The sequence below is a fragment of the Lonchura striata genome, chromosome 26, assembly GCF_046129695.1.
Source record: "Lonchura striata isolate bLonStr1 chromosome 26, bLonStr1.mat, whole genome shotgun sequence".
NCBI classification, from domain to species: Eukaryota; Metazoa; Chordata; class Aves; order Passeriformes; family Estrildidae; genus Lonchura; species Lonchura striata.
In genome coordinates this window covers 8604113-8743135 of record NC_134628.1, presented here as the reverse complement: position 1 = coordinate 8743135, position 139023 = coordinate 8604113, and positions in this window count along the sequence as shown.

The window sequence follows — 139023 nt, the reverse complement described above, 5'->3', positions numbered from 1 at the left end:
GCGCGCACCCTAAGGACTGCTAGAGGACCGTGGTGGCCGCACGCCTGCCTCTTCAATTCCATTCTAGCATCCTTAGGGAAGGTGTTCCAGGACAATTTTCCTGAGTTTTGAATTCGTCCTGATACAGCCCCTCCTGGGAAACTCGTGCTCGTCCTCTGAGTCTCCGACATGCAGAGACCTCGATGGCAACTGCAGAAATGAAGGGCTGCGTTGAGTTGTCGAGAAGCAAGAACATAGCCAGCGCCTTGTGTTTGGGAGTCAGCAGCTGCTAGACTTTTGCGATTGCTATCACTGTGCACTGAAAGCCAGGATGGCCTGTGCACGTTAAAACAACTAGCTGAGCAAGAGTAGCCGAAAAATCACGGCCGCTAGATAGCAGCTTACGTATTGCCCAGGAAAGAGCACTATTTTTGGAGTGTGCAGTAAAATCGTGTTTTTGGACAAGGGAGGCATAAGTGCGCTGCGCTCCTAAGCTATCTCCCTGCGAGACACACTGCCAAAGCTTTTCGCTATGATGCAGTCTAGTGCAGACGCACACTACGGCTCTCCGGAGCTGTCCGAAGCCAAGCGCCGGTGGCCGGCGTCTTTCGGCTGAAGCAGCGCTTCGGAGCGTAGGGCTGCCGCTCCGCTGTTGTGTGCGCGAAGCAGCCGCTTCTCCTGCTCCGGGAGCCGGAGAGAGCTGTAGCTTGTACGAGGGCAAAGAACGTTGCTGCAGAGAGACGAAATTGTGTGCACAGTCTTGCGACTGATAGAGGACGGTGGCTAAAGCTCCCTGCCTTTTCAATGCACTGCTGGCATGCTTTATTGAAGGTGCTCCGAGACAATTTTCCTGGGTTTTGACTTCGTCCTGATGAAGCCCCTCTTGGGAAACTCGTGCTCGTTTCCGAAGGCTCGAGATGCAGAGAACTCGATGGCAGCTGCAGAAATGAAGGGCTGCGTTGAGTTGTCGAGAAGCAAGAACATAGCCAGCGCCTTGTGTTTGGCAGTCAGCAGCTGCTGGACTTTTGCGATTGCTTTCACTGTGCACTGAATGCCAGGACGGCACGTGCACGTTAAAACAACGAGCTGGGCAAGAGTGGGCAGAAGAGAACGGGCGTCAGACAGCAGCTTACATATTACCATAGGAAGAGCAGTGTTTTTGGAGTGTGCAGCAAATGCGTGTTTCTGGACAAGGGAGGCAAAAGTGCGCTGCGCTCCTAAGCTATCTCCCTGCGAGACACACTGCCAAAGCTTTTCGTTATCATGCAGTCTAGTGCAGACGCACACTACGGCTCTCCGGAGCTGTCCGAAGCTAAGCGCCGGTGGCCGGCGTCTTTCGGCTGAAGCAGCGCTTCGGAGCGTAGGGCTGCCGCTCCGCTGTTGTGTGCGCGAAGCAGCCGCTTCTCCTGCTCCGGGAGCGGACAGAGCGGTAGCTTGTACGAGGGCGAAGAACGAAGCCGCAGAGCACCCGGCTTCTCCGCGCCCCCTAAGGACTGCTAGAGGACCGTGGTGGCCGCTCGCCTTCCTCTTCAATTCCATTCTAATATCCTTAGGGAAGGTGTTCCAGGACAATTTTCCTGAGTTTTGAATTCGTCCTGATGCAGCCCCTCCTGGGAAACTCGTGCGCGTCCTCTGAGTCTCCGAGTGCAGAGACCTCGATGGCAACTGCAGAAATGAAGGACTGCGTTGAGTTGTCTAGAAGCAAGAACATAGCCTGGAGTTTGGGAGTCAGCAGCTGCTGGACTTTTGCAATTGCTTTCACTGTGCACTGAATGCCAGGACGGCATGTGCACGTTAAAACAACGAGCTGGGCAAGAGTAATCGAAAGATCACGGCCGTCAGAAAGCAGCTTATATATTGCCCTGGAAAGAGCATTGTTTTTGGAGTGTGCAGTAAAATCGTGTTTCTGGACAAGGGAGGCATAAGTGCGCTGCGCTCCTAAGCTATCTCCCTGCGAGACACACTGCCAAAGCTTTTCGCTATCATGCAGTCTAGTGCAGACGCACACTACGGCTCTCCGGAGCTGTCCGAAGCCAAGCGCCGGTGGCCGGCGTCTTTCGGCTGAAGCAGCGCTTCGGAGCGTAGGGCTGCCGCTCCGCTGTTGTGTGCGCGAAGCAGCCGCTTCTCCTGCTCCGGGAGCCGGAGAGAGCGGTAGCTTGTACGAGGGCGAAGAACGAAGCCGCAGAGCACCGGGCTTCTGCACGCACCCTAAGGACTGCTAGAGGACCGTGGTGGCCGCACGCCTGCCTCTTCAATTCCATTCTAGCATCCTTAGGGAAGGTGTTCCAGGACAATTTTCCTGAGTTTTGAATTCGTCCTGATACAGCCCCTCCTGGGAAACTCGTGCTCGTCCTCTGAGTCTCCGACATGCAGAGACCTCGATGGCAACTGCAGAAATGAAGGGCTGCGTTGAGTTGTCGAGAAGCAAGAACATAGCCAGCGCCTTGTGTTTGGGAGTCAGCAGCTGCTAGACTTTTGCGATTGCTATCACTGTGCACTGAAAGCCAGGACGGCCTGTGCACGTTAAAACAACTAGCTGAGCAAGAGTAGAAGAATAAACACGGCCGCTAGATAGCAGCTTACGTATTGCCCAGGAAAGAGCACTATTTTTGGAGTGTGCAGTAAAATCGTGTTTTTGGACAAGGGAGGCAAAAGTGCGCTGCGCTCCTAAGCTATCTCCCTGCGAGACACACTGCCAAAGCTTTTCGCTATGATGCAGTCCAGTGCAGACGCACACTACGGCTCTCCGGAGCTGTCCGAAGCCAAGCGCCGGTGGCCGGCGTCTTTCGGCTGAAGCAGCGCTTCGGAGCGTAGGGCTGCCGCTCCGCTGTTGTGTGCGCGAAGCAGCCGCTTCTCCTGCTCCGGGAGCGGACAGAGCGGTAGCTTGTACGAGGGCGAAGAACGTTGCTGCAGAGAGACGACATTGTGTGCACAGCCTTGCGACTGCTAGAGGACGGTGGCTAAAGCTCCCTGCCTTTTCAATGCACTGCTGGCATGCTTTATTGAAGGTGCTCCGAGACAATTTTCCTGGGTTTTGACTTCGTCCTGATGAAGCCCCTCTTGGGAAACTCGTGCTCGTTTCCGAAGGCTCGAGATGCAGAGAACTCGATGGCAGCTGCAGAAATGAAGGGCTGCGTTGAGTTGTCGAGAAGCAAGAACATAGCCAGCGCCTTGTGTTTGGCAGTCAGCAGCTGCTGGACTTTTGCGATTGCTTTCACTGTGCACTGAATGCCAGGACGGCACGTGCACGTTAAAACAACGAGCTGGGCAAGAGTGGGCAGAAGAGAACGGGCGTCAGACAGCAGCTTACATATTACCATAGGAAGAGCAGTGTTTTTGGAGTGTGCAGCAAATGCGTGTTTCTGGACAAGGGAGGCAAAAGTGCGCTGCGCTCCTAAGCTATCTCCCTGCGAGACACACTGCCAAAGCTTTTCGTTATCATGCAGTCTAGTGCAGACGCACACTACGGCTCTCCGGAGCTGTCCGAAGCTAAGCGCCGGTGGCCGGCGTCTTTCGGCTGAAGCAGCGCTTCGGAGCGTAGGGCTGCCGCTCCGCTGTTGTGTGCGCGAAGCAGCCGCTTCTCCTGCTCCGGGAGCGGACAGAGCGGTAGCTTGTACGAGGGCGAAGAACGAAGCCGCAGAGCACCGGGCTTCTGCGCGCACCCTAAGGACTGCTAGAGGACGGTGGTGGCCGCTCGCCTGCCTCTTCAATTCCATTCTAGCATCCTTAGGGAAGGTGTTCCAGGACAATTTTCCTGAGTTTTGAATTCGTCCTGATGCAGCCCCTCCTGGGAAACTCGTGCTCGTCCTCTGAGTCTCCGACATGCAGAGACCTCGATGGCAACTGCAGAAATGAAGGGCTGCGTTGAGTTGTCGAGAAGCAAGAACATAGCCAGCGCCTTGTGTTTGGGAGTCAGCAGCTGCTAGACTTTTGCGATTGCTATCACTGTGCACTGAAAGCCAGGACGGCCTGTGCACGTTAAAACAACTAGCTGAGCAAGAGTAGCCGAAAAATCACGGCCGCTAGATAGCAGCTTACGTATTGCCCAGGAAAGAGCACTATTTTTGGAGTGTGCAGTAAAATCGTGTTTTTGGACAAGGGAGGCATAAGTGCGCTGCGCTCCTAAGCTATCTCCCTGCGAGACACACTGCCAAAGCTTTTCGCTAGGATGCAGTCTAGTGCAGACGCACACTACGGCTCTCCGGAGCTGTCCGAAGCCAAGCGCCGGTGGCCGGCGTCTTTCGGCTGAAGCAGCGCTTCGGAGCGTAGGGCTGCCGCTCCGCTGTTGTGTGCGCGAAGCAGCCGCTTCTCCTGCTCCGGGAGCCGGAGAGAGCTGTAGCTTGTACGAGGGCAAAGAACGTTGCTGCAGAGAGACGAAATTGTGTGCACAGTCTTGCGACTGATAGAGGACGGTGGCTAAAGCTCCCTGCCTTTTCATTGCACTGCTGGCATGCTTTATTGAAGGTGCTCCGAGACAATTTTCCTGGGTTTTGACTTCGTCCTGATGAAGCCCCTCTTGGGAAACTCGTGCTCGTTTCCGAAGGCTCGAGATGCAGAGAACTCGATGGCAGCTGCAGAAATGAAGGGCTGCGTTGAGTTGTCGAGAAGCAAGAACATAGCCAGCGCCTTGTGTTTGGCAGTCAGCAGCTGCTGGACTTTTGCGATTGCTTTCACTGTGCACTGAATGCCAGGACGGCACGTGCACGTTAAAACAACGAGCTGGGCAAGAGTGGGCAGAAGAGAACGGGCGTCAGACAGCAGCTTACATATTACCATAGGAAGAGCAGTGTTTTTGGAGTGTGCAGCAAATGCGTGTTTCTGGACAAGGGAGGCAAAAGTGCGCTGCGCTCCTAAGCTATCTCCCTGCGAGACACACTGCCAAAGCTTTTCGTTATCATGCAGTCTAGTGCAGACGCACACTACGGCTCTCCGGAGCTGTCCGAAGCTAAGCGCCGGTGGCCGGCGTCTTTCGGCTGAAGCAGCGCTTCGGAGCGTAGGGCTGCCGCTCCGCTGTTGTGTGCGCGAAGCAGCCGCTTCTCCTGCTCCGGGAGCGGACAGAGCGGTAGCTTGTACGAGGGCGAAGAACGAAGCCGCAGAGCACCGGCCTTCTGCGCGCACCCTAAGGACTGCTAGAGGACGGTGGTGGCCGCTCGCCTGCCTCTTCAATTCCATTCTAGCATCCTTAGGGAAGGTGTTCCAGGACAATTTTCCTGAGTTTTGAATTCGTCCTGATGCAGCCCCTCCTGGGAAACTCGTGCTCGTCCTCTGAGTCTCCGACATGCAGAGACCTCGATGGCAACTGCAGAAATGAAGGGCTGCGTTGAGTTGTCGAGAAGCAAGAACATAGCCAGCGCCTTGTGTTTGGGAGTCAGCAGCTGCTAGACTTTTGCGATTGCTATCACTGTGCACTGAAAGCCAGGACGGCCTGTGCACGTTAAAACAACTAGCTGAGCAAGAGTAGCCGAAAAATCACGGCCGCTAGATAGCAGCTTACGTATTGCCCAGGAAAGAGCACTATTTTTGGAGTGTGCAGTAAAATCGTGTTTTTGGACAAGGGAGGCATAAGTGCGCTGCGCTCCTAAGCTATCTCCCTGCGAGACACACTGCCAAAGCTTTTCGCTATGATGCAGTCTAGTGCAGACGCACACTACGGCTCTCCGGAGCTGTCCGAAGCCAAGCGCCGGTGGCCGGCGTCTTTCGGCTGAAGCAGCGCTTCGGAGCGTAGGGCTGCCGCTCCGCTGTTGTGTGCGCGAAGCAGCCGCTTCTCCTGCTCCGGGAGCCGGAGAGAGCTGTAGCTTGTACGAGGGCAAAGAACGTTGCTGCAGAGAGACGAAATTGTGTGCACAGTCTTGCGACTGATAGAGGACGGTGGCTAAAGCTCCCTGCCTTTTCAATGCACTGCTGGCATGCTTTATTGAAGGTGCTCCGAGACAATTTTCCTGGGTTTTGACTTCGTCCTGATGAAGCCCCTCTTGGGAAACTCGTGCTCGTTTCCGAAGGCTCGAGATGCAGAGAACTCGATGGCAGCTGCAGAAATGAAGGGCTGCGTTGAGTTGTCGAGAAGCAAGAACATAGCCAGCGCCTTGTGTTTGGCAGTCAGCAGCTGCTGGACTTTTGCGATTGCTTTCACTGTGCACTGAATGCCAGGACGGCACGTGCACGTTAAAACAACGAGCTGGGCAAGAGTGGGCAGAAGAGAACGGGCGTCAGACAGCAGCTTACATATTACCATAGGAAGAGCAGTGTTTTTGGAGTGTGCAGCAAATGCGTGTTTCTGGACAAGGGAGGCAAAAGTGCGCTGCGCTCCTAAGCTATCTCCCTGCGAGACACACTGCCAAAGCTTTTCGTTATCATGCAGTCTAGTGCAGACGCACACTACGGCTCTCCGGAGCTGTCCGAAGCTAAGCGCCGGTGGCCGGCGTCTTTCGGCTGAAGCAGCGCTTCGGAGCGTACGGCTGCCGCTCCGCTGTTGTGTGCGCGAAGCAGCCGCTTCTCCTGCTCCGGGAGCGGACAGAGCGGTAGCTTGTACGAGGGCGAAGAACGAAGCCGCAGAGCACCCGGCTTCTCCGCGCCCCCTAAGGACTGCTAGAGGACCGTGGTGGCCGCTCGCCTTCCTCTTCAATTCCATTCTAATATCCTTAGGGAAGGTGTTCCAGGACAATTTTCCTGAGTTTTGAATTCGTCCTGATGCAGCCCCTCCTGGGAAACTCGTGCGCGTCCTCTGAGTCTCCGAGTGCAGAGACCTCGATGGCAACTGCAGAAATGAAGGGCTGCGTTGAGTTGTCGAGAAGCAAGAACATAGCCTGGAGTTTGGGAGTCAGCAGCTGCTGGACTTTTGCAATTGCTTTCACTGTGCACTGAATGCCAGGACGGCATGTGCACGTTAAAACAACGAGCTGGGCAAGAGTAATCGAAAGATCACGGCCGTCAGAAAGCAGCTTATATATTGCCCTGGAAAGAGCATTGTTTTTGGAGTGTGCAGTAAAATCGTGTTTCTGGACAAGGGAGGCATAAGTGCGCTGCGCTCCTAAGCTATCTCCCTGCGAGACACACTGCCAAAGCTTTTCGCTATCATGCAGTCCAGTGCAGACGCACACTACGGCTCTCCGGAGCTGTCCGAAGCCAAGCGCCGGTGGCCGGCGTCTTTCGGCTGAAGCAGCGCTTCGGAGCGTAGGGCTGCCGCTCCGCTGTTGTGTGCGCGAAGCAGCCGCTTCTCCTGCTCCGGGAGCCGGAGAGAGCGGTAGCTTGTACGAGGGCGAAGAACGAAGCCGCAGAGCACCGGGCTTCTGCGCGCACCCTAAGGACTGCTAGAGGACCGTGGTGGCCGCACGCCTGCCTCTTCAATTCCATTCTAGCATCCTTAGGGAAGGTGTTCCAGGACAATTTTCCTGAGTTTTGAATTCGTCCTGATACAGCCCCTCCTGGGAAACTCGTGCTCGTCCTCTGAGTCTCCGACATGCAGAGACCTCGATGGCAACTGCAGAAATGAAGGGCTGCGTTGAGTTGTCGAGAAGCAAGAACATAGCCAGCGCCTTGTGTTTGGGAGTCAGCAGCTGCTAGACTTTTGCGATTGCTATCACTGTGCACTGAAAGCCAGGACGGCCTGTGCACGTTAAAACAACTAGCTGAGCAAGAGTAGCCGAAAAATCACGGCCGCTAGATAGCAGCTTACGTATTGCCCAGGAAAGAGCACTATTTTTGGAGTGTGCAGTAAAATCGTGTTTTTGGACAAGGGAGGCATAAGTGCGCTGCGCTCCTAAGCTATCTCCCTGCGAGACACACTGCCAAAGCTTTTCGCTATGATGCAGTCCAGTGCAGACGCACACTACGGCTCTCCGGAGCTGTCCGAAGCCAAGCGCCGGTGGCCGGCGTCTTTCGGCTGAAGCAGCGCTTCGGAGCGTAGGGCTGCCGCTCCGCTGTTGTGTGCGCGAAGCAGCCGCTTCTCCTGCTCCAGGAGCGGACAGAGCGGTAGCTTGTACGAGGGCGAAGAACGTTGCTGCAGAGAGACGACATTGTGTGCACAGTCTTGCGACTGCTAGAGGACGGTGGCTAAAGCTCCCTGCCTTTTCAATGCACTGCTGGCATGCTTTATTGAAGGTGCTCCGAGACAATTTTCCTGGGTTTTGACTTCGGCCTGATGAAGCCCCTCTTGGGAAACTCGTGCTCGTTTCCGAAGGCTCGAGATGCAGAGAACTCGATGGCAGCTGCAGAAATGAAGGGCTGCGTTGAGTTGTCGAGAAGCAAGAACATAGCCAGCGCCTTGTGTTTGGCAGTCAGCAGCTGCTGGACTTTTGCGATTGCTTTCACTGTGCACTGAATGCCAGGACGGCACGTGCACGTTAAAACAACGAGCTGGGCAAGAGTGGGCAGAAGAGAACGGGCGTCAGACAGCAGCTTACATATTACCATAGGAAGAGCAGTGTTTTTGGAGTGTGCAGCAAATGCGTGTTTCTGGACAAGGGAGGCAAAAGTGCGCTGCGCTCCTAAGCTATCTCCCTGCGAGACACACTGCCAAAGCTTTTCGTTATCATGCAGTCTAGTGCAGACGCACACTACGGCTCTCCGGAGCTGTCCGAAGCTAAGCGCCGGTGGCCGGCGTCTTTCGGCTGAAGCAGCGCTTCGGAGCGTAGGGCTGCCGCTCCGCTGTTGTGTGCGCGAAGCAGCCGCTTCTCCTGCTCTGGGAGCGGACAGAGCGGTAGCTTGTACGAGGGCGAAGAACGAAGCCGCAGAGCACCCGGCTTCTCCGCGCCCCCTAAGGACTGCTAGAGGACCGTGGTGGCCGCTCGCCTTCCTCTTCAATTCCATTCTAGTATCCTTAGGGAAGGTGTTCCAGGACAATTTTCCTGAGTTTTGAATTCGTCCTGATGCAGCCCCTCCTGGGAAACTCGTGCGCGTCCTCTGAGTCTCCGAGTGCAGAGACCTCGATGGCAACTGCAGAAATGAAGGGCTGCGTTGAGTTGTCGAGAAGCAAGAACATAGCCTGGAGTTTGGGAGTCAGCAGCTGCTGGACTTTTGCGATTGCTTTCACTGTGCACTGAATGCCAGGACGGCATGTGCACGTTAAAACAACGAGCTGGGCAAGAGTAATCGAAAGATCACGGCCGTCAGAAAGCAGCTTATATATTGCCCTGGAAAGAGCATTGTGTTTGGAGTGTGCAGTAAAATCGTGTTTCTGGACAAGGGAGGCATAAGTGCGCTGCGCTCCTAAGCTATCTCCCTGCGAGACACACTGCCAAAGCTTTTCGCTATCATGCAGTCCAGTGCAGACGCACACTACGGCTCTCCGGAGCTGTCCGAAGCCAAGCGCCGGTGGCCGGCGTCTTTCGGCTGAAGCAGCGCTTCGGAGCGTAGGGCTGCCGCTCCGCTGTTGTGTGCGCGAAGCAGCCGCTTCTCCTGCTCCGGGAGCGGACAGAGCGGTAGCTTGTACGAGGGCGAAGAACGAAGCCGCAGAGCACCGGCCTTCTGCGCGCACCCTAAGGACTGCTAGAGGACGGTGGTGGCCGCTCGCCTGCCTCTTCAATTCCATTCTAGCATCCTTAGGGAAGGTGTTCCAGGACAATTTTCCTGAGTTTTGAATTCGTCCTGATGCAGCCCCTCCTGGGAAACTCGTGCTCGTCCTCTGAGTCTCCGACATGCAGAGACCTCGATGGCAACTGCAGAAATGAAGGGCTGCGTTGAGTTGTCGAGAAGCAAGAACATAGCCAGCGCCTTGTGTTTGGGAGTCAGCAGCTGCTAGACTTTTGCGATTGCTATCACTGTGCACTGAAAGCCAGGACGGCCTGTGCACGTTAAAACAACTAGCTGAGCAAGAGTAGAAGAATAAACACGGCCGCTAGATAGCAGCTTACGTATTGCCCAGGAAAGAGCACTATTTTTGGAGTGTGCAGTAAAATCGTGTTTTTGGACAAGGGAGGCATAAGTGCGCTGCGCTCCTAAGCTATCTCCCTGCGAGACACACTGCCAAAGCTTTTCGCTATGATGCAGTCTAGTGCAGACGCACACTACGGCTCTCCGGAGCTGTCCGAAGCCAAGCGCCGGTGGCCGGCGTCTTTCGGCTGAAGCAGCGCTTCGGAGCGTAGGGCTGCCGCTCCGCTGTTGTGTGCGCGAAGCAGCCGCTTCTCCTGCTCCGGGAGCCGGAGAGAGCTGTAGCTTGTACGAGGGCAAAGAACGTTGCTGCAGAGAGACGAAATTGTGTGCACAGTCTTGCGACTGCTAGAGGACGGTGGCTAAAGCTCCCTGCCTTTTCAATGCACTGCTGGCATGCTTTATTGAAAATGCTCCGAGACAATTTTCCTGGGTTTTGACTTCGTCCTGATGAAGCCCCTCTTGGGAAACTCGTGCTCGTTTCCGAAGGCTCGAGATGCAGAGAACTCGATGGCAGCTGCAGAAATGAAGGGCTGCGTTGAGTTGTCGAGAAGCAAGAACATAGCCAGCGCCTCGTGTTTGGCAGTCAGCAGCTGCTGGACTTTTGCGATTGCTTTCACTGTGCACTGAATGCCAGGACGGCACGTGCACGTTAAAACAACGAGCTGGGCAAGAGTGGGCAGAAGAGAACGGGCGTCAGACAGCAGCTTACATATTACCATAGGAAGAGCAGTGTTTTTGGAGTGTGCAGCAAATGCGTGTTTCTGGACAAGGGAGGCAAAAGTGCGCTGCGCTCCTAAGCTATCTCCCTGCGAGACACACTGCCAAAGCTTTTCGTTATCATGCAGTCTAGTGCAGACGCACACTACGGCTCTCCGGAGCTGTCCGAAGTTAAGCGCCGGTGGCCGGCGTCTTTTGGCTGAAGCAGCGCTTCGGAGCGTAGGGCTGCCGCTCCGCTGTTGTGTGCGCGAAGCAGCCGCTTCTCCTGCTCCGGGAGCCGGAGAGAGCGGTAGCTTGTACGAGGGCGAAGAACGAAGCCGCAGAGCACCGGGCTTCTGCGCGCCCCCTAAGGACTGCTAGAGGACGGTGGTGGCCGCTCGCCTGCCTCTTCAATTCCATTCTAGTATCCTTAGGGAAGGTGTTCCAGGACAATTTTCCTGAGTTTTGAATTCGTCCTGATGCAGCCCCTCCTGGGAAACTCGTGCTCGTCCTCTGAGTCTCCGACATGCAGAGACCTCGATGGCAACTGCAGAAATGAAGGGCTGCGTTGAGTTGTCGAGAAGCAAGAACATAGCCAGCGCCTTGTGTTTGGGAGTCAGCAGCTGCTAGACTTTTGCGATTGCTATCACTGTGCACTGAAAGCCAGGACGGCCTGTGCACGTTAAAACAACTAGCTGAGCAAGAGTAGAAGAATAAACACGGCCGCTAGATAGCAGCTTACGTATTGCCCAGGAAAGAGCACTATTTTTGGAGTGTGCAGTAAAATCGTGTTTTTGGACAAGGGAGGCATAAGTGCGCTGCGCTCCTAAGCTATCTCCCTGCGAGACACACTGCCAAAGCTTTTCGCTATGATGCAGTCTAGTGCAGACGCACACTACGGCTCTCCGGAGCTGTCCGAAGCCAAGCGCCGGTGGCCGGCGTCTTTCGGCTGAAGCAGCGCTTCGGAGCGTAGGGCTGCCGCTCCGCTGTTGTGTGCGCGAAGCAGCCGCTTCTCCTGCTCCGGGAGCCGGAGAGAGCTGTAGCTTGTACGAGGGCAAAGAACGTTGCTGCAGAGAGACGAAATTGTGTGCACAGTCTTGCGACTGCTAGAGGACGGTGGCTAAAGCTCCCTGCCTTTTCAATGCACTGCTGGCATGCTTTATTGAAAATGCTCCGAGACAATTTTCCTGGGTTTTGACTTCGTCCTGATGAAGCCCCTCTTGGGAAACTCGTGCTCGTTTCCGAAGGCTCGAGATGCAGAGAACTCGATGGCAGCTGCAGAAATGAAGGGCTGCGTTGAGTTGTCGAGAAGCAAGAACATAGCCAGCGCCTCGTGTTTGGCAGTCAGCAGCTGCTGGACTTTTGCGATTGCTTTCACTGTGCACTGAATGCCAGGACGGCACGTGCACGTTAAAACAACGAGCTGGGCAAGAGTGGGCAGAAGAGAACGGGCGTCAGACAGCAGCTTACATATTACCATAGGAAGAGCAGTGTTTTTGGAGTGTGCAGCAAATGCGTGTTTCTGGACAAGGGAGGCAAAAGTGCGCTGCGCTCCTAAGCTATCTCCCTGCGAGACACACTGCCAAAGCTTTTCGTTATCATGCAGTCTAGTGCAGACGCACACTACGGCTCTCCGGAGCTGTCCGAAGTTAAGCGCCGGTGGCCGGCGTCTTTTGGCTGAAGCAGCGCTTCGGAGCGTAGGGCTGCCGCTCCGCTGTTGTGTGCGCGAAGCAGCCGCTTCTCCTGCTCCGGGAGCCGGAGAGAGCGGTAGCTTGTACGAGGGCGAAGAACGAAGCCGCAGAGCACCGGGCTTCTGCGCGCCCCCTAAGGACTGCTAGAGGACCGTGGTGGCCGCTCGCCTTCCTCTTCAATTCCATTCTAGTATCCTTAGGGAAGGTGTTCCAGGACAATTTTCCTGAGTTTTGAATTCGTCCTGATGCAGCCCCTCCTGGGAAACTCGTGCGCGTCCTCTGAGTCTCCGAGTGCAGAGACCTCGATGGCAACTGCAGAAATGAAGGACTGCGTTGAGTTGTCGAGAAGCAAGAACATAGCCTGGAGTTTGGGAGTCAGCAGCTGCTGGACTTTTGCGATTGCTTTCACTGTGCACTGAATGCCAGGACGGCATGTGCACGTTAAAACAACGAGCTGGGCAAGAGTAATCGAAAGATCACGGCCGTCAGAAAGCAGCTTATATATTGCCCTGGAAAGAGCAGTGTTTTTGGAGTGTGCAGTAAAATCGTGTTTCTGGACAAGGGAGGCATAAGTGCGCTGCGCTCCTAAGCTATCTCCCTGCGAGACACACTGCCAAAGCTTTTCGCTATCATGCAGTCCAGTGCAGACGCACACTACGGCTCTCCGCAGCTGTCCGAAGCCAAGCGCCGGTGGCCGGCGTCTTTCGGCTGAAGCAGCGCTTCGGAGCGTAGGGCTGCCGCTCCGCTGTTGTGTGCGCGAAGCAGCCGCTTCTCCTGCTCCGGGGGCCGGAGAGAGCGGTAGCTTGTACGAGGGCGAAGAACGAAGCCGCAGAGCACCGGGCTTCTGCGCGCACCCTAAGGACTGCTAGAGGACGGTGGTGGCCGCTCGCCTGCCTCTTCAATTCCATTCTAGCATCCTTAGGGAAGGTGTTCCAGGACAATTTTCCTGAGTTTTGAATTCGTCCTGATGCAGCCCCTCCTGGGAAACTCGTGCTCGTCCTCTGAGTCTCCGACATGCAGAGACCTCGATGGCAACTGCAGAAATGAAGGGCTGCGTTGAGTTGTCGAGAAGCAAGAACATAGCCAGCGCCTTGTGTTTGGGAGTCAGCAGCTGCTAGACTTTTGCGATTGCTATCACTGTGCACTGAAAGCCAGGACGGCCTGTGCACGTTAAAACAACTAGCTGAGCAAGAGTAGCCGAAAAATCACGGCCGCTAGATAGCAGCTTACGTATTGCCCAGGAAAGAGCACTATTTTTGGAGTGTGCAGTAAAATCGTGTTTTTGGACAAGGGAGGCATAAGTGCGCTGCGCTCCTAAGCTATCTCCCTGCGAGACACACTGCCAAAGCTTTTCGCTATGATGCAGTCTAGTGCAGACGCACACTACGGCTCTCCGGAGCTGTCCGAAGCCAAGCGCCGGTGGCCGGCGTCTTTCGGCTGAAGCAGCGCTTCGGAGCGTAGGGCTGCCGCTCCGCTGTTGTGTGCGCGAAGCAGCCGCTTCTCCTGCTCCGGGAGCCGGAGAGAGCTGTAGCTTGTACGAGGGCAAAGAACGTTGCTGCAGAGAGACGAAATTGTGTGCACAGTCTTGCGACTGCTAGAGGACGGTGGCTAAAGCTCCCTGCCTTTTCAATGCACTGCTGGCATGCTTTATTGAAGGTGCTCCGAGACAATTTTCCTGGGTTTTGACTTCGTCCTGATACAGCCCCTCTTGGGAAACTCGTGCTCGTTTCCGAAGGCTCGAGATGCAGAGAACTCGATGGCAGCTGCAGAAATGAAGGGCTGCGTTGAGTTGTCGAGAAGCAAGAACATAGCCAGCGCCTTGTGTTTGGCAGTCAGCAGCTGCTGGACTTTTGCGATTGCTTTCACTGTGCACTGAATGCCAGGACGGCACGTGCACGTTAAAACAACGAGCTGGGCAAGAGTGGGCAGAAGAGAACGGGCGTCAGACAGCAGCTTACGTATTACCATAGGAAGAGCAGTGTTTTTGGAGTGTGCAGCAAATGCGTGTTTCTGGACAAGGGAGGCAAAAGTGCGCTGCGCTCCTAAGCTATCTCCCTGCGAGACACACTGCCAAAGCTTTTCGTTATCATGCAGTCTAGTGCAGACGCACACTACGGCTCTCCGGAGCTGTCCGAAGCTAAGCGCCGGTGGCCGGCGTCTTTCGGCTGAAGCAGCGCTTCGGAGCGTACGGCTGCCGCTCCGCTGTTGTGTGCGCGAAGCAGCCGCTTCTCCTGCTCCGGGAGCGGACAGAGCGGTAGCTTGTACGAGGGCGAAGAACGAAGCCGCAGAGCACCCGGCTTCTCCGCGCCCCCTAAGGACTGCTAGAGGACCGTGGTGGCCGCTCGCCTGCCTCTTCAATTCCATTCTAGTATCCTTAGGGAAGGTGTTCCAGGACAATTTTCCTGAGTTTTGAATTCGTCCTGATGCAGCCCCTCCTGGGAAACTCGTGCGCGTCCTCTGAGTCTCCGAGTGCAGAGACCTCGATGGCAACTGCAGAAATGAAGGGCTGCGTTGAGTTGTCGAGAAGCAAGAACATAGCCTGGAGTTTGGGAGTCAGCAGCTGCTGGACTTTTGCGATTGCTTTCACTGTGCACTGAATGCCAGGACGGCATGTGCATGTTAAAACAACGAGCTGGGCAAGAGTAATCGAAAGATCACGGCCGTCAGAAAGCAGCTTCTATATTGCCCTGGAAAGAGCAGTGTTTTTGGAGTGTGCAGTAAAATCGTGTTTCTGGACAAGGGAGGCATAAGTGCGCTGCGCTCCTAAGCTATCTCCCTGCGAGACACACTGCCAAAGCTTTTCGCTATCATGCAGTCCAGTGCAGACGCACACTACGGCTCTCCGGAGCTGTCCGAAGCCAAGCGCCGGTGGCCGGCGTCTTTCGGCTGAAGCAGCGCTTCGGAGCGTAGGGCTGCCGCTCCGCTGTTGTGTGCGCGAAGCAGCCGCTTCTCCTGCTCCGGGGGCCGGAGAGAGCGGTAGCTTGTACAAGGGCGAAGAACGAAGCCGCAGAGCACCGGCCTTCTGCGCGCACCCTAAGGACTGCTAGAGGACGGTGGTGGCCGCTCGCCTGCCTCTTCAATTCCATTCTAGCATCCTTAGGGAAGGTGTTCCAGGACAATTTTCCTGAGTTTTGAATTCGTCCTGATGCAGCCCCTCCTGGGAAACTCGTGCTCGTCCTCTGAGTCTCCGACATGCAGAGACCTCGATGGCAACTGCAGAAATGAAGGGCTGCGTTGAGTTGTCGAGAAGCAAGAACATAGCCAGCGCCTTGTGTTTGGGAGTCAGCAGCTGCTAGACTTTTGCGATTGCTATCACTGTGCACTGAAAGCCAGGACGGCCTGTGCACGTTAAAACAACTAGCTGAGCAAGAGTAGCCGAAAAATCACGGCCGCTAGATAGCAGCTTACGTATTGCCCAGGAAAGAGCACTATTTTTGGAGTGTGCAGTAAAATCGTGTTTTTGGACAAGGGAGGCATAAGTGCGCTGCGCTCCTAAGCTATCTCCCTGCGAGACACACTGCCAAAGCTTTTCGCTATGATGCAGTCTAGTGCAGACGCACACTACGGCTCTCCGGAGCTGTCCGAAGCCAAGCGCCGGTGGCCGGCGTCTTTCGGCTGAAGCAGCGCTTCGGAGCGTAGGGCTGCCGCTCCGCTGTTGTGTGCGCGAAGCAGCCGCTTCTCCTGCTCCGGGATCCGGAGAGAGCTGTAGCTTGTACGAGGGCAAAGAACGTTGCTGCAGAGAGACGAAATTGTGTGCACAGTCTTGCGACTGCTAGAGGACGGTGGCTAAAGCTCCCTGCCTTTTCAATGCACTGCTGGCATGCTTTATTGAAGGTGCTCCGAGACAATTTTCCTGGGTTTTGACTTCGTCCTGATGAAGCCCCTCTTGGGAAACTCGTGCTCGTTTCCGAAGGCTCGAGATGCAGAGAACTCGATGGCAGCTGCAGAAATGAAGGGCTGCGTTGAGTTGTCGAGAAGCAAGAACATAGCCAGCGCCTTGTGTTTGGCAGTCAGCAGCTGCTGGACTTTTGCGATTGCTTTCACTGTGCACTGAATGCCAGGACGGCACGTGCACGTTAAAACAACGAGCTGGGCAAGAGTGGGCAGAAGAGAACGGGCGTCAGACAGCAGCTTACATATTACCATAGGAAGAGCAGTGTTTTTGGAGTGTGCAGCAAATGCGTGTTTCTGGACAAGGGAGGCATAAGTGCGCTGCGCTCCTAAGCTATCTCCCTGCGAGACACACTGCCAAAGCTTTTCATTATCATGCAGTCTAGTGCAGATGCACACTACGGCTCTCCGGAGCTGTCCGAAGCTAAGCGCCGGTGGCCGGCGTCTTTCGGCTGAAGCAGCGCTTCGGAGCGTATGGCTGCCGCTCCGCTGTTGTGTGCGCGAAGCAGCCGCTTCTCCTGCTCCGGGAGCGGACAGAGCGGTAGCTTGTACGAGGGCGAAGAACGTTGCTGCAGAGAGACGACATTGTGTGCACAGCCTTGCGACTGCTAGAGGACGGTGGCTAAAGCTCCCTGCCTTTTCAATGCACTGCTGGCATGCTTTATTGAAGGTGTTCCAGGACAATTTTCCTGGGTTTTGACTTCGTCCTGATGAAGCCCCTCTTGGGAAACTCGTGCTCGTTTCCGAAGGCTCGAGATGCAGAGAACTCGATGGCAGCTGCAGAAATGAAGGGCTGCGTTGAGTTGTCGAGAAGCAAGAACATAGCCAGCGCCTTGTGTTTGGCAGTCAGCAGCTGCTGGACTTTTGCGATTGCTTTCACTGTGCACTGAATGCCAGAACGGCACGTGCACGTTAAAACAACGAGCTGGGCAAGAGTGGGCAGAAGAGAACGGGCGTCAGACAGCAGCTTACATATTACCATAGGAAGAGCAGTGTTTTTGGAGTGTGCAGCAAATGCGTGTTTCTGGACAAGGGAGGCAAAAGTGCGCTGCGCTCCTAAGCTATCTCCCTGCGAGACACACTGCCAAAGCTTTTCGTTATCATGCAGTCTAGTGCAGACGCACACTACGGCTCTCCGGAGCTGTCCGAAGCTAAGCGCCGGTGGCCGGCGTCTTTCGGCTGAAGCAGCGCTTCGGAGCGTAGGGCTGCCGCTCCGCTGTTGTGTGCGCGAAGCAGCCGCTTCTCCTGCTCCGGGAGCGGACAGAGCGGTAGCTTGTACGAGGGCGAAGAACGAAGCCGCAGAGCACCCAGCTTCTCCGCGCCCCCTAAGGACTGCTAGAGGACCGTGGTGGCCGCTCGCCTTCCTCTTCAATTCCATTCTAGTATCCTTAGGGAAGGTGTTCCAGGACAATTTTCCTGAGTTTTGAATTCGTCCTGATGCAGCCCCTCCTGGGAAACTCGTGCGCGTCCTCTGAGTCTCCGAGTGCAGAGACCTCGATGGCAACTGCAGAAATGAAGGGCTGCGTTGAGTTGTCGAGAAGCAAGAACATAGCCTGGAGTTTGGGAGTCAGCAGCTGCTGGACTTTTGCAATTGCTTTCACTGTGCACTGAATGCCAGGACGGCATGTGCACGTTAAAACAACGAGCTGGGCAAGAGTAATCGAAAGATCACGGCCGTCAGAAAGCAGCTTATATATTGCCCTGGAAAGAGCATTGTGTTTGGAGTGTGCAGTAAAATCGTGTTTCTGGACAAGGGAGGCATAAGTGCGCTGCGCTCCTAAGCTATCTCCCTGCGAGACACACTGCCAAAGCTTTTCGCTATCATGCAGTCCAGTGCAGACGCACACTACGGCTCTCCGGAGCTGTCCGAAGCCAAGCGCCGGTGGCCGGCGTCTTTCGGCTGAAGCAGCGCTTCGGAGCGTAGGGCTGCCGCTCCGCTGTTGTGTGCGCGAAGCAGCCGCTTCTCCTGCTCCGGGAGCGGACAGAGCGGTAGCTTGTACGAGGGCGAAGAACGAAGCCGCAGAGCACCGGCCTTCTGCGCGCACCCTAAGGACTGCTAGAGGACGGTGGTGGCCGCTCGCCTGCCTCTTCAATTCCATTCTAGCATCCTTAGGGAAGGTGTTCCAGGACAATTTTCCTGAGTTTTGAATTCGTCCTGATGCAGCCCCTCCTGGTAAACTCGTGCTCGTCCTCTGAGTCTCCGACATGCAGAGACCTCGATGGCAACTGCAGAAATGAAGGGCTGCGTTGAGTTGTCGAGAAGCAAGAACATAGCCAGCGCCTTGTGTTTGGGAGTCAGCAGCTGCTAGACTTTTGCGATTGCTATCACTGTGCACTGAAAGCCAGGACGGCCTGTGCACGTTAAAACAACTAGCTGAGCAAGAGTAGCCGAAAAATCACGGCCGCTAGATAGCAGCTTACGTATTGCCCAGGAAAGAGCACTATTTTTGGAGTGTGCAGTAAAATCGTGTTTTTGGACAAGGGAGGCATAAGTGCGCTGCGCTCCTAAGCTATCTCCCTGCGAGACACACTGCCAAAGCTTTTCGCTATGATGCAGTCTAGTGCAGACGCACACTACGGCTCTCCGGAGCTGTCCGAAGCCAAGCGCCGGTGGCCGGCGTCTTTCGGCTGAAGCAGCGCTTCGGAGCGTAGGGCTGCCGCTCCGCTGTTGTGTGCGCGAAGCAGCCGCTTCTCCTGCTCCGGGAGCAGGAGAGAGCTGTAGCTTGTACGAGGGCAAAGAACGTTGCTGCAGAGAGACGAAATTGTGTGCACAGTCTTGCGACTGCTAGAGGACGGTGGCTAAAGCTCCCTGCCTTTTCAATGCACTGCTGGCATGCTTTATTGAAGGTGCTCCGAGACAATTTTCCTGGGTTTTGACTTCGTCCTGATGAAGCCCCTCTTGGGAAACTCGTGCTCGTTTCCGAAGGCTCGAGATGCAGAGAACTCGATGGCAGCTGCAGAAATGAAGGGCTGCGTTGAGTTGTCGAGAAGCAAGAACATAGCCAGCGCCTTGTGTTTGGCAGTCAGCAGCTGCTGGACTTTTGCGATTGCTTTCACTGTGCACTGAATGCCAGGACGGCACGTGCACGTTAAAACAACGAGCTGGGCAAGAGTGGGCAGAAGAGAACGGGCGTCAGACAGCAGCTTACATATTACCATAGGAAGAGCAGTGTTTTTGGAGTGTGCAGCAAATGCGTGTTTCTGGACAAGGGAGGCAAAAGTGCGCTGCGCTCCTAAGCTATCTCCCTGCGAGACACACTGCCAAAGCTTTTCGTTATCATGCAGTCTAGTGCAGACGCACACTACGGCTCTCCGGAGCTGTCCGAAGCTAAGCGCCGGTGGCCGGCGTCTTTCGGCTGAAGCAGCGCTTCGGAGCGTAGGGCTGCCGCTCCGCTGTTGTGTGCGCGAAGCAGCCGCTTCTCCTGCTCCGGGAGCCGGAGAGAGCGGTAGCTTGTACGAGGGCGAAGAACGAAGCCGCAGAGCACCGGGCTTCTGCGCGCACCCTAAGGACTGCTAGAGGACCGTGGTGGCCGCTCGCCTTCCTCTTCAATTCCATTCTAGTATCCTTAGGGAAGGTGTTCCAGGACAATTTTCCTGAGTTTTGAATTCGTCCTGATGCAGCCCCTCCTGGGAAACTCGTGCGCGTCCTCTGAGTCTCCGAGTGCAGAGACCTCGATGGCAACTGCAGAAATGAAGGACTGCGTTGAGTTGTCGAGAAGCAAGAACATAGCCTGGAGTTTGGGAGTCAGCAGCTGCTGGACTTTTGCGATTGCTTTCACTGTGCACTGAATGCCAGGACGTCATGTGCACGTTAAAACAACGAGCTGGGCAAGAGTAATCGAAAGATCACGGCCGTCAGAAAGCAGCTTATATATTGCCCTGGAAAGAGCAGTGTTTTTGGAGTGTGCAGTAAAATCGTGTTTCTGGACAAGGGAGGCATAAGTGCGCTGCGCTCCTAAGCTATCTCCCTGCGAGACACACTGCCAAAGCTTTTCGCTATGATGCAGTCCAGTGCAGACGCACACTACGGCTCTCCGGAGCTGTCCGAAGCCAAGCGCCGGTGGCCGGCGTCTTTCGGCTGAAGCAGCGCTTCGGAGCGTAGGGCTGCCGCTCCGCTGTTGTGTGCGCGAAGCAGCCGCTTCTCCTGCTCCGGGAGCCGGAGAGAGCGGTAGCTTGTACGAGGGCGAAGAACGAAGCCGCAGAGCACCGGGCTTCTGCGCGCACCCTAAGGACTGCTAGAGGACCGTGGTGGCCGCACGCCTGCCTCTTCAATTCCATTCTAGCATCCTTAGGGAAGGTGTTCCAGGACAATTTTCCTGAGTTTTGAATTCGTCCTGATACAGCCCCTCCTGGGAAACTCGTGCTCGTCCTCTGAGTCTCCGACATGCAGAGACCTCGATGGCAACTGCAGAAATGAAGGGCTGCGTTGAGTTGTCGAGAAGCAAGAACATAGCCAGCGCCTTGTGTTTGGGAGTCAGCAGCTGCTAGACTTTTGCGATTGCTATCACTGTGCACTGAAAGCCAGGACGGCCTGTGCACGTTAAAACAACTAGCTGAGCAAGAGTAGAAGAATAAACACGGCCGCTAGATAGCAGCTTACGTATTGCCCAGGAAAGAGCACTATTTTTGGAGTGTGCAGTAAAATCGTGTTTTTGGACAAGGGAGGCATAAGTGCGCTGCGCTCCTAAGCTATCTCCCTGCGAGACACACTGCCAAAGCTTTTCGCTATGATGCAGTCTAGTGCAGACGCACACTACGGCTCTCCGGAGCTGTCCGAAGCCAAGCGCCGGTGGCCGGCGTCTTTCGGCTGAAGCAGCGCTTCGGAGCGTAGGGCTGCCGCTCCGCTGTTGTGTGCGCGAAGCAGCCGCTTCTCCTGCTCCGGGAGCCGGAGAGAGCTGTAGCTTGTACGAGGGCAAAGAACGTTGCTGCAGAGAGACGAAATTGTGTGCACAGTCTTGCGACTGCTAGAGGACGGTGGCTAAAGCTCCCTGCCTTTTCAATGCACTGCTGGCATGCTTTATTGAAGGTGCTCCGAGACAATTTTCCTGGGTTTTGACTTCGTCCTGATGAAGCCCCTCTTGGGAAACTCGTGCTCGTTTCCGAAGGCTCGAGATGCAGAGAACTCGATGGCAGCTGCAGAAATGAAGGGCTGCGTTGAGTTGTCGAGAAGCAAGAACATAGCCAGCGCCTTGTGTTTGGCAGTCAGCAGCTGCTGGACTTTTGCGATTGCTTTCACTGTGCACTGAATGCCAGGACGGCACGTGCACGTTAAAACAACGAGCTGGGCAAGAGTGGGCAGAAGAGAACGGGCGTCAGACAGCAGCTTACATATTACCATAGGAAGAGCAGTGTTTTTGGAGTGTGCAGCAAATGCGTGTTTCTGGACAAGGGAGGCAAAAGTGCGCTGCGCTCCTAAGCTATCTCCCTGCGAGACACACTGCCAAAGCTTTTCGTTATCATGCAGTCTAGTGCAGACGCACACTACGGCTCTCCGGAGCTGTCCGAAGCTAAGCGCCGGTGGCCGGCGTCTTTCGGCTGAAGCAGCGCTTCGGAGCGTAGGGCTGCCGCTCCGCTGTTGTGTGCGCGAAGCAGCCGCTTCTCCTGCTCCGGGAGCGGACAGAGCGGTAGCTTGTACGAGGGCGAAGAACGAAGCCGCAGAGCACCCGGCTTCTCCGCGCCCCCTAAGGACTGCTAGAGGACCGTGGTGGCCGCTCGCCTTCCTCTTCAATTCCATTCTAGTATCCTTAGGGAAGGTGTTCCAGGACAATTTTCCTGAGTTTTGAATTCGTCCTGATGCAGCCCCTCCTGGGAAACTCGTGCGCGTCCTCTGAGTCTCCGAGTGCAGAGACCTCGATGGCAACTGCAGAAATGAAGGACTGCGTTGAGTTGTCGAGAAGCAAGAACATAGCCTGGAGTTTGGGAGTCAGCAGCTGCTGGACTTTTGCGATTGCTTTCACTGTGCACTGAATGCCAGGACGGCATGTGCACGTTAAAACAACGAGCTGGGCAAGAGTAATCGAAAGATCACGGCCGTCAGAAAGCAGCTTATATATTGCCCTGGAAAGAGCAGTGTTTTTGGAGTGTGCAGTAAAATCGTGTTTCTGGACAAGGGAGGCATAAGTGCGCTGCGCTCCTAAGCTATCTCCCTGCGAGACACACTGCCAAAGCTTTTCGCTATCATGCAGTCCAGTGCAGACGCACACTACGGCTCTCCGGAGCTGTCCGAAGCCAAGCGCCGGTGGCCGGCGTCTTTCGGCTGAAGCAGCGCTTCGGAGCGTAGGGCTGCCGCTCCGCTGTTGTGTGCGCAAAGCAGCCGCTTCTCCTGCTCCGGGAGCCGGAGAGAGCGGTAGCTTGTACGAGGGCGAAGAACGAAGCCGCAGAGCACCGGGCTTCTGCGCGCACCCTAAGGACTGCTAGAGGACCGTGGTGGCCGCACGCCTGCCTCTTCAATTCCATTCTAGCATCCTTAGGGAAGGTGTTCCAGGACAATTTTCCTGAGTTTTGAATTCGTCCTGATACAGCCCCTCCTGGGAAACTCGTGCTCGTCCTCTGAGGCTCCGACATGCAGAGACCTCGATGGCAACTGCAGAAATGAAGGGCTGCGTTGAGTTGTCGAGAAGCAAGAACATAGCCAGCGCCTTGTGTTTGGGAGTCAGCAGCTGCTAGACTTTTGCGATTGCTATCACTGTGCACTGAAAGCCAGGACGGCCTGTGCACGTTAAAACAACTAGCTGAGCAAGAGTAGCCGAAAAATCACGGCCGCTAGATAGCAGCTTACGTATTGCCCAGGAAAGAGCACTATTTTTGGAGTGTGCAGTAAAATCGTGTTTTTGGACAAGGGAGGCATAAGTGCGCTGCGCTCCTAAGCTATCTCCCTGCGAGACACACTGCCAAAGCTTTTCGCTATGATGCAGTCTAGTGCAGACGCACACTACGGCTCTCCGGAGCTGTCCGAAGCCAAGCGCCGGTGGCCGGCGTCTTTCGGCTGAAGCAGCGCTTCGGAGCGTAGGGCTGCCGCTCCGCTGTTGTGTGCGCGAAGCAGCCGCTTCTCCTGCTCCGGGAGCCGGAGAGAGCTGTAGCTTGTACGAGGGCAAAGAACGTTGCTGCAGAGAGACGAAATTGTGTGCACAGTCTTGCGACTGATAGAGGACGGTGGCTAAAGCTCCCTGCCTTTTCAATGCACTGCTGGCATGCTTTATTGAAGGTGCTCCGAGACAATTTTCCTGGGTTTTGACTTCGTCCTGATGAAGCCCCTCTTGGGAAACTCGTGCTCGTTTCCGAAGGCTCGAGATGCAGAGAACTCGATGGCAGCTGCAGAAATGAAGGGCTGCGTTGAGTTGTCGAGAAGCAAGAACATAGCCAGCGCCTTGTGTTTGGCAGTCAGCAGCTGCTGGACTTTTGCGATTGCTTTCACTGTGCACTGAATGCCAGGACGGCACGTGCACGTTAAAACAACGAGCTGGGCAAGAGTGGGCAGAAGAGAACGGGCGTCAGACAGCAGCTTACATATTACCATAGGAAGAGCAGTGTTTTTGGAGTGTGCAGCAAATGCGTGTTTCTGGACAAGGGAGGCAAAAGTGCGCTGCGCTCCTAAGCTATCTCCCTGCGAGACACACTGCCAAAGCTTTTCGTTATCATGCAGTCTAGTGCAGACGCACACTACGGCTCTCCGGAGCTGTCCGAAGCTAAGCGCCGGTGGCCGGCGTCTTTCGGCTGAAGCAGCGCTTCGGAGCGTAGGGCTGCCGCTCCGCTGTTGTGTGCGCGAAGCAGCCGCTTCTCCTGCTCCGGGAGCGGACAGAGCGGTAGCTTGTACGAGGGCGAAGAACGTTGCTGCAGAGAGACGACATTGTGTGCACAGCCTTGCGACTGCTAGAGGACGGTGGCTAAAGCTCCCTGCCTTTTCAATGCACTGCTGGCATGCTTTATTGAAGGTGTTCCAGGACAATTTTCCTGGGTTTTGACTTCGTCCTGATGAAGCCCCTCTTGGGAAACTCGTGCTCGTTTCCGAAGGCTCGAGATGCAGAGAACTCGATGGCAGCTGCAGAAATGAAGGGCTGCGTTGAGTTGTCGAGAAGCAAGAACATAGCCAGCGCCTTGTGTTTGGCAGTCAGCAGCTGCTGGACTTTTGCGATTGCTTTCACTGTGCACTGAATGCCAGGACGGCACGTGCACGTTAAAACAACGAGCTGGGCAAGAGTGGGCAGAAGAGAACGGGCGTCAGACAGCAGCTTACATATTACCATAGGAAGAGCAGTGTTTTTGGAGTGTGCAGCAAATGCGTGTTTCTGGTCAAGGGAGGCAAAAGTGCGCTGCGCTCCTAAGCTATCTCCCTGCGAGACACACTGCCAAAGCTTTTCGCTATGATGCAGTCTAGTGCAGACGCACACTACGGCTCTCCGGAGCTGTCCGAAGCCAAGCGCCGGTGGCCGGCGTCTTTCGGCTGAAGCAGCGCTTCGGAGCGTAGGGCTGCCGCTCCGCTGTTGTGTGCGCGAAGCAGCCGCTTCTCCTGCTCCGGGAGCCGGAGAGAGCTGTAGCTTGTACGAGGGCAAAGAACGTTGCTGCAGAGAGACGAAATTGTGTGCACAGTCTTGCGACTGATAGAGGACGGTGGCTAAAGCTCCCTGCCTTTTCAATGCACTGCTGGCATGCTTTATTGAAGGTGCTCCGAGACAATTTTCCTGGGTTTTGACTTCGTCCTGATGAAGCCCCTCTTGGGAAACTCGTGCTCGTTTCCGAAGGCTCGAGATGCAGAGAACTCGATGGCAGCTGCAGAAATGAAGGGCTGCGTTGAGTTGTCGAGAAGCAAGAACATAGCCAGCGCCTTGTGTTTGGCAGTCAGCAGCTGCTGGACTTTTGCGATTGCTTTCACTGTGCACTGAATGCCAGGACGGCACGTGCACGTTAAAACAACGAGCTGGGCAAGAGTGGGCAGAAGAGAACGGGCGTCAGACAGCAGCTTACATATTACCATAGGAAGAGCAGTGTTTTTGGAGTGTGCAGCAAATGCGTGTTTCTGGACAAGGGAGGCAAAAGTGCGCTGCGCTCCTAAGCTATCTCCCTGCGAGACACACTGCCAAAGCTTTTCGTTATCATGCAGTCTAGTGCAGACGCACACTACGGCTCTCCGGAGCTGTCCGAAGCTAAGCGCCGGTGGCCGGCGTCTTTCGGCTGAAGCAGCGCTTCGGAGCGTAGGGCTGCCGCTCCGCTGTTGTGTGCGCGAAGCAGCCGCTTCTCCTGCTCCGGGAGCGGACAGAGCGGTAGCTTGTACGAGGGCGAAGAACGAAGCCGCAGAGCACCCGGCTTCTCCGCGCCCCCTAAGGACTGCTAGAGGACCGTGGTGGCCGCTCGCCTTCCTCTTCAATTCCATTCTAGTATCCTTAGGGAAGGTGTTCCAGGACAATTTTCCTGAGTTTTGAATTCGTCCTGATGCAGCCCCTCCTGGGAAACTCGTGCGCGTCCTCTGAGTCTCCGAGTGCAGAGACCTCGATGGCAACTGCAGAAATGAAGGACTGCGTTGAGTTGTCGAGAAGCAAGAACATAGCCTGGAGTTTGGGAGTCAGCAGCTGCTGGACTTTTGCAATTGCTTTCACTGTGCACTGAATGCCAGGACGGCATGTGCACGTTAAAACAACGAGCTGGGCAAGAGTAATCGAAAGATCACGGCCGTCAGAAAGCAGCTTATATATTGCCCTGGAAAGAGCATTGTGTTTGGAGTGTGCAGTAAAATCGTGTTTCTGGACAAGGGAGGCATAAGTGCGCTGCGCTCCTAAGCTATCTCCCTGCGAGACACACTGCCAAAGCTTTTCGCTATCATGCAGTCCAGTGCAGACGCACACTACGGCTCTCCGGAGCTGTCCGAAGCCAAGCGCCGGTGGCCGGCGTCTTTCGGCTGAAGCAGCGCTTCGGAGCGTAGGGCTGCCGCTCCGCTGTTGTGTGCGCGAAGCAGCCGCTTCTCCTGCTCCGGGAGCCGGAGAGAGCGGTAGCTTGTACGAGGGCGAAGAACGAAGCCGCAGAGCACCGGGCTTCTGCGCGCCCCCTAAGGACTGCTAGAGGACGGTGGTGGCCGCTCGCCTGCCTCTTCAATTCCATTCTAGTATCCTTAGGGAAGGTGTTCCAGGACAATTTTCCTGAGTTTTGAATTCGTCCTGATGCAGCCCCTCCTGGGAAACTCGTGCTCGTCCTCTGAGTCTCCGACATGCAGAGACCTCGATGGCAACTGCAGAAATGAAGGGCTGCGTTGAGTTGTCGAGAAGCAAGAACATAGCCAGCGCCTTGTGTTTGGGAGTCAGCAGCTGCTAGACTTTTGCGATTGCTATCACTGTGCACTGAAAGCCAGGACGGCCTGTGCACGTTAAAACAACTAGCTGAGCAAGAGTAGAAGAATAAACACGGCCGCTAGATAGCAGCTTACGTATTGCCCAGGAAAGAGCACTATTTTTGGAGTGTGCAGTAAAATCGTGTTTTTGGACAAGGGAGGCATAAGTGCGCTGCGCTCCTAAGCTATCTCCCTGCGAGACACACTGCCAAAGCTTTTCGCTATGATGCAGTCTAGTGCAGACGCACACTACGGCTCTCCGGAGCTGTCCGAAGCCAAGCGCCGGTGGCCGGCGTCTTTCGGCTGAAGCAGCGCTTCGGAGCGTAGGGCTGCCGCTCCGCTGTTGTGTGCGCGAAGCAGCCGCTTCTCCTGCTCCGGGAGCCGGAGAGAGCTGTAGCTTGTACGAGGGCAAAGAACGTTGCTGCAGAGAGACGAAATTGTGTGCACAGTCTTGCGACTGCTAGAGGACGGTGGCTAAAGCTCCCTGCCTTTTCAATGCACTGCTGGCATGCTTTATTGAAAATGCTCCGAGACAATTTTCCTGGGTTTTGACTTCGTCCTGATGAAGCCCCTCTTGGGAAACTCGTGCTCGTTTCCGAAGGCTCGAGATGCAGAGAACTCGATGGCAGCTGCAGAAATGAAGGGCTGCGTTGAGTTGTCGAGAAGCAAGAACATAGCCAGCGCCTCGTGTTTGGCAGTCAGCAGCTGCTGGACTTTTGCGATTGCTTTCACTGTGCACTGAATGCCAGGACGGCACGTGCACGTTAAAACAACGAGCTGGGCAAGAGTGGGCAGAAGAGAACGGGCGTCAGACAGCAGCTTACATATTACCATAGGAAGAGCAGTGTTTTTGGAGTGTGCAGCAAATGCGTGTTTCTGGACAAGGGAGGCAAAAGTGCGCTGCGCTCCTAAGCTATCTCCCTGCGAGACACACTGCCAAAGCTTTTCGTTATCATGCAGTCTAGTGCAGACGCACACTACGGCTCTCCGGAGCTGTCCGAAGTTAAGCGCCGGTGGCCGGCGTCTTTTGGCTGAAGCAGCGCTTCGGAGCGTAGGGCTGCCGCTCCGCTGTTGTGTGCGCGAAGCAGCCGCTTCTCCTGCTCCGGGAGCCGGAGAGAGCGGTAGCTTGTACGAGGGCGAAGAACGAAGCCGCAGAGCACCGGGCTTCTGCGCGCCCCCTAAGGACTGCTAGAGGACCGTGGTGGCCGCTCGCCTTCCTCTTCAATTCCATTCTAGTATCCTTAGGGAAGGTGTTCCAGGACAATTTTCCTGAGTTTTGAATTCGTCCTGATGCAGCCCCTCCTGGGAAACTCGTGCGCGTCCTCTGAGTCTCCGAGTGCAGAGACCTCGATGGCAACTGCAGAAATGAAGGACTGCGTTGAGTTGTCGAGAAGCAAGAACATAGCCTGGAGTTTGGGAGTCAGCAGCTGCTGGACTTTTGCGATTGCTTTCACTGTGCACTGAATGCCAGGACGGCATGTGCACGTTAAAACAACGAGCTGGGCAAGAGTAATCGAAAGATCACGGCCGTCAGAAAGCAGCTTATATATTGCCCTGGAAAGAGCAGTGTTTTTGGAGTGTGCAGTAAAATCGTGTTTCTGGACAAGGGAGGCATAAGTGCGCTGCGCTCCTAAGCTATCTCCCTGCGAGACACACTGCCAAAGCTTTTCGCTATCATGCAGTCCAGTGCAGACGCACACTACGGCTCTCCGCAGCTGTCCGAAGCCAAGCGCCGGTGGCCGGCGTCTTTCGGCTGAAGCAGCGCTTCGGAGCGTAGGGCTGCCGCTCCGCTGTTGTGTGCGCGAAGCAGCCGCTTCTCCTGCTCCGGGGGCCGGAGAGAGCGGTAGCTTGTACGAGGGCGAAGAACGAAGCCGCAGAGCACCGGGCTTCTGCGCGCACCCTAAGGACTGCTAGAGGACGGTGGTGGCCGCTCGCCTGCCTCTTCAATTCCATTCTAGCATCCTTAGGGAAGGTGTTCCAGGACAATTTTCCTGAGTTTTGAATTCGTCCTGATGCAGCCCCTCCTGGGAAACTCGTGCTCGTCCTCTGAGTCTCCGACATGCAGAGACCTCGATGGCAACTGCAGAAATGAAGGGCTGCGTTGAGTTGTCGAGAAGCAAGAACATAGCCAGCGCCTTGTGTTTGGGAGTCAGCAGCTGCTAGACTTTTGCGATTGCTATCACTGTGCACTGAAAGCCAGGACGGCCTGTGCACGTTAAAACAACTAGCTGAGCAAGAGTAGCCGAAAAATCACGGCCGCTAGATAGCAGCTTACGTATTGCCCAGGAAAGAGCACTATTTTTGGAGTGTGCAGTAAAATCGTGTTTTTGGACAAGGGAGGCATAAGTGCGCTGCGCTCCTAAGCTATCTCCCTGCGAGACACACTGCCAAAGCTTTTCGCTATGATGCAGTCTAGTGCAGACGCACACTACGGCTCTCCGGAGCTGTCCGAAGCCAAGCGCCGGTGGCCGGCGTCTTTCGGCTGAAGCAGCGCTTCGGAGCGTAGGGCTGCCGCTCCGCTGTTGTGTGCGCGAAGCAGCCGCTTCTCCTGCTCCGGGAGCCGGAGAGAGCTGTAGCTTGTACGAGGGCAAAGAACGTTGCTGCAGAGAGACGAAATTGTGTGCACAGTCTTGCGACTGCTAGAGGACGGTGGCTAAAGCTCCCTGCCTTTTCAATGCACTGCTGGCATGCTTTATTGAAGGTGCTCCGAGACAATTTTCCTGGGTTTTGACTTCGTCCTGATACAGCCCCTCTTGGGAAACTCGTGCTCGTTTCCGAAGGCTCGAGATGCAGAGAACTCGATGGCAGCTGCAGAAATGAAGGGCTGCGTTGAGTTGTCGAGAAGCAAGAACATAGCCAGCGCCTTGTGTTTGGCAGTCAGCAGCTGCTGGACTTTTGCGATTGCTTTCACTGTGCACTGAATGCCAGGACGGCACGTGCACGTTAAAACAACGAGCTGGGCAAGAGTGGGCAGAAGAGAACGGGCGTCAGACAGCAGCTTACGTATTACCATAGGAAGAGCAGTGTTTTTGGAGTGTGCAGCAAATGCGTGTTTCTGGACAAGGGAGGCAAAAGTGCGCTGCGCTCCTAAGCTATCTCCCTGCGAGACACACTGCCAAAGCTTTTCGTTATCATGCAGTCTAGTGCAGACGCACACTACGGCTCTCCGGAGCTGTCCGAAGCTAAGCGCCGGTGGCCGGCGTCTTTCGGCTGAAGCAGCGCTTCGGAGCGTACGGCTGCCGCTCCGCTGTTGTGTGCGCGAAGCAGCCGCTTCTCCTGCTCCGGGAGCGGACAGAGCGGTAGCTTGTACGAGGGCGAAGAACGAAGCCGCAGAGCACCCGGCTTCTCCGCGCCCCCTAAGGACTGCTAGAGGACCGTGGTGGCCGCTCGCCTGCCTCTTCAATTCCATTCTAGTATCCTTAGGGAAGGTGTTCCAGGACAATTTTCCTGAGTTTTGAATTCGTCCTGATGCAGCCCCTCCTGGGAAACTCGTGCGCGTCCTCTGAGTCTCCGAGTGCAGAGACCTCGATGGCAACTGCAGAAATGAAGGGCTGCGTTGAGTTGTCGAGAAGCAAGAACATAGCCTGGAGTTTGGGAGTCAGCAGCTGCTGGACTTTTGCGATTGCTTTCACTGTGCACTGAATGCCAGGACGGCATGTGCATGTTAAAACAACGAGCTGGGCAAGAGTAATCGAAAGATCACGGCCGTCAGAAAGCAGCTTCTATATTGCCCTGGAAAGAGCAGTGTTTTTGGAGTGTGCAGTAAAATCGTGTTTCTGGACAAGGGAGGCATAAGTGCGCTGCGCTCCTAAGCTATCTCCCTGCGAGACACACTGCCAAAGCTTTTCGCTATCATGCAGTCCAGTGCAGACGCACACTACGGCTCTCCGGAGCTGTCCGAAGCCAAGCGCCGGTGGCCGGCGTCTTTCGGCTGAAGCAGCGCTTCGGAGCGTAGGGCTGCCGCTCCGCTGTTGTGTGCGCGAAGCAGCCGCTTCTCCTGCTCCGGGGGCCGGAGAGAGCGGTAGCTTGTACAAGGGCGAAGAACGAAGCCGCAGAGCACCGGCCTTCTGCGCGCACCCTAAGGACTGCTAGAGGACGGTGGTGGCCGCTCGCCTGCCTCTTCAATTCCATTCTAGCATCCTTAGGGAAGGTGTTCCAGGACAATTTTCCTGAGTTTTGAATTCGTCCTGATGCAGCCCCTCCTGGGAAACTCGTGCTCGTCCTCTGAGTCTCCGACATGCAGAGACCTCGATGGCAACTGCAGAAATGAAGGGCTGCGTTGAGTTGTCGAGAAGCAAGAACATAGCCAGCGCCTTGTGTTTGGGAGTCAGCAGCTGCTAGACTTTTGCGATTGCTATCACTGTGCACTGAAAGCCAGGACGGCCTGTGCACGTTAAAACAACTAGCTGAGCAAGAGTAGCCGAAAAATCACGGCCGCTAGATAGCAGCTTACGTATTGCCCAGGAAAGAGCACTATTTTTGGAGTGTGCAGTAAAATCGTGTTTTTGGACAAGGGAGGCATAAGTGCGCTGCGCTCCTAAGCTATCTCCCTGCGAGACACACTGCCAAAGCTTTTCGCTATGATGCAGTCTAGTGCAGACGCACACTACGGCTCTCCGGAGCTGTCCGAAGCCAAGCGCCGGTGGCCGGCGTCTTTCGGCTGAAGCAGCGCTTCGGAGCGTAGGGCTGCCGCTCCGCTGTTGTGTGCGCGAAGCAGCCGCTTCTCCTGCTCCGGGATCCGGAGAGAGCTGTAGCTTGTACGAGGGCAAAGAACGTTGCTGCAGAGAGACGAAATTGTGTGCACAGTCTTGCGACTGCTAGAGGACGGTGGCTAAAGCTCCCTGCCTTTTCAATGCACTGCTGGCATGCTTTATTGAAGGTGCTCCGAGACAATTTTCCTGGGTTTTGACTTCGTCCTGATGAAGCCCCTCTTGGGAAACTCGTGCTCGTTTCCGAAGGCTCGAGATGCAGAGAACTCGATGGCAGCTGCAGAAATGAAGGGCTGCGTTGAGTTGTCGAGAAGCAAGAACATAGCCAGCGCCTTGTGTTTGGCAGTCAGCAGCTGCTGGACTTTTGCGATTGCTTTCACTGTGCACTGAATGCCAGGACGGCACGTGCACGTTAAAACAACGAGCTGGGCAAGAGTGGGCAGAAGAGAACGGGCGTCAGACAGCAGCTTACATATTACCATAGGAAGAGCAGTGTTTTTGGAGTGTGCAGCAAATGCGTGTTTCTGGACAAGGGAGGCATAAGTGCGCTGCGCTCCTAAGCTATCTCCCTGCGAGACACACTGCCAAAGCTTTTCGTTATCATGCAGTCTAGTGCAGATGCACACTACGGCTCTCCGGAGCTGTCCGAAGCTAAGCGCCGGTGGCCGGCGTCTTTCGGCTGAAGCAGCGCTTCGGAGCGTATGGCTGCCGCTCCGCTGTTGTGTGCGCGAAGCAGCCGCTTCTCCTGCTCCGGGAGCGGACAGAGCGGTAGCTTGTACGAGGGCGAAGAACGTTGCTGCAGAGAGACGACATTGTGTGCACAGCCTTGCGACTGCTAGAGGACGGTGGCTAAAGCTCCCTGCCTTTTCAATGCACTGCTGGCATGCTTTATTGAAGGTGTTCCAGGACAATTTTCCTGGGTTTTGACTTCGTCCTGATGAAGCCCCTCTTGGGAAACTCGTGCTCGTTTCCGAAGGCTCGAGATGCAGAGAACTCGATGGCAGCTGCAGAAATGAAGGGCTGCGTTGAGTTGTCGAGAAGCAAGAACATAGCCAGCGCCTTGTGTTTGGCAGTCAGCAGCTGCTGGACTTTTGCGATTGCTTTCACTGTGCACTGAATGCCAGAACGGCACGTGCACGTTAAAACAACGAGCTGGGCAAGAGTGGGCAGAAGAGAACGGGCGTCAGACAGCAGCTTACATATTACCATAGGAAGAGCAGTGTTTTTGGAGTGTGCAGCAAATGCGTGTTTCTGGACAAGGGAGGCAAAAGTGCGCTGCGCTCCTAAGCTATCTCCCTGCGAGACACACTGCCAAAGCTTTTCGTTATCATGCAGTCTAGTGCAGACGCACACTACGGCTCTCCGGAGCTGTCCGAAGCTAAGCGCCGGTGGCCGGCGTCTTTCGGCTGAAGCAGCGCTTCGGAGCGTAGGGCTGCCGCTCCGCTGTTGTGTGCGCGAAGCAGCCGCTTCTCCTGCTCCGGGAGCGGACAGAGCGGTAGCTTGTACGAGGGCGAAGAACGAAGCCGCAGAGCACCCAGCTTCTCCGCGCCCCCTAAGGACTGCTAGAGGACCGTGGTGGCCGCTCGCCTTCCTCTTCAATTCCATTCTAGTATCCTTAGGGAAGGTGTTCCAGGACAATTTTCCTGAGTTTTGAATTCGTCCTGATGCAGCCCCTCCTGGGAAACTCGTGCGCGTCCTCTGAGTCTCCGAGTGCAGAGACCTCGATGGCAACTGCAGAAATGAAGGGCTGCGTTGAGTTGTCGAGAAGCAAGAACATAGCCTGGAGTTTGGGAGTCAGCAGCTGCTGGACTTTTGCAATTGCTTTCACTGTGCACTGAATGCCAGGACGGCATGTGCACGTTAAAACAACGAGCTGGGCAAGAGTAATCGAAAGATCACGGCCGTCAGAAAGCAGCTTATATATTGCCCTGGAAAGAGCATTGTGTTTGGAGTGTGCAGTAAAATCGTGTTTCTGGACAAGGGAGGCATAAGTGCGCTGCGCTCCTAAGCTATCTCCCTGCGAGACACACTGCCAAAGCTTTTCGCTATCATGCAGTCCAGTGCAGACGCACACTACGGCTCTCCGGAGCTGTCCGAAGCCAAGCGCCGGTGGCCGGCGTCTTTCGGCTGAAGCAGCGCTTCGGAGCGTAGGGCTGCCGCTCCGCTGTTGTGTGCGCGAAGCAGCCGCTTCTCCTGCTCCGGGAGCGGACAGAGCGGTAGCTTGTACGAGGGCGAAGAACGAAGCCGCAGAGCACCGGCCTTCTGCGCGCACCCTAAGGACTGCTAGAGGACGGTGGTGGCCGCTCGCCTGCCTCTTCAATTCCATTCTAGCATCCTTAGGGAAGGTGTTCCAGGACAATTTTCCTGAGTTTTGAATTCGTCCTGATGCAGCCCCTCCTGGTAAACTCGTGCTCGTCCTCTGAGTCTCCGACATGCAGAGACCTCGATGGCAACTGCAGAAATGAAGGGCTGCGTTGAGTTGTCGAGAAGCAAGAACATAGCCAGCGCCTTGTGTTTGGGAGTCAGCAGCTGCTAGACTTTTGCGATTGCTATCACTGTGCACTGAAAGCCAGGACGGCCTGTGCACGTTAAAACAACTAGCTGAGCAAGAGTAGCCGAAAAATCACGGCCGCTAGATAGCAGCTTACGTATTGCCCAGGAAAGAGCACTATTTTTGGAGTGTGCAGTAAAATCGTGTTTTTGGACAAGGGAGGCATAAGTGCGCTGCGCTCCTAAGCTATCTCCCTGCGAGACACACTGCCAAAGCTTTTCGCTATGATGCAGTCTAGTGCAGACGCACACTACGGCTCTCCGGAGCTGTCCGAAGCCAAGCGCCGGTGGCCGGCGTCTTTCGGCTGAAGCAGCGCTTCGGAGCGTAGGGCTGCCGCTCCGCTGTTGTGTGCGCGAAGCAGCCGCTTCTCCTGCTCCGGGAGCAGGAGAGAGCTGTAGCTTGTACGAGGGCAAAGAACGTTGCTGCAGAGAGACGAAATTGTGTGCACAGTCTTGCGACTGCTAGAGGACGGTGGCTAAAGCTCCCTGCCTTTTCAATGCACTGCTGGCATGCTTTATTGAAGGTGCTCCGAGACAATTTTCCTGGGTTTTGACTTCGTCCTGATGAAGCCCCTCTTGGGAAACTCGTGCTCGTTTCCGAAGGCTCGAGATGCAGAGAACTCGATGGCAGCTGCAGAAATGAAGGGCTGCGTTGAGTTGTCGAGAAGCAAGAACATAGCCAGCGCCTTGTGTTTGGCAGTCAGCAGCTGCTGGACTTTTGCGATTGCTTTCACTGTGCACTGAATGCCAGGACGGCACGTGCACGTTAAAACAACGAGCTGGGCAAGAGTGGGCAGAAGAGAACGGGCGTCAGACAGCAGCTTACATATTACCATAGGAAGAGCAGTGTTTTTGGAGTGTGCAGCAAATGCGTGTTTCTGGACAAGGGAGGCAAAAGTGCGCTGCGCTCCTAAGCTATCTCCCTGCGAGACACACTGCCAAAGCTTTTCGTTATCATGCAGTCTAGTGCAGACGCACACTACGGCTCTCCGGAGCTGTCCGAAGCTAAGCGCCGGTGGCCGGCGTCTTTCGGCTGAAGCAGCGCTTCGGAGCGTAGGGCTGCCGCTCCGCTGTTGTGTGCGCGAAGCAGCCGCTTCTCCTGCTCCGGGAGCCGGAGAGAGCGGTAGCTTGTACGAGGGCGAAGAACGAAGCCGCAGAGCACCGGGCTTCTGCGCGCACCCTAAGGACTGCTAGAGGACCGTGGTGGCCGCTCGCCTTCCTCTTCAATTCCATTCTAGTATCCTTAGGGAAGGTGTTCCAGGACAATTTTCCTGAGTTTTGAATTCGTCCTGATGCAGCCCCTCCTGGGAAACTCGTGCGCGTCCTCTGAGTCTCCGAGTGCAGAGACCTCGATGGCAACTGCAGAAATGAAGGACTGCGTTGAGTTGTCGAGAAGCAAGAACATAGCCTGGAGTTTGGGAGTCAGCAGCTGCTGGACTTTTGCGATTGCTTTCACTGTGCACTGAATGCCAGGACGTCATGTGCACGTTAAAACAACGAGCTGGGCAAGAGTAATCGAAAGATCACGGCCGTCAGAAAGCAGCTTATATATTGCCCTGGAAAGAGCAGTGTTTTTGGAGTGTGCAGTAAAATCGTGTTTCTGGACAAGGGAGGCATAAGTGCGCTGCGCTCCTAAGCTATCTCCCTGCGAGACACACTGCCAAAGCTTTTCGCTATGATGCAGTCCAGTGCAGACGCACACTACGGCTCTCCGGAGCTGTCCGAAGCCAAGCGCCGGTGGCCGGCGTCTTTCGGCTGAAGCAGCGCTTCGGAGCGTAGGGCTGCCGCTCCGCTGTTGTGTGCGCGAAGCAGCCGCTTCTCCTGCTCCGGGAGCCGGAGAGAGCGGTAGCTTGTACGAGGGCGAAGAACGAAGCCGCAGAGCACCGGGCTTCTGCGCGCACCCTAAGGACTGCTAGAGGACCGTGGTGGCCGCACGCCTGCCTCTTCAATTCCATTCTAGCATCCTTAGGGAAGGTGTTCCAGGACAATTTTCCTGAGTTTTGAATTCGTCCTGATACAGCCCCTCCTGGGAAACTCGTGCTCGTCCTCTGAGTCTCCGACATGCAGAGACCTCGATGGCAACTGCAGAAATGAAGGGCTGCGTTGAGTTGTCGAGAAGCAAGAACATAGCCAGCGCCTTGTGTTTGGGAGTCAGCAGCTGCTAGACTTTTGCGATTGCTATCACTGTGCACTGAAAGCCAGGACGGCCTGTGCACGTTAAAACAACTAGCTGAGCAAGAGTAGAAGAATAAACACGGCCGCTAGATAGCAGCTTACGTATTGCCCAGGAAAGAGCACTATTTTTGGAGTGTGCAGTAAAATCGTGTTTTTGGACAAGGGAGGCATAAGTGCGCTGCGCTCCTAAGCTATCTCCCTGCGAGACACACTGCCAAAGCTTTTCGCTATGATGCAGTCTAGTGCAGACGCACACTACGGCTCTCCGGAGCTGTCCGAAGCCAAGCGCCGGTGGCCGGCGTCTTTCGGCTGAAGCAGCGCTTCGGAGCGTAGGGCTGCCGCTCCGCTGTTGTGTGCGCGAAGCAGCCGCTTCTCCTGCTCCGGGAGCCGGAGAGAGCTGTAGCTTGTACGAGGGCAAAGAACGTTGCTGCAGAGAGACGAAATTGTGTGCACAGTCTTGCGACTGCTAGAGGACGGTGGCTAAAGCTCCCTGCCTTTTCAATGCACTGCTGGCATGCTTTATTGAAGGTGCTCCGAGACAATTTTCCTGGGTTTTGACTTCGTCCTGATGAAGCCCCTCTTGGGAAACTCGTGCTCGTTTCCGAAGGCTCGAGATGCAGAGAACTCGATGGCAGCTGCAGAAATGAAGGGCTGCGTTGAGTTGTCGAGAAGCAAGAACATAGCCAGCGCCTTGTGTTTGGCAGTCAGCAGCTGCTGGACTTTTGCGATTGCTTTCACTGTGCACTGAATGCCAGGACGGCACGTGCACGTTAAAACAACGAGCTGGGCAAGAGTGGGCAGAAGAGAACGGGCGTCAGACAGCAGCTTACATATTACCATAGGAAGAGCAGTGTTTTTGGAGTGTGCAGCAAATGCGTGTTTCTGGACAAGGGAGGCAAAAGTGCGCTGCGCTCCTAAGCTATCTCCCTGCGAGACACACTGCCAAAGCTTTTCGTTATCATGCAGTCTAGTGCAGACGCACACTACGGCTCTCCGGAGCTGTCCGAAGCTAAGCGCCGGTGGCCGGCGTCTTTCGGCTGAAGCAGCGCTTCGGAGCGTAGGGCTGCCGCTCCGCTGTTGTGTGCGCGAAGCAGCCGCTTCTCCTGCTCCGGGAGCGGACAGAGCGGTAGCTTGTACGAGGGCGAAGAACGAAGCCGCAGAGCACCCGGCTTCTCCGCGCCCCCTAAGGACTGCTAGAGGACCGTGGTGGCCGCTCGCCTTCCTCTTCAATTCCATTCTAGTATCCTTAGGGAAGGTGTTCCAGGACAATTTTCCTGAGTTTTGAATTCGTCCTGATGCAGCCCCTCCTGGGAAACTCGTGCGCGTCCTCTGAGTCTCCGAGTGCAGAGACCTCGATGGCAACTGCAGAAATGAAGGACTGCGTTGAGTTGTCGAGAAGCAAGAACATAGCCTGGAGTTTGGGAGTCAGCAGCTGCTGGACTTTTGCGATTGCTTTCACTGTGCACTGAATGCCAGGACGGCATGTGCACGTTAAAACAACGAGCTGGGCAAGAGTAATCGAAAGATCACGGCCGTCAGAAAGCAGCTTATATATTGCCCTGGAAAGAGCAGTGTTTTTGGAGTGTGCAGTAAAATCGTGTTTCTGGACAAGGGAGGCATAAGTGCGCTGCGCTCCTAAGCTATCTCCCTGCGAGACACACTGCCAAAGCTTTTCGCTATCATGCAGTCCAGTGCAGACGCACACTACGGCTCTCCGGAGCTGTCCGAAGCCAAGCGCCGGTGGCCGGCGTCTTTCGGCTGAAGCAGCGCTTCGGAGCGTAGGGCTGCCGCTCCGCTGTTGTGTGCGCAAAGCAGCCGCTTCTCCTGCTCCGGGAGCCGGAGAGAGCGGTAGCTTGTACGAGGGCGAAGAACGAAGCCGCAGAGCACCGGGCTTCTGCGCGCACCCTAAGGACTGCTAGAGGACCGTGGTGGCCGCACGCCTGCCTCTTCAATTCCATTCTAGCATCCTTAGGGAAGGTGTTCCAGGACAATTTTCCTGAGTTTTGAATTCGTCCTGATACAGCCCCTCCTGGGAAACTCGTGCTCGTCCTCTGAGGCTCCGACATGCAGAGACCTCGATGGCAACTGCAGAAATGAAGGGCTGCGTTGAGTTGTCGAGAAGCAAGAACATAGCCAGCGCCTTGTGTTTGGGAGTCAGCAGCTGCTAGACTTTTGCGATTGCTATCACTGTGCACTGAAAGCCAGGACGGCCTGTGCACGTTAAAACAACTAGCTGAGCAAGAGTAGCCGAAAAATCACGGCCGCTAGATAGCAGCTTACGTATTGCCCAGGAAAGAGCACTATTTTTGGAGTGTGCAGTAAAATCGTGTTTTTGGACAAGGGAGGCATAAGTGCGCTGCGCTCCTAAGCTATCTCCCTGCGAGACACACTGCCAAAGCTTTTCGCTATGATGCAGTCTAGTGCAGACGCACACTACGGCTCTCCGGAGCTGTCCGAAGCCAAGCGCCGGTGGCCGGCGTCTTTCGGCTGAAGCAGCGCTTCGGAGCGTAGGGCTGCCGCTCCGCTGTTGTGTGCGCGAAGCAGCCGCTTCTCCTGCTCCGGGAGCCGGAGAGAGCTGTAGCTTGTACGAGGGCAAAGAACGTTGCTGCAGAGAGACGAAATTGTGTGCACAGTCTTGCGACTGATAGAGGACGGTGGCTAAAGCTCCCTGCCTTTTCAATGCACTGCTGGCATGCTTTATTGAAGGTGCTCCGAGACAATTTTCCTGGGTTTTGACTTCGTCCTGATGAAGCCCCTCTTGGGAAACTCGTGCTCGTTTCCGAAGGCTCGAGATGCAGAGAACTCGATGGCAGCTGCAGAAATGAAGGGCTGCGTTGAGTTGTCGAGAAGCAAGAACATAGCCAGCGCCTTGTGTTTGGCAGTCAGCAGCTGCTGGACTTTTGCGATTGCTTTCACTGTGCACTGAATGCCAGGACGGCACGTGCACGTTAAAACAACGAGCTGGGCAAGAGTGGGCAGAAGAGAACGGGCGTCAGACAGCAGCTTACATATTACCATAGGAAGAGCAGTGTTTTTGGAGTGTGCAGCAAATGCGTGTTTCTGGACAAGGGAGGCAAAAGTGCGCTGCGCTCCTAAGCTATCTCCCTGCGAGACACACTGCCAAAGCTTTTCGTTATCATGCAGTCTAGTGCAGACGCACACTACGGCTCTCCGGAGCTGTCCGAAGCTAAGCGCCGGTGGCCGGCGTCTTTCGGCTGAAGCAGCGCTTCGGAGCGTAGGGCTGCCGCTCCGCTGTTGTGTGCGCGAAGCAGCCGCTTCTCCTGCTCCGGGAGCGGACAGAGCGGTAGCTTGTACGAGGGCGAAGAACGTTGCTGCAGAGAGACGACATTGTGTGCACAGCCTTGCGACTGCTAGAGGACGGTGGCTAAAGCTCCCTGCCTTTTCAATGCACTGCTGGCATGCTTTATTGAAGGTGTTCCAGGACAATTTTCCTGGGTTTTGACTTCGTCCTGATGAAGCCCCTCTTGGGAAACTCGTGCTCGTTTCCGAAGGCTCGAGATGCAGAGAACTCGATGGCAGCTGCAGAAATGAAGGGCTGCGTTGAGTTGTCGAGAAGCAAGAACATAGCCAGCGCCTTGTGTTTGGCAGTCAGCAGCTGCTGGACTTTTGCGATTGCTTTCACTGTGCACTGAATGCCAGGACGGCACGTGCACGTTAAAACAACGAGCTGGGCAAGAGTGGGCAGAAGAGAACGGGCGTCAGACAGCAGCTTACATATTACCATAGGAAGAGCAGTGTTTTTGGAGTGTGCAGCAAATGCGTGTTTCTGGTCAAGGGAGGCAAAAGTGCGCTGCGCTCCTAAGCTATCTCCCTGCGAGACACACTGCCAAAGCTTTTCGCTATGATGCAGTCTAGTGCAGACGCACACTACGGCTCTCCGGAGCTGTCCGAAGCCAAGCGCCGGTGGCCGGCGTCTTTCGGCTGAAGCAGCGCTTCGGAGCGTAGGGCTGCCGCTCCGCTGTTGTGTGCGCGAAGCAGCCGCTTCTCCTGCTCCGGGAGCCGGAGAGAGCTGTAGCTTGTACGAGGGCAAAGAACGTTGCTGCAGAGAGACGAAATTGTGTGCACAGTCTTGCGACTGATAGAGGACGGTGGCTAAAGCTCCCTGCCTTTTCAATGCACTGCTGGCATGCTTTATTGAAGGTGCTCCGAGACAATTTTCCTGGGTTTTGACTTCGTCCTGATGAAGCCCCTCTTGGGAAACTCGTGCTCGTTTCCGAAGGCTCGAGATGCAGAGAACTCGATGGCAGCTGCAGAAATGAAGGGCTGCGTTGAGTTGTCGAGAAGCAAGAACATAGCCAGCGCCTTGTGTTTGGCAGTCAGCAGCTGCTGGACTTTTGCGATTGCTTTCACTGTGCACTGAATGCCAGGACGGCACGTGCACGTTAAAACAACGAGCTGGGCAAGAGTGGGCAGAAGAGAACGGGCGTCAGACAGCAGCTTACATATTACCATAGGAAGAGCAGTGTTTTTGGAGTGTGCAGCAAATGCGTGTTTCTGGACAAGGGAGGCAAAAGTGCGCTGCGCTCCTAAGCTATCTCCCTGCGAGACACACTGCCAAAGCTTTTCGTTATCATGCAGTCTAGTGCAGACGCACACTACGGCTCTCCGGAGCTGTCCGAAGCTAAGCGCCGGTGGCCGGCGTCTTTCGGCTGAAGCAGCGCTTCGGAGCGTAGGGCTGCCGCTCCGCTGTTGTGTGCGCGAAGCAGCCGCTTCTCCTGCTCCGGGAGCGGACAGAGCGGTAGCTTGTACGAGGGCGAAGAACGAAGCCGCAGAGCACCCGGCTTCTCCGCGCCCCCTAAGGACTGCTAGAGGACCGTGGTGGCCGCTCGCCTTCCTCTTCAATTCCATTCTAGTATCCTTAGGGAAGGTGTTCCAGGACAATTTTCCTGAGTTTTGAATTCGTCCTGATGCAGCCCCTCCTGGGAAACTCGTGCGCGTCCTCTGAGTCTCCGAGTGCAGAGACCTCGATGGCAACTGCAGAAATGAAGGACTGCGTTGAGTTGTCGAGAAGCAAGAACATAGCCTGGAGTTTGGGAGTCAGCAGCTGCTGGACTTTTGCAATTGCTTTCACTGTGCACTGAATGCCAGGACGGCATGTGCACGTTAAAACAACGAGCTGGGCAAGAGTAATCGAAAGATCACGGCCGTCAGAAAGCAGCTTATATATTGCCCTGGAAAGAGCATTGTGTTTGGAGTGTGCAGTAAAATCGTGTTTCTGGACAAGGGAGGCATAAGTGCGCTGCGCTCCTAAGCTATCTCCCTGCGAGACACACTGCCAAAGCTTTTCGCTATCATGCAGTCCAGTGCAGACGCACACTACGGCTCTCCGGAGCTGTCCGAAGCCAAGCGCCGGTGGCCGGCGTCTTTCGGCTGAAGCAGCGCTTCGGAGCGTAGGGCTGCCGCTCCGCTGTTGTGTGCGCGAAGCAGCCGCTTCTCCTGCTCCGGGAGCGGACAGAGCGGTAGCTTGTACGAGGGCGAAGAACGAAGCCGCAGAGCACCGGCCTTCTGCGCGCACCCTAAGGACTGCTAGAGGACGGTGGTGGCCGCTCGCCTGCCTCTTCAATTCCATTCTAGCATCCTTAGGGAAGGTGTTCCAGGACAATTTTCCTGAGTTTTGAATTCGTCCTGATGCAGCCCCTCCTGGGAAACTCGTGCTCGTCCTCTGAGTCTCCGACATGCAGAGACCTCGATGGCAACTGCAGAAATGAAGGGCTGCGTTGAGTTGTCGAGAAGCAAGAACATAGCCAGCGCCTTGTGTTTGGGAGTCAGCAGCTGCTAGACTTTTGCGATTGCTATCACTGTGCACTGAAAGCCAGGACGGCCTGTGCACGTTAAAACAACTAGCTGAGCAAGAGTAGAAGAATAAACACGGCCGCTAGATAGCAGCTTACGTATTGCCCAGGAAAGAGCACTATTTTTGGAGTGTGCAGTAAAATCGTGTTTTTGGACAAGGGAGGCATAAGTGCGCTGCGCTCCTAAGCTATCTCCCTGCGAGACACACTGCCAAAGCTTTTCGCTATGATGCAGTCCAGTGCAGACGCACACTACGGCTCTCCGGAGCTGTCCGAAGCCAAGCGCCGGTGGCCGGCGTCTTTCGGCTGAAGCAGCGCTTCGGAGCGTAGGGCTGCCGCTCCGCTGTTGTGTGCGCGAAGCAGCCGCTTCTCCTGCTCCGGGAGCCGGAGAGAGCTGTAGCTTGTACGAGGGCAAAGAACGTTGCTGCAGAGAGACGAAATTGTGTGCACAGTCTTGCGACTGATAGAGGACGGTGGCTAAAGCTCCCTGCCTTTTCAATGCACTGCTGGCATGCTTTATTGAAGGTGCTCCGAGACAATTTTCCTGGGTTTTGACTTCGTCCTGATGAAGCCCCTCTTGGGAAACTCGTGCTCGTTTCCGAAGGCTCGAGATGCAGAGAACTCGATGGCAGCTGCAGAAATGAAGGGCTGCGTTGAGTTGTCGAGAAGCAAGAACATAGCCAGCGCCTTGTGTTTGGCAGTCAGCAGCTGCTGGACTTTTGCGATTGCTTTCACTGTGCACTGAATGCCAGGACGGCACGTGCACGTTAAAACAACGAGCTGGGCAAGAGTGGGCAGAAGAGAACGGGCGTCAGACAGCAGCTTACATATTACCATAGGAAGAGCAGTGTTTTTGGAGTGTGCAGCAAATGCGTGTTTCTGGACAAGGGAGGCAAAAGTGCGCTGCGCTCCTAAGCTATCTCCCTGCGAGACACACTGCCAAAGCTTTTCGTTATCATGCAGTCTAGTGCAGACGCACACTACGGCTCTCCGGAGCTGTCCGAAGCTAAGCGCCGGTGGCCGGCGTCTTTCGGCTGAAGCAGCGCTTCGGAGCGTAGGGCTGCCGCTCCGCTGTTGTGTGCGCGAAGCAGCCGCTTCTCCTGCTCCGGGAGCCGGAGAGAGCGGTAGCTTGTACGAGGGCGAAGAACGAAGCCGCAGAGCACTGGGCTTCTGCGCGCACCCTAAGGACTGCTAGAGGACCGTGGTGGCCGCTCGCCTTCCTCTTCAATTCCATTCTAGTATCCTTAGGGAAGGTGTTCCAGGACAATTTTCCTGAGTTTTGAATTCGTCCTGATGCAGCCCCTCCTGGGAAACTCGTGCGCGTCCTCTGAGTCTCCGAGTGCAGAGACCTCGATGGCAACTGCAGAAATGAAGGACTGCGTTGAGTTGTCGAGAAGCAAGAACATAGCCTGGAGTTTGGGAGTCAGCAGCTGCTGGACTTTTGCGATTGCTTTCACTGTGCACTGAATGCCAGGACGTCATGTGCACGTTAAAACAACGAGCTGGGCAAGAGTAATCGAAAGATCACGGCCGTCAGAAAGCAGCTTATATATTGCCCTGGAAAGAGCAGTGTTTTTGGAGTGTGCAGTAAAATCGTGTTTCTGGACAAGGGAGGCATAAGTGCGCTGCGCTCCTAAGCTATCTCCCTGCGAGACACACTGCCAAAGCTTTTCGCTATCATGCAGTCCAGTGCAGACGCACACTACGGCTCTCCGGAGCTGTCCGAAGCCAAGCGCCGGTGGCCGGCGTCTTTCGGCTGAAGCAGCGCTTCGGAGCGTAGGGCTGCCGCTCCGCTGTTGTGTGCGCGAAGCAGCCGCTTCTCCTGCTCCGGGAGCCGGAGAGAGCGGTAGCTTGTACGAGGGCGAAGAACGAAGCCGCAGAGCACCGGGCTTCTGCGCGCACCCTAAGGACTGCTAGAGGACCGTGGTGGCCGCACGCCTGCCTCTTCAATTCCATTCTAGCATCCTTAGGGAAGGTGTTCCAGGACAATTTTCCTGAGTTTTGAATTCGTCCTGATACAGCCCCTCCTGGGAAACTCGTGCTCGTCCTCTGAGTCTCCGACATGCAGAGACCTCGATGGCAACTGCAGAAATGAAGGGCTGCGTTGAGTTGTCGAGAAGCAAGAACATAGCCAGCGCCTTGTGTTTGGGAGTCAGCAGCTGCTAGACTTTTGCGATTGCTATCACTGTGCACTGAAAGCCAGGACGGCCTGTGCACGTTAAAACAACTAGCTGAGCAAGAGTAGAAGAATAAACACGGCCGCTAGATAGCAGCTTACGTATTGCCCAGGAAAGAGCACTATTTTTGGAGTGTGCAGTAAAATCGTGTTTTTGGACAAGGGAGGCATAAGTGCGCTGCGCTCCTAAGCTATCTCCCTGCGAGACACACTGCCAAAGCTTTTCGCTATGATGCAGTCTAGTGCAGACGCACACTACGGCTCTCCGGAGCTGTCCGAAGCCAAGCGCCGGTGGCCGGCGTCTTTCGGCTGAAGCAGCGCTTCGGAGCGTAGGGCTGCCGCTCCGCTGTTGTGTGCGCGAAGCAGCCGCTTCTCCTGCTCCGGGAGCCGGAGAGAGCTGTAGCTTGTACGAGGGCAAAGAACGTTGCTGCAGAGAGACGAAATTGTGTGCACAGTCTTGCGACTGATAGAGGACGGTGGCTAAAGCTCCCTGCCTTTTCAATGCACTGCTGGCATGCTTTATTGAAGGTGCTCCGAGACAATTTTCCTGGGTTTTGACTTCGTCCTGATGAAGCCCCTCTTGGGAAACTCGTGCTCGTTTCCGAAGGCTCGAGATGCAGAGAACTCGATGGCAGCTGCAGAAATGAAGGGCTGCGTTGAGTTGTCGAGAAGCAAGAACATAGCCAGCGCCTTGTGTTTGGCAGTCAGCAGCTGCTGGACTTTTGCGATTGCTTTCACTGTGCACTGAATGCCAGGACGGCACGTGCACGTTAAAACAACGAGCTGGGCAAGAGTGGGCAGAAGAGAACGGGCGTCAGACAGCAGCTTACATATTACCATAGGAAGAGCAGTGTTTTTGGAGTGTGCAGCAAATGCGTGTTTCTGGACAAGGGAGGCAAAAGTGCGCTGCGCTCCTAAGCTATCTCCCTGCGAGACACACTGCCAAAGCTTTTCGTTATCATGCAGTCTAGTGCAGACGCACACTACGGCTCTCCGGAGCTGTCCGAAGCTAAGCGCCGGTGGCCGGCGTCTTTCGGCTGAAGCAGCGCTTCGGAGCGTAGGGCTGCCGCTCCGCTGTTGTGTGCGCGAAGCAGCCGCTTCTCCTGCTCCGGGAGCGGACAGAGCGGTAGCTTGTACGAGGGCGAAGAACGAAGCCGCAGAGCACCCGGCTTCTCCGCGCCCCCTAAGGACTGCTAGAGGACCGTGGTGGCCGCTCGCCTTCCTCTTCAATTCCATTCTAGTATCCTTAGGGAAGGTGTTCCAGGACAATTTTCCTGAGTTTTGAATTCGTCCTGATGCAGCCCCTCCTGGGAAACTCGTGCGCGTCCTCTGAGTCTCCGAGTGCAGAGACCTCGATGGCAACTGCAGAAATGAAGGACTGCGTTGAGTTGTCGAGAAGCAAGAACATAGCCTGGAGTTTGGGAGTCAGCAGCTGCTGGACTTTTGCGATTGCTTTCACTGTGCACTGAATGCCAGGACGTCATGTGCACGTTAAAACAACGAGCTGGGCAAGAGTAATCGAAAGATCACGGCCGTCAGAAAGCAGCTTATATATTGCCCTGGAAAGAGCAGTGTTTTTGGAGTGTGCAGTAAAATCGTGTTTCTGGACAAGGGAGGCATAAGTGCGCTGCGCTCCTAAGCTATCTCCCTGCGAGACACACTGCCAAAGCTTTTCGCTATGATGCAGTCCAGTGCAGACGCACACTACGGCTCTCCGGAGCTGTCCGAAGCCAAGCGCCGGTGGCCGGCGTCTTTCGGCTGAAGCAGCGCTTCGGAGCGTAGGGCTGCCGCTCCGCTGTTGTGTGCGCGAAGCAGCCGCTTCTCCTGCTCCGGGAGCCGGAGAGAGCGGTAGCTTGTACGAGGGCGAAGAACGAAGCCGCAGAGCACCGGGCTTCTGCGCGCACCCTAAGGACTGCTAGAGGACCGTGGTGGCCGCACGCCTGCCTCTTCAATTCCATTCTAGCATCCTTAGGGAAGGTGTTCCAGGACAATTTTCCTGAGTTTTGAATTCGTCCTGATACAGCCCCTCCTGGGAAACTCGTGCTCGTCCTCTGAGTCTCCGACATGCAGAGACCTCGATGGCAACTGCAGAAATGAAGGGCTGCGTTGAGTTGTCGAGAAGCAAGAACATAGCCAGCGCCTTGTGTTTGGGAGTCAGCAGCTGCTAGACTTTTGCGATTGCTATCACTGTGCACTGAAAGCCAGGACGGCCTGTGCACGTTAAAACAACTAGCTGAGCAAGAGTAGCCGAAAAATCACGGCCGCTAGATAGCAGCTTACGTATTGCCCAGGAAAGAGCACTATTTTTGGAGTGTGCAGTAAAATCGTGTTTTTGGACAAGGGAGGCATAAGTGCGCTGCGCTCCTAAGCTATCTCCCTGCGAGACACACTGCCAAAGCTTTTCGCTATGATGCAGTCTAGTGCAGACGCACACTACGGCTCTCCGGAGCTGTCCGAAGCCAAGCGCCGGTGGCCGGCGTCTTTCGGCTGAAGCAGCGCTTCGGAGCGTAGGGCTGCCGCTCCGCTGTTGTGTGCGCGAAGCAGCCGCTTCTCCTGCTCCGGGAGCCGGAGAGAGCTGTAGCTTGTACGAGGGCAAAGAACGTTGCTGCAGAGAGACGAAATTGTGTGCACAGTCTTGCGACTGATAGAGGACGGTGGCTAAAGCTCCCTGCCTTTTCAATGCACTGCTGGCATGCTTTATTGAAGGTGCTCCGAGACAATTTTCCTGGGTTTTGACTTCGTCCTGATGAAGCCCCTCTTGGGAAACTCGTGCTCGTTTCCGAAGGCTCGAGATGCAGAGAACTCGATGGCAGCTGCAGAAATGAAGGGCTGCGTTGAGTTGTCGAGAAGCAAGAACATAGCCAGCGCCTTGTGTTTGGCAGTCAGCAGCTGCTGGACTTTTGCGATTGCTTTCACTGTGCACTGAATGCCAGGACGGCACGTGCACGTTAAAACAACGAGCTGGGCAAGAGTGGGCAGAAGAGAACGGGCGTCAGACAGCAGCTTACATATTACCATAGGAAGAGCAGTGTTTTTGGAGTGTGCAGCAAATGCGTGTTTCTGGACAAGGGAGGCAAAAGTGCGCTGCGCTCCTAAGCTATCTCCCTGCGAGACACACTGCCAAAGCTTTTCGTTATCATGCAGTCTAGTGCAGACGCACACTACGGCTCTCCGGAGCTGTCCGAAGCTAAGCGCCGGTGGCCGGCGTCTTTCGGCTGAAGCAGCGCTTCGGAGCGTAGGGTTGCCGCTCCGCTGTTGTGTGCGCGAAGCAGCCGCTTCTCCTGCTCCGGGAGCGGACAGAGCGGTAGCTTGTACGAGGGCGAAGAACGTTGCTGCAGAGAGACGACATTGTGTGCACAGCCTTGCGACTGCTAGAGGACGGTGGCTAAAGCTCCCTGCCTTTTCAATGCACTGCTGGCATGCTTTATTGAAGGTGTTCCAGGACAATTTTCCTGGGTTTTGACTTCGTCCTGATGAAGCCCCTCTTGGGAAACTCGTGCTCGTTTCCGAAGGCTCGAGATGCAGAGAACTCGATGGCAGCTGCAGAAATGAAGGGCTGCGTTGAGTTGTCGAGAAGCAAGAACATAGCCAGCGCCTTGTGTTTGGCAGTCAGCAGCTGCTGGACTTTTGCGATTGCTTTCACTGTGCACTGAATGCCAGGACGGCACGTGCACGTTAAAACAACGAGCTGGGCAAGAGTGGGCAGAAGAGAACGGGCGTCAGACAGCAGCTTACATATTACCATAGGAAGAGCAGTGTTTTTGGAGTGTGCAGCAAATGCGTGTTTCTGGACAAGGGAGGCAAAAGTGCGCTGCGCTCCTAAGCTATCTCCCTGCGAGACACACTGCCAAAGCTTTTCGCTATGATGCAGTCTAGTGCAGACGCACACTACGGCTCTCCGGAGCTGTCCGAAGCCAAGCGCCGGTGGCCGGCGTCTTTCGGCTGAAGCAGCGCTTCGGAGCGTAGGGCTGCCGCTCCGCTGTTGTGTGCGCGAAGCAGCCGCTTCTCCTGCTCCGGGAGCCGGAGAGAGCTGTAGCTTGTACGAGGGCAAAGAACGTTGCTGCAGAGAGACGAAATTGTGTGCACAGTCTTGCGACTGATAGAGGACGGTGGCTAAAGCTCCCTGCCTTTTCAATGCACTGCTGGCATGCTTTATTGAAGGTGCTCCGAGACAATTTTCCTGGGTTTTGACTTCGTCCTGATGAAGCCCCTCTTGGGAAACTCGTGCTCGTTTCCGAAGGCTCGAGATGCAGAGAACTCGATGGCAGCTGCAGAAATGAAGGGCTGCGTTGAGTTGTCGAGAAGCAAGAACATAGCCAGCGCCTTGTGTTTGGCAGTCAGCAGCTGCTGGACTTTTGCGATTGCTTTCACTGTGCACTGAATGCCAGGACGGCACGTGCACGTTAAAACAACGAGCTGGGCAAGAGTGGGCAGAAGAGAACGGGCGTCAGACAGCAGCTTACATATTACCATAGGAAGAGCAGTGTTTTTGGAGTGTGCAGCAAATGCGTGTTTCTGGACAAGGGAGGCAAAAGTGCGCTGCGCTCCTAAGCTATCTCCCTGCGAGACACACTGCCAAAGCTTTTCGTTATCATGCAGTCTAGTGCAGACGCACACTACGGCTCTCCGGAGCTGTCCGAAGCTAAGCGCCGGTGGCCGGCGTCTTTCGGCTGAAGCAGCGCTTCGGAGCGTAGGGCTGCCGCTCCGCTGTTGTGTGCGCGAAGCAGCCGCTTCTCCTGCTCCGGGAGCGGACAGAGCGGTAGCTTGTACGAGGGCGAAGAACGAAGCCGCAGAGCACCCGGCTTCTCCGCGCCCCCTAAGGACTGCTAGAGGACCGTGGTGGCCGCTCGCCTTCCTCTTCAATTCCATTCTAGTATCCTTAGGGAAGGTGTTCCAGGACAATTTTCCTGAGTTTTGAATTCGTCCTGATGCAGCCCCTCCTGGGAAACTCGTGCGCGTCCTCTGAGTCTCCGAGTGCAGAGACCTCGATGGCAACTGCAGAAATGAAGGACTGCGTTGAGTTGTCGAGAAGCAAGAACATAGCCTGGAGTTTGGGAGTCAGCAGCTGCTGGACTTTTGCAATTGCTTTCACTGTGCACTGAATGCCAGGACGGCATGTGCACGTTAAAACAACGAGCTGGGCAAGAGTAATCGAAAGATCACGGCCGTCAGAAAGCAGCTTATATATTGCCCTGGAAAGAGCATTGTGTTTGGAGTGTGCAGTAAAATCGTGTTTCTGGACAAGGGAGGCATAAGTGCGCTGCGCTCCTAAGCTATCTCCCTGCGAGACACACTGCCAAAGCTTTTCGCTATCATGCAGTCCAGTGCAGACGCACACTACGGCTCTCCGGAGCTGTCCGAAGCCAAGCGCCGGTGGCCGGCGTCTTTCGGCTGAAGCAGCGCTTCGGAGCGTAGGGCTGCCGCTCCGCTGTTGTGTGCGCGAAGCAGCCGCTTCTCCTGCTCCGGGAGCGGACAGAGCGGTAGCTTGTACGAGGGCGAAGAACGAAGCCGCAGAGCACCGGCCTTCTGCGCGCACCCTAAGGACTGCTAGAGGACGGTGGTGGCCGCTCGCCTGCCTCTTCAATTCCATTCTAGCATCCTTAGGGAAGGTGTTCCAGGACAATTTTCCTGAGTTTTGAATTCGTCCTGATGCAGCCCCTCCTGGGAAACTCGTGCTCGTCCTCTGAGTCTCCGACATGCAGAGACCTCGATGGCAACTGCAGAAATGAAGGGCTGCGTTGAGTTGTCGAGAAGCAAGAACATAGCCAGCGCCTTGTGTTTGGGAGTCAGCAGCTGCTAGACTTTTGCGATTGCTATCACTGTGCACTGAAAGCCAGGACGGCCTGTGCACGTTAAAACAACTAGCTGAGCAAGAGTAGAAGAATAAACACGGCCGCTAGATAGCAGCTTACGTATTGCCCAGGAAAGAGCACTATTTTTGGAGTGTGCAGTAAAATCGTGTTTTTGGACAAGGGAGGCATAAGTGCGCTGCGCTCCTAAGCTATCTCCCTGCGAGACACACTGCCAAAGCTTTTCGCTATGATGCAGTCCAGTGCAGACGCACACTACGGCTCTCCGGAGCTGTCCGAAGCCAAGCGCCGGTGGCCGGCGTCTTTCGGCTGAATCAGCGCTTCGGAGCGTAGGGCTGCCGCTCCGCTGTTGTGTGCGCGAAGCAGCCGCTTCTCCTGCTCCGGGAGCCGGAGAGAGCTGTAGCTTGTACGAGGGCAAAGAACGTTGCTGCAGAGAGACGAAATTGTGTGCACAGTCTTGCGACTGCTAGAGGACGGTGGCTAAAGCTCCCTGCCTTTTCAATGCACTGCTGGCATGCTTTATTGAAGGTGCTCCGAGACAATTTTCCTGGGTTTTGACTTCGTCCTGATGAAGCCCCTCTTGGGAAACTCGTGCTCGTTTCCGAAGGCTCGAGATGCAGAGAACTCGATGGCAGCTGCAGAAATGAAGGGCTGCGTTGAGTTGTCGAGAAGCAAGAACATAGCCAGCGCCTTGTGTTTGGCAGTCAGCAGCTGCTGGACTTTTGCGATTGCTTTCACTGTGCACTGAATGCCAGGACGGCACGTGCACGTTAAAACAACGAGCTGGGCAAGAGTGGGCAGAAGAGAACGGGCGTCAGACAGCAGCTTACATATTACCATAGGAAGAGCAGTGTTTTTGGAGTGTGCAGCAAATGCGTGTTTCTGGACAAGGGAGGCAAAAGTGCGCTGCGCTCCTAAGCTATCTCCCTGCGAGACACACTGCCAAAGCTTTTCGTTATCATGCAGTCTAGTGCAGACGCACACTACGGCTCTCCGGAGCTGTCCGAAGCTAAGCGCCGGTGGCCGGCGTCTTTCGGCTGAAGCAGCGCTTCGGAGCGTAGGGCTGCCGCTCCGCTGTTGTGTGCGCGAAGCAGCCGCTTCTCCTGCTCCGGGAGCGGACAGAGCGGTAGCTTGTACGAGGGCGAAGAACGTTGCTGCAGAGAGACGACATTGTGTGCACAGCCTTGCGACTGCTAGAGGACGGTGGCTAAAGCTCCCTGCCTTTTCAATGCACTGCTGGCATGCTTTATTGAAGGTGTTCCAGGACAATTTTCCTGGGTTTTGACTTCGTCCTGATGAAGCCCCTCTTGGGAAACTCGTGCTCGTTTCCGAAGGCTCGAGATGCAGAGAACTCGATGGCAGCTGCAGAAATGAAGGGCTGCGTTGAGTTGTCGAGAAGCAAGAACATAGCCAGCGCCTTGTGTTTGGGAGTCAGCAGCTACTGGACTTTTGCGATTGCTTTCACTGTGCACTGAATGCCAGGACGGCACGTGCACGTTAAAACAACGAGCTGGGCAAGAGTGGGCAGAAGAGAACGGGCGTCAGACAGCAGCTTACATATTACCATAGGAAGAGCAGTGTTTTTGGAGTGTGCAGCAAATGCGTGTTTCTGGACAAGGGAGGCAAAAGTGCGCTGCGCTCCTAAGCTATCTCCCTGCGAGACACACTGCCAAAGCTTTTCGTTATCATGCAGTCTAGTGCAGACGCACACTACGGCTCTCCGGAGCTGTCCGAAGCTAAGCGCCGGTGGCCGGCGTCTTTCGGCTGAAGCAGCGCTTCGGAGCGTAGGGCTGCCGCTCCGCTGTTGTGTGCGCGAAGCAGCCGCTTCTCCTGCTCCGGGAGCGGACAGAGCGGTAGCTTGTACGAGGGCGAAGAACGAAGCCGCAGAGCACCCGGCTTCTCCGCGCCCCCTAAGGACTGCTAGAGGACCGTGGTGGCCGCTCGCCTTCCTCTTCAATTCCATTCTAGTATCCTTAGGGAAGGTGTTCCAGGACAATTTTCCTGAGTTTTGAATTCGTCCTGATGCAGCCCCTCCTGGGAAACTCGTGCGCGTCCTCTGAGTCTCCGAGTGCAGAGACCTCGATGGCAACTGCAGAAATGAAGGGCTGCGTTGAGTTGTCGAGAAGCAAGAACATAGCCTGGAGTTTGGGAGTCAGCAGCTGCTGGACTTTTGCAATTGCTTTCACTGTGCACTGAATGCCAGGACGGCATGTGCACGTTAAAACAACGAGCTGGGCAAGAGTAATCGAAAGATCACGGCCGTCAGAAAGCAGCTTATATATTGCCCTGGAAAGAGCATTGTGTTTGGAGTGTGCAGTAAAATCGTGTTTCTGGACAAGGGAGGCATAAGTGCGCTGCGCTCCTAAGCTATCTCCCTGCGAGACACACTGCCAAAGCTTTTCGCTATCATGCAGTCCAGTGCAGACGCACACTACGGCTCTCCGGAGCTGTCCGAAGCCAAGCGCCGGTGGCCGGCGTCTTTCGGCTGAAGCAGCGCTTCGGAGCGTAGGGCTGCCGCTCCGCTGTTGTGTGCGCGAAGCAGCCGCTTCTCCTGCTCCGGGAGCGGACAGAGCGGTAGCTTGTACGAGGGCGAAGAACGAAGCCGCAGAGCACCGGCCTTCTGCGCGCACCCTAAGGACTGCTAGAGGACGGTGGTGGCCGCTCGCCTGCCTCTTCAATTCCATTCTAGCATCCTTAGGGAAGGTGTTCCAGGACAATTTTCCTGAGTTTTGAATTCGTCCTGATGCAGCCCCTCCTGGGAAACTCGTGCTCGTCCTCTGAGGCTCCGACATGCAGAGACCTCGATGGCAACTGCAGAAATGAAGGGCTGCGTTGAGTTGTCGAGAAGCAAGAACATAGCCAGCGCCTTGTGTTTGGGAGTCAGCAGCTGCTAGACTTTTGCGATTGCTATCACTGTGCACTGAAAGCCAGGACGGCCTGTGCACGTTAAAACAACTAGCTGAGCAAGAGTAGAAGAATAAACACGGCCGCTAGATAGCAGCTTACGTATTGCCCAGGAAAGAGCACTATTTTTGGAGTGTGCAGTAAAATCGTGTTTTTGGACAAGGGAGGCATAAGTGCGCTGCGCTCCTAAGCTATCTCCCTGTGAGACACACTGCCAAAGCTTTTCGCTATGATGCAGTCCAGTGCAGACGCACACTACGGCTCTCCGGAGCTGTCCGAAGCCAAGCGCCGGTAGCCGGCGTCTTTCGGCTGAAGCAGCGCTTCGGAGCGTAGGGCTGCCGCTCCGCTGTTGTGTGCGCGAAGCAGCCGCTTCTCCTGCTCCGGGAGCCGGAGAGAGCTGTAGCTTGTACGAGGGCAAAGAACGTTGCTGCAGAGAGACGAAATTGTGTGCACAGTCTTGCGACTGATAGAGGACGGTGGCTAAAGCTCCCTGCCTTTTCAATGCACTGCTGGCATGCTTTATTGAAGGTGCTCCGAGACAATTTTCCTGGGTTTTGACTTCGTCCTGATGAAGCCCCTCTTGGGAAACTCGTGCTCGTTTCCGAAGGCTCGAGATGCAGAGAACTCGATGGCAGCTGCAGAAATGAAGGGCTGCGTTGAGTTGTCGAGAAGCAAGAACATAGCCAGCGCCTTGTGTTTGGCAGTCAGCAGCTGCTGGACTTTTGCGATTGCTTTCACTGTGCACTGAATGCCAGGACGGCACGTGCACGTTAAAACAACGAGCTGGGCAAGAGTGGGCAGAAGAGAACGGGCGTCAGACAGCAGCTTACATATTACCATAGGAAGAGCAGTGTTTTTGGAGTGTGCAGCAAATGCGTGTTTCTGGACAAGGGAGGCAAAAGTGCGCTGCGCTCCTAAGCTATCTCCCTGCGAGACACACTGCCAAAGCTTTTCGTTATCATGCAGTCTAGTGCAGACGCACACTACGGCTCTCCGGAGCTGTCCGAAGCTAAGCGCCGGTGGCCGGCGTCTTTCGGCTGAAGCAGCGCTTCGGAGCGTAGGGCTGCCGCTCCGCTGTTGTGTGCGCGAAGCAGCCGCTTCTCCTGCTCCGGGAGCGGACAGAGCGGTAGCTTGTACGAGGGCGAAGAACGTTGCTGCAGAGAGACGAAATTGTGTGCACAGCCTTGCGACTGCTAGAGGACGGTGGCTAAAGCTCCCTGCCTTTTCAATGCACTGCTGGCATGCTTTATTGAAAATGCTCCGAGACAATTTTCCTGGGTTTTGACTTCGTCCTGATGAAGCCCCTCTTGGGAAACTCGTGCTCGTTTCCGAAGGCTCGAGATGCAGAGAACTCGATGGCAGCTGCAGAAATGAAGGGCTGCGTTGAGTTGTCGAGAAGCAAGAACATAGCCAGCGCCTTGTGTTTGGCAGTCAGCAGCTGCTGGACTTTTGCGATTGCTTTCACTGTGCACTGAATGCCAGGACGGCACGTGCACGTTAAAACAACGAGCTGGGCAAGAGTGGGCAGAAGAGAACGGGCATCAGACAGCAGCTTACATATTACCATAGGAAGAGCAGTGTTTTTGGAGTGTGCAGCAAATGCGTGTTTCTGGACAAGGGAGGCAAAAGTGCGCTGCGCTCCTAAGCTATCTCCCTGCGAGACACACTGCCAAAGCTTTTCGTTATCATGCAGTCTAGTGCAGACGCACACTACGGCTCTCCGGAGCTGTCCGAAGCTAAGCGCCGGTGGCCGGCGTCTTTCGGCTGAAGCAGCGCTTCGGAGCGTAGGGCTGCCGCTCCGCTGTTGTGTGCGCGAAGCGGCCGCTTCTCCTGCTCCGGGAGCGGACAGAGCGGTAGCTTGTACGAGGGCGAAGAACGAAGCCGCAGAGCACCCGGCTTCTCCGCGCCCCCTAAGGACTGCTAGAGGACCGTGGTGGCCGCTCGCCTTCCTCTTCAATTCCATTCTAGTATCCTTAGGGAAGGTGTTCCAGGACAATTTTCCTGAGTTTTGAATTCGTCCTGATGCAGCCCCTCCTGGGAAACTCGTGCGCGTCCTCTGAGTCTCCGAGTGCAGAGACCTCGATGGCAACTGCAGAAATGAAGGGCTGCGTTGAGTTGTCGAGAAGCAAGAACATAGCCTGGAGTTTGGGAGTCAGCAGCTGCTGGACTTTTGCAATTGCTTTCACTGTGCACTGAATGCCAGGACGGCATGTGCACGTTAAAACAACGAGCTGGGCAAGAGTAATCGAAAGATCACGGCCGTCAGAAAGCAGCTTATATATTGCCCTGGAAAGAGCATTGTGTTTGGAGTGTGCAGTAAAATCGTGTTTCTGGACAAGGGAGGCATAAGTGCGCTGCGCTCCTAAGCTATCTCCCTGCGAGACACACTGCCAAAGCTTTTCGCTATCATGCAGTCCAGTGCAGACGCACACTACGGCTCTCCGGAGCTGTCCGAAGCCAAGCGCCGGTGGCCGGCGTCTTTCGGCTGAAGCAGCGCTTCGGAGCGTAGGGCTGCCGCTCCGCTGTTGTGTGCGCGAAGCAGCCGCTTCTCCTGCTCCGGGAGCGGACAGAGCGGTAGCTTGTACGAGGGCGAAGAACGAAGCCGCAGAGCACCGGCCTTCTGCGCGCACCCTAAGGACTGCTAGAGGACGGTGGTGGCCGCTCGCCTGCCTCTTCAATTCCATTCTAGCATCCTTAGGGAAGGTGTTCCAGGACAATTTTCCTGAGTTTTGAATTCGTCCTGATGCAGCCCCTCCTGGGAAACTCGTGCTCGTCCTCTGAGTCTCCGACATGCAGAGACCTCGATGGCAACTGCAGAAATGAAGGGCTGCGTTGAGTTGTCGAGAAGCAAGAACATAGCCAGCGCCTTGTGTTTGGGAGTCAGCAGCTGCTAGACTTTTGCGATTGCTATCACTGTGCACTGAAAGCCAGGACGGCCTGTGCACGTTAAAACAACTAGCTGAGCAAGAGTAGCCGAAAAATCACGGCCGCTAGATAGCAGCTTACGTATTGCCCAGGAAAGAGCACTATTTTTGGAGTGTGCAGTAAAATCGTGTTTTTGGACAAGGGAGGCATAAGTGCGCTGCGCTCCTAAGCTATCTCCCTGCGAGACACACTGCCAAAGCTTTTCGCTATGATGCAGTCTAGTGCAGACGCACACTACGGCTCTCCGGAGCTGTCCGAAGCCAAGCGCCGGTGGCCGGCGTCTTTCGGCTGAAGCAGCGCTTCGGAGCGTAGGGCTGCCGCTCCGCTGTTGTGTGCGCGAAGCAGCCGCTTCTCCTGCTCCGGGAGCCGGAGAGAGCTGTAGCTTGTACGAGGGCAAAGAACGTTGCTGCAGAGAGACGAAATTGTGTGCACAGTCTTGCGACTGCTAGAGGACGGTGGCTAAAGCTCCCTGCCTTTTCAATGCACTGCTGGCATGCTTTATTGAAGGTGCTCCGAGACAATTTTCCTGGGTTTTGACTTCGTCCTGATGAAGCCCCTCTTGGGAAACTCGTGCTCGTTTCCGAAGGCTCGAGATGCAGAGAACTCGATGGCAGCTGCAGAAATGAAGGGCTGCGTTGAGTTGTCGAGAAGCAAGAACATAGCCAGCGCCTTGTGTTTGGCAGTCAGCAGCTGCTGGACTTTTGCGATTGCTTTCACTGTGCACTGAATGCCAGGACGGCACGTGCACGTTAAAACAACGAGCTGGGCAAGAGTGGGCAGAAGAGAACGGGCGTCAGACAGCAGCTTACATATTACCATAGGAAGAGCAGTGTTTTTGGAGTGTGCAGCAAATGCGTGTTTCTGGACAAGGGAGGCAAAAGTGCGCTGCGCTCCTAAGCTATCTCCCTGCGAGACACACTGCCAAAGCTTTTCGTTATCATGCAGTCTAGTGCAGACGCACACTACGGCTCTCCGGAGCTGTCCGAAGCTAAGCGCCGGTGGCCGGCGTCTTTCGGCTGAAGCAGCGCTTCGGAGCGTAGGGCTGCCGCTCCGCTGTTGTGTGCGCGAAGCAGCCGCTTCTCCTGCTCCGGGAGCCGGAGAGAGCGGTAGCTTGTACGAGGGCGAAGAACGAAGCCGCAGAGCACCGGGCTTCTGCGCGCACCCTAAGGACTGCTAGAGGACCGTGGTGGCCGCACGCCCGCCTCTTCAATTCCATTCTAGTATCCTTAGGGAAGGTGTTCCAGGACAATTTTCCTGAGTTTTGAATTCGTCCTGATACAGCCCCTCCTGGGAAACTCGTGCTCGTCCTCTGAGTCTCCGACATGCAGAGACCTCGATGGCAACTGCAGAAATGAAGGGCTGCGTTGAGTTGTCGAGAAGCAAGAACATAGCCAGCGCCTTGTGTTTGGGAGTCAGCAGCTGCTAGACTTTTGCGATTGCTATCACTGTGCACTGAAAGCCAGGACGGCCTGTGCACGTTAAAACAACTAGCTGAGCAAGAGTAGCCGAAAAATCACGGCCGCTAGATAGCAGCTTACGTATTGCCCAGGAAAGAGCACTATTTTTGGAGTGTGCAGTAAAATCGTGTTTTTGGACAAGGGAGGCATAAGTGCGCTGCGCTCCTAAGCTATCTCCCTGCGAGACACACTGCCAAAGCTTTTCGCTATGATGCAGTCTAGTGCAGACGCACACTACGGCTCTCCGGAGCTGTCCGAAGCCAAGCGCCGGTGGCCGGCGTCTTTCGGCTGAAGCAGCGCTTCGGAGCGTAGGGCTGCCGCTCCGCTGTTGTGTGCGCGAAGCAGCCGCTTCTCCTGCTCCGGGAGCCGGAGAGAGCTGTAGCTTGTACGAGGGCAAAGAACGTTGCTGCAGAGAGACGAAATTGTGTGCACAGTCTTGCGACTGATAGAGGACGGTGGCTAAAGCTCCCTGCCTTTTCAATGCACTGCTGGCATGCTTTATTGAAGGTGCTCCGAGACAATTTTCCTGGGTTTTGACTTCGTCCTGATGAAGCCCCTCTTGGGAAACTCGTGCTCGTTTCCGAAGGCTCGAGATGCAGAGAACTCGATGGCAGCTGCAGAAATGAAGGGCTGCGTTGAGTTGTCGAGAAGCAAGAACATAGCCAGCGCCTTGTGTTTGGCAGTCAGCAGCTGCTGGACTTTTGCGATTGCTTTCACTGTGCACTGAATGCCAGGACGGCACGTGCACGTTAAAACAACGAGCTGGGCAAGAGTGGGCAGAAGAGAACGGGCGTCAGACAGCAGCTTACATATTACCATAGGAAGAGCAGTGTTTTTGGAGTGTGCAGCAAATGCGTGTTTCTGGACAAGGGAGGCAAAAGTGCGCTGCGCTCCTAAGCTATCTCCCTGCGAGACACACTGCCAAAGCTTTGCGTTATCATGCAGTCTAGTGCAGACGCACACTACGGCTCTCCGGAGCTGTCCGAAGCTAAGCGCCGGTGGCCGGCGTCTTTCGGCTGAAGCAGCGCTTCGGAGCGTAGGGCTGCCGCTCCGCTGTTGTGTGCGCGAAGCAGCCGCTTCTCCTGCTCCGGGAGCGGACAGAGCGGTAGCTTGTACGAGGGCGAAGAACGAAGCCGCAGAGCACCCGGCTTCTCCGCGCCCCCTAAGGACTGCTAGAGGACCGTGGTGGCCGCTCGCCTTCCTCTTCAATTCCATTCTAGTATCCTTAGGGAAGGTGTTCCAGGACAATTTTCCTGAGTTTTGAATTCGTCCTGATGCAGCCCCTCCTGGGAAACTCGTGCGCGTCCTCTGAGTCTCCGAGTGCAGAGACCTCGATGGCAACTGCAGAAATGAAGGGCTGCGTTGAGTTGTCGAGAAGCAAGAACATAGCCTGGAGTTTGGGAGTCAGCAGCTGCTGGACTTTTGCAATTGCTTTTACTGTGCACTGAATGCCAGGACGGCATGTGCACGTTAAAACAACGAGCTGGGCAAGAGTAATCGAAAGATCACGGCCGTCAGAAAGCAGCTTATATATTGCCCTGGAAAGAGCATTGTGTTTGGAGTGTGCAGTAAAATCGTGTTTCTGGACAAGGGAGGCATAAGTGCGCTGCGCTCCTAAGCTATCTCCCTGCGAGACACACTGCCAAAGCTTTTCGCTATCATGCAGTCCAGTGCAGACGCACACTACGGCTCTCCGGAGCTGTCCGAAGCCAAGCGCCGGTGGCCGGCGTCTTTCGGCTGAAGCAGCGCTTCGGAGCGTAGGGCTGCCGCTCCGCTGTTGTGTGCGCGAAGCAGCCGCTTCTCCTGCTCCGGGAGCGGACAGAGCGGTAGCTTGTACGAGGGCGAAGAACGAAGCCGCAGAGCACCGGCCTTCTGCGCGCACCCTAAGGACTGCTAGAGGACGGTGGTGGCCGCTCGCCTGCCTCTTCAATTCCATTCTAGCATCCTTAGGGAAGGTGTTCCAGGACAATTTTCCTGAGTTTTGAATTCGTCCGGATGCAGCCCCTCCTGGGAAACTCGTGCTCGTCCTCTGAGTCTCCGACATGCAGAGACCTCGATGGCAACTGCAGAAATGAAGGGCTGCGTTGAGTTGTCGAGAAGCAAGAACATAGCCAGCGCCTTGTGTTTGGGAGTCAGCAGCTGCTAGACTTTTGCGATTGCTATCACTGTGCACTGAAAGCCAGGACGGCCTGTGCACGTTAAAACAACTAGCTGAGCAAGAGTAGAAGAATAAACACGGCCGCTAGATAGCAGCTTACGTATTGCCCAGGAAAGAGCACTATTTTTGGAGTGTGCAGTAAAATCGTGTTTTTGGACAAGGGAGGCATAAGTGCGCTGCGCTCCTAAGCTATCTCCCTGCGAGACACACTGCCAAAGCTTTTCGCTATGATGCAGTCCAGTGCAGACGCACACTACGGCTCTCCGGAGCTGTCCGAAGCCAAGCGCCGGTGGCCGGCGTCTTTCGGCTGAAGCAGCGCTTCGGAGCGTAGGGCTGCCGCTCCGCTGTTGTGTGCGCGAAGCAGCCGCTTCTCCTGCTCCGGGAGCGGACAGAGCGGTAGCTTGTACGAGGGCGAAGAACGTTGCTGCAGAGAGACGACATTGTGTGCACAGCCTTGCGACTGCTAGAGGACGGTGGCTAAAGCTCCCTGCCTTTTCAATGCACTGCTGGCATGCTTTATTGAAGGTGCTCCGAGACAATTTTCCTGGGTTTTGACTTCGTCCTGATGAAGCCCCTCTTGGGAAACTCGTGCTCGTTTCCGAAGGCTCGAGATGCAGAGAACTCGATGGCAGCTGCAGAAATGAAGGGCTGCGTTGAGTTGTCGAGAAGCAAGAACATAGCCAGCGCCTTGTGTTTGGCAGTCAGCAGCTGCTGGACTTTTGCGATTGCTTTCACTGTGCACTGAATGCCAGGACGGCACGTGCACGTTAAAACAACGAGCTGGGCAAGAGTGGGCAGAAGAGAACGGGCGTCAGACAGCAGCTTACATATTACCATAGGAAGAGCAGTGTTTTTGGAGTGTGCAGCAAATGCGTGTTTCTGGACAAGGGAGGCAAAAGTGCGCTGCGCTCCTAAGCTATCTCCCTGCGAGACACACTGCCAAAGCTTTTCGTTATCATGCAGTCTAGTGCAGACGCACACTACGGCTCTCCGGAGCTGTCCGAAGCTAAGCGCCGGTGGCCGGCGTCTTTCGGCTGAAGCAGCGCTTCGGAGCGTAGGGCTGCCGCTCCGCTGTTGTGTGCGCGAAGCGGCCGCTTCTCCTGCTCCGGGAGCGGACAGAGCGGTAGCTTGTACGAGGGCGAAGAACGAAGCCGCAGAGCACCCGGCTTCTCCGCGCCCCCTAAGGACTGCTAGAGGACCGTGGTGGCCGCTCGCCTTCCTCTTCAATTCCATTCTAGTATCCTTAGGGAAGGTGTTCCAGGACAATTTTCCTGAGTTTTGAATTCGTCCTGATGCAGCCCCTCCTGGGAAACTCGTGCGCGTCCTCTGAGTCTCCGAGTGCAGAGACCTCGATGGCAACTGCAGAAATGAAGGGCTGCGTTGAGTTGTCGAGAAGCAAGAACATAGCCTGGAGTTTGGGAGTTAGCAGCTGCTGGACTTTTGCAATTGCTTTTACTGTGCACTGAATGCCAGGACGGCATGTGCACGTTAAAACAACGAGCTGGGCAAGAGTAATCGAAAGATCACGGCCGTCAGAAAGCAGCTTATATATTGCCCTGGAAAGAGCATTGTGTTTGGAGTGTGCAGTAAAATCGTGTTTCTGGACAAGGGAGGCATAAGTGCGCTGCGCTCCTAAGCTATCTCCCTGCGAGACACACTGCCAAAGCTTTTCGCTATCATGCAGTCCAGTGCAGACGCACACTACGGCTCTCCGGAGCTGTCCGAAGCCAAGCGCCGGTGGCCGGCGTCTTTCGGCTGAAGCAGCGCTTCGGAGCGTAGGGCTGCCGCTCCGCTGTTGTGTGCGCGAAGCAGCCGCTTCTCCTGCTCCGGGAGCGGACAGAGCGGTAGCTTGTACGAGGGCGAAGAACGAAGCCGCAGAGCACCGGCCTTCTGCGCGCACCCTAAGGACTGCTAGAGGACGGTGGTGGCCGCTCGCCTGCCTCTTCAATTCCATTCTAGCATCCTTAGGGAAGGTGTTCCAGGACAATTTTCCTGAGTTTTGAATTCGTCCGGATGCAGCCCCTCCTGGGAAACTCGTGCTCGTCCTCTGAGTCTCCGACATGCAGAGACCTCGATGGCAACTGCAGAAATGAAGGGCTGCGTTGAGTTGTCGAGAAGCAAGAACATAGCCAGCGCCTTGTGTTTGGGAGTCAGCAGCTGCTAGACTTTTGCGATTGCTATCACTGTGCACTGAAAGCCAGGACGGCCTGTGCACGTTAAAACAACTAGCTGAGCAAGAGTAGAAGAATAAACACGGCCGCTAGATAGCAGCTTACGTATTGCCCAGGAAAGAGCACTATTTTTGGAGTGTGCAGTAAAATCGTGTTTTTGGACAAGGGAGGCATAAGTGCGCTGCGCTCCTAAGCTATCTCCCTGCGAGACACACTGCCAAAGCTTTTCGCTATGATGCAGTCCAGTGCAGACGCACACTACGGCTCTCCGGAGCTGTCCGAAGCCAAGCGCCGGTGGCCGGCGTCTTTCGGCTGAAGCAGCGCTTCGGAGCGTAGGGCTGCCGCTCCGCTGTTGTGTGCGCGAAGCAGCCGCTTCTCCTGCTCCGGGAGCGGACAGAGCGGTAGCTTGTACGAGGGCGAAGAACGTTGCTGCAGAGAGACGACATTGTGTGCACAGCCTTGCGACTGCTAGAGGACGGTGGCTAAAGCTCCCTGCCTTTTCAATGCACTGCTGGCATGCTTTATTGAAGGTGCTCCGAGACAATTTTCCTGGGTTTTGACTTCGTCCTGATGAAGCCCCTCTTGGGAAACTCGTGCTCGTTTCCGAAGGCTCGAGATGCAGAGAACTCGATGGCAGCTGCAGAAATGAAGGGCTGCGTTGAGTTGTCGAGAAGCAAGAACATAGCCAGCGCCTTGTGTTTGGCAGTCAGCAGCTGCTGGACTTTTGCGATTGCTTTCACTGTGCACTGAATGCCAGGACGGCACGTGCACGTTAAAACAACGAGCTGGGCAAGAGTGGGCAGAAGAGAACGGGCGTCAGACAGCAGCTTACATATTACCATAGGAAGAGCAGTGTTTTTGGAGTGTGCAGCAAATGCGTGTTTCTGGACAAGGGAGGCAAAAGTGCGCTGCGCTCCTAAGCTATCTCCCTGCGAGACACACTGCCAAAGCTTTTCGTTATCATGCAGTCTAGTGCAGACGCACACTACGGCTCTCCGGAGCTGTCCGAAGCTAAGCGCCGGTGGCCGGCGTCTTTCGGCTGAAGCAGCGCTTCGGAGCGTACGGCTGCCGCTCCGCTGTTGTGTGCGCGAAGCGGCCGCTTCTCCTGCTCCGGGAGCGGACAGAGCGGTAGCTTGTACGAGGGCGAAGAACGAAGCCGCAGAGCACCCGGCTTCTCCGCGCCCCCTAAGGACTGCTAGAGGACCGTGGTGGCCGCACGCCTGCCTCTTCAATTCCATTCTAGTATCCTTAGGGAAGGTGTTCCAGGACAATTTTCCTGAGTTTTGAATTCGTCCTGATGCAGCCCCTCCTGGGAAACTCGTGCGCGTCCTCTGAGTCTCCGAGTGCAGAGACCTCGATGGCAACTGCAGAAATGAAGGGCTGCGTTGAGTTGTCGAGAAGCAAGAACATAGCCTGGAGTTTGGGAGTCAGCAGCTGCTGGACTTTTGCGATTGCTTTCACTGTGCACTGAATGCCAGGACGGCATGTGCACGTTAAAACAACGAGCTGGGCAAGAGTAATCGAAAGATCACGGCCGTCAGAAAGCAGCTTATATATTGCCCTGGAAAGAGCATTGTTTTTGGAGTGTGCAGTAAAATCGTGTTTCTGGACAAGGGAGGCATAAGTGCGCTGCGCTCCTAAGCTATCTCCCTGCGAGACACACTGCCAAAGCTTTTCGCTATGATGCAGTCCAGTGCAGACGCACACTACGGCTCTCCGGAGCTGTCCGAAGCCAAGCGCCGGTGGCCGGCGTCTTTCGGCTGAAGCAGCGCTTCGGAGCGTAGGGCTGCCGCTCCGCTGTTGTGTGCGCGAAGCAGCCGCTTCTCCTGCTCCGGGGGCCGGAGAGAGCGGTAGCTTGTACGAGGGCGAAGAACGAAGCCGCAGAGCACCGGGCTTCTGCGCGCACCCTAAGGACTGCTAGAGGACGGTGGTGGCCGCTCGCCTGCCTCTTCAATTCCATTCTAGCATCCTTAGGGAAGGTGTTCCAGGACAATTTTCCTGAGTTTTGAATTCGTCCTGATGCAGCCCCTCCTGGGAAACTCGTGCTCGTCCTCTGAGTCTCCGACATGCAGAGACCTCGATGGCAACTGCAGAAATGAAGGGCTGCGTTGAGTTGTCGAGAAGCAAGAACATAGCCAGCGCCTTGTGTTTGGGAGTCAGCAGCTGCTAGACTTTTGCGATTGCTATCACTGTGCACTGAAAGCCAGGACGGCCTGTGCACGTTAAAACAACTAGCTGAGCAAGAGTAGCCGAAAAATCACGGCCGCTAGATAGCAGCTTACGTATTGCCCAGGAAAGAGCACTATTTTTGGAGTGTGCAGTAAAATCGTGTTTTTGGACAAGGGAGGCATAAGTGCGCTGCGCTCCTAAGCTATCTCCCTGCGAGACACACTGCCAAAGCTTTTCGCTATGATGCAGTCCAGTGCAGACGCACACTACGGCTCTCCGGAGCTGTCCGAAGCCAAGCGCCGGTGGCCGGCGTCTTTCGGCTGAAGCAGCGCTTCGGAGCGTAGGGCTGCCGCTCCGCTGTTGTGTGCGCGAAGCAGCCGCTTCTCCTGCTCCGGGAGCGGACAGAGCGGTAGCTTGTACGAGGGCGAAGAACGTTGCTGCAGAGAGACGACATTGTGTGCACAGCCTTGCGACTGCTAGAGGACGGTGGCTAAAGCTCCCTGCCTTTTCAATGCACTGCTGGCATGCTTTATTGAAGGTGCTCCGAGACAATTTTCCTGGGTTTTGACTTCGTCCTGATGAAGCCCCTCTTGGGAAACTCGTGCTCGTTTCCGTAGGCTCGAGATGCAGAGAACTCGATGGCAGCTGCAGAAATGAAGGGCTGCGTTGAGTTGTCGAGAAGCAAGAACATAGCCAGCGCCTTGTGTTTGGCAGTCAGCAGCTGCTGGACTTTTGCGATTGCTTTCACTGTGCACTGAATGCCAGGACGGCACGTGCACGTTAAAACAACGAGCTGGGCAAGAGTGGGCAGAAGAGAACGGGCGTCAGACAGCAGCTTACATATTACCATAGGAAGAGCAGTGTTTTTGGAGTGTGCAGCAAATGCGTGTTTCTGGACAAGGGAGGCAAAAGTGCGCTGCGCTCCTAAGCTATCTCCCTGCGAGACACACTGCCAAAGCTTTTCGTTATCATGCAGTCTAGTGCAGACGCACACTACGGCTCTCCGGAGCTGTCCGAAGCTAAGCGCCGGTGGCCGGCGTCTTTCGGCTGAAGCAGCGCTTCGGAGCGTACGGCTGCCGCTCCGCTGTTGTGTGCGCGAAGCAGCCGCTTCTCCTGCTCCGGGAGCGGACAGAGCGGTAGCTTGTACGAGGGCGAAGAACGAAGCCGCAGAGCACCCGGCTTCTCCGCGCCCCCTAAGGACTGCTAGAGGACCGTGGTGGCCGCTCGCCTGCCTCTTCAATTCCATTCTAGTATCCTTAGGGAAGGTGTTCCAGGACAATTTTCCTGAGTTTTGAATTCGTCCTGATGCAGCCCCTCCTGGGAAACTCGTGCGCGTCCTCTGAGTCTCCGAGTGCAGAGACCTCGATGGCAACTGCAGAAATGAAGGGCTGCGTTGAGTTGTCGAGAAGCAAGAACATAGCCTGGAGTTTGGGAGTCAGCAGCTGCTGGACTTTTGCAATTGCTTTCACTGTGCACTGAATGCCAGGACGGCATGTGCACGTTAAAACAACGAGCTGGGCAAGAGTAATCGAAAGATCACGGCCGTCAGAAAGCAGCTTATATATTGCCCTGGAAAGAGCATTGTGTTTGGAGTGTGCAGTAAAATCGTGTTTCTGGACAAGGGAGGCATAAGTGCGCTGCGCTCCTAAGCTATCTCCCTGCGAGACACACTGCCAAAGCTTTTCGCTATCATGCAGTCCAGTGCAGACGCACACTACGGCTCTCCGGAGCTGTCCGAAGCCAAGCGCCGGTGGCCGGCGTCTTTCGGCTGAAGCAGCGCTTCGGAGCGTAGGGCTGCCGCTCCGCTGTTGTGTGTGCGAAGCAGCCGCTTCTCCTGCTCCGGGGGCCGGAGAGAGCGGTAGCTTGTACGAGGGCGAAGAACGAAGCCGCAGAGCACCGGCCTTCTGCGCGCACCCTAAGGACTGCTAGAGGACGGTGGTGGCCGCTCGCCTGCCTCTTCAATTCCATTCTAGCATCCTTAGGGAAGGTGTTCCAGGACAATTTTCCTGAGTTTTGAATTCGTCCGGATGCAGCCCCTCCTGGGAAACTCGTGCTCGTCCTCTGAGTCTCCGACATGCAGAGACCTCGATGGCAACTGCAGAAATGAAGGGCTGCGTTGAGTTGTCGAGAAGCAAGAACATAGCCAGCGCCTTGTGTTTGGGAGTCAGCAGCTGCTAGACTTTTGCGATTGCTATCACTGTGCACTGAAAGCCAGGACGGCCTGTGCACGTTAAAACAACTAGCTGAGCAAGAGTAGCCGAAAAATCACGGCCGCTAGATAGCAGCTTACGTATTGCCCAGGAAAGAGCACTATTTTTGGAGTGTGCAGTAAAATCGTGTTTTTGGACAAGGGAGGCATAAGTGCGCTGCGCTCCTAAGCTATCTCCCTGCGAGACACACTGCCAAAGCTTTTCGCTATGATGCAGTCTAGTGCAGACGCACACTACGGCTCTCCGGAGCTGTCCGAAGCCAAGCGCCGGTGGCCGGCGTCTTTCGGCTGAAGCAGCGCTTCGGAGCGTAGGGCTGCCGCTCCGCTGTTGTGTGCGCGAAGCAGCCGCTTCTCCTGCTCCGGGAGCCGGAGAGAGCTGTAGCTTGTACGAGGGCAAAGAACGTTGCTGCAGAGAGACGAAATTGTGTGCACAGTCTTGCGACTGCTAGAGGACGGTGGCTAAAGCTCCCTGCCTTTTCAATGCACTGCTGGCATGCTTTATTGAAGGTGCTCCGAGACAATTTTCCTGGGTTTTGACTTCGTCCTGATGAAGCCCCTCTTGGGAAACTCGTGCTCGTTTCCGAAGGCTCGAGATGCAGAGAACTCGATGGCAGCTGCAGAAATGAAGGGCTGCGTTGAGTTGTCGAGAAGCAAGAACATAGCCAGCGCCTTGTGTTTGGCAGTCAGCAGCTGCTGGACTTTTGCGATTGCTTTCACTGTGCACTGAATGCCAGGACGGCACGTGCACGTTAAAACAACGAGCTGGGCAAGAGTGGGCAGAAGAGAACGGGCGTCAGACAGCAGCTTACATATTACCATAGGAAGAGCAGTGTTTTTGGAGTGTGCAGCAAATGCGTGTTTCTGGACAAGGGAGGCAAAAGTGCGCTGCGCTCCTAAGCTATCTCCCTGCGAGACACACTGCCAAAGCTTTTCGTTATCATGCAGTCTAGTGCAGACGCACACTACGGCTCTCCGGAGCTGTCCGAAGCTAAGCGCCGGTGGCCGGCGTCTTTCGGCTGAAGCAGCGCTTCGGAGCGTAGGGCTGCCGCTCCGCTGTTGTGTGCGCGAAGCAGCCGCTTCTCCTGCTCCGGGAGCGGACAGAGCGGTAGCTTGTACGAGGGCGAAGAACGTTGCTGCAGAGAGACGACATTGTGTGCACAGCCTTGCGACTGCTAGAGGACGGTGGCTAAAGCTCCCTGCCTTTTCAATGCACTGCTGGCATGCTTTATTGAAGGTGCTCCGAGACAATTTTCCTGGGTTTTGACTTCGTCCTGATGAAGCCCCTCTTGGGAAACTCGTGCTCGTTTCCGAAGGCTCGAGATGCAGAGAACTCGATGGCAGCTGCAGAAATGAAGGGCTGCGTTGAGTTGTCGAGAAGCAAGAACATAGCCAGCGCCTTGTGTTTGGCAGTCAGCAGCTGCTGGACTTTTGCGATTGCTTTCACTGTGCACTGAATGCCAGGACGGCACGTGCACGTTAAAACAACGAGCTGGGCAAGAGTGGGCAGAAGAGAACGGGCGTCAGACAGCAGCTTACATATTACCATAGGAAGAGCAGTGTTTTTGGAGTGTGCAGCAAATGCGTGTTTCTGGACAAGGGAGGCAAAAGTGCGCTGCGCTCCTAAGCTATCTCCCTGCGAGACACACTGCCAAAGCTTTTCGTTATCATGCAGTCTAGTGCAGACGCACACTACGGCTCTCCGGATCTGTCCGAAGCTAAGCGCCGGTGGCCGGCGTCTTTCGGCTGAAGCAGCGCTTCGGAGCGTAGGGCTGCCGCTCCGCTGTTGTGTGCGCGAAGCAGCCGCTTCTCCTGCTCCGGGAGCGGACAGAGCGGTAGCTTGTACGAGGGCGAAGAACGAAGCCGCAGAGCACCCGGCTTCTCCGCGCCCCCTAAGGACTGCTAGAGGACCGTGGTGGCCGCTCGCCTTCCTCTTCAATTCCATTCTAGTATCCTTAGGGAAGGTGTTCCAGGACAATTTTCCTGAGTTTTGAATTCGTCCTGATGCAGCCCCTCCTGGGAAACTCGTGCGCGTCCTCTGAGTCTCCGAGTGCAGAGACCTCGATGGCAACTGCAGAAATGAAGGGCTGCGTTGAGTTGTCGAGAAGCAAGAACATAGCCTGGAGTTTGGGAGTCAGCAGCTGCTGGACTTTTGCAATTGCTTTCACTGTGCACTGAATGCCAGGACGGCATGTGCACGTTAAAACAACGAGCTGGGCAAGAGTAATCGAAAGATCACGGCCGTCAGAAAGCAGCTTATATATTGCCCTGGAAAGAGCATTGTGTTTGGAGTGTGCAGTAAAATCGTGTTTCTGGACAAGGGAGGCAAAAGTGCGCTGCGCTCCTAAGCTATCTCCCTGCGAGACACACTGCCAAAGCTTTTCGCTATGATGCAGTCCAGTGCAGACGCACACTACGGCTCTCCGGAGCTGTCCGAAGCCAAGCGCCGGTGGCCGGCGTCTTTCGGCTGAAGCAGCGCTTCGGAGCGTAGGGCTGCCGCTCCGCTGTTGTGTGCGCGAAGCAGCCGCTTCTCCTGCTCCGGGAGCGGACAGAGCGGTAGCTTGTACGAGGGCGAAGAACGAAGCCGCAGAGCACCGGCCTTCTGCGCGCACCCTAAGGACTGCTAGAGGACGGTGGTGGCCGCTCGCCTGCCTCTTCAATTCCATTCTAGCATCCTTAGGGAAGGTGTTCCAGGACAATTTTCCTGAGTTTTGAATTCGTCCTGATGCAGCCCCTCCTGGGAAACTCGTGCTCGTCCTCTGAGTCTCCGACATGCAGAGACCTCGATGGCAACTGCAGAAATGAAGGGCTGCGTTGAGTTGTCGAGAAGCAAGAACATAGCCAGCGCCTTGTGTTTGGGAGTCAGCAGCTGCTAGACTTTTGCGATTGCTATCACTGTGCACTGAAAGCCAGGACGGCCTGTGCACGTTAAAACAACTAGCTGAGCAAGAGTAGCCGAAAAATCACGGCCGCTAGATAGCAGCTTACGTATTGCCCAGGAAAGAGCACTATTTTTGGAGTGTGCAGTAAAATCGTGTTTTTGGACAAGGGAGGCATAAGTGCGCTGCGCTCCTAAGCTATCTCCCTGCGAGACACACTGCCAAAGCTTTTCGCTATGATGCAGTCTAGTGCAGACGCACACTACGGCTCTCCGGAGCTGTCCGAAGCCAAGCGCCGGTGGCCGGCGTCTTTCGGCTGAAGCAGCGCTTCGGAGCGTAGGGCTGCCGCTCCGCTGTTGTGTGCGCGAAGCAGCCGCTTCTCCTGCTCCGGGAGCGGACAGAGCGGTAGCTTGTACGAGGGCGAAGAACGTTGCTGCAGAGAGACGACATTGTGTGCACAGCCTTGCGACTGCTAGAGGACGGTGGCTAAAGCTCCCTGCCTTTTCAATGCACTGCTGGCATGCTTTATTGAAGGTGCTCCGAGACAATTTTCCTGGGTTTTGACTTCGTCCTGATGAAGCCCCTCTTGGGAAACTCGTGCTCGTTTCCGAAGGCTCGAGATGCAGAGAACTCGATGGCAGCTGCAGAAATGAAGGGCTGCGTTGAGTTGTCGAGAAGCAAGAACATAGCCAGCGCCTTGTGTTTGGCAGTCAGCAGCTGCTGGACTTTTGCGATTGCTTTCACTGTGCACTGAATGCCAGGACGGCACGTGCACGTTAAAACAACGAGCTGGGCAAGAGTGGGCAGAAGAGAACGGGCGTCAGACAGCAGCTTACATATTACCATAGGAAGAGCAGTGTTTTTGGAGTGTGCAGCAAATGCGTGTTTCTGGACAAGGGAGGCAAAAGTGCGCTGCGCTCCTAAGCTATCTCCCTGCGAGACACACTGCCAAAGCTTTTCGTTATCATGCAGTCTAGTGCAGACGCACACTACGGCTCTCCGGAGCTGTCCGAAGCTAAGCGCCGGTGGCCGGCGTCTTTCGGCTGAAGCAGCGCTTCGGAGCGTAGGGCTGCCGCTCCGCTGTTGTGTGCGCGAAGCAGCCGCTTCTCCTGCTCCGGGAGCGGACAGAGCGGTAGCTTGTACGAGGGCGAAGAACGAAGCCGCAGAGCACCCGGCTTCTCCGCGCCCCCTAAGGACTGCTAGAGGACCGTGGTGGCCGCTCGCCTTCCTCTTCAATTCCATTCCAGTATCCTTAGGGAAGGTGTTCCAGGACAATTTTCCTGAGTTTTGAATTCGTCCTGATGCAGCCCCTCCTGGGAAACTCGTGCGCGTCCTCTGAGTCTCCGAGTGCAGAGACCTCGATGGCAACTGCAGAAATGAAGGACTGCGTTGAGTTGTCGAGAAGCAAGAACATAGCCTGGAGTTTGGGAGTCAGCAGCTGCTGGACTTTTGCGATTGCTTTCACTGTGCACTGAATGCCAGGACGGCATGTGCACGTTAAAACAACGAGCTGGGCAAGAGTAATCGAAAGATCACGGCCGTCAGAAAGCAGCTTATATATTGCCCTGGAAAGAGCATTGTTTTTGGAGTGTGCAGTAAAATCGTGTTTCTGGACAAGGGAGGCATAAGTGCGCTGCGCTCCTAAGCTATCTCCCTGCGAGACACACTGCCAAAGCTTTTCTCTATGATGCAGTCCAGTGCAGACGCACACTACGGCTCTCCGGAGCTGTCCGAAGCCAAGCGCCGGTGGCCGGCGTCTTTCGGCTGAAGCAGCGCTTCGGAGCGTAGGGCTGCCGCTCCGCTGTTGTGTGCGCGAAGCAGCCGCTTCTCCTGCTCCGGGAGCCGGAGAGAGCGGTAGCTTGTACGAGGGCGAAGAACGAAGCCGCAGAGCACCGGGCTTCTGCGCGCACCCTAAGGACTGCTAGAGGACGGTGGTGGCCGCTCGCCTGCCTCTTCAATTCCATTCTAGCATCCTTAGGGAAGGTGTTCCAGGACAATTTTCCTGAGTTTTGAATTCGTCCTGATGCAGCCTCTCCTGGGAAACTCGTGCTCGTCCTCTGAGTCTCCGACATGCAGAGACCTCGATGGCAACTGCAGAAATGAAGGGCTGCGTTGAGTTGTCGAGAAGCAAGAACATAGCCAGCGCCTTGTGTTTGGGAGTCAGCAGCTGCTAGACTTTTGCGATTGCTATCACTGTGCACTGAAAGCCAGGACGGCCTGTGCACGTTAAAACAACTAGCTGAGCAAGAGTAGCCGAAAAATCACGGCCGCTAGATAGCAGCTTACGTATTGCCCAGGAAAGAGCACTATTTTTGGAGTGTGCAGTAAAATCGTGTTTTTGGACAAGGGAGGCATAAGTGCGCTGCGCTCCTAAGCTATCTCCCTGCGAGACACACTGCCAAAGCTTTTCGCTATGATGCAGTCTAGTGCAGACGCACACTACGGCTCTCCGGAGCTGTCCGAAGCCAAGCGCCGGTGGCCGGCGTCTTTCGGCTGAAGCAGCGCTTCGGAGCGTAGGGCTGCCGCTCCGCTGTTGTGTGCGCGAAGCAGCCGCTTCTCCTGCTCCGGGAGCCGGAGAGAGCTGTAGCTTGTACGAGGGCAAAGAACGTTGCTGCAGAGAGACGAAATTGTGTGCACAGTCTTGCGACTGATAGAGGACGGTGGCTAAAGCTCCCTGCCTTTTCAATGCACTGCTGGCATGCTTTATTGAAAATGCTCCGAGACAATTTTCCTGGGTTTTGACTTCGTCCTGATGAAGCCCCTCTTGGGAAACTCGTGCTCGTTTCCGAAGGCTCGAGATGCAGAGAACTCGATGGCAGCTGCAGAAATGAAGGGCTGCGTTGAGTTGTCGAGAAGCAAGAACATAGCCAGCGCCTTGTGTTTGGCAGTCAGCAGCTGCTGGACTTTTGCGATTGCTTTCACTGTGCACTGAATGCCAGGACGGCACGTGCACGTTAAAACAACGAGCTGGGCAAGAGTGGGCAGAAAAGAACGGGCGTCAGACAGCAGCTTACATATTACCATAGGAAGAGCAGTGTTTTTGGAGTGTGCAGCAAATGCGTGTTTCTGGACAAGGGAGGCAAAAGTGCGCTGCGCTCCTAAGCTATCTCCCTGCGAGACACACTGCCAAAGCTTTTCGTTATCATGCAGTCTAGTGCAGACGCACACTACGGCTCTCCGGAGCTGTCCGAAGCTAAGCGCCGGTGGCCGGCGTCTTTCGGCTGAAGCAGCGCTTCGGAGCGTAGGGCTGCCGCTCCGCTGTTGTGTGCGCGAAGCAGCCGCTTCTCCTGCTCCGGGAGCGGACAGAGCGGTAGCTTGTACGAGGGCGAAGAACGAAGCCGCAGAGCACCCGGCTTCTCCGCGCCCCCTAAGGACTGCTAGAAGACCGTGGTGGCCGCTCGCCTTCCTCTTCAATTCCATTCTAGTATCCTTAGGGAAGGTGTTCCAGGACAATTTTCCTGAGTTTTGAATTCGTCCTGATGCAGCCCCTCCTGGGAAACTCGTGCGCGTCCTCTGAGTCTCCGAGTGCAGAGACCTCGATGGCAACTGCAGAAATGAAGGACTGCGTTGAGTTGTCGAGAAGCAAGAACATAGCCTGGAGTTTGGGAGTCAGCAGCTGCTGGACTTTTGCGATTGCTTTCACTGTGCACTGAATGCCAGGACGGCATGAGCACGTTAAAACAACGAGCTGGGCAAGAGTAATCGAAAGATCACGGCCGTCAGAAAGCAGCTTATATATTGCCCTGGAAAGAGCATTGTTTTTGGAGTGTGCAGTAAAATCGTGTTTCTGGACAAGGGAGGCATAAGTGCGCTGCGCTCCTAAGCTATCTCCCTGCGAGACACACTGCCAAAGCTTTTCGCTATGATGCAGTCCAGTGCAGACGCACACTACGGCTCTCCGGAGCTGTCCGAAGCCAAGCGCCGGTGGCCGGCGTCTTTCGGCTGAAGCAGCGCTTCGGAGCGTAGGGCTGCCGCTCCGCTGTTGTGTGCGCGAAGCAGCCGCTTCTCCTGCTCCGGGAGCCGGAGAGAGCGGTAGCTTGTACGAGGGCGAAGAACGAAGCCGCAGAGCACCGGGCTTCTGCGCGCACCCTAAGGACTGCTAGAGGACGGTGGTGGCCGCACGCCTGCCTCTTCAATTCCATTCTAGCATCCTTAGGGAAGGTGTTCCAGGACAATTTTCCTGAGTTTTGAATTCGTCCTGATACAGCCCCTCCTGGGAAACTCGTGCTCGTCCTCTGAGTCTCCGACATGCAGAGACCTCGATGGCAACTGCAGAAATGAAGGGCTGCGTTGAGTTGTCGAGAAGCAAGAACATAGCCAGCGCCTTGTGTTTGGGAGTCAGCAGCTGCTGGACTTTTGCGATTGCTTTCACTGTGCACTGAATGCCAGGACGGCATGTGCACGTTAAAACAACGAGCTGGGCAAGAGTAATCGAAAGATCACGGCCGTCAGAAAGCAGCTTATATATTGCCCTGGAAAGAGCATTGTTTTTGGAGTGTGCAGTAAAATCGTGTTTCTGGACAAGGGAGGCATAAGTGCGCTGCGCTCCTAAGCTATCTCCCTGCGAGACACACTGCCAAAGCTTTTCGCTATCATGCAGTCCAGTGCAGACGCACACTACGGCTCTCCGGAGCTGTCCGAAGCCAAGCGCCGGTGGCCGGCGTCTTTCGGCTGAAGCAGCGCTTCGGAGCGTAGGGCTGCCGCTCCGCTGTTGTGTGCGTGAAGCAGCCGCTTCTCCTGCTCCGGGAGCCGGAGAGAGCGGTAGCTTGTACGAGGGCGAAGAACGAAGCCGCAGAGCACCGGGCTTCTGCGCGCACCCTAAGGACTGCTAGAGGACGGTGGTGGCCGCTCGCCTGCCTCTTCAATTCCATTCTAGCATCCTTAGGGAAGGTGTTCCAGGACAATTTTCCTGAGTTTTGAATTCGTCCTGATGCAGCCCCTCCTGGGAAACTCGTGCTCGTCCTCTGAGTCTCCGACATGCAGAGACCTCAATGGCAACTGCAGAAATGAAGGGCTGCGTTGAGTTGTCGAGAAGCAAGAACATAGCCAGCGCCTTGTGTTTGGGAGTCAGCAGCTGCTAGACTTTTGCGATTGCTATCACTGTGCACTGAAAGCCAGGACGGCCTGTGCACGTTAAAACAACTAGCTGAGCAAGAGTAGCCGAAAAATCACGGCCGCTAGATAGCAGCTTACGTATTGCCCAGGAAAGAGCACTATTTTTGGAGTGTGCAGTAAAATCGTGTTTTTGGACAAGGGAGGCATAAGTGCGCTGCGCTCCTAAGCTATCTCCCTGCGAGACACACTGCCAAAGCTTTTCGCTATGATGCAGTCCAGTGCAGACGCACACTACGGCTCTCCGGAGCTGTCCGAAGCCAAGCGCCGGTGGCCGGCGTCTTTCGGCTGAAGCAGCGCTTCGGAGCGTAGGGCTGCCGCTCCGCTGTTGTGTGCGCGAAGCAGCCGCTTCTCCTGCTCCGGGAGCCGGAGAGAGCTGTAGCTTGTAGGAGGGCAAAGAACGTTGCTGCAGAGAGACGAAATTGTGTGCACAGTCTTGCGACTGATAGAGGACGGTGGCTAAAGCTCCCTGCCTTTTCAATGCACTGCTGGCATGCTTTATTGAAGGTGCTCCGAGACAATTTTCCTGGGTTTTGACTTCGTCCTGATGAAGCCCCTCTTGGGAAACTCGTGCTCGTTTCCGAAGGCTCGAGATGCAGAGAACTCGATGGCAGCTGCAGAAATGAAGGGCTGCGTTGAGTTGTCGAGAAGCAAGAACATAGCCAGCGCCTTGTGTTTGGCAGTCAGCAGCTGCTGGACTTTTGCGATTGCTTTCACTGTGCACTGAATGCCAGGACGGCACGTGCACGTTAAAACAACGAGCTGGGCAAGAGTGGGCAGAAGAGAACGGGCGTCAGACAGCAGCTTACATATTACCATAGGAAGAGCAGTGTTTTTGGAGTGTGCAGTAAAATCGTGTTTCTGGACAAGGGAGGCATAAGTGCGCTGCGCTCCTAAGCTATCTCCCTGCGAGACACACTGCCAAAGCTATTCGCTATCATGCAGTCCAGTGCAGACGCACACTACGGCTCTCCGGAGCTGTCCGAAGCCAAGCGCCGGTGGCCGGCGTCTTTCGGCTGAAGCAGCGCTTCGGAGCGTAGGGCTGCCGCTCCGCTGTTGTGTGCGCGAAGCAGCCGCTTCTCCTGCTCCGGGAGCCGGAGAGAGCGGTAGCTTGTACGAGGGCGAAGAACGAAGCCGCAGAGCACCGGGCTTCTGCGCGCACCCTAAGGACTGCTAGAGGACGGTGGTGGCCGCTCGCCTGCGTCTTCAATTCCATTCTAGCATCCTTAGGGAAGGTGTTCCAGGACAATTTTCCTGAGTTTTGAATTCGTCCTGATACAGCCCCTCCTGGGAAACTCGTGCTCGTCCTCTGAGTCTCCGACATGCAGAGACCTCGATGGCAACTGCAGAAATGAAGGGCTGCGTTGAGTTGTCGAGAAGCAAGAACATAGCCAGCGCCTTGTGTTTGGGAGTCAGCAGCTGCTAGACTTTTGCGATTGCTATCACTGTGCACTGAAAGCCAGGACGGCCTGTGCACGTTAAAACAACGAGCTGGGCAAGAGTAATCGAAAGATCACGGCCGTCAGAAAGCAGCTTATATATTGCCCTGGAAAGAGCACTATTTTTGGAGTGTGCAGTAAAATCGTGTTTCTGGACAAGGGAGGCATAAGTGCGCTGCGCTCCTAAGCTATCTCCCTGCGAGACACACTGCCAAAGCTTTTCGCTATGATGCAGTCCAGTGCAGACGCACACTACGGCTCTCCGGAGCTGTCCGAAGCCAAGCGCCGGTGGCCGGCGTCTTTCGGCTGAAGCAGCGCTTCGGAGCGTAGGGCTGCCGCTCCGCTGTTGTGTGCGCGAAGCAGCCGCTTCTCCTGCTCCGGGAGCGGACAGAGCGGTAGCTTGTACGAGGGCGAAGAACGTTGCTGCAGAGAGACGACATTGTGTGCACAGCCTTGCGACTGCTAGAGGACGGTGGCTAAAGCTCCCTGCCTTTTCAATGCACTGCTGGCATGCTTTATTGAAGGTGCTCCGAGACAATTTTCCTGGGTTTTGACTTCGTCCTGATGAAGCCCCTCTTGGGAAACTCGTGCTCGTTTCCGAAGGCTCGAGATGCAGAGAACTCGATGGCAGCTGCAGAAATGAAGGGCTGCGTTGAGTTGTCGAGAAGCAAGAACATAGCCAGCGCCTTGTGTTTGGCAGTCAGCAGCTGCTGGACTTTTGCGATTGCTTTCACTGTGCACTGAATGCCAGGACGGCACGTGCACGTTAAAACAACGAGCTGGGCAAGAGTGGGCAGAAGAGAACGGGCGTCAGACAGCAGCTTACATATTACCATAGGAAGAGCAGTGTTTTTGGAGTGTGCAGCAAATGCGTGTTTCTGGACAAGGGAGGCAAAAGTGCGCTGCGCTCCTAAGCTATCTCCCTGCGAGACACACTGCCAAAGCTTTTCGTTATCATGCAGTCTAGTGCAGACGCACACTACGGCTCTCCGGAGCTGTCCGAAGCTAAGCGCCGGTGGCCGGCGTCTTTCGGCTGAAGCAGCGCTTCGGAGCGTAGGGCTGCCGCTCCGCTGTTGTGTGCGCGAAGCAGCCGCTTCTCCTGCTCCGGGAGCGGACAGAGCGGTAGCTTGTACGAGGGCGAAGAACGAAGCCGCAGAGCACCCGGCTTCTCCGCGCCCCCTAAGGACTGCTAGAGGACCGTGGTGGCCGCTCGCCTTCCTCTTCCATTCTAGTATCCTTAGGGAAGGTGTTCCAGGACAATTTTCCTGAGTTTTGAATTCGTCCTGATGCAGCCCCTCCGGGGAAACTCGTGCGCGTACTCTGAGTCTCCGACATGCAGAGACCTCGATGGCAACTGCAGAAATGAAGGGCTGCGTTGAGTTGTCGAGAAGCAAGAACATAGCCAGCGCCTTGTGTTTGGGAGTCAGCAGCTGCTAGACTTTTGCGATTGCTATCACTGTGCACTGAAAGCCAGGACGGCCTGTGCACGTTAAAACAACTAGCTGAGCAAGAGTAGCCGAAAAATCACGGCCGCTAGATAGCAGCTTACGTATTGCCCAGGAAAGAGCACTATTTTTGGAGTGTGCAGTAAAATCGTGTTTTTGGACAAGGGAGGCATAAGTGCGCTGCGCTCCTAAGCTATCTCCCTGCGAGACACACTGCCAAAGCTTTTCGCTATGATGCAGTCTAGTGCAGACGCACACTACGGCTCTCCGGAGCTGTCCGAAGCCAAGCGCCGGTGGCCGGCGTCTTTCGGCTGAAGCAGCGCTTCGGAGCGTAGGGCTGCCGCTCCGCTGTTGTGTGCGCGAAGCAGCCGCTTCTCCTGCTCCGGGAGCCGGAGAGAGCTGTAGCTTGTACGAGGGCAAAGAACGTTGCTGCAGAGAGACGAAATTGTGTGCACAGTCTTGCGACTGATAGAGGACGGTGGCTAAAGCTCCCTGCCTTTTCAATGCACTGCTGGCATGCTTTATTGAAGGTGCTCCGAGACAATTTTCCTGGGTTTTGACTTCGTCCTGATGAAGCCCCTCTTGGGAAACTCGTGCTCGTTTCCGAAGGCTCGAGATGCAGAGAACTCGATGGCAGCTGCAGAAATGAAGGGCTGCGTTGAGTTGTCGAGAAGCAAGAACATAGCCAGCGCCTTGTGTTTGGCAGTCAGCAGCTGCTGGACTTTTGCGATTGCTTTCACTGTGCACTGAATGCCAGGACGGCACGTGCACGTTAAAACAACGAGCTGGGCAAGAGTGGGCAGAAGAGAACGGGCGTCAGACAGCAGCTTACATATTACCATAGGAAGAGCAGTGTTTTTGGAGTGTGCAGTAAAATCGTGTTTCTGGACAAGGGAGGCATAAGTGCGCTGCGCTCCTAAGCTATCTCCCTGCGAGACACACTGCCAAAGCTTTTCGCTATCATGCAGTCCAGTGCAGACGCACACTACGGCTCTCCGGAGCTGTCCGAAGCCAAGCGCCGGTGGCCGGCGTCTTTCGGCTGAAGCAGCGCTTCGGAGCGTAGGGCTGCCGCTCCGCTGTTGTGTGCGCGAAGCAGCCGCTTCTCCTGCTCCGGGAGCCGGAGAGAGCGGTAGCTTGTACGAGGGCGAAGAACGAAGCCGCAGAGCACCGGGCTTCTGCGCGCACCCTAAGGACTGCTAGAGGACGGTGGTGGCCGCTCGCCTGCGTCTTCAATTCCATTCTAGCATCCTTAGGGAAGGTGTTCCAGGACAATTTTCCTGAGTTTTGAATTCGTCCTGATACAGCCCCTCCTGGGAAACTCGTGCTCGTCCTCTGAGTCTCCGACATGCAGAGACCTCGATGGCAACTGCAGAAATGAAGGGCTGCGTTGAGTTGTCGAGAAGCAAGAACATAGCCAGCGCCTTGTGTTTGGGAGTCAGCAGCTGCTAGACTTTTGCGATTGCTATCACTGTGCACTGAAAGCCAGGACGGCCTGTGCACGTTAAAACAACGAGCTGGGCAAGAGTAATCGAAAGATCACGGCCGTCAGAAAGCAGCTTATATATTGCCCTGGAAAGAGCACTATTTTTGGAGTGTGCAGTAAAATCGTGTTTCTGGACAAGGGAGGCATAAGTGCGCTGCGCTCCTAAGCTATCTCCCTGCGAGACACACTGCCAAAGCTTTTCGCTATGATGCAGTCTAGTGCAGACGCACACTACGGCTCTCCGGAGCTGTCCGAAGCCAAGCGCCGGTAGCCGGCGTCTTTCGGCTGAAGCAGCGCTTCGGAGCGTAGGGCTGCCGCTCCGCTGTTGTGTGCGCGAAGCAGCCGCTTCTCCTGCTCCGGGAGCGGACAGAGCGGTAGCTTGTACGAGGGCGAAGAACGTTGCTGCAGAGAGACGACATTGTGTGCACAGCCTTGCGACTGCTAGAGGACGGTGGCTAAAGCTCCCTGCCTTTTCAATGCACTGCTGGCATGCTTTATTGAAGGTGTTCCAGGACAATTTTCCTGGGTTTTGACTTCGTCCTGATGAAGCCCCTCTTGGGAAACTCGTGCTCGTTTCCGAAGGCTCGAGATGCAGAGAACTCGATGGCAACTGCAGAAATGAAGGGCTGCGTTGAGTTGTCGAGAAGCAAGAACATAGCCAGCGCCTTGTGTTTGGCAGTCAGCAGCTGCTGGACTTTTGCGATTGCTTTCACTGTGCACTGAATGCCAGGACGGCACGTGCACGTTAAAACAACGAGCTGGGCAAGAGTGGGCAGAAGAGAACGGGCGTCAGACAGCAGCTTACATATTACCATAGGAAGAGCAGTGTTTTTGGAGTGTGCAGCAAATGCGTGTTTCTGGACAAGGGAGGCAAAAGTGCGCTGTGCTCCTAAGCTATCTCCCTGCGAGACACACTGCCAAAGCTTTTCGTTATCATGCAGTCTAGTGCAGACGCACACTACGGCTCTCCGGAGCTGTCCGAAGCTAAGCGCCGGTGGCCGGCGTCTTTCGGCTGAAGCAGCGCTTCGGAGCGTAGGGCTGCCGCTCCGCTGTTGTGTGCGCGAAGCAGCCGCTTCTCCTGCTCCGGGAGCGGACAGAGCGGTAGCTTGTACGAGGGCGAAGAACGAAGCCGCAGAGCACCCGGCTTCTCCGCGCCCCCTAAGGACTGCTAGAGGACCGTGGTGGCCGCTCGCCTTCCTCTTCAATTCCATTCTAGTATCCTTAGGGAAGGTGTTCCAGGACAATTTTCCTGAGTTTTGAATTCGTCCTGATGCAGCCCCTCCTGGGAAACTCGTGCGCGTCCTCTGAGTCTCCGAGTGCAGAGACCTCGATGGCAACTGCAGAAATGAAGGACTGCGTTGAGTTGTCGAGAAGCAAGAACATAGCCAGCGCCTGGAGTTTGGGAGTCAGCAGCTGCTGGACTTTTGCAATTGCTTTCACTGTGCACTGAATGCCAGGACGGCATGTGCACGTTAAAACAACGAGCTGGGCAAGAGTAATCGAAAGATCACGGCCGTCAGAAAGCAGCTTATATATTGCCCTGGAAAGAGCATTGTTTTTGGAGTGTGCAGTAAAATCGTGTTTCTGGACAAGGGAGGCATAAGTGCGCTGCGCTCCTAAGCTATCTCCCTGCGAGACACACTGCCAAAGCTTTTCGCTATCATGCAGTCCAGTGCAGACGCACACTACGGCTCTCCGGAGCTGTCCGAAGCCAAGCGCCGGTGGCCGGCGTCTTTCGGCTGAAGCAGCGCTTCGGAGCGTAGGGCTGCCGCTCCGCTGTTGTGTGCGCGAAGCAGCCGCTTCTCCTGCTCCGGGAGCCGGAGAGAGCGGTAGCTTGTACGAGGGCGAAGAACGAAGCCGCAGAGCACCGGGCTTCTGCGCGCACCCTAAGGACTGCTAGAGGACGGTGGTGGCCGCTCGCCTGCCTCTTCAATTCCATTCTAGCATCCTTAGGGAAGGTGTTCCAGGACAATTTTCCTGAGTTTTGAATTCGTCCTGATGCAGCCCCTCCTGGGAAACTCGTGCTCGTCCTCTGAGTCTCCGACATGCAGAGACCTCGATGGCAACTGCAGAAATGAAGGGCTGCGTTGAGTTGTCGAGAAGCAAGAACATAGCCAGCGCCTTGTGTTTGGGAGTCAGCAGCTGCTAGACTTTTGCGATTGCTATCACTGTGCACTGAAAGCCAGGACGGCCTGTGCACGTTAAAACAACTAGCTGAGCAAGAGTAGCCGAAAAATCACGGCCGCTAGATAGCAGCTTACGTATTGCCCAGGAAAGAGCACTATTTTTGGAGTGTGCAGTAAAATCGTGTTTTTGGACAAGGGAGGCATAAGTGCGCTGCGCTCCTAAGCTATCTCCCTGCGAGACACACTGCCAAAGCTTTTCGCTATGATGCAGTCTAGTGCAGACGCACACTACGGCTCTCCGGAGCTGTCCGAAGCCAAGCGCCGGTGGCCGGCGTCTTTCGGCTGAAGCAGCGCTTCGGAGCGTAGGGCTGCCGCTCCGCTGTTGTGTGCGCGAAGCAGCCGCTTCTCCTGCTCCGGGAGCCGGAGAGAGCTGTAGCTTGTACGAGGGCAAAGAACGTTGCTGCAGAGAGACGAAATTGTGTGCACAGTCTTGCGACTGATAGAGGACGGTGGCTAAAGCTCCCTGCCTTTTCAATGCACTGCTGGCATGCTTTATTGAAGGTGCTCCGAGACAATTTTCCTGGGTTTTGACTTCGTCCTGATGAAGCCCCTCTTGGGAAACTCGTGCTCGTTTCCGAAGGCTCGAGATGCAGAGAACTCGATGGCAGCTGCAGAAATGAAGGGCTGCGTTGAGTTGTCGAGAAGCAAGAACATAGCCAGCGCCTTGTGTTTGGCAGTCAGCAGCTGCTGGACTTTTGCGATTGCTTTCACTGTGCACTGAATGCCAGGACGGCACGTGCACGTTAAAACAACGAGCTGGGCAAGAGTGGGCAGAAGAGAACGGGCGTCAGACAGCAGCTTACATATTACCATAGGAAGAGCAGTGTTTTTGGAGTGTGCAGTAAAATCGTGTTTCTGGACAAGGGAGGCATAAGTGCGCTGCGCTCCTAAGCTATCTCCCTGCGAGACACACTGCCAAAGCTTTTCGCTATCATGCAGTCCAGTGCAGACGCACACTACGGCTCTCCGGAGCTGTCCGAAGCCAAGCGCCGGTGGCCGGCGTCTTTCGGCTGAAGCAGCGCTTCGGAGCGTAGGGCTGCCGCTCCGCTGTTGTGTGCGCGAAGCAGCCGCTTCTCCTGCTCCGGGGGCCGGAGAGAGCGGTAGCTTGTACGAGGGCGAAGAACGAAGCCGCAGAGCACCGGGCTTCTGCGCGCACCCTAAGGACTGCTAGAGGACGGTGGTGGCCGCTCGCCTGCCTCTTCAATTCCATTCTAGCATCCTTAGGGAAGGTGTTCCAGGACAATTTTCCTGAGTTTTGAATTCGTCCTGATGCAGCCCCTCCTGGGAAACTCGTGCTCGTCCTCTGAGTCTCCGACATGCAGAGACCTCGATGGCAACTGCAGAAATGAAGGGCTGCGTTGAGTTGTCGAGAAGCAAGAACATAGCCAGTGCCTTGTGTTTGGGAGTCAGCAGCTGCTAGACTTTTGCGATTGCTATCACTGTGCACTGAAAGCCAGGACGGCCTGTGCACGTTAAAACAACTAGCTGAGCAAGAGTAGCCGAAAAATCACGGCCGCTAGATAGCAGCTTACGTATTGCCCAGGAAAGAGCACTATTTTTGGAGTGTGCAGTAAAATCGTGTTTTTGGACAAGGGAGGCATAAGTGCGCTGCGCTCCTAAGCTATCTCCCTGCGAGACACACTGCCAAAGCTTTTCGCTATGATGCAGTCTAGTGCAGACGCACACTACGGCTCTCCGGAGCTGTCCGAAGCCAAGCGCCGGTGGCCGGCGTCTTTCGGCTGAAGCAGCGCTTCGGAGCGTAGGGCTGCCGCTCCGCTGTTGTGTGCGCGAAGCAGCCGCTTCTCCTGCTCCGGGAGCGGACAGAGCGGTAGCTTGTACGAGGGCGAAGAACGTTGCTGCAGAGAGACGACATTGTGTGCACAGCCTTGCGACTGCTAGAGGACGGTGGCTAAAGCTCCCTGCCTTTTCAATGCACTGCTGGCATGCTTTATTGAAGGTGCTCCGAGACAATTTTCCTGGGTTTTGACTTCGTCCTGATGAAGCCCCTCTTGGGAAACTCGTGCTCGTTTCCGAAGGCTCGAGATGCAGAGAACTCGATGGCAGCTGCAGAAATGAAGGGCTGCGTTGAGTTGTCGAGAAGCAAGAACATAGCCAGCGCCTTGTGTTTGGCAGTCAGCAGCTGCTGGACTTTTGCGATTGCTTTCACTGTGCACTGAATGCCAGGACGGCACGTGCACGTTAAAACAACGAGCTGGGCAAGAGTGGGCAGAAGAGAACGGGCGTCAGACAGCAGCTTACATATTACCATAGGAAGAGCAGTGTTTTTGGAGTGTGCAGCAAATGCGTGTTTCTGGACAAGGGAGGCAAAAGTGCGCTGCGCTCCTAAGCTATCTCCCTGCGAGACACACTGCCAAAGCTTTTCGTTATCATGCAGTCTAGTGCAGACGCACACTACGGCTCTCCGGAGCTGTCCGAAGCTAAGCGCCGGTGGCCGGCGTCTTTCGGCTGAAGCAGCGCTTCGGAGCGTACGGCTGCCGCTCCGCTGTTGTGTGCGCGAAGCAGCCGCTTCTCCTGCTCCGGGAGCGGACAGAGCGGTAGCTTGTACGAGGGCGAAGAACGAAGCCGCAGAGCACCCGGCTTCTCCGCGCCCCCTAAGGACTGCTAGAGGACCGTGGTGGCCGCTCGCCTGCCTCTTCAATTCCATTCTAGTATCCTTAGGGAAGGTGTTCCAGGACAATTTTCCTGAGTTTTGAATTCGTCCTGATGCAGCCCCTCCTGGGAAACTCGTGCGCGTCCTCTGAGTCTCCGAGTGCAGAGACCTCGATGGCAACTGCAGAAATGAAGGGCTGCGTTGAGTTGTCGAGAAGCAAGAACATAGCCTGGAGTTTGGGAGTCAGCAGCTGCTGGACTTTTGCAATTGCTTTCACTGTGCACTGAATGCCAGGACGGCATGTGCACGTTAAAACAACGAGCTGGGCAAGAGTAATCGAAAGATCACGGCCGTCAGAAAGCAGCTTATATATTGCCCTGGAAAGAGCATTGTGTTTGGAGTGTGCAGTAAAATCGTGTTTCTGGACAAGGGAGGCATAAGTGCGCTGCGCTCCTAAGCTATCTCCCTGCGAGACACACTGCCAAAGCTTTTCGCTATCATGCAGTCCAGTGCAGACGCACACTACGGCTCTCCGGAGCTGTCCGAAGCCAAGCGCCGGTGGCCGGCGTCTTTCGGCTGAAGCAGCGCTTCGGAGCGTAGGGCTGCCGCTCCGCTGTTGTGTGTGCGAAGCAGCCGCTTCTCCTGCTCCGGGGGCCGGAGAGAGCGGTAGCTTGTACGAGGGCGAAGAACGAAGCCGCAGAGCACCGGCCTTCTGCGCGCACCCTAAGGACTGCTAGAGGACGGTGGTGGCCGCTCGCCTGCCTCTTCAATTCCATTCTAGCATCCTTAGGGAAGGTGTTCCAGGACAATTTTCCTGAGTTTTGAATTCGTCCGGATGCAGCCCCTCCTGGGAAACTCGTGCTCGTCCTCTGAGTCTCCGACATGCAGAGACCTCGATGGCAACTGCAGAAATGAAGGGCTGCGTTGAGTTGTCGAGAAGCAAGAACATAGCCAGCGCCTTGTGTTTGGGAGTCAGCAGCTGCTAGACTTTTGCGATTGCTATCACTGTGCACTGAAAGCCAGGACGGCCTGTGCACGTTAAAACAACTAGCTGAGCAAGAGTAGCCGAAAAATCACGGCCGCTAGATAGCAGCTTACGTATTGCCCAGGAAAGAGCACTATTTTTGGAGTGTGCAGTAAAATCGTGTTTTTGGACAAGGGAGGCATAAGTGCGCTGCGCTCCTAAGCTATCTCCCTGCGAGACACACTGCCAAAGCTTTTCGCTATGATGCAGTCTAGTGCAGACGCACACTACGGCTCTCCGGAGCTGTCCGAAGCCAAGCGCCGGTGGCCGGCGTCTTTCGGCTGAAGCAGCGCTTCGGAGCGTAGGGCTGCCGCTCCGCTGTTGTGTGCGCGAAGCAGCCGCTTCTCCTGCTCCGGGAGCCGGAGAGAGCTGTAGCTTGTAGGAGGGCAAAGAACGTTGCTGCAGAGAGACGAAATTGTGTGCACAGTCTTGCGACTGCTAGAGGACGGTGGCTAAAGCTCCCTGCCTTTTCAATGCACTGCTGGCATGCTTTATTGAAGGTGCTCCGAGACAATTTTCCTGGGTTTTGACTTCGTCCTGATGAAGCCCCTCTTGGGAAACTCGTGCTCGTTTCCGAAGGCTCGAGATGCAGAGAACTCGATGGCAGCTGCAGAAATGAAGGGCTGCGTTGAGTTGTCGAGAAGCAAGAACATAGCCAGCGCCTTGTGTTTGGCAGTCAGCAGCTGCTGGACTTTTGCGATTGCTTTCACTGTGCACTGAATGCCAGGACGGCACGTGCACGTTAAAACAACGAGCTGGGCAAGAGTGGGCAGAAGAGAACGGGCGTCAGACAGCAGCTTACATATTACCATAGGAAGAGCAGTGTTTTTGGAGTGTGCAGCAAATGCGTGTTTCTGGACAAGGGAGGCAAAAGTGCGCTGCGCTCCTAAGCTATCTCCCTGCGAGACACACTGCCAAAGCTTTTCGTTATCATGCAGTCTAGTGCAGACGCACACTACGGCTCTCCGGAGCTGTCCGAAGCTAAGCGCCGGTGGCCGGCGTCTTTCGGCTGAAGCAGCGCTTCGGAGCGTAGGGCTGCCGCTCCGCTGTTGTGTGCGCGAAGCAGCCGCTTCTCCTGCTCCGGGAGCGGACAGAGCGGTAGCTTGTACGAGGGCGAAGAACGTTGCTGCAGAGAGACGACATTGTGTGCACAGCCTTGCGACTGCTAGAGGACGGTGGCTAAAGCTCCCTGCCTTTTCAATGCACTGCTGGCATGCTTTATTGAAGGTGCTCCGAGACAATTTTCCTGGGTTTTGACTTCGTCCTGATGAAGCCCCTCTTGGGAAACTCGTGCTCGTTTCCAAAGGCTCGAGATGCAGAGAACTCGATGGCAGCTGCAGAAATGAAGGGCTGCGTTGAGTTGTCGAGAAGCAAGAACATAGCCAGCGCCTTGTGTTTGGCAGTCAGCAGCTGCTGGACTTTTGCGATTGCTTTCACTGTGCACTGAATGCCAGGACGGCACGTGCACGTTAAAACAACGAGCTGGGCAAGAGTGGGCAGAAGAGAACGGGCGTCAGACAGCAGCTTACATATTACCATAGGAAGAGCAGTGTTTTTGGAGTGTGCAGCAAATGCGTGTTTCTGGACAAGGGAGGCAAAAGTGCGCTGCGCTCCTAAGCTATCTCCCTGCGAGACACACTGCCAAAGCTTTTCGTTATCATGCAGTCTAGTGCAGACGCACACTACGGCTCTCCGGATCTGTCCGAAGCTAAGCGCCGGTGGCCGGCGTCTTTCGGCTGAAGCAGCGCTTCGGAGCGTAGGGCTGCCGCTCCGCTGTTGTGTGCGCGAAGCAGCCGCTTCTCCTGCTCCGGGAGCGGACAGAGCGGTAGCTTGTACGAGGGCGAAGAACGAAGCCGCAGAGCACCCGGCTTCTCCGCGCCCCCTAAGGACTGCTAGAGGACCGTGGTGGCCGCTCGCCTTCCTCTTCAATTCCATTCTAGTATCCTTAGGGAAGGTGTTCCAGGACAATTTTCCTGAGTTTTGAATTCGTCCTGATGCAGCCCCTCCTGGGAAACTCGTGCGCGTCCTCTGAGTCTCCGAGTGCAGAGACCTCGATGGCAACTGCAGAAATGAAGGGCTGCGTTGAGTTGTCGAGAAGCAAGAACATAGCCTGGAGTTTGGGAGTCAGCAGCTGCTGGACTTTTGCAATTGCTTTCACTGTGCACTGAATGCCAGGACGGCATGTGCACGTTAAAACAACGAGCTGGGCAAGAGTAATCGAAAGATCACGGCCGTCAGAAAGCAGCTTATATATTGCCCTGGAAAGAGCATTGTGTTTGGAGTGTGCAGTAAAATCGTGTTTCTGGACAAGGGAGGCAAAAGTGCGCTGCGCTCCTAAGCTATCTCCCTGCGAGACACACTGCCAAAGCTTTTCGCTATCATGCAGTCCAGTGCAGACGCACACTACGGCTCTCCGGAGCTGTCCGAAGACAAGCGCCGGTGGCCGGCGTCTTTCGGCTGAAGCAGCGCTTCGGAGCGTAGGGCTGCCGCTCCGCTGTTGTGTGCGCGAAGCAGCCGCTTCTCCTGCTCCGGGAGCGGACAGAGCGGTAGCTTGTACGAGGGCGAAGAACGAAGCCGCAGAGCACCGGCCTTCTGCGCGCACCCTAAGGACTGCTAGAGGATGGTGGTGGCCGCTCGCCTGCCTCTTCAATTCCATTCTAGCATCCTTAGGGAAGGTGTTCCAGGACAATTTTCCTGAGTTTTGAATTCGTCCTGATGCAGCCCCTCCTGGGAAACTCGTGCTCGTCCTCTGAGTCTCCGACATGCAGAGACCTCGATGGCAACTGCAGAAATGAAGGGCTGCGTTGAGTTGTCGAGAAGCAAGAACATAGCCAGCGCCTTGTGTTTGGGAGTCAGCAGCTGCTAGACTTTTGCGATTGCTATCACTGTGCACTGAAAGCCAGGACGGCCTGTGCACGTTAAAACAACTAGCTGAGCAAGAGTAGCCGAAAAATCACGGCCGCTAGATAGCAGCTTACGTATTGCCCAGGAAAGAGCACTATTTTTGGAGTGTGCAGTAAAATCGTGTTTTTGGACAAGGGAGGCATAAGTGCGCTGCGCTCCTAAGCTATCTCCCTGCGAGACACACTGCCAAAGCTTTTCGCTATGATGCAGTCTAGTGCAGACGCACACTACGGCTCTCCGGAGCTGTCCGAAGCCAAGCGCCGGTGGCCGGCGTCTTTCGGCTGAAGCAGCGCTTCGGAGCGTAGGGCTGCCGCTCCGCTGTTGTGTGCGCGAAGCAGCCGCTTCTCCTGCTCCGGGAGCGGACAGAGCGGTAGCTTGTACGAGGGCGAAGAACGTTGCTGCAGAGAGACGACATTGTGTGCACAGCCTTGCGACTGCTAGAGGACGGTGGCTAAAGCTCCCTGCCTTTTCAATGCACTGCTGGCATGCTTTATTGAAGGTGCTCCGAGACAATTTTCCTGGGTTTTGACTTCGTCCTGATGAAGCCCCTCTTGGGAAACTCGTGCTCGTTTCCGAAGGCTCGAGATGCAGAGAACTCGATGGCAGCTGCAGAAATGAAGGGCTGCGTTGAGTTGTCGAGAAGCAAGAACATAGCCAGCGCCTTGTGTTTGGCAGTCAGCAGCTGCTGGACTTTTGCGATTGCTTTCACTGTGCACTGAATGCCAGGACGGCACGTGCACGTTAAAACAACGAGCTGGGCAAGAGTGGGCAGAAGAGAACGGGCGTCAGACAGCAGCTTACATATTACCATAGGAAGAGCAGTGTTTTTGGAGTGTGCAGCAAATGCGTGTTTCTGGACAAGGGAGGCAAAAGTGCGCTGCGCTCCTAAGCTATCTCCCTGCGAGACACACTGCCAAAGCTTTTCGTTATCATGCAGTCTAGTGCAGACGCACACTACGGCTCTCCGGAGCTGTCCGAAGCTAAGCGCCGGTGGCCGGCGTCTTTCGGCTGAAGCAGCGCTTCGGAGCGTAGGGCTGCCGCTCCGCTGTTGTGTGCGCGAAGCAGCCGCTTCTCCTGCTCCGGGAGCGGACAGAGCGGTAGCTTGTACGAGGGCGAAGAACGAAGCCGCAGAGCACCCGGCTTCTCCGCGCCCCCTAAGGACTGCTAGAGGACCGTGGTGGCCGCTCGCCTTCCTCTTCAATTCCATTCCAGTATCCTTAGGGAAGGTGTTCCAGGACAATTTTCCTGAGTTTTGAATTCGTCCTGATGCAGCCCCTCCTGGGAAACTCGTGCGCGTCCTCTGAGTCTCCGAGTGCAGAGACCTCGATGGCAACTGCAGAAATGAAGGACTGCGTTGAGTTGTCGAGAAGCAAGAACATAGCCTGGAGTTTGGGAGTCAGCAGCTGCTGGACTTTTGCGATTGCTTTCACTGTGCACTGAATGCCAGGACGGCATGTGCACGTTAAAACAACGAGCTGGGCAAGAGTAATCGAAAGATCACGGCCGTCAGAAAGCAGCTTATATATTGCCCTGGAAAGAGCATTGTTTTTGGAGTGTGCAGTAAAATCGTGTTTCTGGACAAGGGAGGCATAAGTGCGCTGCGCTCCTAAGCTATCTCCCTGCGAGACACACTGCCAAAGCTTTTCGCTATGATGCAGTCCAGTGCAGACGCACACTACGGCTCTCCGGAGCTGTCCGAAGCCAAGCGCCGGTGGCCGGCGTCTTTCGGCTGAAGCAGCGCTTCGGAGCATAGGGCTGCCGCTCCGCTGTTGTGTGCGCGAAGCAGCCGCTTCTCCTGCTCCGGGAGCCGGAGAGAGCGGTAGCTTGTACGAGGGCGAAGAACGAAGCCGCAGAGCACCGGGCTTCTGCGCGCACCCTAAGGACTGCTAGAGGACGGTGGTGGCCGCTCGCCTGCCTCTTCAATTCCATTCTAGCATCCTTAGGGAAGGTGTTCCAGGACAATTTTCCTGAGTTTTGAATTCGTCCTGATGCAGCCTCTCCTGGGAAACTCGTGCTCGTCCTCTGAGTCTCCGACATGCAGAGACCTCGATGGCAACTGCAGAAATGAAGGGCTGCGTTGAGTTGTCGAGAAGCAAGAACATAGCCAGCGCCTTGTGTTTGGGAGTCAGCAGCTGCTAGACTTTTGCGATTGCTATCACTGTGCACTGAAAGCCAGGACGGCCTGTGCACGTTAAAACAACTAGCTGAGCAAGAGTAGCCGAAAAATCACGGCCGCTAGATAGCAGCTTACGTATTGCCCAGGAAAGAGCACTATTTTTGGAGTGTGCAGTAAAATCGTGTTTTTGGACAAGGGAGGCATAAGTGCGCTGCGCTCCTAAGCTATCTCCCTGCGAGACACACTGCCAAAGCTTTTCGCTATGATGCAGTCTAGTGCAGACGCACACTACGGCTCTCCGGAGCTGTCCGAAGCCAAGCGCCGGTGGCCGGCGTCTTTCGGCTGAAGCAGCGCTTCGGAGCGTAGGGCTGCCGCTCCGCTGTTGTGTGCGCGAAGCAGCCGCTTCTCCTGCTCCGGGAGCCGGAGAGAGCTGTAGCTTGTACGAGGGCAAAGAACGTTGCTGCAGAGAGACGAAATTGTGTGCACAGTCTTGCGACTGATAGAGGACGGTGGCTAAAGCTCCCTGCCTTTTCAATGCACTGCTGGCATGCTTTATTGAAAATGCTCCGAGACAATTTTCCTGGGTTTTGACTTCGTCCTGATGAAGCCCCTCTTGGGAAACTCGTGCTCGTTTCCGAAGGCTCGAGATGCAGAGAACTCGATGGCAGCTGCAGAAATGAAGGGCTGCGTTGAGTTGTCGAGAAGCAAGAACATAGCCAGCGCCTTGTGTTTGGCAGTCAGCAGCTGCTGGACTTTTGCGATTGCTTTCACTGTGCACTGAATGCCAGGACGGCACGTGCACGTTAAAACAACGAGCTGGGCAAGAGTGGGCAGAAAAGAACGGGCGTCAGACAGCAGCTTACATATTACCATAGGAAGAGCAGTGTTTTTGGAGTGTGCAGCAAATGCGTGTTTCTGGACAAGGGAGGCAAAAGTGCGCTGCGCTCCTAAGCTATCTCCCTGCGAGACACACTGCCAAAGCTTTTCGTTATCATGCAGTCTAGTGCAGACGCACACTACGGCTCTCCGGAGCTGTCCGAAGCTAAGCGCCGGTGGCCGGCGTCTTTCGGCTGAAGCAGCGCTTCGGAGCGTAGGGCTGCCGCTCCGCTGTTGTGTGCGCGAAGCAGCCGCTTCTCCTGCTCCGGGAGCGGACAGAGCGGTAGCTTGTACGAGGGCGAAGAACGAAGCCGCAGAGCACCCGGCTTCTCCGCGCCCCCTAAGGACTGCTAGAAGACCGTGGTGGCCGCTCGCCTTCCTCTTCAATTCCATTCTAGTATCCTTAGGGAAGGTGTTCCAGGACAATTTTCCTGAGTTTTGAATTCGTCCTGATGCAGCCCCTCCTGGGAAACTCGTGCGCGTCCTCTGAGTCTCCGAGTGCAGAGACCTCGATGGCAACTGCAGAAATGAAGGACTGCGTTGAGTTGTCGAGAAGCAAGAACATAGCCTGGAGTTTGGGAGTCAGCAGCTGCTGGACTTTTGCGATTGCTTTCACTGTGCACTGAATGCCAGGACGGCATGAGCACGTTAAAACAACGAGCTGGGCAAGAGTAATCGAAAGATCACGGCCGTCAGAAAGCAGCTTATATATTGCCCTGGAAAGAGCATTGTTTTTGGAGTGTGCAGTAAAATCGTGTTTCTGGACAAGGGAGGCATAAGTGCGCTGCGCTCCTAAGCTATCTCCCTGCGAGACACACTGCCAAAGCTTTTCGCTATCATGCAGTCCAGTGCAGACGCACACTACGGCTCTCCGGAGCTGTCCGAAGCCAAGCGCCGGTGGCCGGCGTCTTTCGGCTGAAGCAGCGCTTCGGAGCGTAGGGCTGCCGCTCCGCTGTTGTGTGCGCGAAGCAGCCGCTTCTCCTGCTCCGGGAGCCGGAGAGAGCGGTAGCTTGTACGAGGGCGAAGAACGAAGCCGCAGAGCACCGGGCTTCTGCGCGCACCCTAAGGACTGCTAGAGGACGGTGGTGGCCGCACGCCTGCCTCTTCAATTCCATTCTAGCATCCTTAGGGAAGGTGTTCCAGGACAATTTTCCTGAGTTTTGAATTCGTCCTGATACAGCCCCTCCTGGGAAACTCGTGCTCGTCCTCTGAGTCTCCGACATGCAGAGACCTCGATGGCAACTGCAGAAATGAAGGGCTGCGTTGAGTTGTCGAGAAGCAAGAACATAGCCAGCGCCTTGTGTTTGGGAGTCAGCAGCTGCTGGACTTTTGCGATTGCTTTCACTGTGCACTGAATGCCAGGACGGCATGTGCACGTTAAAACAACGAGCTGGGCAAGAGTAATCGAAAGATCACGGCCGTCAGAAAGCAGCTTATATATTGCCCTGGAAAGAGCATTGTTTTTGGAGTGTGCAGTAAAATCGTGTTTCTGGACAAGGGAGGCATAAGTGCGCTGCGCTCCTAAGCTATCTCCCTGCGAGACACACTGCCAAAGCTTTTCGCTATCATGCAGTCCAGTGCAGACGCACACTACGGCTCTCCGGAGCTGTCCGAAGCCAAGCGCCGGTGGCCGGCGTCTTTCGGCTGAAGCAGCGCTTCGGAGCGTAGGGCTGCCGCTCCGCTGTTGTGTGCGTGAAGCAGCCGCTTCTCCTGCTCCGGGAGCCGGAGAGAGCGGTAGCTTGTACGAGGGCGAAGAACGAAGCCGCAGAGCACCGGGCTTCTGCGCGCACCCTAAGGACTGCTAGAGGACGGTGGTGGCCGCTCGCCTGCCTCTTCAATTCCATTCTAGCATCCTTAGGGAAGGTGTTCCAGGACAATTTTCCTGAGTTTTGAATTCGTCCTGATGCAGCCCCTCCTGGGAAACTCGTGCTCGTCCTCTGAGTCTCCGACATGCAGAGACCTCAATGGCAACTGCAGAAATGAAGGGCTGCGTTGAGTTGTCGAGAAGCAAGAACATAGCCAGCGCCTTGTGTTTGGGAGTCAGCAGCTGCTAGACTTTTGCGATTGCTATCACTGTGCACTGAAAGCCAGGACGGCCTGTGCACGTTAAAACAACTAGCTGAGCAAGAGTAGCCGAAAAATCACGGCCGCTAGATAGCAGCTTACGTATTGCCCAGGAAAGAGCACTATTTTTGGAGTGTGCAGTAAAATCGTGTTTTTGGACAAGGGAGGCATAAGTGCGCTGCGCTCCTAAGCTATCTCCCTGCGAGACACACTGCCAAAGCTTTTCGCTATGATGCAGTCCAGTGCAGACGCACACTACGGCTCTCCGGAGCTGTCCGAAGCCAAGCGCCGGTGGCCGGCGTCTTTCGGCTGAAGCAGCGCTTCGGAGCGTAGGGCTGCCGCTCCGCTGTTGTGTGCGCGAAGCAGCCGCTTCTCCTGCTCCGGGAGCCGGAGAGAGCTGTAGCTTGTAGGAGGGCAAAGAACGTTGCTGCAGAGAGACGAAATTGTGTGCACAGTCTTGCGACTGATAGAGGACGGTGGCTAAAGCTCCCTGCCTTTTCAATGCACTGCTGGCATGCTTTATTGAAGGTGCTCCGAGACAATTTTCCTGGGTTTTGACTTCGTCCTGATGAAGCCCCTCTTGGGAAACTCGTGCTCGTTTCCGAAGGCTCGAGATGCAGAGAACTCGATGGCAGCTGCAGAAATGAAGGGCTGCGTTGAGTTGTCGAGAAGCAAGAACATAGCCAGCGCCTTGTGTTTGGCAGTCAGCAGCTGCTGGACTTTTGCGATTGCTTTCACTGTGCACTGAATGCCAGGACGGCACGTGCACGTTAAAACAACGAGCTGGGCAAGAGTGGGCAGAAGAGAACGGGCGTCAGACAGCAGCTTACATATTACCATAGGAAGAGCAGTGTTTTTGGAGTGTGCAGTAAAATCGTGTTTCTGGACAAGGGAGGCATAAGTGCGCTGCGCTCCTAAGCTATCTCCCTGCGAGACACACTGCCAAAGCTTTTCGCTATCATGCAGTCCAGTGCAGACGCACACTACGGCTCTCCGGAGCTGTCCGAAGCCAAGCGCCGGTGGCCGGCGTCTTTCGGCTGAAGCAGCGCTTCGGAGCGTAGGGCTGCCGCTCCGCTGTTGTGTGCGCGAAGCAGCCGCTTCTCCTGCTCCGGGAGCCGGAGAGAGCGGTAGCTTGTACGAGGGCGAAGAACGAAGCCGCAGAGCACCGGGCTTCTGCGCGCACCCTAAGGACTGCTAGAGGACGGTGGTGGCCGCTCGCCTGCGTCTTCAATTCCATTCTAGCATCCTTAGGGAAGGTGTTCCAGGACAATTTTCCTGAGTTTTGAATTCGTCCTGATACAGCCCCTCCTGGGAAACTCGTGCTCGTCCTCTGAGTCTCCGACATGCAGAGACCTCGATGGCAACTGCAGAAATGAAGGGCTGCGTTGAGTTGTCGAGAAGCAAGAACATAGCCAGCGCCTTGTGTTTGGGAGTCAGCAGCTGCTAGACTTTTGCGATTGCTATCACTGTGCACTGAAAGCCAGGACGGCCTGTGCACGTTAAAACAACGAGCTGGGCAAGAGTAATCGAAAGATCACGGCCGTCAGAAAGCAGCTTATATATTGCCCTGGAAAGAGCACTATTTTTGGAGTGTGCAGTAAAATCGTGTTTCTGGACAAGGGAGGCATAAGTGCGCTGCGCTCCTAAGCTATCTCCCTGCGAGACACACTGCCAAAGCTTTTCGCTATCATGCAGTCCAGTGCAGACGCACACTACGGCTCTCCGGAGCTGTCCGAAGCCAAGCGCCGGTGGCCGGCGTCTTTCGGCTGAAGCAGCGCTTCGGAGCGTAGGGCTGCCGCTCCGCTGTTGTGTGCGCGAAGCAGCCGCTTCTCCTGCTCCGGGAGCGGACAGAGCGGTAGCTTGTACGAGGGCGAAGAACGTTGCTGCAGAGAGACGACATTGTGTGCACAGCCTTGCGACTGCTAGAGGACGGTGGCTAAAGCTCCCTGCCTTTTCAATGCACTGCTGGCATGCTTTATTGAAGGTGCTCCGAGACAATTTTCCTGGGTTTTGACTTCGTCCTGATGAAGCCCCTCTTGGGAAACTCGTGCTCGTTTCCGAAGGCTCGAGATGCAGAGAACTCGATGGCAGCTGCAGAAATGAAGGGCTGCGTTGAGTTGTCGAGAAGCAAGAACATAGCCAGTGCCTTGTGTTTGGCAGTCAGCAGCTGCTGGACTTTTGCGATTGCTTTCACTGTGCACTGAATGCCAGGACGGCACGTGCACGTTAAAACAACGAGCTGGGCAAGAGTGGGCAGAAGAGAACGGGCGTCAGACAGCAGCTTACATATTACCATAGGAAGAGCAGTGTTTTTGGAGTGTGCAGCAAATGCGTGTTTCTGGACAAGGGAGGCAAAAGTGCGCTGCGCTCCTAAGCTATCTCCCTGCGAGACACACTGCCAAAGCTTTTCGTTATCATGCAGTCTAGTGCAGACGCACACTACGGCTCTCCGGAGCTGTCCGAAGCTAAGCGCCGGTGGCCGGCGTCTTTCGGCTGAAGCAGCGCTTCGGAGCGTAGGGCTGCCGCTCCGCTGTTGTGTGCGCGAAGCAGCCGCTTCTCCTGCTCCGGGAGCGGACAGAGCGGTAGCTTGTACGAGGGCGAAGAACGAAGCCGCAGAGCACCCGGCTTCTCCGCGCCCCCTAAGGACTGCTAGAGGACCGTGGTGGCCGCTCGCCTTCCTCTTCCATTCTAGTATCCTTAGGGAAGGTGTTCCAGGACAATTTTCCTGAGTTTTGAATTCGTCCTGATGCAGCCCCTCCTGGGAAACTCGTGCGCGTCCTCTGAGTCTCCGACATGCAGAGACCTCGATGGCAACTGCAGAAATGAAGGGCTGCGTTGAGTTGTCGAGAAGCAAGAACATAGCCAGCGCCTTGTGTTTGGGAGTCAGCAGCTGCTAGACTTTTGCGATTGCTATCACTGTGCACTGAAAGCCAGGACGGCCTGTGCACGTTAAAACAACTAGCTGAGCAAGAGTAGCCGAAAAATCACGGCCGCTAGATAGCAGCTTACGTATTGCCCAGGAAAGAGCACTATTTTTGGAGTGTGCAGTAAAATCGTGTTTTTGGACAAGGGAGGCATAAGTGCGCTGCGCTCCTAAGCTATCTCCCTGCGAGACACACTGCCAAAGCTTTTCGCTATGATGCAGTCTAGTGCAGACGCACACTACGGCTCTCCGGAGCTGTCCGAAGCCAAGCGCCGGTGGCCGGCGTCTTTCGGCTGAAGCAGCGCTTCGGAGCGTAGGGCTGCCGCTCCGCTGTTGTGTGCGCGAAGCAGCCGCTTCTCCTGCTCCGGGAGCCGGAGAGAGCTGTAGCTTGTACGAGGGCAAAGAACGTTGCTGCAGAGAGACGAAATTGTGTGCACAGTCTTGCGACTGATAGAGGACGGTGGCTAAAGCTCCCTGCCTTTTCAATGCACTGCTGGCATGCTTTATTGAAGGTGCTCCGAGACAATTTTCCTGGGTTTTGACTTCGTCCTGATGAAGCCCCTCTTGGGAAACTCGTGCTCGTTTCCGAAGGCTCGAGATGCAGAGAACTCGATGGCAGCTGCAGAAATGAAGGGCTGCGTTGAGTTGTCGAGAAGCAAGAACATAGCCAGCGCCTTGTGTTTGGCAGTCAGCAGCTGCTGGACTTTTGCGATTGCTTTCACTGTGCACTGAATGCCAGGACGGCACGTGCACGTTAAAACAACGAGCTGGGCAAGAGTGGGCAGAAGAGAACGGGCGTCAGACAGCAGCTTACATATTACCATAGGAAGAGCAGTGTTTTTGGAGTGTGCAGTAAAATCGTGTTTCTGGACAAGGGAGGCATAAGTGCGCTGCGCTCCTAAGCTATCTCCCTGCGAGACACACTGCCAAAGCTTTTCGCTATGATGCAGTCTAGTGCAGACGCACACTACGGCTCTCCGGAGCTGTCCGAAGCCAAGCGCCGGTAGCCGGCGTCTTTCGGCTGAAGCAGCGCTTCGGAGCGTAGGGCTGCCGCTCCGCTGTTGTGTGCGCGAAGCAGCCGCTTCTCCTGCTCCGGGAGCGGACAGAGCGGTAGCTTGTACGAGGGCGAAGAACGTTGCTGCAGAGAGACGACATTGTGTGCACAGCCTTGCGACTGCTAGAGGACGGTGGCTAAAGCTCCCTGCCTTTTCAATGCACTGCTGGCATGCTTTATTGAAGGTGCTCCGAGACAATTTTCCTGGGTTTTGACTTCGTCCTGATGAAGCCCCTCTTGGGAAACTCGTGCTCGTTTCCGAAGGCTCGAGATGCAGAGAACTCGATGGCAACTGCAGAAATGAAGGGCTGCGTTGAGTTGTCGAGAAGCAAGAACATAGCCAGCGCCTTGTGTTTGGCAGTCAGCAGCTGCTGGACTTTTGCGATTGCTTTCACTGTGCACTGAATGCCAGGACGGCACGTGCACGTTAAAACAACGAGCTGGGCAAGAGTGGGCAGAAGAGAACGGGCGTCAGACAGCAGCTTACATATTACCATAGGAAGAGCAGTGTTTTTGGAGTGTGCAGCAAATGCGTGTTTCTGGACAAGGGAGGCAAAAGTGCGCTGTGCTCCTAAGCTATCTCCCTGCGAGACACACTGCCAAAGCTTTTCGTTATCATGCAGTCTAGTGCAGACGCACACTACGGCTCTCCGGAGCTGTCCGAAGCTAAGCGCCGGTGGCCGGCGTCTTTCGGCTGAAGCAGCGCTTCGGAGCGTAGGGCTGCCGCTCCGCTGTTGTGTGCGCGAAGCAGCCGCTTCTCCTGCTCCGGGAGCGGACAGAGCGGTAGCTTGTACGAGGGCGAAGAACGAAGCCGCAGAGCACCCGGCTTCTCCGCGCCCCCTAAGGACTGCTAGAGGACCGTGGTGGCCGCTCGCCTTCCTCTTCAATTCCATTCTAGTATCCTTAGGGAAGGTGTTCCAGGACAATTTTCCTGAGTTTTGAATTCGTCCTGATGCAGCCCCTCCTGGGAAACTCGTGCGCGTCCTCTGAGTCTCCGAGTGCAGAGACCTCGATGGCAACTGCAGAAATGAAGGACTGCGTTGAGTTGTCGAGAAGCAAGAACATAGCCAGCGCCTGGAGTTTGGGAGTCAGCAGCTGCTGGACTTTTGCAATTGCTTTCACTGTGCACTGAATGCCAGGACGGCATGTGCACGTTAAAACAACGAGCTGGGCAAGAGTAATCGAAAGATCACGGCCGTCAGAAAGCAGCTTATATATTGCCCTGGAAAGAGCATTGTTTTTGGAGTGTGCAGTAAAATCGTGTTTCTGGACAAGGGAGGCATAAGTGCGCTGCGCTCCTAAGCTATCTCCCTGCGAGACACACTGCCAAAGCTTTTCGCTATCATGCAGTCCAGTGCAGACGCACACTACGGCTCTCCGGAGCTGTCCGAAGCCAAGCGCCGGTGGCCGGCGTCTTTCGGCTGAAGCAGCGCTTCGGAGCGTAGGGCTGCCGCTCCGCTGTTGTGTGCGCGAAGCAGCCGCTTCTCCTGCTCCGGGAGCCGGAGAGAGCGGTAGCTTGTACGAGGGCGAAGAACGAAGCCGCAGAGCACCGGGCTTCTGCGCGCACCCTAAGGACTGCTAGAGGACGGTGGTGGCCGCTCGCCTGCCTCTTCAATTCCATTCTAGCATCCTTAGGGAAGGTGTTCCAGGACAATTTTCCTGAGTTTTGAATTCGTCCTGATGCAGCCCCTCCTGGGAAACTCGTGCTCGTCCTCTGAGTCTCCGACATGCAGAGACCTCGATGGCAACTGCAGAAATGAAGGGCTGCGTTGAGTTGTCGAGAAGCAAGAACATAGCCAGCGCCTTGTGTTTGGGAGTCAGCAGCTGCTAGACTTTTGCGATTGCTATCACTGTGCACTGAAAGCCAGGACGGCCTGTGCACGTTAAAACAACTAGCTGAGCAAGAGTAGCCGAAAAATCACGGCCGCTAGATAGCAGCTTACGTATTGCCCAGGAAAGAGCACTATTTTTGGAGTGTGCAGTAAAATCGTGTTTTTGGACAAGGGAGGCATAAGTGCGCTGCGCTCCTAAGCTATCTCCCTGCGAGACACACTGCCAAAGCTTTTCGCTATGATGCAGTCTAGTGCAGATGCACACTACGGCTCTCCGGAGCTGTCCGAAGCCAAGCGCCGGTGGCCGGCGTCTTTCGGCTGAAGCAGCGCTTCGGAGCGTAGGGCTGCCGCTCCGCTGTTGTGTGCGCGAAGCAGCCGCTTCTCCTGCTCCGGGAGCCGGAGAGAGCTGTAGCTTGTACGAGGGCAAAGAACGTTGCTGCAGAGAGACGAAATTGTGTGCACAGTCTTGCGACTGATAGAGGACGGTGGCTAAAGCTCCCTGCCTTTTCAATGCACTGCTGGCATGCTTTATTGAAGGTGCTCCGAGACAATTTTCCTGGGTTTTGACTTCGTCCTGATGAAGCCCCTCTTGGGAAACTCGTGCTCGTTTCCGAAGGCTCGAGATGCAGAGAACTCGATGGCAGCTGCAGAAATGAAGGGCTGCGTTGAGTTGTCGAGAAGCAAGAACATAGCCAGCGCCTTGTGTTTGGCAGTCAGCAGCTGCTGGACTTTTGCGATTGCTTTCACTGTGCACTGAATGCCAGGACGGCACGTGCACGTTAAAACAACGAGCTGGGCAAGAGTGGGCAGAAGAGAACGGGCGTCAGACAGCAGCTTACATATTACCATAGGAAGAGCAGTGTTTTTGGAGTGTGCAGTAAAATCGTGTTTCTGGACAAGGGAGGCATAAGTGCGCTGCGCTCCTAAGCTATCTCCCTGCGAGACACACTGCCAAAGCTTTTCGCTATGATGCAGTCTAGTGCAGACGCACACTACGGCTCTCCGGAGCTGTCCGAAGCCAAGCGCCGGTAGCCGGCGTCTTTCGGCTGAAGCAGCGCTTCGGAGCGTAGGGCTGCCGCTCCGCTGTTGTGTGCGCGAAGCAGCCGCTTCTCCTGCTCCGGGAGCGGACAGAGCGGTAGCTTGTACGAGGGCGAAGAACGTTGCTGCAGAGAGACGACATTGTGTGCACAGCCTTGCGACTGCTAGAGGACGGTGGCTAAAGCTCCCTGCCTTTTCAATGCACTGCTGGCATGCTTTATTGAAGGTGCTCCGAGACAATTTTCCTGGGTTTTGACTTCGTCCTGATGAAGCCCCTCTTGGGAAACTCGTGCTCGTTTCCGAAGGCTCGAGATGCAGAGAACTCGATGGCAACTGCAGAAATGAAGGGCTGCGTTGAGTTGTCGAGAAGCAAGAACATAGCCAGCGCCTTGTGTTTGGCAGTCAGCAGCTGCTGGACTTTTGCGATTGCTTTCACTGTGCACTGAATGCCAGGACGGCACGTGCACGTTAAAACAACGAGCTGGGCAAGAGTGGGCAGAAGAGAACGGGCGTCAGACAGCAGCTTACATATTACCATAGGAAGAGCAGTGTTTTTGGAGTGTGCAGCAAATGCGTGTTTCTGGACAAGGGAGGCAAAAGTGCGCTGTGCTCCTAAGCTATCTCCCTGCGAGACACACTGCCAAAGCTTTTCGTTATCATGCAGTCTAGTGCAGACGCACACTACGGCTCTCCGGAGCTGTCCGAAGCTAAGCGCCGGTGGCCGGCGTCTTTCGGCTGAAGCAGCGCTTCGGAGCGTAGGGCTGCCGCTCCGCTGTTGTGTGCGCGAAGCAGCCGCTTCTCCTGCTCCGGGAGCGGACAGAGCGGTAGCTTGTACGAGGGCGAAGAACGAAGCCGCAGAGCACCCGGCTTCTCCGCGCCCCCTAAGGACTGCTAGAGGACCGTGGTGGCCGCTCGCCTTCCTCTTCAATTCCATTCTAGTATCCTTAGGGAAGGTGTTCCAGGACAATTTTCCTGAGTTTTGAATTCGTCCTGATGCAGCCCCTCCTGGGAAACTCGTGCGCGTCCTCTGAGTCTCCGAGTGCAGAGACCTCGATGGCAACTGCAGAAATGAAGGACTGCGTTGAGTTGTCGAGAAGCAAGAACATAGCCAGCGCCTGGAGTTTGGGAGTCAGCAGCTGCTGGACTTTTGCAATTGCTTTCACTGTGCACTGAATGCCAGGACGGCATGTGCACGTTAAAACAACGAGCTGGGCAAGAGTAATCGAAAGATCACGGCCGTCAGAAAGCAGCTTATATATTGCCCTGGAAAGAGCATTGTTTTTGGAGTGTGCAGTAAAATCGTGTTTTTGGACAAGGGAGGCATAAGTGCGCTGCGCTCCTAAGCTATCTCCCTGCGAGACACACTGCCAAAGCTTTTCGCTATGATGCAGTCTAGTGCAGACGCACACTACGGCTCTCCGGAGCTGTCCGAAGCCAAGCGCCGGTGGCCGGCGTCTTTCGGCTGAAGCAGCGCTTCGGAGCGTAGGGCTGCCGCTCCGCTGTTGTGTGCGCGAAGCAGCCGCTTCTCCTGCTCCGGGAGCCGGAGAGAGCTGTAGCTTGTACGAGGGCAAAGAACGTTGCTGCAGAGAGACGAAATTGTGTGCACAGTCTTGCGACTGATAGAGGACGGTGGCTAAAGCTCCCTGCCTTTTCAATGCACTGCTGGCATGCTTTATTGAAGGTGCTCCGAGACAATTTTCCTGGGTTTTGACTTCGTCCTGATGAAGCCCCTCTTGGGAAACTCGTGCTCGTTTCCGAAGGCTCGAGATGCAGAGAACTCGATGGCAGCTGCAGAAATGAAGGGCTGCGTTGAGTTGTCGAGAAGCAAGAACATAGCCAGCGCCTTGTGTTTGGCAGTCAGCAGCTGCTGGACTTTTGCGATTGCTTTCACTGTGCACTGAATGCCAGGACGGCACGTGCACGTTAAAACAACGAGCTGGGCAAGAGTGGGCAGAAGAGAACGGGCGTCAGACAGCAGCTTACATATTACCATAGGAAGAGCAGTGTTTTTGGAGTGTGCAGTAAAATCGTGTTTCTGGACAAGGGAGGCATAAGTGCGCTGCGCTCCTAAGCTATCTCCCTGCGAGACACACTGCCAAAGCTTTTCGCTATCATGCAGTCCAGTGCAGACGCACACTACGGCTCTCCGGAGCTGTCCGAAGCCAAGCGCCGGTGGCCGGCGTCTTTCGGCTGAAGCAGCGCTTCGGAGCGTAGGGCTGCCGCTCCGCTGTTGTGTGCGCGAAGCAGCCGCTTCTCCTGCTCCGGGAGCCGGAGAGAGCGGTAGCTTGTACGAGGGCGAAGAACGAAGCCGCAGAGCACCGGGCTTCTGCGCGCACCCTAAGGACTGCTAGAGGACGGTGGTGGCCGCTCGCCTGCGTCTTCAATTCCATTCTAGCATCCTTAAGGAAGGTGTTCCAGGACAATTTTCCTGAGTTTTGAATTCGTCCTGATACAGCCCCTCCTGGGAAACTCGTGCTCGTCCTCTGAGTCTCCGACATGCAGAGACCTCGATGGCAACTGCAGAAATGAAGGGCTGCGTTGAGTTGTCGAGAAGCAAGAACATAGCCAGCGCCTTGTGTTTGGGAGTCAGCAGCTGCTAGACTTTTGCGATTGCTATCACTGTGCACTGAAAGCCAGGACGGCCTGTGCACGTTAAAACAACGAGCTGGGCAAGAGTAATCGAAAGATCACGGCCGTCAGAAAGCAGCTTATATATTGCCCTGGAAAGAGCACTATTTTTGGAGTGTGCAGTAAAATCGTGTTTTTGGACAAGGGAGGCATAAGTGCGCTGCGCTCCTAAGCTATCTCCCTGCGAGACACACTGCCAAAGCTTTTCGCTATGATGCAGTCCAGTGCAGACGCACACTACGGCTCTCCGGAGCTGTCCGAAGCCAAGCGCCGGTAGCCGGCGTCTTTCGGCTGAAGCAGCGCTTCGGAGCGTAGGGCTGCCGCTCCGCTGTTGTGTGCGCGAAGCAGCCGCTTCTCCTGCTCCGGGAGCGGACAGAGCGGTAGCTTGTACGAGGGCGAAGAACGTTGCTGCAGAGAGACGACATTGTGTGCACAGCCTTGCGACTGCTAGAGGACGGTGGCTAAAGCTCCCTGCCTTTTCAATGCACTGCTGGCATGCTTTATTGAAGGTGCTCCGAGACAATTTTCCTGGGTTTTGACTTCGTCCTGATGAAGCCCCTCTTGGGAAACTCGTGCTCGTTTCCGAAGGCTCGAGATGCAGAGAACTCGATGGCAGCTGCAGAAATGAAGGGCTGCGTTGAGTTGTCGAGAAGCAAGAACATAGCCAGCGCCTTGTGTTTGGCAGTCAGCAGCTGCTGGACTTTTGCGATTGCTTTCACTGTGCACTGAATGCCAGGACGGCACGTGCACGTTAAAACAACGAGCTGGGCAAGAGTGGGCAGAAGAGAACGGGCGTCAGACAGCAGCTTACATATTACCATAGGAAGAGCAGTGTTTTTGGAGTGTGCAGCAAATGCGTGTTTCTGGACAAGGGAGGCAAAAGTGCGCTGCGCTCCTAAGCTATCTCCCTGCGAGACACACTGCCAAAGCTTTTCGTTATCATGCAGTCTAGTGCAGACGCACACTACGGCTCTCCGGAGCTGTCCGAAGCTAAGCGCCGGTGGCCGGCGTCTTTCGGCTGAAGCAGCGCTTCGGAGCGTAGGGCTGCCGCTCCGCTGTTGTGTGCGCGAAGCAGCCGCTTCTCCTGCTCCGGGAGCGGACAGAGCGGTAGCTTGTACGAGGGCGAAGAACGAAGCCGCAGAGCACCCGGCTTCTCCGCGCCCCCTAAGGACTGCTAGAGGACCGTGGTGGCCGCTCGCCTTCCTCTTCAATTCCATTCTAGTATCCTTAGGGAAGGTGTTCCAGGACAATTTTCCTGAGTTTTGAATTCGTCCTGATGCAGCCCCTCCTGGGAAACTCGTGCGCGTCCTCTGAGTCTCCGAGTGCAGAGACCTCGATGGCAACTGCAGAAATGAAGGACTGCGTTGAGTTGTCGAGAAGCAAGAACATAGCCTGGAGTTTGGGAGTCAGCAGCTGCTGGACTTTTGCAATTGCTTTCACTGTGCACTGAATGCCAGGACGGCATGTGCACGTTAAAACAACGAGCTGGGCAAGAGTAATCGAAAGATCACGGCCGTCAGAAAGCAGCTTATATATTGCCCTGGAAAGAGCATTGTGTTTGGAGTGTGCAGTAAAATCGTGTTTCTGGACAAGGGAGGCATAAGTGCGCTGCGCTCCTAAGCTATCTCCCTGCGAGACACACTGCCAAAGCTTTTCGCTATCATGCAGTCTAGTGCAGACGCACACTACGGCTCTCCGGAGCTGTCCGAAGCCAAGCGCCGGTGGCCGGCGTCTTTCGGCTGAAGCAGCGCTTCGGAGCGTAGGGCTGCCGCTCCGCTGTTGTGTGCGCGAAGCAGCCGCTTCTCCTGCTCCGGGAGCCGGAGAGAGCGGTAGCTTGTACGAGGGCGAAGAACGAAGCCGCAGAGCACCGGGCTTCTGCGCGCACCCTAAGGACTGCTAGAGGACCGTGGTGGCCGCACGCCTGCCTCTTCAATTCCATTCTAGCATCCTTAGGGAAGGTGTTCCAGGACAATTTTCCTGAGTTTTGAATTCGTCCTGATACAGCCCCTCCTGGGAAACTCGTGCTCGTCCTCTGAGTCTCCGACATGCAGAGACCTCGATGGCAACTGCAGAAATGAAGGGCTGCGTTGAGTTGTCGAGAAGCAAGAACATAGCCAGCGCCTTGTGTTTGGGAGTCAGCAGCTGCTAGACTTTTGCGATTGCTATCACTGTGCACTGAAAGCCAGGACGGCCTGTGCACGTTAAAACAACTAGCTGAGCAAGAGTAGCCGAAAAATCACGGCCGCTAGATAGCAGCTTACGTATTGCCCAGGAAAGAGCACTATTTTTGGAGTGTGCAGTAAAATCGTGTTTTTGGACAAGGGAGGCAAAAGTGCGCTGCGCTCCTAAGCTATCTCCCTGCGAGACACACTGCCAAAGCTTTTCGCTATGATGCAGTCCAGTGCAGACGCACACTACGGCTCTCCGGAGCTGTCCGAAGCCAAGCGCCGGTAGCCGGCGTCTTTCGGCTGAAGCAGCGCTTCGGAGCGTAGGGCTGCCGCTCTGCTGTTGTGTGCGCGAAGCAGCCGCTTCTCCTGCTCCGGGAGCGGACAGAGCGGTAGCTTGTACGAGGGCGAAGAACGTTGCTGCAGAGAGACGACATTGTGTGCACAGCCTTGCGACTGCTAGAGGACGGTGGCTAAAGCTCCCTGCCTTTTCAATGCACTGCTGGCATGCTTTATTGAAGGTGCTCCGAGACAATTTTCCTGGGTTTTGACTTCGTCCTGATGAAGCCCCTCTTGGGAAACTCGTGCTCGTTTCCGAAGGCTCGAGATGCAGAGAACTCGATGGCAGCTGCAGAAATGAAGGGCTGCGTTGAGTTGTCGAGAAGCAAGAACATAGCCAGCGCCTTGTGTTTGGCAGTCAGCAGCTGCTGGACTTTTGCGATTGCTTTCACTGTGCACTGAATGCCAGGACGGCACGTGCACGTTAAAACAACGAGCTGGGCAAGAGTGGGCAGAAGAGAACGGGCGTCAGACAGCAGCTTACATATTACCATAGGAAGAGCAGTGTTTTTGGAGTGTGCAGCAAATGCGTGTTTCTGGACAAGGGAGGCAAAAGTGCGCTGCGCTCCTAAGCTATCTCCCTGCGAGACACACTGCCAAAGCTTTTCGTTATCATGCAGTCTAGTGCAGACGCACACTACGGCTCTCCGGAGCTGTCCGAAGCTAAGCGCCGGTGGCCGGCGTCTTTCGGCTGAAGCAGCGCTTCGGAGCGTAGGGCTGCCGCTCCGCTGTTGTGTGCGCGAAGCAGCCGCTTCTCCTGCTCCGGGAGCGGACAGAGCGGTAGCTTGTACGAGGGCGAAGAACGAAGCCGCAGAGCACCCGGCTTCTCCGCGCCCCCTAAGGACTGCTAGAGGACCGTGGTGGCCGCTCGCCTTCCTCTTCAATTCCATTCTAGTATCCTTAGGGAAGGTGTTCCAGGACAATTTTCCTGAGTTTTGAATTCGTCCTGATGCAGCCCCTCCTGGGAAACTCGTGCGCGTCCTCTGAGTCTCCGAGTGCAGAGACCTCGATGGCAACTGCAGAAATGAAGGACTGCGTTGAGTTGTCGAGAAGCAAGAACATAGCCTGGAGTTTGGGAGTCAGCAGCTGCTGGACTTTTGCGATTGCTTTCACTGTGCACTGAATGCCAGGACGGCATGTGCACGTTAAAACAACGAGCTGGGCAAGAGTAATCGAAAGATCACGGCCGTCAGAAAGCAGCTTATATATTGCCCTGGAAAGAGCATTGTTTTTGGAGTGTGCAGTAAAATCGTGTTTCTGGACAAGGGAGGCATAAGTGCGCTGCGCTCCTAAGCTATCTCCCTGCGAGACACACTGCCAAAGCTTTTCGCTATCATGCAGTCCAGTGCAGACGCACACTACGGCTCTCCGGAGCTGTCCGAAGCCAAGCGCCGGTGGCCGGCGTCTTTCGGCTGAAGCAGCGCTTCGGAGCGTAGGGCTGCCGCTCCGCTGTTGTGTGCGCGAAGCAGCCGCTTCTCCTGCTCCGGGAGCCGGAGAGAGCGGTAGCTTGTACGAGGGCGAAGAACGAAGCCGCAGAGCACTGGGCTTCTGCGCGCACCCTAAGGACTGCTAGAGGACGGTGGTGGCCGCTCGCCTGCGTCTTCAATTCCATTCTAGCATCCTTAGGGAAGGTGTTCCAGGACAATTTTCCTGAGTTTTGAATTCGTCCTGATACAGCCCCTCCTGGGAAACTCGTGCTCGTCCTCTGAGTCTCCGACATGCAGAGACCTCGATGGCAACTGCAGAAATGAAGGGCTGCGTTGAGTTGTCGAGAAGCAAGAACATAGCCAGCGCCTTGTGTTTGGGAGTCAGCAGCTGCTAGACTTTTGCGATTGCTATCACTGTGCACTGAAAGCCAGGACGGCCTGTGCACGTTAAAACAACGAGCTGGGCAAGAGTAATCGAAAGATCACGGCCGTCAGAAAGCAGCTTATATATTGCCCTGGAAAGAGCACTATTTTTGGAGTGTGCAGTAAAATCGTGTTTTTGGACAAGGGAGGCATAAGTGCGCTGCGCTCCTAAGCTATCTCCCTGCGAGACACACTGCCAAAGCTTTTCGCTATGATGCAGTCCAGTGCAGACGCACACTACGGCTCTCCGGAGCTGTCCGAAGCCAAGCGCCGGTAGCCGGCGTCTTTCGGCTGAAGCAGCGCTTCGGAGCGTAGGGCTGCCGCTCCGCTGTTGTGTGCGCGAAGCAGCCGCTTCTCCTGCTCCGGGAGCGGACAGAGCGGTAGCTTGTACGAGGGCGAAGAACGTTGCTGCAGAGAGACGACATTGTGTGCACAGCCTTGCGACTGCTAGAGGACGGTGGCTAAAGCTCCCTGCCTTTTCAATGCACTGCTGGCATGCTTTATTGAAGGTGCTCCGAGACAATTTTCCTGGGTTTTGACTTCGTCCTGATGAAGCCCCTCTTGGGAAACTCGTGCTCGTTTCCGAAGGCTCGAGATGCAGAGAACTCGATGGCAGCTGCAGAAATGAAGGGCTGCGTTGAGTTGTCGAGAAGCAAGAACATAGCCAGCGCCTTGTGTTTGGCAGTCAGCAGCTGCTGGACTTTTGCGATTGCTTTCACTGTGCACTGAATGCCAGGACGGCACGTGCACGTTAAAACAACGAGCTGGGCAAGAGTGGGCAGAAGAGAACGGGCGTCAGACAGCAGCTTACATATTACCATAGGAAGAGCAGTGTTTTTGGAGTGTGCAGCAAATGCGTGTTTCTGGACAAGGGAGGCAAAAGTGCGCTGCGCTCCTAAGCTATCTCCCTGCGAGACACACTGCCAAAGCTTTTCGTTATCATGCAGTCTAGTGCAGACGCACACTACGGCTCTCCGGAGCTGTCCGAAGCTAAGCGCCGGTGGCCGGCGTCTTTCGGCTGAAGCAGCGCTTCGGAGCGTAGGGCTGCCGCTCCGCTGTTGTGTGCGCGAAGCAGCCGCTTCTCCTGCTCCGGGAGCGGACAGAGCGGTAGCTTGTACGAGGGCGAAGAACGAAGCCGCAGAGCACCCGGCTTCTCCGCGCCCCCTAAGGACTGCTAGAGGACCGTGGTGGCCGCTCGCCTTCCTCTTCAATTCCATTCTAGTATCCTTAGGGAAGGTGTTCCAGGACAATTTTCCTGAGTTTTGAATTCGTCCTGATGCAGCCCCTCCTGGGAAACTCGTGCGCGTCCTCTGAGTCTCCGAGTGCAGAGACCTCGATGGCAACTGCAGAAATGAAGGACTGCGTTGAGTTGTCGAGAAGCAAGAACATAGCCTGGAGTTTGGGAGTCAGCAGCTGCTGGACTTTTGCAATTGCTTTCACTGTGCACTGAATGCCAGGACGGCATGTGCACGTTAAAACAACGAGCTGGGCAAGAGTAATCGAAAGATCACGGCCGTCAGAAAGCAGCTTATATATTGCCCTGGAAAGAGCATTGTTTTTGGAGTGTGCAGTAAAATCGTGTTTCTGGACAAGGGAGGCATAAGTGCGCTGCGCTCCTAAGCTATCTCCCTGCGAGACACACTGCCAAAGCTTTTCGCTATCATGCAGTCCAGTGCAGACGCACACTACGGCTCTCCGGAGCTGTCCGAAGCCAAGCGCCGGTGGCCGGCGTCTTTCGGCTGAAGCAGCGCTTCGGAGCGTAGGGCTGCCGCTCCGCTCTTGTGTGCGCGAAGCAGCCGCTTCTCCTGCTCCGGGAGCCGGAGAGAGCGGTAGCTTGTACGAGGGCGAAGAACGAAGCCGCAGAGCACCGGGCTTCTGCGCGCACCCTAAGGACTGCTAGAGGACGGTGGTGGCCGCTCGCCTGCGTCTTCAATTCCATTCTAGCATCCTTAGGGAAGGTGTTCCAGGACAATTTTCCTGAGTTTTGAATTCGTCCTGATACAGCCCCTCCTGGGAAACTCGTGCTCGTCCTCTGAGTCTCCGACATGCAGAGACCTCGATGGCAACTGCAGAAATGAAGGGCTGCGTTGAGTTGTCGAGAAGCAAGAACATAGCCAGCGCCTTGTGTTTGGGAGTCAGCAGCTGCTAGACTTTTGCGATTGCTATCACTGTGCACTGAAAGCCAGGACGGCCTGTGCACGTTAAAACAACGAGCTGGGCAAGAGTAATCGAAAGATCACGGCCGTCAGAAAGCAGCTTATATATTGCCCTGGAAAGAGCACTATTTTTGGAGTGTGCAGTAAAATCGTGTTTTTGGACAAGGGAGGCATAAGTGCGCTGCGCTCCTAAGCTATCTCCCTGCGAGACACACTGCCAAAGCTTTTCGCTATGATGCAGTCCAGTGCAGACGCACACTACGGCTCTCCGGAGCTGTCCGAAGCCAAGCGCCGGTAGCCGGCGTCTTTCGGCTGAAGCAGCGCTTCGGAGCGTAGGGCTGCCGCTCCGCTGTTGTGTGCGCGAAGCAGCCGCTTCTCCTGCTCCGGGAGCGGACAGAGCGGTAGCTTGTACGAGGGCGAAGAACGTTGCTGCAGAGAGACGACATTGTGTGCACAGCCTTGCGACTGCTAGAGGACGGTGGCTAAAGCTCCCTGCCTTTTCAATGCACTGCTGGCATGCTTTATTGAAGGTGCTCCGAGACAATTTTCCTGGGTTTTGACTTCGTCCTGATGAAGCCCCTCTTGGGAAACTCGTGCTCGTTTCCGAAGGCTCGAGATGCAGAGAACTCGATGGCAGCTGCAGAAATGAAGGGCTGCGTTGAGTTGTCGAGAAGCAAGAACATAGCCAGCGCCTTGTGTTTGGCAGTCAGCAGCTGCTGGACTTTTGCGATTGCTTTCACTGTGCACTGAATGCCAGGACGGCACGTGCACGTTAAAACAACGAGCTGGGCAAGAGTGGGCAGAAGAGAACGGGCGTCAGACAGCAGCTTACATATTACCATAGGAAGAGCAGTGTTTTTGGAGTGTGCAGCAAATGCGTGTTTCTGGACAAGGGAGGCAAAAGTGCGCTGCGCTCCTAAGCTATCTCCCTGCGAGACACACTGCCAAAGCTTTTCGTTATCATGCAGTCTAGTGCAGACGCACACTACGGCTCTCCGGAGCTGTCCGAAGCTAAGCGCCGGTGGCCGGCGTCTTTCGGCTGAAGCTGCGCTTCGGAGCGTAGGGCTGCCGCTCCGCTGTTGTGTGCGCGAAGCAGCCGCTTCTCCTGCTCCGGGAGCGGACAGAGCGGTAGCTTGTACGAGGGCGAAGAACGAAGCCGCAGAGCACCCGGCTTCTCCGCGCCCCCTAAGGACTGCTAGAGGACCGTGGTGGCCGCTCGCCTTCCTCTTCCATTCTAGTATCCTTAGGGAAGGTGTTCCAGGACAATTTTCCTGAGTTTTGAATTCGTCCTGATGCAGCCCCTCCTGGGAAACTCGTGCGCGTCCTCTGAGTCTCCGAGTGCAGAGACCTCGATGGCAACTGCAGAAATGAAGGACTGCGTTGAGTTGTCGAGAAGCAAGAACATAGCCTGGAGTTTGGGAGTCAGCAGCTGCTGGACTTTTGCAATTGCTTTCACTGTGCACTGAATGCCAGGACGGTATGTGCACGTTAAAACAACGAGCTGGGCAAGAGTAATCGAAAGATCACGGCCGTCAGAAAGCAGCTTATATATTGCCCTGGAAAGAGCATTGTTTTTGGAGTGTGCAGTAAAATCGTGTTTCTGGACAAGGGAGGCATAAGTGCGCTGCGCTCCTAAGCTATCTCCCTGCGAGACACACTGCCAAAGCTTTTCGCTATGATGCAGTCCAGTGCAGACGCACACTACGGCTCTCCGGAGCTGTCCGAAGCCAAGCGCCGGTGGCCGGCGTCTTTCGGCTGAAGCAGCGCTTCGGAGCGTAGGGCTGCCGCTCCGCTGTTGTGTGCGCGAAGCAGCCGCTTCTCCTGCTCCGGGAGCCGGAGAGAGCGGTAGCTTGTACGAGGGCGAAGAACGAAGCCGCAGAGCACCGGGCTTCTGCGCGCACCCTAAGGACTGCTAGAGGACGGTGGTGGCCGCTCGCCTGCGTCTTCAATTCCATTCTAGCATCCTTAGGGAAGGTGTTCCAGGACAATTTTCCTGAGTTTTGAATTCGTCCTGATGCAGCCCCTCCTGGGAAACTCGTGCTCGTCCTCTGAGTCTCCGACATGCAGAGACCTCGATGGCAACTGCAGAAATGAAGGGCTGCGTTGAGTTGTCGAGAAGCAAGAACATAGCCAGCGCCTTGTGTTTGGGAGTCAGCAGCTGCTAGACTTTTGCGATTGCTTTCACTGTGCACTGAAAGCCAGGACGGCCTGTGCACGTTAAAACAACGAGCTGGGCAAGAGTAATCGAAAGATCACGGCCGTCAGAAAGCAGCTTATATATTGCCCTGGAAAGAGCACTATTTTTGGAGTGTGCAGTAAAATCGTGTTTTTGGACAAGGGAGGCATAAGTGCGCTGCGCTCCTAAGCTATCTCCCTGCGAGACACACTGCCAAAGCTTTTCGCTATGATGCAGTCCAGTGCAGACGCACACTACGGCTCTCCGGAGCTGTCCGAAGCCAAGCGCCGGTAGCCGGCGTCTTTCGGCTGAAGCAGCGCTTCGGAGCGTAGGGCTGCCGCTCCGCTGTTGTGTGCGCGAAGCAGCCGCTTCTCCTGCTCCGGGAGCGGACAGAGCGGTAGCTTTTACGAGGGCGAAGAACGTTGCTGCAGAGAGACGACATTGTGTGCACAGCCTTGCGACTGCTAGAGGACGGTGGCTAAAGCTCCCTGCCTTTTCAATGCACTGCTGGCATGCTTTATTGAAGGTGCTCCGAGACAATTTTCCTGGGTTTTGACTTCGTCCTGATGAAGCCCCTCTTGGGAAACTCGTGCTCGTTTCCGAAGGCTCGAGATGCAGAGAACTCGATGGCAGCTGCAGAAATGAAGGGCTGCGTTGAGTTGTCGAGAAGCAAGAACATAGCCAGCGCCTTGTGTTTGGCAGTCAGCAGCTGCTGGACTTTTGCGATTGCTTTCACTGTGCACTGAATGCCAGGACGGCACGTGCACGTTAAAACAACGAGCTGGGCAAGAGTGGGCAGAAGAGAACGGGCGTCAGACAGCAGCTTACATATTACCATAGGAAGAGCAGTGTTTTTGGAGTGTGCAGCAAATGCGTGTTTCTGGACAAGGGAGGCAAAAGTGCGCTGCGCTCCTAAGCTATCTCCCTGCGAGACACACTGCCAAAGCTTTTCGTTATCATGCAGTCTAGTGCAGACGCACACTACGGCTCTCCGGAGCTGTCCGAAGCTAAGCGCCGGTGGCCGGCGTCTTTCGGCTGAAGCAGCGCTTCGGAGCGTAGGGCTGCCGCTCCGCTGTTGTGTGCGCGAAGCAGCCGCTTCTCCTGCTCCGGGAGCGGACAGAGCGGTAGCTTGTACGAGGGCGAAGAACGAAGCCGCAGAGCACCCGGCTTCTCCGCGCCCCCTAAGGACTGCTAGAGGACCGTGGTGGCCGCTCGCCTTCCTCTTCAATTCCATTCTAGTATCCTTAGGGAAGGTGTTCCAGGACAATTTTCCTGAGTTTTGAATTCGTCCTGATGCAGCCCCTCCTGGGAAACTCGTGCGCGTCCTCTGAGTCTCCGAGTGCAGAGACCTCGATGGCAACTGCAGAAATGAAGGACTGCGTTGAGTTGTCGAGAAGCAAGAACATAGCCAGCGCCTTGTGTTTGGGAGTCAGCAGCTGCTAGACTTTTGCGATTGCTATCACTGTGCACTGAAAGCCAGGACGGCCTGTGCACGTTAAAACAACTAGCTGAGCAAGAGTAGCCGAAAGATCACGGCCGTCAGAAAGCAGCTTATATATTGCCCTGGAAAGAGCACTATTTTTGGAGTGTGCAGTAAAATCGTGTTTTTGGACAAGGGAGGCATAAGTGCGCTGCGCTCCTAAGCTATCTCCCTGCGAGACACACTGCCAAAGCTTTTCGCTATGATGCAGTCCAGTGCAGACGCACACTACGGCTCTCCGGAGCTGTCCGAAGCCAAGCGCCGGTAGCCGGCGTCTTTCGGCTGAAGCAGCGCTTCGGAGCGTAGGGCTGCCGCTCCGCTGTTGTGTGCGCGAAGCAGCCGCTTCTCCTGCTCCGGGAGCGGACAGAGCGGTAGCTTGTACGAGGGCGAAGAACGTTGCTGCAGAGAGACGACATTGTGTGCACAGCCTTGCGACTGCTAGAGGACGGTGGCTAAAGCTCCCTGCCTTTTCAATGCACTGCTGGCATGCTTTATTGAAGGTGCTCCGAGACAATTTTCCTGGGTTTTGACTTCGTCCTGATGAAGCCCCTCTTGGGAAACTCGTGCTCGTTTCCGAAGGCTCGAGATGCAGAGAACTCGATGGCAGCTGCAGAAATGAAGGGCTGCGTTGAGTTGTCGAGAAGCAAGAACATAGCCAGCGCCTTGTGTTTGGCAGTCAGCAGCTGCTGGACTTTTGCGATTGCTTTCACTGTGCACTGAATGCCAGGACGGCACGTGCACGTTAAAACAACGAGCTGGGCAAGAGTGGGCAGAAGAGAACGGGCGTCAGACAGCAGCTTACATATTACCATAGGAAGAGCAGTGTTTTTGGAGTGTGCAGCAAATGCGTGTTTCTGGACAAGGGAGGCAAAAGTGCGCTGCGCTCCTAAGCTATCTCCCTGCGAGACACACTGCCAAAGCTTTTCGTTATCATGCAGTCTAGTGCAGACGCACACTACGGCTCTCCGGAGCTGTCCGAAGCTAAGCGCCGGTGGCCGGCGTCTTTCGGCTGAAGCTGCGCTTCGGAGCGTAGGGCTGCCGCTCCGCTGTTGTGTGCGCGAAGCAGCCGCTTCTCCTGCTCCGGGAGCGGACAGAGCGGTAGCTTGTACGAGGGCGAAGAACGAAGCCGCAGAGCACCCGGCTTCTCCGCGCCCCCTAAGGACTGCTAGAGGACCGTGGTGGCCGCTCGCCTTCCTCTTCCATTCTAGTATCCTTAGGGAAGGTGTTCCAGGACAATTTTCCTGAGTTTTGAATTCGTCCTGATGCAGCCCCTCCTGGGAAACTCGTGCGCGTCCTCTGAGTCTCCGAGTGCAGAGACCTCGATGGCAACTGCAGAAATGAAGGACTGCGTTGAGTTGTCGAGAAGCAAGAACATAGCCTGGAGTTTGGGAGTCAGCAGCTGCTGGACTTTTGCAATTGCTTTCACTGTGCACTGAATGCCAGGACGGTATGTGCACGTTAAAACAACGAGCTGGGCAAGAGTAATCGAAAGATCACGGCCGTCAGAAAGCAGCTTATATATTGCCCTGGAAAGAGCATTGTTTTTGGAGTGTGCAGTAAAATCGTGTTTCTGGACAAGGGAGGCATAAGTGCGCTGCGCTCCTAAGCTATCTCCCTGCGAGACACACTGCCAAAGCTTTTCGCTATGATGCAGTCCAGTGCAGACGCACACTACGGCTCTCCGGAGCTGTCCGAAGCCAAGCGCCGGTGGCCGGCGTCTTTCGGCTGAAGCAGCGCTTCGGAGCGTAGGGCTGCCGCTCCGCTGTTGTGTGCGCGAAGCAGCCGCTTCTCCTGCTCCGGGAGCCGGAGAGAGCGGTAGCTTGTACGAGGGCGAAGAACGAAGCCGCAGAGCACCGGGCTTCTGCGCGCACCCTAAGGACTGCTAGAGGACGGTGGTGGCCGCTCGCCTGCCTCTTCAATTCCATTCTAGCATCCTTAGGGAAGGTGTTCCAGGACAATTTTCCTGAGTTTTGAATTCGTCCTGATGCAGCCCCTCCTGGGAAACTCGTGCTCGTCCTCTGAGTCTCCGACATGCAGAGACCTCGATGGCAACTGCAGAAATGAAGGGCTGCGTTGAGTTGTCGAGAAGCAAGAACATAGCCAGCGCCTTGTGTTTGGGAGTCAGCAGCTGCTAGACTTTTGCGATTGCTATCACTGTGCACTGAAAGCCAGGACGGCCTGTGCACGTTAAAACAACGAGCTGGGCAAGAGTAATCGAAAGATCACGGCCGTCAGAAAGCAGCTTATATATTGCCCTGGAAAGAGCACTATTTTTGGAGTGTGCAGTAAAATCGTGTTTTTGGACAAGGGAGGCATAAGTGCGCTGCGCTCCTAAGCTATCTCCCTGCGAGACACACTGCCAAAGCTTTTCGCTATGATGCAGTCCAGTGCAGACGCACACTACGGCTCTCCGGAGCTGTCCGAAGCCAAGCGCCGGTAGCCGGCGTCTTTCGGCTGAAGCAGCGCTTCGGAGCGTAGGGCTGCCGCTCCGCTGTTGTGTGCGCGAAGCAGCCGCTTCTCCTGCTCCGGGAGCGGACAGAGCGGTAGCTTTTACGAGGGCGAAGAACGTTGCTGCAGAGAGACGACATTGTGTGCACAGCCTTGCGACTGCTAGAGGACGGTGGCTAAAGCTCCCTGCCTTTTCAATGCACTGCTGGCATGCTTTATTGAAGGTGCTCCGAGACAATTTTCCTGGGTTTTGACTTCGTCCTGATGAAGCCCCTCTTGGGAAACTCGTGCTCGTTTCCGAAGGCTCGAGATGCAGAGAACTCGATGGCAGCTGCAGAAATGAAGGGCTGCGTTGAGTTGTCGAGAAGCAAGAACATAGCCAGCGCCTTGTGTTTGGCAGTCAGCAGCTGCTGGACTTTTGCGATTGCTTTCACTGTGCACTGAATGCCAGGACGGCACGTGCACGTTAAAACAACGAGCTGGGCAAGAGTGGGCAGAAGAGAACGGGCGTCAGACAGCAGCTTACATATTACCATAGGAAGAGCAGTGTTTTTGGAGTGTGCAGCAAATGCGTGTTTCTGGACAAGGGAGGCAAAAGTGCGCTGCGCTCCTAAGCTATCTCCCTGCGAGACACACTGCCAAAGCTTTTCGTTATCATGCAGTCTAGTGCAGACGCACACTACGGCTCTCCGGAGCTGTCCGAAGCTAAGCGCCGGTGGCCGGCGTCTTTCGGCTGAAGCTGCGCTTCGGAGCGTAGGGCTGCCGCTCCGCTGTTGTGTGCGCGAAGCAGCCGCTTCTCCTGCTCCGGGAGCGGACAGAGCGGTAGCTTGTACGAGGGCGAAGAACGAAGCCGCAGAGCACCCGGCTTCTCCGCGCCCCCTAAGGACTGCTAGAGGACCGTGGTGGCCGCTCGCCTTCCTCTTCAATTCCATTCTAGTATCCTTAGGGAAGGTGTTCCAGGACAATTTTCCTGAGTTTTGAATTCGTCCTGATGCAGCCCCTCCTGGGAAACTCGTGCGCGTCCTCTGAGTCTCCGAGTGCAGAGACCTCGATGGCAACTGCAGAAATGAAGGACTGCGTTGAGTTGTCGAGAAGCAAGAACATAGCCTGGAGTTTGGGAGTCAGCAGCTGCTGGACTTTTGCGATTGCTTTCACTGTGCACTGAATGCCAGGACGGCATGTGCACGTTAAAACAACGAGCTGGGCAAGAGTAATCGAAAGATCACGGCCGTCAGAAAGCAGCTTATATATTGCCCTGGAAAGAGCATTGTTTTTGGAGTGTGCAGTAAAATCGTGTTTCTGGACAAGGGAGGCATAAGTGCGCTGCGCTCCTAAGCTATCTCCCTGCGAGACACACTGCCAAAGCTTTTCGCTATCATGCAGTCCAGTGCAGACGCACACTACGGCTCTCCGGAGCTGTCCGAAGCCAAGCGCCGGTGGCCGGCGTCTTTCGGCTGAAGCAGCGCTTCGGAGCGTAGGGCTGCCGCTCCGCTGTTGTGTGCGCGAAGCAGCCGCTTCTCCTGCTCCGGGAGCCGGAGAGAGCGGTAGCTTGTACGAGGGCGAAGAACGAAGCCGCAGAGCACCGGGCTTCTGCGCGCACCCTAAGGACTGCTAGAGGACGGTGGTGGCCGCTCGCCTGCGTCTTCAATTCCATTCTAGCATCCTTAGGGAAGGTGTTCCAGGACAATTTTCCTGAGTTTTGAATTCGTCCTGATACAGCCCCTCCTGGGAAACTCGTGCTCGTCCTCTGAGTCTCCGACATGCAGAGACCTCGATGGCAACTGCAGAAATGAAGGGCTGCGTTGAGTTGTCGAGAAGCAAGAACATAGCCAGCGCCTTGTGTTTGGGAGTCAGCAGCTGCTAGACTTTTGCGATTGCTATCACTGTGCACTGAAAGCCAGGACGGCCTGTGCACGTTAAAACAACGAGCTGGGCAAGAGTAATCGAAAGATCACGGCCGTCAGAAAGCAGCTTATATATTGCCCTGGAAAGAGCACTATTTTTGGAGTGTGCAGTAAAATCGTGTTTTTGGACAAGGGAGGCATAAGTGCGCTGCGCTCCTAAGCTATCTCCCTGCGAGACACACTGCCAAAGCTTTTCGCTATGATGCAGTCCAGTGCAGACGCACACTACGGCTCTCCGGAGCTGTCCGAAGCCAAGCGCCGGTAGCCGGCGTCTTTCGGCTGAAGCAGCGCTTCGGAGCGTAGGGCTGCCGCTCCGCTGTTGTGTGCGCGAAGCAGCCGCTTCTCCTGCTCCGGGAGCGGACAGAGCGGTAGCTTGTACGAGGGCGAAGAACGTTGCTGCAGAGAGACGACATTGTGTGCACAGCCTTGCGACTGCTAGAGGACGGTGGCTAAAGCTCCCTGCCTTTTCAATGCACTGCTGGCATGCTTTATTGAAGGTGCTCCGAGACAATTTTCCTGGGTTTTGACTTCGTCCTGATGAAGCCCCTCTTGGGAAACTCGTGCTCGTTTCCGAAGGCTCGAGATGCAGAGAACTCGATGGCAGCTGCAGAAATGAAGGGCTGCGTTGAGTTGTCGAGAAGCAAGAACATAGCCAGCGCCTTGTGTTTGGCAGTCAGCAGCTGCTGGACTTTTGCGATTGCTTTCACTGTGCACTGAATGCCAGGACGGCACGTGCACGTTAAAACAACGAGCTGGGCAAGAGTGGGCAGAAGAGAACGGGCGTCAGACAGCAGCTTACATATTACCATAGGAAGAGCAGTGTTTTTGGAGTGTGCAGCAAATGCGTGTTTCTGGACAAGGGAGGCAAAAGTGCGCTGCGCTCCTAAGCTATCTCCCTGCGAGACACACTGCCAAAGCTTTTCGTTATCATGCAGTCTAGTGCAGACGCACACTACGGCTCTCCGGAGCTGTCCGAAGCTAAGCGCCGGTGGCCGGCGTCTTTCGGCTGAAGCAGCGCTTCGGAGCGTAGGGCTGCCGCTCCGCTGTTGTGTGCGCGAAGCAGCCGCTTCTCCTGCTCCGGGAGCGGACAGAGCGGTAGCTTGTACGAGGGCGAAGAACGAAGCCGCAGAGCACCCGGCTTCTCCGCGCCCCCTAAGGACTGCTAGAGGACCGTGGTGGCCGCTCGCCTTCCTCTTCCATTCTAGTATCCTTAGGGAAGGTGTTCCAGGACAATTTTCCTGAGTTTTGAATTCGTCCTGATGCAGCCCCTCCTGGGAAACTCGTGCGCGTCCTCTGAGTCTCCGAGTGCAGAGACCTCGATGGCAACTGCAGAAATGAAGGACTGCGTTGAGTTGTCGAGAAGCAAGAACATAGCCTGGAGTTTGGGAGTCAGCAGCTGCTGGACTTTTGCAATTGCTTTCACTGTGCACTGAATGCCAGGACGGTATGTGCACGTTAAAACAACGAGCTGGGCAAGAGTAATCGAAAGATCACGGCCGTCAGAAAGCAGCTTATATATTGCCCTGGAAAGAGCATTGTTTTTGGAGTGTGCAGTAAAATCGTGTTTCTGGACAAGGGAGGCATAAGTGCGCTGCGCTCCTAAGCTATCTCCCTGCGAGACACACTGCCAAAGCTTTTCGCTATGATGCAGTCCAGTGCAGACGCACACTACGGCTCTCCGGAGCTGTCCGAAGCCAAGCGCCGGTGGCCGGCGTCTTTCGGCTGAAGCAGCGCTTCGGAGCGTAGGGCTGCCGCTCCGCTGTTGTGTGCGCGAAGCAGCCGCTTCTCCTGCTCCGGGAGCCGGAGAGAGCGGTAGTTTGTACGAGGGCGAAGAACGAAGCCGCAGAGCACCGGGCTTCTGCGCGCACCCTAAGGACTGCTAGAGGACGGTGGTGGCCGCTCGCCTGCCTCTTCAATTCCATTCTAGCATCCTTAGGGAAGGTGTTCCAGGACAATTTTCCTGAGTTTTGAATTCGTCCTGATGCAGCCCCTCCTGGGAAACTCGTGCTCGTCCTCTGAGTCTCCGACATGCAGAGACCTCGATGGCAACTGCAGAAATGAAGGGCTGCGTTGAGTTGTCGAGAAGCAAGAACATAGCCAGCGCCTTGTGTTTGGGAGTCAGCAGCTGCTAGACTTTTGCGATTGCTATCACTGTGCACTGAAAGCCAGGACGGCCTGTGCACGTTAAAACAACTAGCTGAGCAAGAGTAGCCGAAAAATCACGGCCGCTAGATAGCAGCTTACGTATTGCCCAGGAAAGAGCACTATTTTTGGAGTGTGCAGTAAAATCGTGTTTTTGGACAAGGGAGGCATAAGTGCGCTGCGCTCCTAAGCTATCTCCCTGCGAGACACACTGCCAAAGCTTTTCGCTATGATGCAGTCCAGTGCAGACGCACACTACGGCTCTCCGGAGCTGTCCGAAGCCAAGCGCCGGTGGCCGGCGTCTTTCGGCTGAAGCAGCGCTTCGGAGCGTAGGGCTGCCGCTCCGCTGTTGTGTGCGCGAAGCAGCCGCTTCTCCTGCTCCGGGAGCGGACAGAGCGGTAGCTTGTACGAGGGCGAAGAACGTTGCTGCAGAGAGACGACATTGTGTGCACAGCCTTGCGACTGCTAGAGGACGGTGGCTAAAGCTCCCTGCCTTTTCAATGCACTGCTGGCATGCTTTATTGAAGGTGCTCCGAGACAATTTTCCTGGGTTTTGACTTCGTCCTGATGAAGCCCCTCTTGGGAAACTCGTGCTCGTTTCCGAAGGCTCGAGATGCAGAGAACTCGATGGCAGCTGCAGAAATGAAGGGCTGCGTTGAGTTGTCGAGAAGCAAGAACATAGCCAGCGCCTTGTGTTTGGCAGTCAGCAGCTGCTGGACTTTTGCGATTGCTTTCACTGTGCACTGAATGCCAGGACGGCACGTGCACGTTAAAACAACGAGCTGGGCAAGAGTGGGCAGAAGAGAACGGGCGTCAGACAGCAGCTTACATATTACCATAGGAAGAGCAGTGTTTTTGGAGTGTGCAGCAAATGCGTGTTTCTGGACAAGGGAGGCAAAAGTGCGCTGCGCTCCTAAGCTATCTCCCTGCGAGACACACTGCCAAAGCTTTTCGTTATCATGCAGTCTAGTGCAGACGCACACTACGGCTCTCCGGAGCTGTCCGAAGCTAAGCGCCGGTGGCCGGCGTCTTTCGGCTGAAGCAGCGCTTCGGAGCGTAGGGCTGCCGCTCCGCTGTTGTGTGCGCGAAGCAGCCGCTTCTCCTGCTCCGGGAGCGGACAGAGCGGTAGCTTGTACGAGGGCGAAGAACGAAGCCGCAGAGCACCCGGCTTCTCCGCGCCCCCTAAGGACTGCTAGAGGACCGTGGTGGCCGCTCGCCTTCCTCTTCAATTCCATTCTAGTATCCTTAGGGAAGGTGTTCCAGGACAATTTTCCTGAGTTTTGAATTCGTCCTGATGCAGCCCCTCCTGGGAAACTCGTGCGCGTCCTCTGAGTCTCCGAGTGCAGAGACCTCGATGGCAACTGCAGAAATGAAGGACTGCGTTGAGTTGTCGAGAAGCAAGAACATAGCCTGGAGTTTGGGAGTCAGCAGCTGCTGGACTTTTGCAATTGCTTTCACTGTGCACTGAATGCCAGGACGGCATGTGCACGTTAAAACAACGAGCTGGGCAAGAGTAATCGAAAGATCACGGCCGTCAGAAAGCAGCTTATATATTGCCCTGGAAAGAGCATTGTGTTTGGAGTGTGCAGTAAAATCGTGTTTCTGGACAAGGGAGGCATAAGTGCGCTGCGCTCCTAAGCTATCTCCCTGCGAGACACACTGCCAAAGCTTTTCGCTATGATGCAGTCTAGTGCAGACGCACACTACGGCTCTCCGGAGCTGTCCGAAGCCAAGCGCCGGTGGCCGGCGTCTTTCGGCTGAAGCAGCGCTTCGGAGCGTAGGGCTGCCGCTCCGCTGTTGTGTGCGCGAAGCAGCCGCTTCTCCTGCTCCGGGAGCCGGAGAGAGCGGTAGCTTGTACGAGGGCGAAGAACGAAGCCGCAGAGCACCGGGCTTCTGCGCGCACCCTAAGGACTGCTAGAGGACGGTGGTGGCCGCACGCCTGCCTCTTCAATTCCATTCTAGCATCCTTAGGGAAGGTGTTCCAGGACAATTTTCCTGAGTTTTGAATTCGTCCTGATACAGCCCCTCCTGGGAAACTCGTGCTCGTCCTCTGAGTCTCCGACATGCAGAGACCTCGATGGCAACTGCAGAAATGAAGGGCTGCGTTGAGTTGTCGAGAAGCAAGAACATAGCCAGCGCCTTGTGTTTGGGAGTCAGCAGCTGCTAGACTTTTGCGATTGCTATCACTGTGCACTGAAAGCCAGGACGGCCTGTGCACGTTAAAACAACTAGCTGAGCAAGAGTAGCCGAAAAATCACGGCCGCTAGATAGCAGCTTACGTATTGCCCAGGAAAGAGCACTATTTTTGGAGTGTGCAGTAAAATCGTGTTTTTGGACAAGGGAGGCAAAAGTGCGCTGCGCTCCTAAGCTATCTCCCTGCGAGACACACTGCCAAAGCTTTTCGCTATGATGCAGTCCAGTGCAGACGCACACTACGGCTCTCCGGAGCTGTCCGAAGCCAAGCGCCGGTAGCCGGCGTCTTTCGGCTGAAGCAGCGCTTCGGAGCGTAGGGCTGCCGCTCCGCTGTTGTGTGCGCGAAGCAGCCGCTTCTCCTGCTCCGGGAGCGGACAGAGCGGTAGCTTGTACGAGGGCGAAGAACGTTGCTGCAGAGAGACGACATTGTGTGCACAGCCTTGCGACTGCTAGAGGACGGTGGCTAAAGCTCCCTGCCTTTTCAATGCACTGCTGGCATGCTTTATTGAAGGTGCTCCGAGACAATTTTCCTGGGTTTTGACTTCGTCCTGATGAAGCCCCTCTTGGGAAACTCGTGCTCGTTTCCGAAGGCTCGAGATGCAGAGAACTCGATGGCAGCTGCAGAAATGAAGGGCTGCGTTGAGTTGTCGAGAAGCAAGAACATAGCCAGCGCCTTGTGTTTGGCAGTCAGCAGCTGCTGGACTTTTGCGATTGCTTTCACTGTGCACTGAATGCCAGGACGGCACGTGCACGTTAAAACAACGAGCTGGGCAAGAGTGGGCAGAAGAGAACGGGCGTCAGACAGCAGCTTACATATTACCATAGGAAGAGCAGTGTTTTTGGAGTGTGCAGCAAATGCGTGTTTCTGGACAAGGGAGGCAAAAGTGCGCTGCGCTCCTAAGCTATCTCCCTGCGAGACACACTGCCAAAGCTTTTCGTTATCATGCAGTCTAGTGCAGACGCACACTACGGCTCTCCGGAGCTGTCCGAAGCTAAGCGCCGGTGGCCGGCGTCTTTCGGCTGAAGCAGCGCTTCGGAGCGTAGGGCTGCCGCTCCGCTGTTGTGTGCGCGAAGCAGCCGCTTCTCCTGCTCCGGGAGCGGACAGAGCGGTAGCTTGTACGAGGGCGAAGAACGAAGCCGCAGAGCACCCGGCTTCTCCGCGCCCCCTAAGGACTGCTAGAGGACCGTGGTGGCCGCTCGCCTTCCTCTTCAATTCCATTCTAGTATCCTTAGGGAAGGTGTTCCAGGACAATTTTCCTGAGTTTTGAATTCGTCCTGATGCAGCCCCTCCTGGGAAACTCGTGCGCGTCCTCTGAGTCTCCGAGTGCAGAGACCTCGATGGCAACTGCAGAAATGAAGGACTGCGTTGAGTTGTCGAGAAGCAAGAACATAGCCTGGAGTTTGGGAGTCAGCAGCTGCTGGACTTTTGCGATTGCTTTCACTGTGCACTGAATGCCAGGACGGCATGTGCACGTTAAAACAACGAGCTGGGCAAGAGTAATCGAAAGATCACGGCCGTCAGAAAGCAGCTTATATATTGCCCTGGAAAGAGCATTGTTTTTGGAGTGTGCAGTAAAATCGTGTTTCTGGACAAGGGAGGCATAAGTGCGCTGCGCTCCTAAGCTATCTCCCTGCGAGACACACTGCCAAAGCTTTTCGCTATCATGCAGTCCAGTGCAGACGCACACTACGGCTCTCCGGAGCTGTCCGAAGCCAAGCGCCGGTGGCCGGCGTCTTTCGGCTGAAGCAGCGCTTCGGAGCGTAGGGCTGCCGCTCCGCTGTTGTGTGCGCGAAGCAGCCGCTTCTCCTGCTCCGGGAGCCGGAGAGAGCGGTAGCTTGTACGAGGGCGAAGAACGAAGCCGCAGAGCACCGGGCTTCTGCGCGCACCCTAAGGACTGCTAGAGGACCGTGGTGGCCGCACGCCTGCCTCTTCAATTCCATTCTAGCATCCTTAGGGAAGGTGTTCCAGGACAATTTTCCTGAGTTTTGAATTCGTCCTGATACAGCCCCTCCTGGGAAACTCGTGCTCGTCCTCTGAGTCTCCGACATGCAGAGACCTCGATGGCAACTGCAGAAATGAAGGGCTGCGTTGAGTTGTCGAGAAGCAAGAACATAGCCAGCGCCTTGTGTTTGGGAGTCAGCAGCTGCTAGACTTTTGCGATTGCTATCACTGTGCACTGAAAGCCAGGACGGCCTGTGCACGTTAAAACAACGAGCTGGGCAAGAGTAATCGAAAGATCACGGCCGTCAGAAAGCAGCTTATATATTGCCCTGGAAAGAGCACTATTTTTGGAGTGTGCAGTAAAATCGTGTTTTTGGACAAGGGAGGCATAAGTGCGCTGCGCTCCTAAGCTATCTCCCTGCGAGACACACTGCCAAAGCTTTTCGCTATGATGCAGTCCAGTGCAGATGCACACTACGGCTCTCCGGAGCTGTCCGAAGCCAAGCGCCGGTAGCCGGCGTCTTTCGGCTGAAGCAGCGCTTCGGAGCGTAGGGCTGCCGCTCCGCTGTTGTGTGCGCGAAGCAGCCGCTTCTCCTGCTCCGGGAGCGGACAGAGCGGTAGCTTGTACGAGGGCGAAGAACGTTGCTGCAGAGAGACGACATTGTGTGCACAGCCTTGCGACTGCTAGAGGACGGTGGCTAAAGCTCCCTGCCTTTTCAATGCACTGCTGGCATGCTTTATTGAAGGTGCTCCGAGACAATTTTCCTGGGTTTTGACTTCGTCCTGATGAAGCCCCTCTTGGGAAACTCGTGCTCGTTTCCGAAGGCTCGAGATGCAGAGAACTCGATGGCAGCTGCAGAAATGAAGGGCTGCGTTGAGTTGTCGAGAAGCAAGAACATAGCCAGCGCCTTGTGTTTGGCAGTCAGCAGCTGCTGGACTTTTGCGATTGCTTTCACTGTGCACTGAATGCCAGGACGGCACGTGCACGTTAAAACAACGAGCTGGGCAAGAGTGGGCAGAAGAGAACGGGCGTCAGACAGCAGCTTACATATTACCATAGGAAGAGCAGTGTTTTTGGAGTGTGCAGCAAATGCGTGTTTCTGGACAAGGGAGGCAAAAGTGCGCTGCGCTCCTAAGCTATCTCCCTGCGAGACACACTGCCAAAGCTTTTCGTTATCATGCAGTCTAGTGCAGACGCACACTACGGCTCTCCGGAGCTGTCCGAAGCTAAGCGCCGGTGGCCGGCGTCTTTCGGCTGAAGCTGCGCTTCGGAGCGTAGGGCTGCCGCTCCGCTGTTGTGTGCGCGAAGCAGCCGCTTCTCCTGCTCCGGGAGCGGACAGAGCGGTAGCTTGTACGAGGGCGAAGAACGAAGCCGCAGAGCACCCGGCTTCTCCGCGCCCCCTAAGGACTGCTAGAGGACCGTGGTGGCCGCTCGCCTTCCTCTTCAATTCCATTCTAGTATCCTTAGGGAAGGTGTTCCAGGACAATTTTCCTGAGTTTTGAATTCGTCCTGATGCAGCCCCTCCTGGGAAACTCGTGCGCGTCCTCTGAGTCTCCGAGTGCAGAGACCTCGATGGCAACTGCAGAAATGAAGGACTGCGTTGAGTTGTCGAGAAGCAAGAACATAGCCTGGAGTTTGGGAGTCAGCAGCTGCTGGACTTTTGCGATTGCTTTCACTGTGCACTGAATGCCAGGACGGCATGTGCACGTTAAAACAACGAGCTGGGCAAGAGTAATCGAAAGATCACGGCCGTCAGAAAGCAGCTTATATATTGCCCTGGAAAGAGCATTGTTTTTGGAGTGTGCAGTAAAATCGTGTTTCTGGACAAGGGAGGCATAAGTGCGCTGCGCTCCTAAGCTATCTCCCTGCGAGACACACTGCCAAAGCTTTTCGCTATCATGCAGTCCAGTGCAGACGCACACTACGGCTCTCCGGAGCTGTCCGAAGCCAAGCGCCGGTGGCCGGCGTCTTTCGGCTGAAGCAGCGCTTCGGAGCGTAGGGCTGCCGCTCCGCTGTTGTGTGCGCGAAGCAGCCGCTTCTCCTGCTCCGGGAGCCGGAGAGAGCGGTAGCTTGTACGAGGGCGAAGAACGAAGCCGCAGAGCACCGGGCTTCTGCGCGCACCCTAAGGACTGCTAGAGGACGGTGGTGGCCGCTCGCCTGCGTCTTCAATTCCATTCTAGCATCCTTAGGGAAGGTGTTCCAGGACAATTTTCCTGAGTTTTGAATTCGTCCTGATACAGCCCCTCCTGGGAAACTCGTGCTCGTCCTCTGAGTCTCCGACATGCAGAGACCTCGATGGCAACTGCAGAAATGAAGGGCTGCGTTGAGTTGTCGAGAAGCAAGAACATAGCCAGCGCCTTGTGTTTGGGAGTCAGCAGCTGCTAGACTTTTGCGATTGCTATCACTGTGCACTGAAAGCCAGGACGGCCTGTGCACGTTAAAACAACGAGCTGGGCAAGAGTAATCGAAAGATCACGGCCGTCAGAAAGCAGCTTATATATTGCCCTGGAAAGAGCACTATTTTTGGAGTGTGCAGTAAAATCGTGTTTTTGGACAAGGGAGGCATAAGTGCGCTGCGCTCCTAAGCTATCTCCCTGCGAGACACACTGCCAAAGCTTTTCGCTATGATGCAGTCCAGTGCAGACGCACACTACGGCTCTCCGGAGCTGTCCGAAGCCAAGCGCCGGTAGCCGGCGTCTTTCGGCTGAAGCAGCGCTTCGGAGCGTAGGGCTGCCGCTCCGCTGTTGTGTGCGCGAAGCAGCCGCTTCTCCTGCTCCGGGAGCGGACAGAGCGGTAGCTTGTACGAGGGCGAAGAACGTTGCTGCAGAGAGACGACATTGTGTGCACAGCCTTGCGACTGCTAGAGGACGGTGGCTAAAGCTCCCTGCCTTTTCAATGCACTGCTGGCATGCTTTATTGAAGGTGCTCCGAGACAATTTTCCTGGGTTTTGACTTCGTCCTGATGAAGCCCCTCTTGGGAAACTCGTGCTCGTTTCCGAAGGCTCGAGATGCAGAGAACTCGATGGCAGCTGCAGAAATGAAGGGCTGCGTTGAGTTGTCGAGAAGCAAGAACATAGCCAGCGCCTTGTGTTTGGCAGTCAGCAGCTGCTGGACTTTTGCGATTGCTTTCACTGTGCACTGAATGCCAGGACGGCACGTGCACGTTAAAACAACGAGCTGGGCAAGAGTGGGCAGAAGAGAACGGGCGTCAGACAGCAGCTTACATATTACCATAGGAAGAGCAGTGTTTTTGGAGTGTGCAGCAAATGCGTGTTTCTGGACAAGGGAGGCAAAAGTGCGCTGCGCTCCTAAGCTATCTCCCTGCGAGACACACTGCCAAAGCTTTTCGTTATCATGCAGTCTAGTGCAGACGCACACTACGGCTCTCCGGAGCTGTCCGAAGCTAAGCGCCGGTGGCCGGCGTCTTTCGGCTGAAGCAGCGCTTCGGAGCGTAGGGCTGCCGCTCCGCTGTTGTGTGCGCGAAGCAGCCGCTTCTCCTGCTCCGGGAGCGGACAGAGCGGTAGCTTGTACGAGGGCGAAGAACGAAGCCGCAGAGCACCCGGCTTCTCCGCGCCCCCTAAGGACTGCTAGAGGACCGTGGTGGCCGCTCGCCTTCCTCTTCCATTCTAGTATCCTTAGGGAAGGTGTTCCAGGACAATTTTCCTGAGTTTTGAATTCGTCCTGATACAGCCCCTCCTGGGAAACTCGTGCGCGTCCTCTGAGTCTCCGAGTGCAGAGACCTCGATGGCAACTGCAGAAATGAAGGACTGCGTTGAGTTGTCGAGAAGCAAGAACATAGCCTGGAGTTTGGGAGTCAGCAGCTGCTGGACTTTTGCAATTGCTTTCACTGTGCACTGAATGCCAGGACGGCATGTGCACGTTAAAACAACGAGCTGGGCAAGAGTAATCGAAAGATCACGGCCGTCAGAAAGCAGCTTATATATTGCCCTGGAAAGAGCATTGTGTTTGGAGTGTGCAGTAAAATCGTGTTTCTGGACAAGGGAGGCATAAGTGCGCTGCGCTCCTAAGCTATCTCCCTGCGAGACACACTGCCAAAGCTTTTCGCTATCATGCAGTCTAGTGCAGACGCACACTACGGCTCTCCGGAGCTGTCCGAAGCCAAGCGCCGGTGGCCGGCGTCTTTCGGCTGAAGCAGCGCTTCGGAGCGTAGGGCTGCCGCTCCGCTGTTGTGTGCGCGAAGCAGCCGCTTCTCCTGCTCCGGGAGCCGGAGAGAGCGGTAGCTTGTACGAGGGCGAAGAACGAAGCCGCAGAGCACCGGGCTTCTGCGCGCACCCTAAGGACTGCTAGAGGACCGTGGTGGCCGCACGCCTGCCTCTTCAATTCCATTCTAGCATCCTTAGGGAAGGTGTTCCAGGACAATTTTCCTGAGTTTTGAATTCGTCCTGATACAGCCCCTCCTGGGAAACTCGTGCTCGTCCTCTGAGTCTCCGACATGCAGAGACCTCGATGGCAACTGCAGAAATGAAGGGCTGCGTTGAGTTGTCGAGAAGCAAGAACATAGCCAGCGCCTTGTGTTTGGGAGTCAGCAGCTGCTAGACTTTTGCGATTGCTATCACTGTGCACTGAAAGCCAGGACGGCCTGTGCACGTTAAAACAACTAGCTGAGCAAGAGTAGCCGAAAAATCACGGCCGCTAGATAGCAGCTTACGTATTGCCCAGGAAAGAGCACTATTTTTGGAGTGTGCAGTAAAATCGTGTTTTTGGACAAGGGAGGCAAAAGTGCGCTGCGCTCCTAAGCTATCTCCCTGCGAGACACACTGCCAAAGCTTTTCGCTATGATGCAGTCCAGTGCAGACGCACACTACGGCTCTCCGGAGCTGTCCGAAGCCAAGCGCCGGTAGCCGGCGTCTTTCGGCTGAAGCAGCGCTTCGGAGCGTAGGGCTGCCGCTCCGCTGTTGTGTGCGCGAAGCAGCCGCTTCTCCTGCTCCGGGAGCGGACAGAGCGGTAGCTTGTACGAGGGCGAAGAACGTTGCTGCAGAGAGACGACATTGTGTGCACAGCCTTGCGACTGCTAGAGGACGGTGGCTAAAGCTCCCTGCCTTTTCAATGCACTGCTGGCATGCTTTATTGAAGGTGCTCCGAGACAATTTTCCTGGGTTTTGACTTCGTCCTGATGAAGCCCCTCTTGGGAAACTCGTGCTCGTTTCCGAAGGCTCGAGATGCAGAGAACTCGATGGCAGCTGCAGAAATGAAGGGCTGCGTTGAGTTGTCGAGAAGCAAGAACATAGCCAGCGCCTTGTGTTTGGCAGTCAGCAGCTGCTGGACTTTTGCGATTGCTTTCACTGTGCACTGAATGCCAGGACGGCACGTGCACGTTAAAACAACGAGCTGGGCAAGAGTGGGCAGAAGAGAACGGGCGTCAGACAGCAGCTTACATATTACCATAGGAAGAGCAGTGTTTTTGGAGTGTGCAGCAAATGCGTGTTTCTGGACAAGGGAGGCAAAAGTGCGCTGCGCTCCTAAGCTATCTCCCTGCGAGACACACTGCCAAAGCTTTTCGTTATCATGCAGTCTAGTGCAGACGCACACTACGGCTCTCCGGAGCTGTCCGAAGCTAAGCGCCGGTGGCCGGCGTCTTTCGGCTGAAGCTGCGCTTCGGAGCGTAGGGCTGCCGCTCCGCTGTTGTGTGCGCGAAGCAGCCGCTTCTCCTGCTCCGGGAGCGGACAGAGCGGTAGCTTGTACGAGGGCGAAGAACGTTGCTGCAGAGAGACGACATTGTGTGCACAGCCTTGCGACTGATAGAGGACGGTGGCTAAAGCTCCCTGCCTTTTCAATGCACTGCTGGCATGCTTTATTGAAGGTGCTCCGAGACAATTTTCCTGGGTTTTGACTTCGTCCTGATGAAGCCCCTCTTGGGAAACTCGTGCTCGTTTCCGAAGGCTCGAGATGCAGAGAACTCGATGGCAGCTGCAGAAATGAAGGGCTGCGTTGAGTTGTCGAGAAGCAAGAACATAGCCAGCGCCTTGTGTTTGGCAGTCAGCAGCTGCTGGACTTTTGCGATTACTATCACTGTGCACTGAATGCCAGGACGGCACGTGCACGTTAAAACAACGAGCTGGGCAAGAGTGGGCAGAAGAGAACGGGCGTCAGACAGCAGCTTACATATTACCATAGGAAGAGCAGTGTTTTTGGAGTGTGCAGCAAATGCGTGTTTCTGGACAAGGGAGGCAAAAGTGCGCTGCGCTCCTAAGCTATCTCCCTGCGAGACACACTGCCAAAGCTTTTCGTTATCATGCAGTCTAGTGCAGACGCACACTACGGCTCTCCGGAGCTGTCCGAAGCTAAGCGCCGGTGGCCGGCATCTTTCGGCTGAAGCAGCGCTTCGGAGCGTAGGGCTGCCGCTCCGCTGTTGTGTGCGCGAAGCAGCCGCTTCTCCTGCTCCGGGAGCGGACAGAGCGGTAGCTTGTACGAGGGCGAAGAACGAAGCCGCAGAGCACCCGGCTTCTCCGCGCCCCCTAAGGACTGCTAGAGGACCGTGGTGGCCGCTCGCCTTCCTCTTCAATTCCATTCTAGTATCCTTAGGGAAGGTGTTCCAGGACAATTTTCCTGAGTTTTGAATTCGTCCTGATGCAGCCCCTCCTGGGAAACTCGTGCGCGTCCTCTGAGTCTCCGAGTGCAGAGACCTCGATGGCAACTGCAGAAATGAAGGACTGCGTTGAGTTGTCGAGAAGCAAGAACATAGCCTGGAGTTTGGGAGTCAGCAGCTGCTGGACTTTTGCGATTGCTTTCACTGTGCACTGAATGCCAGGACGGCATGTGCACGTTAAAACAACGAGCTGGGCAAGAGTAATCGAAAGATCACGGCCGTCAGAAAGCAGCTTATATATTGCCCTGGAAAGAGCATTGTTTTTGGAGTGTGCAGTAAAATCGTGTTTCTGGACAAGGGAGGCATAAGTGCGCTGCGCTCCTAAGCTATCTCCCTGCGAGACACACTGCCAAAGCTTTTCGCTATCATGCAGTCCAGTGCAGACGCACACTACGGCTCTCCGGAGCTGTCCGAAGCCAAGCGCCGGTGGCCGGCGTCTTTCGGCTGAAGCAGCGCTTCGGAGCGTAGGGCTGCCGCTCCGCTGTTGTGTGCGCGAAGCAGCCGCTTCTCCTGCTCCGGGAGCCGGAGAGAGCGGTAGCTTGTACGAGGGCGAAGAACGAAGCCGCAGAGCACCGGCCTTCTGCGCGCACCCTAAGGACTGCTAGAGGACGGTGGTGGCCGCTCGCCTGCCTCTTCAATTCCATTCTAGCATCCTTAGGGAAGGTGTTCCAGGACAATTTTCCTGAGTTTTGAATTCGTCCTGATACAGCCCCTCCTGGGAAACTCGTGCTCGTCCTCTGAGTCTCCGACATGCAGAGACCTCGATGGCAACTGCAGAAATGAAGGGCTGCGTTGAGTTGTCGAGAAGCAAGAACATAGCCAGCGCCTTGTGTTTGGGAGTCAGCAGCTGCTAGACTTTTGCGATTGCTATCACTGTGCACTGAAAGCCAGGACGGCCTGTGCACGTTAAAACAACTAGCTGAGCAAGAGTAGCCGAAAAATCACGGCCGCTAGATAGCAGCTTACGTATTGCCCAGGAAAGAGCACTATTTTTGGAGTGTGCAGTAAAATCGTGTTTTTGGACAAGGGAGGCATAAGTGCGCTGCGCTCCTAAGCTATCTCCCTGCGAGACACACTGCCAAAGCTTTTCGCTATGATGCAGTCTAGTGCAGACGCACACTACGGCTCTCTGGAGCTGTCCGAAGCCAAGCGCCGGTGGCCGGCGTCTTTCGGCTGAAGCAGCGCTTCGGAGCGTAGGGCTGCCTCTCCGCTGTTGTGTGCGCGAAGCAGCCGCTTCTCCTGCTCCGGGAGCGGACAGAGCGGTAGCTTGTACGAGGGCGAAGAACGTTGCTGCAGAGAGACGACATTGTGTGCACAGCCTTGCGACTGATAGAGGACGGTGGCTAAAGCTCCCTGCCTTTTCAATGCACTGCTGGCATGCTTTATTGAAGGTGCTCCGAGACAATTTTCCTGGGTTTTGACTTCGTCCTGATGAAGCCCCTCTTGGGAAACTCGTGCTCGTTTCCGAAGGCTCGAGATGCAGAGAACTCGATGGCAGCTGCAGAAATGAAGGGCTGCGTTGAGTTGTCGAGAAGCAAGAACATAGCCTGGAGTTTGGGAGTCAGCAGCTGCTGGACTTTTGCGATTGCTTTCACTGTGCACTGAATGCCAGGACGGCATGTGCACGTTAAAACAACGAGCTGGGCAAGAGTAATCGAAAGATCACGGCCGTCAGAAAGCAGCTTATATATTGCCCTGGAAAGAGCATTGTTTTTGGAGTGTGCAGTAAAATCGTGTTTCTGGACAAGGGAGGCATAAGTGCGCTGCGCTCCTAAGCTATCTCCCTGCGAGACACACTGCCAAAGCTTTTCGCTATGATGCAGTCCAGTGCAGACGCACACTACGGCTCTCCGGAGCTGTCCGAAGCCAAGCGCCGGTGGCCGGCGTCTTTCGGCTGAAGCAGCGCTTCGGAGCGTAGGGCTGCCGCTCCGCTGTTGTGTGCGCGAAGCAGCCGCTTCTCCTGCTCCGGGAGCCGGACAGAGCGGTAGCTTGTACGAGGGCGAAGAACGAAGCCGCAGAGCACCGGCCTTCTGCGCGCACCCTAAGGACTGCTAGAGGACGGTGGTGGCCGCTCGCCTGCCTCTTCAATTCCATTCTAGCATCCTTAGGGAAGGTGTTCCAGGACAATTTTCCTGAGTTTTGAATTCGTCCTGATACAGCCCCTCCTGGGAAACTCGTGCTCGTCCTCTGAGTCTCCGACATGCAGAGACCTCGATGGCAACTGCAGAAATGAAGGGCTGCGTTGAGTTGTCGAGAAGCAAGAACATAGCCAGCGCCTTGTGTTTGGGAGTCAGCAGCTGCTAGACTTTTGCGATTGCTATCACTGTGCACTGAAAGCCAGGACGGCCTGTGCACGTTAAAACAACTAGCTGAGCAAGAGTAGCCGAAAAATCACGGCCGCTAGATAGCAGCTTACGTATTGCCCAGGAAAGAGCACTATTTTTGGAGTGTGCAGTAAAATCGTGTTTTTGGACAAGGGAGGCATAAGTGCGCTGCGCTCCTAAGCTATCTCCCTGCGAGACACACTGCCAAAGCTTTTCGCTATGATGCAGTCTAGTGCAGACGCACACTACGGCTCTCTGGAGCTGTCCGAAGCCAAGCGCCGGTGGCCGGCGTCTTTCGGCTGAAGCAGCGCTTCGGAGCGTAGGGCTGCCTCTCCGCTGTTGTGTGCGCGAAGCAGCCGCTTCTCCTGCTCCGGGAGCGGACAGAGCGGTAGCTTGTACGAGGGCGAAGAACGTTGCTGCAGAGAGACGACATTGTGTGCACAGCCTTGCGACTGATAGAGGACGGTGGCTAAAGCTCCCTGCCTTTTCAATGCACTGCTGGCATGCTTTATTGAAGGTGCTCCGAGACAATTTTCCTGGGTTTTGACTTCGTCCTGATGAAGCCCCTCTTGGGAAACTCGTGCTCGTTTCCGAAGGCTCGAGATGCAGAGAACTCGATGGCAGCTGCAGAAATGAAGGGCTGCGTTGAGTTGTCGAGAAGCAAGAACATAGCCAGCGCCTTGTGTTTGGCAGTCAGCAGCTGCTGGACTTTTGCGATTGCTTTCACTGTGCACTGAATGCCAGGACGGCACGTGCACGTTAAAACAACGAGCTGGGCAAGAGTGGGCAGAAGAGAACGGGCGTCAGACAGCAGCTTACATATTACCATAGGAAGAGCAGTGTTTTTGGAGTGTGCAGCAAATGCGTGTTTCTGGACAAGGGAGGCAAAAGTGCGCTGCGCTCCTAAGCTATCTCCCTGCGAGACACACTGCCAAAGCTTTTCGTTATCATGCAGTCTAGTGCAGACGCACACTACGGCTCTCCGGAGCTGTCCGAAGCTAAGCGCCGGTGGCCGGCGTCTTTCGGCTGAAGCAGCGCTTCGGAGCGTAGGGCTGCCGCTCCGCTGTTGTGTGCGCGAAGCAGCCGCTTCTCCTGCTCCGGGAGCGGACAGAGCGGTAGCTTGTACGAGGGCGAAGAACGAAGCCGCAGAGCACCCGGCTTCTCCGCGCCCCCTAAGGACTGCTAGAGGACCGTGGTGGCCGCTCGCCTTCCTCTTCAATTCCATTCTAGTATCCTTAGAGAAGGTGTTCCAGGACAATTTTCCTGAGTTTTGAATTCGTCCTGATGCAGCCCCTCCTGGGAAACTCGTGCGCGTCCTCTGAGTCTCCGAGTTCAGAGACCTCGATGGCAACTGCAGAAATGAAGGACTGCGTTGAGTTGTCGAGAAGCAAGAACATAGCCTGGAGTTTGGGAGTCAGCAGCTGCTGGACTTTTGCGATTGCTTTCACTGTGCACTGAATGCCAGGACGGCATGTGCACGTTAAAACAACGAGCTGGGCAAGAGTAATCGAAAGATCACGGCCGTCAGAAAGCAGCTTATATATTGCCCTGGAAAGAGCATTGTTTTTGGAGTGTGCAGTAAAATCGTGTTTCTGGACAAGGGAGGCATAAGTGCGCTGCGCTCCTAAGCTATCTCCCTGCGAGACACACTGCCAAAGCTTTTCGCTATGATGCAGTCTAGTGCAGACGCACACTACGGCTCTCCGGAGCTGTCCGAAGCCAAGCGCCGGTGGCCGGCGTCTTTCGGCTGAAGCAGCGCTTCGGAGCGTAGGGCTGCCGCTCCGCTGTTGTGTGCGCGAAGCAGCCGCTTCTCCTGCTCCGGGAGCCGGAGAGAGCGGTAGCTTGTACGAGGGCGAAGAACGAAGCCGCAGAGCACCGGGCTTCTGCGCGCACCCTAAGGACTGCTAGAGGACGGTGGTGGCCGCTCGCCTGCCTCTTCAATTCCATTCTAGCATCCTTAGGGAAGGTGTTCCAGGACAATTTTCCTGAGTTTTGAATTCGTCCTGATACAGCCCCTCCTGGGAAACTCGTGCTCGTCCTCTGAGTCTCCGACATGCAGAGACCTCGATGGCAACTGCAGAAATGAAGGGCTGCGTTGAGTTGTCGAGAAGCAAGAACATAGCCAGCGCCTTGTGTTTGGGAGTCAGCAGCTGCTAGACTTTTGCGATTGCTATCACTGTGCACTGAAAGCCAGGACGGCCTGTGCACGTTAAAACAACTAGCTGAGCAAGAGTAGCCGAAAAATCACGGCCGCTAGATAGCAGCTTACGTATTGCCCAGGAAAGAGCACTATTTTTGGAGTGTGCAGTAAAATCGTGTTTTTGGACAAGGGAGGCATAAGTGCGCTGCGCTCCTAAGCTATCTCCCTGCGAGACACTGCCAAAGCTTTTCGCTATGATGCAGTCTAGTGCAGACGCACACTACGGCTCTCCGGAGCTGTCCGAAGCCAAGCGCCGGTGGCCGGCGTCTTTCGGCTGAAGCAGCGCTTCGGAGCGTAGGGCTGCCGCTCCGCTGTTGTGTGCGCGAAGCAGCCGCTTCTCCTGCTCTGGGAGCCGGAGAGAGCTGTAGCTTGTACGAGGGCAAAGAACGTTGCTGCAGAGAGACGAAATTGTGTGCACAGTCTTGCGACTGATAGAGGACGGTGGCTAAAGCTCCCTGCCTTTTCAATGCACTGCTGGCATGCTTTATTGAAGGTGCTCCGAGACAATTTTCCTGGGTTTTGACTTCGTCCTGATACAGCCCCTCTTGGGAAACTTGTGCTCGTTTCCGAAGGCTCGAGATGCAGAGAACTCGATGGCAGCTGCAGAAATGAAGGGCTGCGTTGAGTTGTCGAGAAGCAAGAACATAGCCAGCGCCTTGTGTTTGGCAGTCAGCAGCTGCTGGACTTTTGCGATTGCTTTCACTGTGCACTGAATGCCAGGACGGCACGTGCACGTTAAAACAACGAGCTGGGCAAGAGTGGGCAGAAGAGAACGGGCGTCAGACAGCAGCTTACATATTACCATAGGAAGAGCAGTGTTTTTGGAGTGTGCAGCAAATGCGTGTTTCTGGACAAGGGAGGCAAAAGTGCGCTGCGCTCCTAAGCTATCTCCCTGCGAGACACACTGCCAAAGCTTTTCGTTATCATGCAGTCTAGTGCAGACGCACACTACGGCTCTCCGGAGCTGTCCGAAGCTAAGCGCCGGTGGCCGGCGTCTTTCGGCTGAAGCAGCGCTTCGGAGCGTAGGGCTGCCGCTCCGCTGTTGTGTGCGCGAAGCAGCCGCTTCTCCTGCTCCGGGAGCGGACAGAGCGGTAGCTTGTACGAGGGCGAAGAACGAAGCCGCAGAGCACCCGGCTTCTCCGCGCCCCCTAAGGACTGCTAGAGGACCGTGGTGGCCGCTCCCCTTCCTCTTCAATTCCATTCTAGTATCCTTAGGGAAGGTGTTCCAGGACAATTTTCCTGAGTTTTGAATTCGTCCTGATGCAGCCCCTCCTGGGAAACTCGTGCGCGTCCTCTGAGTCTCCGAGTGCAGAGACCTCGATGGCAACTGCAGAAATGAAGGACTGCGTTGAGTTGTCGAGAAGCAAGAACATAGCCTGGAGTTTGGGAGTCAGCAGCTGCTGGACTTTTGCGATTGCTTTCACTGTGCACTGAATGCCAGGACGGCATGTGCACGTTAAAACAACGAGCTGGGCAAGAGTAATCGAAAGATCACGGCCGTCAGAAAGCAGCTTATATATTGCCCTGGAAAGAGCACTATTTTTGGAGTGTGCAGTAAAATCGTGTTTTTGGACAAGGGAGGCATAAGTGCGCTGCGCTCCTAAGCTATCTCCCTGCGAGACACACTGCCAAAGCTTTTCGCTATCATGCAGTCTAGTGCAGACGCACACTACGGCTCTCCGGAGCTGTCCGAAGCCAAGCGCCGGTGGCCGGCGTCTTTCGGCTGAAGCAGCGCTTCGGAGCGTAGGGCTGCCGCTCCGCTGTTGTGTGCGCGAAGCAGCCGCTTCTCCTGCTCCGGGAGCCGGAGAGAGCGGTAGCTTGTACGAGGGCGAAGAACGAAGCCGCAGAGCACCGGGCTTCTGCGCGCACCCTAAGGACTGCTAGAGGACCGTGGTGGCCGCACGCCTGCCTCTTCAATTCCATTCTAGCATCCTTAGGGAAGGTGTTCCAGGACAATTTTCCTGAGTTTTGAATTCGTCCTGATACAGCCCCTCCTGGGAAACTCGTGCTCGTCCTCTGAGTCTCCGACATGCAGAGACCTCGATGGCAACTGCAGAAATGAAGGGCTGCGTTGAGTTGTCGAGAAGCAAGAACATAGCCAGCGCCTTGTGTTTGGGAGTCAGCAGCTGCTAGACTTTTGCGATTGCTATCACTGTGCACTGAAAGCCAGGACGGCCTGTGCACGTTAAAACAACTAGCTGAGCAAGAGTAGCCGAAAAATCACGGCCGCTAGATAGCAGCTTACGTATTGCCCAGGAAAGAGCACTATTTTTGGAGTGTGCAGTAAAATCGTGTTTTTGGACAAGGGAGGCATAAGTGCGCTGCGCTCCTAAGCTATCTCCCTGCGAGACACACTGCCAAAGCTTTTCGCTATGATGCAGTCTAGTGCAGACGCACACTACGGCTCTCTGGAGCTGTCCGAAGCCAAGCGCCGGTGGCCGGCGTCTTTCGGCTGAAGCAGCGCTTCGGAGCGTAGGGCTGCCGCTCCGCTGTTGTGTGCGCGAAGCAGCCGCTTCTCCTGCTCTGGGAGCCGGAGAGAGCTGTAGCTTGTACGAGGGCAAAGAACGTTGCTGCAGAGAGACGAAATTGTGTGCACAGTCTTGCGACTGATAGAGGACGGTGGCTAAAGCTCCCTGCCTTTTCAATGCACTGCTGGCATGCTTTATTGAAGGTGCTCCGAGACAATTTTCCTGGGTTTTGACTTCGTCCTGATACAGCCCCTCTTGGGAAACTCGTGCTCGTTTCCGAAGGCTCGAGATGCAGAGAACTCGATGGCAGCTGCAGAAATGAAGGGCTGCGTTGAGTTGTCGAGAAGCAAGAACATAGCCAGCGCCTTGTGTTTGGCAGTCAGCAGCTGCTGGACTTTTGCGATTGCTTTCACTGTGCACTGAATGCCAGGACGGCACGTGCACGTTAAAACAACGAGCTGGGCAAGAGTGGGCAGAAGAGAACGGGCGTCAGACAGCAGCTTACATATTACCATAGGAAGAGCAGTGTTTTTGGAGTGTGCAGCAAATGCGTGTTTCTGGACAAGGGAGGCAAAAGTGCGCTGCGCTCCTAAGCTATCTCCCTGCGAGACACACTGCCAAAGCTTTTCGTTATCATGCAGTCTAGTGCAGACGCACACTACGGCTCTCCGGAGCTGTCCGAAGCTAAGCGCCGGTGGCCGGCGTCTTTCGGCTGAAGCAGCGCTTCAGAGCGTAGGGCTGCCGCTCCGCTGTTGTGTGCGCGAAGCAGCCGCTTCTCCTGCTCCGGGAGCGGACAGAGCGGTAGCTTGTACGAGGGCGAAGAACGAAGCCGCAGAGCACCCGGCTTCTCCGCGCCCCCTAAGGACTGCTAGAGGACCGTGGTGGCCGCTCGCCTTCCTCTTCAATTCCATTCTAGTATCCTTAGGGAAGGTGTTCCAGGACAATTTTCCTGAGTTTTGAATTCGTCCTGATGCAGCCCCTCCTGGGAAACTCGTGCGCGTCCTCTGAGTCTCCGAGTGCAGAGACCTCGATGGCAACTGCAGAAATGAAGGACTGCGTTGAGTTGTCGAGAAGCAAGAACATAGCCTGGAGTTTGGGAGTCAGCAGCTGCTGGACTTTTGCGATTGCTTTCACTGTGCACTGAATGCCAGGACGGCATGTGCACGTTAAAACAACGAGCTGGGCAAGAGTAATCGAAAGATCACGGCCGTCAGAAAGCAGCTTATATATTGCCCTGGAAAGAGCATTGTTTTTGGAGTGTGCAGTAAAATCGTGTTTCTGGACAAGGGAGGCATAAGTGCGCTGCGCTCCTAAGCTATCTCCCTGCGAGACACACTGCCAAAGCTTTTCGCTATGATGCAGTCTAGTGCAGACGCACACTACGGCTCTCCGGAGCTGTCCGAAGCCAAGCGCCGGTGGCCGGCGTCTTTCGGCTGAAGCAGCGCTTCGGAGCGTAGGGCTGCCGCTCCGCTGTTGTGTGCGCGAAGCAGCCGCTTCTCCTGCTCCGGGAGCCGGAGAGAGCGGTAGCTTGTACGAGGGCGAAGAACGAAGCCGCAGAGCACCGGGCTTCTGCGCGCACCCTAAGGACTGCTAGAGGACCGTGGTGGCCGCACGCCTGCCTCTTCAATTCCATTCTAGCATCCTTAGGGAAGGTGTTCCAGGACAATTTTCCTGAGTTTTGAATTCGTCCTGATACAGCCCCTCCTGGGAAACTCGTGCTCGTCCTCTGAGTCTCCGACATGCAGAGACCTCGATGGCAACTGCAGAAATGAAGGGCTGCGTTGAGTTGTCGAGAAGCAAGAACATAGCCAGCGCCTTGTGTTTGGGAGTCAGCAGCTGCTAGACTTTTGCGATTGCTATCACTGTGCACTGAAAGCCAGGACGGCCTGTGCACGTTAAAACAACTAGCTGAGCAAGAGTAGCCGAAAAATCACGGCCGCTAGATAGCAGCTTACGTATTGCCCAGGAAAGAGCACTATTTTTGGAGTGTGCAGTAAAATCGTGTTTTTGGACAAGGGAGGCATAAGTGCGCTGCGCTCCTAAGCTATCTCCCTGCGAGACACACTGCCAAAGCTTTTCGCTATGATGCAGTCCAGTGCAGACGCACACTACGGCTCTCCGGAGCTGTCCGAAGCCAAGCGCCGGTGGCCGGCGTCTTTCGGCTGAAGCAGCGCTTCGGAGCGTAGGGCTGCCGCTCCGCTGTTGTGTGCGCGAAGCAGCCGCTTCTCCTGCTCCGGGAGCGGACAGAGCGGTAGCTTGTACGAGGGCGAAGAACGTTGCTGCAGAGAGACGACATTGTGTGCACAGCCTTGCGACTGCTAGAGGACGGTGGCTAAAGCTCCCTGCCTTTTCAATGCACTGCTGGCATGCTTTATTGAAGGTGCTCCGAGACAATTTTCCTGGGTTTTGACTTCGTCCTGATGAAGCCCCTCTTGGGAAACTCGTGCTCGTTTCCGAAGGCTCGAGATGCAGAGAACTCGATGGCAGCTGCAGAAATGAAGGGCTGCGTTGAGTTGTCGAGAAGCAAGAACATAGCCAGCGCCTTGTGTTTGGCAGTCAGCAGCTGCTGGACTTTTGCGATTGCTTTCACTGTGCACTGAATGCCAGGACGGCACGTGCACGTTAAAACAACGAGCTGGGCAAGAGTGGGCAGAAGAGAACGGGCGTCAGACAGCAGCTTACATATTACCATAGGAAGAGCAGTGTTTTTGGAGTGTGCAGCAAATGCGTGTTTCTGGACAAGGGAGGCAAAAGTGCGCTGCGCTCCTAAGCTATCTCCCTGCGAGACACATTGCCAAAGCTTTTCGTTATCATGCAGTCTAGTGCAGACGCACACTACGGCTCTCCGGAGCTGTCCGAAGCTAAGCGCCGGTGGCCGGCGTCTTTCGGCTGAAGCAGCGCTTCGGAGCGTAGGGCTGCCGCTCCGCTGTTGTGTGCGCGAAGCAGCCGCTTCTCCTGCTCCGGGAGCGGACAGAGCGGTAGCTTGTACGAGGGCGAAGAACGAAGCCGCAGAGCACCCGGCTTCTCCGCGCCCCCTAAGGACTGCTAGAGGACCGTGGTGGCCGCTCGCCTTCCTCTTCAATTCCATTCTAGTATCCTTAGGGAAGGTGTTCCAGGACAATTTTCCTGAGTTTTGAATTCGTCCTGATGCAGCCCCTCCTGGGAAACTCGTGCGCGTCCTCTGAGTCTCCGAGTGCAGAGACCTCGATGGCAACTGCAGAAATGAAGGGCTGCGTTGAGTTGTCGAGAAGCAAGAACATAGCCTGGAGTTTGGGAGTCAGCAGCTGCTGGACTTTTGCAATTGCTTTCACTGTGCACTGAATGCCAGGACGGCATGTGCACGTTAAAACAA